Source organism: Aricia agestis, chromosome Z, assembly GCF_905147365.1.
Source record: "Aricia agestis chromosome Z, ilAriAges1.1, whole genome shotgun sequence".
In the NCBI taxonomy this organism is placed as follows: Eukaryota; Metazoa; Arthropoda; class Insecta; order Lepidoptera; family Lycaenidae; genus Aricia; species Aricia agestis.
The window spans coordinates 23,136,879-23,250,978 of NC_056428.1; the positions used below are offsets into that span (position 1 = coordinate 23,136,879).

Below are 114,100 nucleotides of genomic sequence, written 5' to 3' on the forward strand. Positions count from 1 at the left end.
GCCCTAAGTTTGAATTATTTATTTTGAAACAACAGATTATTTTCAAAATCGCTATGAAAAGTACCAATAAAAGGGACATAACGTGATGGTACATGGTGTTGTGGGGACATATTATTATTGTATTCATAATCCTTAATACAACCATGTGTTTTTTTTTTACGGCCCCTCACTTGGGACCTCTTGTTCCCCCTTCCATAAGAAGGGACAATTATTTGCTAACCATGTGACATTAGTGAGCCTGACGTGGTAGTGACGATGATGATGATGATGATGATGATGATGATGAATGTAATTTGCATAGTAGCATATAATATTATGCTTTCAGTTCTTAAAACAGCGCCCCAACCCCCAAACTTGTATCTATAATATATCTTGTAAAATAATATATACTAGAGATCGCAAAATCGTCGAAATTCGACCTTACTTTTAACGACATTAGGACTAGTACCTATATTTTGTAAAAAAAATATTGTTTTATTATCATATTTTTTGTCTCTGGGACTCAGCCAGCGTTGCCAGACGTCCCGATTTTGGCGGGACGTCCCGATTTTTTCATCAAAATTAAATGTCCCGCGCGGGACAAGCTCAGTCCCGTTTTTCGGGGACAGCTCGAAAGTACGTACAGTGTGCTGAGAAAGAAAGGTGCGTAGCAAGGGCGTCGCCAAGGGGGGGCAGGGAGGGGCAGCTGCCCCCCCCCCCCCCCCAGAGATTCTAAAAAAGTTACCAAATATAATGCAAACAACGACCACTAATTATAATATATATTGCCAATAATAATATTAAAATCTGGTAATAGATGTAAGGCTCGTACTCGTAGTAAGTACAAGTGAAAAGCTTTATGTGCTGTCGACTTTACCTACAATTCATACATACTTTTCTCATTCATAGAGAATGAGAAAAAAATGAATTGTAGTAGGTAAAGTCAACTTGCCCCCCCCCCCCCCCCCCCCTGCGCCATCGGCTGGCGACGCCCTTGGTGCGTAATGAAAATAAGAGTGTGGGAGGTAGAGGGGTGGATTTTATATAGCTACTTTAGATCTATTGTCACATAAACGTTATTTTAACGCAAATAAAAGGATAAAAAAAATTATACCTTTTTTATACTTTTGATTTTATACCTTTTTTTTACTTTGTCCCGCTTTTGACTAAAAAATCCCACTTTTTTTCACTCAAAAAGTTCCAAACTCCCGACTTGGCACAAAAAAAATCTGGCAACGCTGGACTCAGCTGATCTCAGACTGGCCGTTTAAGCATTGTCTAATAGTATCTCAGATTCAATAAAAAAAAAAACTATACTTAGTTAATCCCACAGTATATATTAAGTCTATGGTTAATCCATTTTCAATTTGTCACCTTGTTGTCAACAGACTTCAACCACAAATAAAAGAGTATAATTATATATACTATACTATATAAAAGAGTGTAATAATATACAATTTACAGTATAGGCTTGTCACTTTTCCTAGTGTGTTTGTTGTAGTGTGTGTAATGTTTTATTCATAGAAAAAAATAATACACGTTTTATTTGTTAAAAAAATGTATGATAAAAAGCATTAGTTCAAAATAATAAGTATTAGCTCTATGCATTCCTTCACCATAATTATAAACTATAACTGTGCAAAATTTCATTCACCTACGTTTCTCCATTTTTCGTCAAAAGGGATACAAAGTTTTTGGCTCACGTATCTGTATATTAATACGTGAGCCATGCTTCGGCACGAATGGGCCGGCTCGACCGGAGAAATACCACGTTCTCACAGAAAACCGGCGTGAAACAGCACTTGCGCTGTGTTTCTGCTGATTTTTATGTATAAATAAATATAGAGGTAACAACTAACAACGACCAGCAATCACAATCAGCAACTATAGAGTTTCGGTCGCGGTTACTTTAGAGTTTAGGAGGTATCTAGTTCTGAAGTTCTCCTAACCTTCATAGTATAAAGCTCAGTTGGATCTACTTATGCAAAACAGAACCAACTCACACAATGACAGTTCTGAGAATTATGTATTATTAATTGGATCTTGGCACAAATGTGGATTGGATCCTTTTTGCATAAGTAGGGTCAATTATTTTATCTTATTTTCTTCGGGATAACTGTAGGAATGTCTTCCACTGCCGGACATTTTTGACATGTCATGTCTGGTTGTCGCTGTCTCTGGTCTTATAAAGTAGTCGGAAACGTACCTGCAGCTCTTCTTGTTGCGGGTGTCCATGGGCGACCGTAATGGCTTTCTTTCAGGTAATATAATAAAACAATAATTAATTGTTTGCTCGTTTGCCCCCCTATTTTGTAAAAAAATATGTTAATGCAATAGTTTACGGCGTTTTATTTTTCGCTAGGATTTCCTGTAACATATTATTAAGGTGAAACCGCACTAGGCGTAATTACACTGCAACGCGACACTTCACGTCGCATATTACTGGAGTGCCGCGGCCGCGTTGAGTAGTTCCGCTGCTAAATACAGTGGTTTCATATTATATAGAAATATAATACAGTATAAAAATGTAATAGTAATAGCTAGCGCGCACTACGACTTTTTGCCGCGCGATTATTTTACCGACGGCCGATTAAAAATCAAATAAAATGTCACTATTATAATTCTGTCTACTCTGTTATATGGCAGGTATTACACGTATCAATATTATCATGATTCCGTGATAATTCAACATACCGAATCGCAGTATCACAGTACACTTGTGAATCGCGTGATACTAGAATCATGATAATATTGATGCGTGTAATACCTGCCTATGACATATGCTGTAGATTTTATTTTGCTCTACGCCACTAAGAAACAGCGGCGGCATGGATCGGTAGAAATCTATATATCTATATATACAAAACTCAAAGGTGACTGACTGATTGACATAGTGATCTATCAACGCACAGCCCAAACCACTGGACGGATCGGGCTGAAATTTGGCATGCAGGTAGATGTTATAACGTAGGCATCCGCTAAGAAAGGATTTTGATCAAGTCCACCTCCAAGGGTTTAAAATAGGGGATGAAAGTTTGTATAACTTCTTAACGCGAGCGAAGCCGCGGCCAAAAGCTCGTGAAACATATAAGCCTTTGTCATAAAGTTACATTTAATTTGAATTTTTGTCGGTCGGTAAAACAATCGCGCGGCAAAAAATAAGCTAAGGGCATGTATTCACTTTGAATAGTGCAAGTGAGTAGTGATTAGGAGAAAATAAAGGACTTGCACTTTTCAGTAGCTGTCCACACGTACTTTTTCCTGATCACTAATCTTGCACTTATCACTAATCAAAGTTAGTACAGGCCTTAACTCTCATTTGACCACTCAAATATGGTTCCAGTTATAACTGTCAAGTGTCATGTAGCTTGGGCAACGAATACTTAGAGCCGGGACACATAAACACGATACGACGTCGTGTCGTACCACGACGCGGCGTTGTTTCGCGATGCGACATCGTGGATTCCCACGACGAGCGTCGTAAAAAACTACGACGCGACACGGCACGACGTCGCGTCATAGAAACTCACGATGCGTTATCTTTGAATTTCTACGTGAGTTTCTAGGACGCGACGTCGTGCGATGCGTCACGATTTCGCGTCGTAGTTTTTTACGATGCTCGTCGTAGATTCCCACGACACGACGTCGCATCGTGAAACGACGTCGCGTCGTGGTACGACACGACGTCTGTACTAATAATAATTATTCGTTCGTTAATTTCATCATAAAGAAAAGAGCACGTGTACAGGGTACACGTGCCAAAAATGAAACTTCTGTCCAAAAACATGACAACATCGTGACCCAATATTTTTATTTCAACACTCTTTTAGGGATGAAGAATCCAAACGAGCGTAATTTGTGAATTGTGAGTCGCAGAATTTCGGCTGGCAGAAATTCTGCTGCATTCAGTTTCATACAAAAATCCTGTTTGATCCACACAAGCGTAATTTTGTGAGTCGTGATTTGTATGAAAAATAATTTACGCGACCGAAATTCTGCGAATCACCACTCACAAAATTACGCTCGTTTACGCGTCCTTAAGCAGTGCGGCAGCAGCGCTGCAGCCCCACTGCTTGCGATGTATTGTGAAGGCAGCCTTAAGGCCTTTAAGGCTTCAGTCTCGAAATAAACGCGCCGCCGCCGCCCCCGCCCCGCTGCCCGATGATTTAGAGTCTAAAATTCACTCTCAAGCGCCTAAAGAAGTTTTACTTTTAAAAAGGGCCGTGGAGTATCGCATAGTACCGCTATTACATAGTGCGCTCTCACCCTAACCAGGCCATTTCTTTCCGTCTTTGATCTCCGTACCTCGTGTGTTATTAGCATTTTTATTAAGTCATGTTCGACGGACGGCCTTTTAGTTTGTTTCTTTTACCTTCGTTTCATCATCATAAGCGGGGCTAAAATGGTCGCTTTCGAGAATCATATAATTAATCAAAACATGAATAATTTTTAAACTCCACTTTGAGTGCAATTCATATAGTGATTCACTTAGATTAATGATTGGTCCCGCGAACGGCGCTCGCGCTCGGAGACCAATCATTAATCGAAGCGAATCACTTTTAAACTCCACTTTGTGTGCATTTCATATAATGATTCACTTACATCAATGATTGGTCTCTGGCGCGGTGCTCGCGCGCGGCGACCAATCATTAATCGAAGCGAATCACTATATGAATTGCACGCAAAGTGGAGTTTAAAAATGAATCATATTATGATTCAATACATGATTCTCCAAAGCGACCATTTTAGCCCCGCAAAGTAATATTGCAGGCCGCTGTTAGCCTTCAAGCAGCGCCAGCCGATCTTAGGCAGCTTTCATTCAACTCCTGCCTACCTTCTTTAAAATAGTCAGTGCCTACCTGTGCCGGATCTATATTTTTATAAAAGTAGGTAACTTTATTTTCGCCCATGTACGTCATCTGTAGAGCCCCTAGAACGCGGCCTATACGGCCTATTCATAAATCCAGGACTGGTCAGCCCACTGAGCTGTAGTGCGCTTTCGTTTACTTAAAGGGCTTATTTCACCACTTCCTGATAAAGTGCCGGATAGGCTATCCACAACTTATTTAACAGATTCTCCATACTCTATCTGTCAATTTAAGTTGTGGATAGCCTACAGCACTTTGCAGGAAGTAGTGAAACAAGCACTAATACTGACAATTTTAATATTGTTAGATTAAAGGTTTGTTAAAAATATTAAAATCAATATAATTTATTAATAAGTATAATATTTATTCGGCCTTTTCCTACAAAACATAAAATATGCTTTATTAAAACAAGATGCCAAACACAATACAACATTTCAGTCTAAGATAATAAGTACTGTAATTACTAGGTACAGAATTCTAATATAACTCCAGCTGTATATAGAAGCAAAACCAACTCCTAGAAATTCTGAGAAATCGATTGATCGCTGCAGCAGCTGAAAGCGAAATTAAGATGCTCTGGGACATTCTAAGAAACCATTAAGATACTAAAAGGCTTCCGCCCCCTAGCTGATGTGTCACAAACGCCCAGAGCACGAATAGCTTAATTGGAAATATGATCAGAGTTTACTAAATAGAACTTGCTATTTTTGGTTTGGTCTTACTCGCTCAGTTAATTAAACAGCGAAAGGCTCTATTTATATGCATCCGCCCGAACGCACAGTTTGGTGGCTACACCGCACCGCGAGAAAATATATTATGTAAATGACAGTGCAACCGCGCCGGCCCGATATATTGATCCTTATTATTATTTTATAATCACTCAGTAGGTACTAAAATGTTGAGAAATAGCTTCCGAACACTGACATATATAAGTATTATGTAAGTACTTATTACCTCAGTGCTCCCTGGCGACCCTTGGGAGGGGCACATCACCCCCGCTCTACCCACCGCCGCGAAGTGACCATTCTGCAACGATTTTAAGTGGGATAAAATATGTGATTGTAAAAAAATTTACTCTATTTTTTTTCTTAAATGGACTCTCCTTAAATGATACCTAAGTTCTAAAAAAAATTGGCCGGTAGGTTTAATTGTACCGTGTATAAATGATCGTTAAAACATAAAAACCACGCGTTCGGGCAGGCGCATATATAAATCCAGCCAAAGTGGGACTAATGCTATTAAAGTACTCACATACGGTTTTACTCGATGGTTTTCCAAATCGAGCAAAAACCACAGTGTGGACCGCAAAACTCACAGCTCGAAGGCTCGCATCGAGCCAGCTCGATGGATTAAATATTATATCTAATTTCCTGGTGTGTATCTTCACGTGGCATCTGCTGTATTAAAACTCCGTTAGCTACTTCTCTGAACAACCTTTTCTGGTAAGCTGCGTGCTGGCAGGCCGTGGGCGATGGGTGTGGGTGTAGTGGGGTGGGGAAAAAATGTAGGTTCTTTATTTTTTTATCCAAACAGTTGCTTGATGTACTTCCTGTGCACCCAAATTTTTTTTTAAATCGATCGGGTGGTGGGAAGGGTTTGCCAGCGTTAATTAGAAGAAGGAAAATTATTATTATTTTCATGTGGGCTCAAATGTGTTGGCATATTTTGGCAAAAATTTTTGGGATTACATAAGTTACCTAATCTCGCATCAGAAAAAAAGCCAACACAGATGAAAATAATAATAATAATGATTTAATAATTTTACTCTACGTGTATGTGAGTACTTACACAGCTTATTTAATAGGCTGTGTCGAAATTCAAAATAAGAATTATTTATATGTGAAAACATTATGATTTGACATCGTTAAATGATATGTCATGACAATATTTTAATGATGACATGAAATGTCAAACGAAATCATTTCAACGTCAAAGCCAACACTAAGAAAATTAAGTTAAGTACAGTCTAATAAATAATTTAATTAGTATAACCAAGCTTTTTTCATTAGATATTCACAGTGGAAGAAGTGAGTAACTAACATTTTTAAATGTTCGTTTTTTGTATTAAAAGTATATTAATTGCAATTCATAGAATAGGTTGGGACCTCCATTTATGTAAGAAACGGACATCTTCAATAAATGTTAGTTACTTCTTCCATTACGTCTTCAATTACAATTTCTTCCTAATACCTGCGAGTCTCCGAATCTAAGTTACGACGAATACCGTACGATGTCTTACCAAACTTTATCGTTTTCTCTCTTACGTTTATCACATTTTGCTCTTGGTGGTTCGAAGCTACCTGTGTTATGAACTCATAAGCCACTTGAAGTACGAAGAACATCAAGAAATCGAACCCTGAGACCAGGGTGAAGCCCAGCATCAAACTGAGAAGACCGCCAAAAGCAGCTGAAAAGAAATGATACGTACTTATAAGATTATTCAAAATTTGACTTGATTTGACTTGAAGGACGTTGTTCGTAGAGTCATCATGAGGATGCTCCGGTGTTGGGGCGAAACGCGCGTCGATGTTTTCAACTTGCATGGTGGTCTTGCACGAATTTGCTAATATTATTATTGCTTGTGTGTGTGCAGGTTCTTGCATGGAGGAGGGAGGTGCTGTACGCATGCCTATGCGTACACTCACACATTTACTTACAGGTTGAGGTTTATTTCGCGGAATGTTGCTAAAAAATAATAACATACAAAATTTTAAGCTATGGATTTCCGCAAAGTAACGCCTGCTTCTATTAACTATTTATAATTATTAATTATTCAGTCTAAAAACTTATCTCTAACAGAACTCACAGAGATTTACGAGTACCGCCAAAGAGAGTAAGAGTTTGACAGATAATGTGGAGATGATGAAATGATGATGAGATGAGCTTATGTCAAAACCTTCATTTACTTAATTATAGTTAAGTAATTATATGTTTGTCTCTGAGCGCGGCCGTAAATAAATTTAATTTAATGAAGGTTTTGACATAACCTCCATAGATTTTTTAAACTCGTTACTCGTATTACACTTAAGTTGGTACTACTAATGTACATAATATATTCTGTGACTTAAGTTAATTATTGATTTAATATATTCTCACGATGAGACTCTTATTCAATATTTTTAAAGTTGAATGTAGTTTATTTACGTACCTAATATAGATAATTATTACATAAACACGCGGCGCAATCTTAGTACACAAAAATTTATTTAGTCGAAAAAAATACTAAATTTGAAAAGTAAAAGAATTATCTAGACGAAAAATTATTTTAACAAATAATATGTAGTTTTATTTTCAATTCTTCTGAGGTTATTGTAAAAATGGAATACTCAATACAATACGAACGTTTTCTATGCGAACTAAGCTTGGTCAAAATCCTATTACAATTTACGAGTCCAGTCTCTGTTTTTGTTGAGGATTATGAGCCTTACCATGATATCTCGAAAGTAAAAATCATTTAAATAATAGCATAGGAATAATTTTATATATTTTGTAACTATATTTAAAGTACTTTTACTCAACATCGGACTAAAATATTTTAAGGCCCTGTATTCCAAAAAACGACGATCTAAAAACTATAAAATAGCAGGCGCAAAGGTTCGGCTGGTACGCTTTCACTCACACACTTTGCGCCTGCTATTTTATAGTTTTTTGATCGTCATTTTTTTATACATCAATTAAATCGAGTCAAAAAAACAAATCGCCCTAGATATATTCTTTGTCTTTAATTCAGTGCAAAAATTAACTGAAAATTCCAAATAATTTTGACATAGTATGGAAAATTCGTTAAAAAAAGAGGTAAGTTTGGGATTTTTTTCTATCGAGTGAAGTTCATGATATTGTGTAATGGAATATAAATTCCACTGTGTTAGATCCTTAACTAACACATATATTTTTTTTTCAGAATTTAAATTACTATATTTTTGTGTCTACTGTCACTTTTAAATCTTGAAAATCGTCCGTTTTTGGGAATACAGGGCCTTAAGGTATTTTATTTTATTGTAGCCAATCAAATTTCCTTTATATAAGAAAACCAAAAGTACTGGTAGACTTTTTCAATTTTTTTAAAGACTGGCAAGTGGCAACCATGAAGCTATTATAGAGAGGAGATGGCCTAAGCAACTGTGCACTGTGATTTTCAACTAGGTCCTGACGTCATCATTGTGGGCGGGGCTTAAGTCAGTACACTTTCAGCGTTTGTCAGGTGCACACGTAACGAGACTCCCAATAAATTAGTGTTTTTTGCGTTTTTAACAAGGAAAGGATGAAGTATTGTGTTTTGTAATGTCGGAAACACTCAGACAGATGTTCTGATAATATAAATACCATCATATTTCATTTGTTAATAATTTTAAATGTAATTTACATATAAAAGTTCTAGAACATTTTAGCTTTCAGAGTTAATTATACTACTTGACACTAGATGGCCAGACCTTTGAAAGATAATACAGACGTAAATGCTTATAATTTTGCATAAGTTTATTGCAATAATCATACTTGAATACTTAAAACCGTGACACACTTTGTCTTAAACACATTTAATAGCTAAAACCGTACTTATATAGCTTTTATTATCATATTACTTATAAAGCGCCATCTGTCGTCATCTTGGATAACTACTATGAATGGCCGTATTTAGAATTAAATTATTAACCGACTTCCAACAAACGAGGAGGTTGTATTTTTATTAAGTATCGCAATGATACTTTGTTTGCTAATGTTGATTGTTGACGCGCGCGGCTGATATTTGGCCAGCCGTAGGGTCGACAAACAAAAACGTTTTTATTTGCGGACATTTCTTTTAAGTTTTTATTTTATTTTTTTGTGATATTAATAGGTAATATGTGATATTATTATAGTAATTGATTAATAAAATAATAGCCGAATCACATTCATTGATAAAATATTACCACAAATCTTTTTCATGAAAATTTTGGATTCGCTCAAAAATAAAAAAATAAAGTACTTAACTAAAAGAGTTGAAGCTGCCACGGGGATGACCAAAAACAAGGTAATACCTTAAGGTTGGGTTGCACCAGAGGCGTGGTTAAAGTTAAAGTTATAGTTATAGTAAAGGTAAATTTAACTTTTACTTTAACCTTAACTTTGATCGGAGAAATTGACAGGTGACAGCTGGTCCAACAAGGTTATAAATGAACGTGGGCGGGGCGCTGCTGGTAAAAGAGAACTGTCAAAAATGGCGTTTTTTGTATGATGACAGCGTTAGTTCCTTTTTTCGTCACGCGCATTTACAACCTTGTCGAGCTCTATGATTATGGTTACATATGGCGTCTTGATGGCGTCAATTTTTAACTTTAACCAAAGATTTGACATTTTGCATTGTAGTTAAAGTTACACTTAAAGTGAAAGTTAGTTGGTGCAACCCAGTCTTACAGCCGATCCCAATATTTGATCTATCTCTGGTTTTGCCCTACTATAGATAGGAATAGCTCACAATTGACATAAAATATATGTCTCTTATGTCTAATGTGAGCTATTCCTATCTCTAATAGGGCAAAACCAGAGATAGATCAAATATTGGGAATGGCCGTTAATGTACAGAATTGGTCGATTACTTACCTATAAGTAAATTAATGCTATCAGAAAATTTTGCTAACGCTACTTTTTTAGCAAACAAAACTATCATTGCGATCCCATTCTGATCGAGCGTAGATTATCATCTTTCATCGAAGAAATTGATTCATAGTCCATATTCCGCCTCTCTCATTTGCTTTTAGCCGATAAATGAATGAAAAGTGGGCGGATCTTGACACCCCCTCACCCCGCAAATTGTCACGCGTCGTTTCTTAAGGAAATTCGATTACCACACCTCCTCTCTATATTAGCTTCATGGTGGCAACGCACAATCAACTCAACGAATACTGAGGGGATGCAATAATCATCAGCGATTGGAATCATTTTCTAATTTCTATAGCGGGAACCCTGTGTTCTTTTGTGCCGTAAGTTCTATATCATGTAAAAAACACTATGGCCTAATCCGCTCTTACAAACATTGTTACGAGTTAAATGTATTTTCTCATCTCGAAAATAATGCGCCTAAAAAATTAAAATAAAATAAAAACACTATTTTTTTATTCATCCTTCCCATCCACGTTTAAAGACATGGATGGGAACCTTAAAAGGTTCCGTAGCCAAATGGCAAAAATCGGAATCATTATGGATTTGTCATGTATTTCTGACGTCTGTCTGTCAGTCAGTCAGAGAAAAGTGGCTGTGACATTTTTCTCTGAAACGAATAAGAGCTGTACTATTGAAACTTGGTAAGTAGATGTAGTCTGTGAGCCGCATTAAGATTTTGATACAAAAATGGAAAAAATATTAAACATTTTAGGGGTCCCCATAGGTACTTATAGTTTTTTTTAAATATATTGTCATAAATGGTAAACCTTAATTTTACTTTCATTAAATGAACTGACATATAAAAATAAATCAAAAACCTTTTCATTTCATAAAAATAAACCTTATTGCTGCAGCGGAACCCTTCATGGGCGAGTCCAACTCGCATTTGGCCGGTGTTTTATCATCTCGAAAACGCGCCAGTCACACGAAAAAAAGGATTCATAGTACGGGCTACAAGTTACACACATATCACATGAATACGAAAACAAGGGGCGTGTAAGCGAATTTTTAATAACACAACACCTGTTTCCGACGGGTGAACACGATTTAAGCCTTACTTTTATGTAAGGCTTATATCATATACAATTTAACCATATTATTGTGAGTTTTCGCGCACAAGTAGCATTAGCCGCAACCGTAATTCTACAATTTTAATTTAATACAGCGATACAGTATCGTTGCAGTGTCGCTAGAAAGCAATTTTGTCATGAAAAATTAAAACAATGCAGTTTTTTTGACACAAAAATCGGACATCAAACGATTAAATACAGATGACATATTCTCGCTTGCGTAGCTTCTTATCTCATTATTTTTAACAAAAAATTAAAACAGACTTCAAAGTGAAAACAATAACATTACTAGTTCTTAAATGAACTAAAAACTATTAAATAATTCTTACTCTTTAGTAGTGCCTCTTTCAGAGTTTGCATAAGCCTCAACTATTTCTGTAAACAATCTTCATTTGCAGTCGGTACCAGCTCAGAATCGTGAATTCTATGACAAAATATTTTCAATTTTTGGGACTGGTACCGACTTCAAAATTATGAAGATTGTGTACAGAAATAGTTGAAGTTTAGGCAATTTCTGAAAGAGTAAGAATTATTTAATACTTTTTAGTTCATTTAAGAATATATAATGTTATTGTTTTCACTTGGAAGTCGGTTTTAATTTTTTGTTCAAAACAATAATTTCACTCTTTTTAGATCCAAATTGAAACCAAAATCACCATATATGTATTTCGATATAAATTTTGAGGAGTTCCATGGATTACTCATGGATCCCATCATCAGCAGCCTTATTCCCAAAACAGATATCTGATATCAGATTTTTGACACTTTACACATCCAAAATAGCTCTATTTTATTATATATGTCTAAAGCGTCAAAAATCTGATATCAGTTTCGGGAATAAGGCTGCAGGTCACCACTTTTGTGAACATGGTACCAACTTTTGTGAAAGCTGGTACTTACAACAAAACAACAATTTTCAAAATCGGTTCACAAACGGCCGAGTAATCGTTGAACATACAAAAATAAATATCCACATTCGAACATATCATAACCTCCTTTTTGGAAGTCGGTTAAAATATGCGCCCACATAAGCTTTGTGTGGATTTTCTTTACCAGTGATTGTCGACCTGGGGCGTCGCGACCCCCTAGGGCAGGGATGGCAAACCTTTTCGTATCTCTGTGACTTTTTCTGAAGAATTAGTCATAAACGTGCCATTCAATATAATATTATTTTGTGATTCGGTGCGTATTTTAAAATTTGCCTAATTTGGTGCTCACTATGCAGATCTGGATCTATAACCTTCATTGTTAGTAAAATAATTATTTCGATACCTACTAGTTTTGTGACCAGTAGCGTGCTCCAAATTTTATGTCATGTGCCACTGGTGGCTCGCGTGCCATTAGTTCGTCATCCGTAACCTAGGGTGTGGTGAAGCTTCTGTAGGGGAGTTCCCCAGATCGAGAGAACTATTTCAGTAAAAAAACAATAAAGAATAGAAACAATAAAGAATAGAGATATTACGTGAACGAATCTGAACAAAATGATGTATTCATATAAACATGCATACATACCAAAAAAGCAAAGGGTGAGGGGTCGCGGAATATTTTTTTATCTAGAGAGCATCATAAAAAATGTTTCAAAAAACACTGGTCGAATATTTTTAATAATCCGATTTGTGAGTGATGACATCGCTTTGTTATGTTTCACAAAAACATTTGATCTTCGTGATGAATGTTGTTTTATTCATGTTTATATTGATTCTATTGTTACAAACGCGTGCATGCTATATTGAAAAGGAATCAGTAACTCTGAAAACAGACGTATTTTTACCTTTCGGCCGCACTTAAGACGCATTAAATTATGATTAACCTTCAATTTAATGTATAGTTTGACAGATAATGTATGGGGCTTATGTCAAAATCTTCATTTAATTACAGAAATTAATATTCGTCTCTGAGTGCGTCTTTTTATGTAATAAAAGCTATATTCGTCTCTGAGTGCGGCTGTTTGAGTAATAGTACCAAACTAAATATAGGCTATATTCGTCTCTGAGTGCGGCTGTTTGAGTAATAGTAGCAAACTAAATAAAGGCTATATTCGTCTCTGAGTGTGGCTGTTTGAGTAATAGTAGCAAACTAAATAAAAGCTATATTCGTCTCTGAGTGCGGCTGTTTGAGTAATAGTAGCAAACTAAATAAAAGCTATATTCGTCTCTGAGTGCGGCTGTTTGAGTAATAGTAGCAAACTAAATAAAAGCTATATTCGTCTCTGAGTGCGGCTGTTTGAGTAATAGTAGCAAACTAAATATAGGCTATATTCGTCTCTGAGTGCGGCTGTTTGAGTAATAGTAGCAAACTAAATAAAGGCTATATTATTCGTCTCTGAGTGCGGCTGTTTGAGTAATAGTAGCAAACTAAATAAAAGCTAGTACAGCTAATAGCTATAAACTATATCCAATGCAGCGCTGCCAGACGTCCCGATTATGACCGGAGGTCCCGATTTTTAAATCAAAATTAAATGTCCCGCGCGGGACAGCCTCAGTCCCGCTTTTCGGGGATAACTCAAACATACTATGTCAGCGTGCTGAGAAAGAAAGGTGCGTAATGAAGCTAAGAGTGGGAGATGGTGGATTTTGTATGGCTACATTTGCTATCTATTGTCACGTAAACGTAATTTTAAATAAAAATATAAAACTTCGAAAACTTTTAATTTTATACGATTTTTCTATGTCCCGTTTTTGGAAGAAGAATCCCGCTATTTTCAGTTAAAAAGTTCTAAAATGGAATGGGATGAAACTGGGCACGAAAAAAATCTGGCAACGCTGATCCAATGACACTATAAAGCACTTCTCACTCTTCAGCACTTCTCGCACTCTTCAGCACTTACCCAATATATTTTGCCAGTTGAGGTAGACATCACGGCGGTACCTGGTCGACACCAGGTCGTTGAAGAACACGTTTAAGACAGAACGGTTCTCCAGGTTTATATTATCACTGTAAAATAAAATAATATTAATATTATTATGTTAAAATAATTAAAAATAAACATGCTCTTTTTAAATATTTTAATAAATTATTGCATTGTCATTGGCTGTTATTACGTATGCAAATTTTCGAATTGATTGGACTTATAGGTAAAAGTCGTGCTCAAAGATTCCGTTATTATAAAGATTCCGGTATCCCAAGCTAATAAAAGCGTATTAATAATACACTAAACGTCATGAAGATGAGGAAGTAAGTAATACAAGGTTTGTTCAAATTATCTGCAAAAACGAGCTTGTGCCCGCGGCTTCGCTCGCGTTAAGAAGTATTATTATATACAAACTTTCATTCCCTATTTTAATCCCTTGGGGTTGGAATTTATCAAAATCCTTTCTTAGCGGATGCCTACGTCATATAACATCTACCTGCATGCCAAATTTCAGCCCGATCCGTCCAGTGGTTTGGGCTGTGCGTCGATAGATCACTATGTCAATCAGTCAGTCCTTTGAGTTTTATATATACAGACATTATAAATAAGTTGCCGCCCACAACTCCGTTGCCCCAAAACTCATTGGTATGGATTGCTCTGTTGTAAAGTGTTACTCACTTCATCCACTCATGTCATCAATGATTGTTGTAAATGTTCGAATACCTTTACTCCACAAATACCAATGCGAATGCTTTTATTTTTTTCCGAAATTTGGAGAATAAAGTCTTATCGATCCAACCGTTCTACAGTTTGACAACTTTTAATCATAAAATCTGTCCTATCAGTATCCGGAAATCAAATTACGATTATTGCCGTACCAAATTTTATCATAATAAGTAAGAGGACTAGCCTTGAAAAGGTTAGACAGACATGCACTATCGCATTCAAATCAAAATCGGCTCAGTCATTTAAGCGTCCCGTTGGACGCTGTTGACGCTTAATAATGATTAAACCGATTTTAATAAAATTTAATATTTATAATAATACTTAGTAATAAAAGGATGGTTTTTGTTATGGATAAATAGGCGAATTTAATATTCAATAAAGTATAAAACCGGCCAAGTGTGTGTCGGGCCACGCGTAATATATTATAGGGTTCCGTAGTAGGTACCGCTAGTTTTTGATATTTTTAATGGTCAATGAATGTACATGAATAACGTGTTTTACACTTTTCTAACACTAACAACATCATCTCAGTTACGTTTAAGGGAATTTGAACGAAAAGTTCCTTTATACTTCGCCGAATACATTTTTATAGTTGATCGACTATTACTCAATAACTTATGAAGTCATCTTAGCCGTGATAGTTTTCCTTTAAAATTAAGAGGGCGACTAACCCCAAAAATCAAACATCGTCCTTCTCTCTTCACACTCACGCTCGTCTTTCATATGCCAGGTGAAAAAGAACGACGCGGATTCATCGCCAAATTAGTTTTTTCTCAATAACTCGATAAATATACAACATATTTAGAATCCACTAGGTCGATCACTCAATGATAGAATTTTATACAATGTGTTAAAATATTAACATAGTTCAATGCACGGTTATGGCAATAAATGAAAAATTCGTGAAAATTAGATGCATCTTTGTAATTTTTTTCTATCGAGAAATTTTTAAGATATAATGGTTTTGCTCAGATCGAATTCTCGGAAATATAATGTAGTATCGAATTTTAGGAAATGAAACAATTCGCGGCTTATTTTCAAGTAAGTATAAAAATAAATTATAAAATCGACACTTTAGGGTTAGTCGCCTGCTTAAGTAAGCATATTTCCTACTTCCGTGAATTTTTTCACATTTCCAGAAGCAACCGTTTAGCTGGTAAAAGCCACTGGATTCTAACGATTTTTTCCACATTAAAAACTTCATATTTCACATACGAAGCTCTCGGAATCGAAAAATGATCTTTTAATACTCGTAATATTTTTGAAAAACCTATACAACAACAATCTACACTATGGGGTGGACGCGAAAAAAAAATCATCTCCGCTAATATATGTGCAGGGGAGGTAGGTACTTACTTAAAAAAAATTAAGATCTTATATACCATTTTGTCGGCATCATTAATATGTGCATTCATGCTAAATTACAGCTCTGTAGGTCCTATAGTCTCTGAGCAAAACCGCAGACAGACAGACGGACAGACCGAAACTATAAGAGTTCCTTGTTGACTACGGAAAAGGGTTCCGTAGTCAACAAAGAACCCCAAAGAAAGGAAAGCAGTAAATTACTCAAAGAACATTCTAAACAACACTATACATACATATTAGGTCTCTATAGCACAGATTAATTATTACTAAACAGTTACGTGTTATCCATGGACCGAAATAAAATCTTTATTTTATTACTAGATGGCGCCCGCAACTCCGTTGCGCCAAAACTCGTTAATTGCGCGGGAACCGTACATTTTTTTCAGGACAAAGAGTGTCCTATGTCCTTTCCCGGGACCCAAAGTATCTTTATGCCAAATTTCAATAAAATCGGTCCAGCGGTTTGGGCGTGAAGACATAACAGACATACAGACAGACAGACACACTTTCGCATTTATAATATTAGTATGGATCTAATCCATAAATTAATAACTGAAGCTTTGATTGTTATTTAATGTATCTAAGTTTTTTATCTAATGAATCTAAGTTATCATTGACTATGCGACAACTTTTAACTAGCAATCCTCTAAAACATATTTTTGCTCTTCACAACTTCTTAGAAAATCTCAGCTAACAATCTCGCTTTAATTTTTCTTCAGCTTATATAAGCTGATTCGCGAAATACCTAGAATTTTCTAGCTCTTCTTCGATGGAAATTAATTAGATAATTAGATATTTTATAAAAAATATTAATAGCCAGCTTAAGCTAGAAAAGTGGAATTTTTAATGGAAGCACATTGTTGTAAATCCAACAACAGATGTTCTCATAATGCCGTAACTTGACGATAGTAATCATTGACCCCCTGCCTACGAATAATAAAAACTAGGGAATCGTAACTCCCATACTATTACCGTTTTAAATTTGGTTCCTTTTGATCTGTCATGTAACGTCAGCCTAGTACCGCTCAAGGTCACCTAAATATTGCAAATGTATTGATATGTGTACCTAAGGTACACTTTTTTGACAAGTATTGTGGAGCATGTTTTTTGACGGAGTTACTTTTCCTTAGTTTTTATTATTCGTAGCCCCCTGCCAAAAATTTGTTACATTTTCTATACACTTATCACACTGCGATAGACAATGAAGTGACAGATGTTTCTAGTATCCGTAGTCCCCGCCAGTCCCCGTAGTCAGAGTAGACAGAGTAGTTATGTCTATAATTGTGCCGTAGTCTAGTCTAGAAACGATAATATCCGATTTTGTATACACGTTTGGAACAGATTATGCAGTAAATCGCTTTGAAGACTAGAAAGGTCAATGACCGCAGGTGCTATCTTATTATAAATGGATATTATGAATGGCTTCTGTGTTTAGTTTTCGGAATTAATGTCTCAAATACTCAAGATCATCATGAAACAATTCTCAGAGATAAAAATTACCTATACTTTTCCACGTAAATCACAAATTGCATCTTAGTATAGGCAAATCAAGAAACAGCTTAAGCGTAAGAAGTACTTAGTGATGTAACGAATGTTGGATTCGCGAATACGAATGCGGATGTGAATATTTAACTTCAATATTTGCGAGTGCGAATGATATTATATCAAATAATGGACGAGTCAAATAATTATTAACAGGTTTTGTTCTCATAGAAAAAGTTGTTCATTATGACGGGCTCATTTGATGGCTTTAGGGATGGTGTTCACCCTAACAACCTGTATTATAATTAATTATTCATTATAACGTAAATAATATTTCATTTATTTTCATTTATTAATTATAACTTTTTTTTTATTTGCCAAGTGCGAATTTGCCTCTTGAACGAAGAGAGTCGTACAATTTATTGACATCGAGTAAATAATATTCAATGTTTTTATTTGTTTGCATTGTGCAGGCTTTTTATATAATATTTTGAGTTGATTGAATTATTTCAATAAATTGCAGTTAATGAAGTGGCTAAGTAACAATTTGAAAACTGACGTTTTTTGCATTAATGGAAGCTTTTGAACCGTTAAAATGATTCGAAATAAAAAATGTGGATTATATGTAAATCTAGATAATATATTAGCTAGATCAGCTATACTCAACCTGCAACCCGCGGGATATATTACGAGTATATAGATATATTTTATATTATCATTTCATTTGCATCCATAATACAAAAAATATTTTCCTTTATGTTTACACTGTACACATTCGTTCTAAATATTCGCATCTTTTTTGAAGATGCGCATACGAATATATTTTGTTACATCACTAGTCAGAAGTAACAGACATCAGATTTACAATCTGGAAAATCGGAAATAGTCCATTGTACGGAAAAATGCATTAGATTTTATCCATGGACTACGATAAAATATATTACAATAGCTCTGTTTTTCAAAGAAAATATTGAAAACGATATCATTTAAAAGCATCGCAGATTTTTTGCGCATCTGTAGTAAGACGAGATTTACACTCGAGTCTTGCTGGACAAAAATCAACTGTGGTCCATTTCCAATGTTTTTCATGTTCCAATCAAGCGACCGCGACCGACAAAAATTCAATAACAGTGCCACTTTTTACTTTATGACGTCCTACAAGTATTATATTACATGTTTTTTTTTAATCTGTACCAATTTTGAAATATAATAACTTTTCACTTTTTTATGAACGCGGGATTGGGATTTTCTTTTCGAGATAATTCAAAAACTATTAAAGCGAGACACCTGGGTGTTTTACTCGGGGATTTGTAATTAAGTACTCTTTCGAATCAACAAATAAAAAGATGATGTCCGTTTTTTGGGCTACAATAACTGTGTGGCGTTTAATTTTTAACCGACTTCCAAAAAGGAAGAGGTTATAAAGCTGTGGATATTTTCAAATTTCTAAAATGTTTGTTTTGTTGTATTAGGTTTCACTTTTTTTTTTTTTTAATATTTATTTTTTTTAAGGGATTCACTTCAATTTAGTCCCATGTTCACAAAAGTTGTGACCTGCAATGATGGGATCTATTAGTAATCGAGGAAACTTCTTGAAATTCAAATGGAAACATTTGGTGATTTTGGTTTTATATGATGTATTCCAGGCACATGTTACCAAAAAGTTAGATTTTGCACCAAGGTATGCTATGGTCCCGAATATATTAAAAGGACTCCGGATTACTTATAGATACAAGTTTAGGGGTTTGGGCGCTGTTATAAGAACTGAAAGCATATGCTACTATGCAAATTACATTCATCATCATCATCATTATCACTACCACGTCAGAGTCACCAATGTCACAACTCACGTGGTTGTATATGGATACGATATGCAACACCATAATTATATCATCAGTCATCACGTTACGTCCTTATTTATTTGGTACTTTTCATAGCGATTTCTGAAATAATAAATAATAAAGCGACTCGTGGTTCGGGCAAAATCGACCAATGTAAAACACCCTTCAATATAACACAGATTACCTCTCTCTTTTGAAGGATTAAATCCTTTGAATTTAATATTTTCCCTTTTACAATATTGAATAATAAAAACTGTTAGGTATAAGCAGACTACAGGTACTTTTGTATTTTTTTGTATTTTTTTGGTGTTTTGTTACCTAATCGAAGCGAAAATGTAATGGAACATTTTTATTATACTCTCCAACTATAGGATAATATAGTCTGGACAATAATTTAAGGTGGCACCAGCGGTCATTGACCTTTCTAGTCCAGGAGCTATGTGAAAAATGTTCGCACTCTGTTAACGAATAAAATTTAATTCTTGTAAAGAAACAAGACTTTTATATTATTTTCATCGTAAAACGTCTTGGTTACCTCTTCGTAGATAATCTCCAACTATTTATGAGTTTGAAGTGATATATACATAATTCATACTGTGCTCACATCGTGTATGGTGTATGCGAAATATTATGATACACCCACGACTAGAAACATCTGTCAATTCATTGTCAATCGCGGTTTGTAAATCTTAGATAAAACCAATCCTATATCCATATATAAAGTATCCATAACAAATTTCATCTAAATAAGGGTTTTCTTCATTTGCCAATTACTGATCGAGCTATGTAGCCGTAGGGTCTATCGTGTCAAACAACAGTCAAATGTCACGAAATAGCTTTACCATGTACATCAGTCAATTGACAATTATTGTCATATGCGTGGACCGTGGTTGACACGACATTTGATATGACAGACAACCATCACTGTACATGACAAATGAAAATATATCGAAATCGTTCAAGCCTAAGCCAGAGTAAACAGAACAAACGAGTAGGCCGATTCATAAGAGATTTACATACAAGATGTTAGTGTAGACACCGTTATCCTTGAAACCGTCAAATGAGCCCGTCAAAATACAGTGTGTTAGTGTAAACGGTGTTTACACTAACACACTGTATACTTGGTTTATACGTTTGACGTAGTATGTCATATCGGCCGGCGGCCGGCGCGCGCCGTACTAATGCGTCAGCATTATGAAAGAAGTATATTCGCCCGTTTGTGTTGAGTGCCTGAAAGACGTTCGAACTTAAAGTACGCGGATTTTAAGTCCGCGAACTTACTCGGCTCACGTCGTCGGTGACACACGAGAATCGCTCACACTGGATTACCATGCCCCCAGGCTCGCGGCTCGCGGCTCTTTGCTGACACACAGGCGATTAAGATCGTCGAGCCATAAGTCCGCGTACTTACTCGCACATCTGTCACCCCTTTTAATTCGAGGTACTCCTTAGTTCTGTCTACTCTGCCTAAAGACACGAAGACGTGACAGACAGCCACGCTTATGAAAATATTAGTATAGATTCTACTCACTAGAAAGGTATTCCACTGAGAGGCGTGTTCCTCGCCAGCTTCCCCAACGCCACTTCCAGCCTATAGTCGTAATGTTCACACTCCGGTAGACAGTTTAGATTCGACATTATCTCTTCGTCTATGTCCTCGCCGTTTATTATTGGCCCTAAAAATTTCAGTATTTATAGTCAGAATAATTTAAGGTGGTCATTGATATTTCAAGTGTAGCGGCTATGTGAAAAATACTTGCACTGTATTCTGTTAACTTAAGAATCAAATTGAATTCTTGTTATAAAAACAGACTATTATATTCTCATCGGAAAACGTCTTGGTTGCCTGTTCGTGTGATAATTAATCTCCAACAAGCTATTTACGACTTTGCAGAAGTGACATTATATATTAATTAATACTGTGTTCACATCGTGTATACATAAAAAAAAAAAACATATATACGGTCGAATTGAGTAACCTTCTCCTTTTTGGAAGTCGGTTAAAAATACGTTATCATCCTTAGACTAGAAACATCTGTCCCTTCATTGTCAATCGCAGGTTGTATAGAAAATGACAAGTTTTTTGACAGGGCGTCAATGACCGCTACAGACAGAATTCCGCGATTTGAGAATAGTACTCTACACCATAAATAATATTAATTCAAAAATTAAAAAGGTAGATACGCAGTCGTTTTATTATTGGCACGTTAGATTTTTTTATTAATAAAAGAATTGGAAATATTTAACAAGGAATACTAGGAAAGCCAATAACAGAATTTTTCGTAGAATTCTTCAATTGTGCGAATAATTGAGTAATAATAATAATATATAATTGTGGTTGATGGTTAATACAGGTATAACAGCTTACTTGCCACTGACCTCCATTATACAAGTACGCTGGACTGATGATACCCTTTGAAATGACAGCTATTTTTTGTGCCTATTTGAAGCGGAATCAGCTCCCCCATTTTTTAGGGATAGGAACTAAATTTAACGTAAAAATGACGTTTGAAAGTCACCATCATGTCGCCATATTGGCGCTGATAGCAGCAGTGGGAGCATGGGCGTACCGAGGGGGGGCAGGGGGGGCAGCTGCCCCCCCCTGGATCATGTTGACGTTCCTACTAAGTATATTATCTAGTACTTTTATCTATAAAAATTAAAAATTAAGAACGAATTTTTGCCATTTGTTTGCAATACAATATTTTTACAACTAAAAATTATTAATTTTTTATTCTTTATAAACACCTAGCTTATGAAAAACTGATTTGCCCCCCCCCCTGGCCCAGAACCTGGGTGATTTGCCCCCCCCCCTGGAACCAGAATCTGGGTAATTTGCCCATGAGTGGGAGTATTTGGAACTACTAGTGATGTACAACTGTCTTTTCTAATAACGATGAAACGTTTCCAGATTCAGATAATGTCGACCATTAGGACAAGAATATTGACTCCCCGGCACGGGGAGGTAGTGACGAAAAATAACGATAGGGGACTCTTACGAGGCCTCGTAATCGAAATGAGTACACTTTAAATATTTTAACGAGGAACAATTGGAGGGCAAGTCTGGTGCCAGCAACCGCGGTAATTCCAGCTCCAATAGCGTATACTAAAATTGTTGCGGTTAAAAAGCTCGTAGTTGCATTTGTGCGCCGCGCTGTCGGTGATCCGCATCCGCGGTGATACTGACACGTTTGCGGAGCATATCGTCGGTGAGCCGACGGTAAAACGTCGGTTCAATATCAAAATCCTATCGCGGTGCTCTTCAGTGAGTGTCGAGGTGGGCCGACAATTTTACTTTGAACAAATTAGAGTGCTCAAAGCGGGCTCAAAATGCCGCTTGAATATTTCGTGCATGGAATAATAGAATATGATCTCGGTTCTATTTTGTTGGTTTTCAGAACTCAGAGGTAGTGATTAAAGGGGATAACTGGGGGCATTCGTATTGCGACGTTAGAGGTGAAATTCTTGGATCGTCGCAAGACGAACATCAGCGAAAGCATTTGCCAAAGGTGTTTTCATCAATCAAGAACGAAAGTTAGAGGTACGAAGGCGATTAGATACCGCCCTAGTTCTAACCGTAAACAATAAAATTCAATAGTACTGGAGTTTTCTCTCGATAAAACTTATCGAATATTAATTGTATACATTTATTACAATTATTTAATATTAATTGTATTACTATCGTACTATAATATACTACTACTATATACTAGATATCGATAAGTTTTATCGACAGAAAACTCCAGCACTATTGAATTTTATTGTATATCAAAAATCGGTAAAGCAAAGGTAAATATGTGGTGAATACGGTATAGTAGGATTAGTGCCACATTTTTAAGTGCCTATAATATCAATAAAAGTTTAATATCGTAGAAATGAGCTGTTAAAATCACTTACTTGTGAAATGTAACCCCACATCCCTTTTTGTACCGTGTTTTACTTATCATACACCCTTTCATAGTTTAACTATGAACTTATATATATACTAGATGTTCCGCGCGGCTTCGCCCGCCTAAATTAGATATTTCACAGACAAATTAGTACACAAAAAAGCCTATGATCCTTCACGTGGTCTAATTTCTTATCTCACCCAAATAACAAAAAAATGCTCTAGTAGTTCGTGAGATAAGCCCTTTCAAATAATTTCCCGCTTTTTTCCACATTTTCCTCTATTTCTTCGCTCCTGTTAGTTTTACCATGATAAAGTAAAGCTTATAGCCTTCCTCAATAACTGGGCTATCTAACACTGAAAGATTTTTTTAAATCGGACCAGTAGTTCCTGAGATTAGCGCGTTCAAACAAACAAACAAACAATCTAACAAACTCTTTCGCTTTATAATATTAGTATAGATTATATATGTATATATATATATATATATATATATATATATATATATATATATATATATATATATATTACTTAATCGCGAAAAACCTTTTAAAACACGAAAACAATTCGAACGATTAAGCCATAGAGAATTAAAATAAATACATGGTTACCAATGGTTACGTCAAATTTAGTTCTCGGTCCTAATAATGGGGGCGCTGATTCCGCTTCAAATGGCACAAAAATAGTGGGTATCATAGATCCAGCGTACTTGTATAATGGAGATCATTGTTACTTGCACTCAAATGTCCGCAACTCGTTTATCGCGCTGGATCCGTACATTTTTCAGAGTCGAAAAGTGCGCTGTTCTTTTTTTTTTGACTAAAAGTATCGACGTATGGTCTGGGCACACATTCGCATAGGAACCGGACATTTTTATGCCGGAAAAATGTAGGATTCCCGCTGATGACGCCCGCACCTCTGTTGCGCCATGTTTATCGCGCGGGAACCGAACATTTTTATACCGTAAAAATGTGTATAATATAAAGATGTGCTTACGTAGAACGTGCTCCACACATTCAATGTCACGGAAATTGCACACCCGAATGGTACCTGAAAAGACAATCATTAATTTCTACATAATAAATAATAGAGCTTAGGGCCATCCCCTGAGCAAACTACCTTGACCATACATTTGCCGCGTTGCCGAGATCGCGCCGAATCCAATTATTTTACTTATCTTAGTTCAAAATTGACCTAAAAAAATTCAAACATCCAGTATGTAGTTGATGAAATTGTCGATCTATTGGCGTGTGTTTCAAATAACCGTAATTTGTAAATACTAGTGAGATACTGAATGTATGCTTGAATTTAAATAAATCGATATTACTTTGGAAGCTGATATCATGAGTATAAAAAACAAGAATAGGAAATTAATAAATATGAAAGGAACGTTCCTCTACTGAAGATTATTGCTGTATTTTTAAAAACGGGATCCTAATACCAAGACTTCGTTGTCTGTCCGTCTGTCTGGCCGACTGCCTGTCCGTCTGTCTGTTTGTATATCACCAGGCTGTATCTTAAGAACCGCTATAGTTAGACTTCTGAAATTTTCACAGATTATGTACATCTATTGTCGCTATAACAACAAATACTAAAAACAAAATCTTACTTCAATAATAAATAATAATTATAAATAATAATTATATTAAAAATAAAATTAAAATTTAAGGGGACTCCCATACAAAAACACAAAATTTTTGGCCTATTTTTACTTTATAACGGTGTGAGGAAGGAAAAGGAAGATCTTCCGACCGAGCGAGGTGTTATGCCCGGTCAGGCCGGAGCCCACGTGATACATCTCAGCTGTCTGTATATACCGATGCACTCAGAAAACTTCGATAGCGCGATGCAGGAATGTTAGGCGAATTGTGGGTACCGCCACAATGGTATGGAACCCTTCGTGCGTGAGTTCGACTCGCACTTGGCCGATTTTTTTTTGCAAGGTGTAACAAAACAGTGATAAAGCTGATAATACGTTAGGGCAGCGGTCGGCAACACGCGGCCCGCGGTACTTGCGGCCCGCGAATGTTGTGTGAATAAGTTTCAAAAACTATGTTTTCTAATATTGCCAGTAGTTATCGCCACTTAACAACGTAGCTGTTTGAGTCATTATATAACAAAACACCTATTTCCCCTCATTATGTGTAGGTACCGTATATTGAGCTTCTAGGGTAAATACGAGTATGAGGTTTACCCGCCTTTAGTTTATTTTGCCACCTTGTGGCTCTTGTCTGTCGAAAGGTTGCCGGCCGCTGCTTTAGGGTGTACAATGTACCATCGAGGAAGTTGATTCCTATGCAATTGACAGACCAACCTTATTTGGTCGAATAATATGTCAAATCAATGTTAATAATTGTGATCTGTCAGCTGGGTTTGACGTAACGCAACCAAACTACTTAGGTCCCCGATTTGCATAGAAATCAACTTCTCTGATAGTACATCTCCCCAGCTATACAGCTGGGGAGATTCACAGAGAATATAGTCTATAGTTCTATGTAGTGTATACACACTACATAGAACTATAGATTATATTCTCTGTGAAAATAGCAGCGCTGAAGGAGTAACTTTTGTATGGGAAAATACATGACGCTGGGGCAGTAATTGTCCATACAAATCACAAACAATCTTTTTTTAGCGCTCCTACTTTCACAATGAACTCTGTATAATGGACTCATACACACCCGAAAGTATTATCACTTTGTTTTGTTACTGTATATTCAGATTATGCAGATATAGTCCCTATTATGTATTGAATATAATAATATGTAGTAAATATAATATTATTATGTGCTCTGTTGTCGAGCGTTGCTACGTATCCCTTTAAATTGGCCTATTAATGTATGGATCTCGATATTTCCATGTAAATTACAACAATGCGAGCTGTCGGGATCATGTTCCAATGAAAATACACGAGAAATTTTATATAATAGGAAAATTGAAATATTATACCTTCATTGTATAAACCATAGTATAGAAACTAATTGTTTTAACTCATAGTAAAAAGTATTCATGAGAATTAAATGCAAAATTCATTTTTACGTTGTACAAAATTTTACAATTTTATACGCTAAGCTAGGTTATTCTACAGGTAGTTTAACCGCTTACGGCGTAAAAGATGAGTTATGATTTTGACAATATATTTATCACCCCTACCGAGTAGAGTGGCAAGCCAGTGCATGTATAAACACATTGCCGAGTGATAGGCCGAGCGCTCGTTTTTTTTTATGAAATAAAGGGGGCAAACGAGCAAACGGGTCACCAGAAAGCATCAGAAGAGCTGCAGGTGCGTTGCCAGCCTTTTAAGAGGGAATAGGGGAGGGTAGGGAAGGTAATAGGGGAGGATAGGGAAGGAAATATGTGAGGGTAGGGAAGGGAAAAGGGTAGGGGATTGGACCTCCGGTAAACTCACTCACTCGGCGAAACACAGCGCAAGCGCCGTTTCACGCCGGTTTTCTGTGAGCCCGTGGTATTTCCCCGGTCGAGCTTCCATTCGTGCCGAAGCATGGCTCTCCCACGTCACAAACGCCACGTCACGTCCTAGGTTTTTCTTTTTTTTTAATTTCCGTAAATAGATTGCCCGATACATTAATATAATTTTACGGCATAAGGCAACACCAATGAAAAACGAGAAATTGTTCCGCAATATTGCAAATTGAATACGAAACGGCAAAGGGAGGATCTTAGAAACAGCTAATGAAGAACGAATGTACCTTTCATCGGGAAGAAGAATGGGACGCATTCGCAGTACTTCTTAAGGATTTCGATCTTTTGAATTGCCATGCAGTTGTGAAACGAATATTGGTTGAAGTCGCCTATTTTAACCTGTGAAAAATAAAATTCATTATTACTTTTCTGATTATGAATATTTTAACCCCCGACTAGGGCATTGAGCCCAGGTTTACCCGGTGAAAACCCGGGTAAACCCGGTTTTATGGATCGCAAAAAAAAAATTAAAATGGATACTCGGGTTTTTCGAGGTGTTCTAGCTTTTCGTTTTTTATTAATGTTAGGAGCAAGATTTTACCAAAAGACAAGCTCAGAAAACCCGGATTTTCATTTATCATAATTATATACTCACTCTAAAAAACGGATGGACTCCTAAACTAGTTTTTTTGAAAGCCGACATGACAGAGAGTGTCTTACGGCCGTTCCCAATATTCAATGTATCTCTGGTTTGACATACAACCGATCACAGCTAACATTGAATTGACATAAAATAAATGTCTCTAACGGCAGTTCCCAATATTTGATATATCTCTGGTTTTGCCCTACTAGAGATATGTATGAATGTATGAATATCTTTAACATTACACATTAGAGACATATATTTTATGTCAATTGTGAGCTATTCCTATCTCTAGTAGGGCAAAACCAGAGATAGATCAAATTGGGAATGGCCGTAATGGCTCATTTTCAATGGTCGTTAGCTCGTTCGTTATACGGCATGCGGGCAGTCCCCGCAGCCGAGATAACGACCAATGAAAGTTACAAGTCGATACGTGTTCGTTACACCGCCTGCGGGGATTGCCCGCATGCTTTATTACCGACCGTGATATCGACCAATGAAATTTATCGGTCGATATACAGCTTGCAGGACGCGAGTTGCCACGCTTAAACAAGCTTCTGTAAGAATCTCCAGTAGCTAAATAGGCCTCTTGGATATCGTTACTAAGCTACGGCAACGCCGCAGGTCGGTTGACGTCGGAAACTCACGGGCGCTTTTCTCATATGATTCTCATACAAGTCACTGTACTTTTTTTGCAATTGTTTATATTTTTAGCACAATAAAAAGTAATGAGCCAAAATATTATTGATTGTGGACTTCATAATATTTACGCAGGCTTTTTCCGCGGAAAATCAGTACCTACTTATCGAAAGCTATATTTACTTAAATATACACGATCATGAAAATATTATATTCTTTTAAATTCATTGAATATGATTTTTACTTTGTATTTATTTATTTGTAAGATCATCTTCTTAGTTATTACTTATTACTAAAAACAGGTTGTTTACCTAATTAAACATTATAGAGCACAAACTAATTCCAAAGCAATCATGTTCATGAAGTCTTCGAAATCCATGATGATGGAGATCGAATCATCCGTGTAAAAGTAACACCACAGACCAGAGTAGGTAATCGACTGTACGACGTGAAAGTGCAGCTATGTATTGAATAATATAAACAAATATATTTTCAGCAACTTTTCAACCAACATGCAAAATAAAAATGGAAAATGCAGATGTATTTCATTATCAAAGAAATTTTTCTTTGATTTTTATGATTAATAATATGTAATATAATAAATTTACTAGATGACGCCCGCAACTCCGTTGTGCCATAACTCTTGCACAACGGAGTAACCGCGCGGGATTCGGGAACCGTACATTTTCCCGAGACAAAAAGTATCGTATGTCCAGTGGCGTAAATATAGGGCTGGCAAAATGCCACGGGCCCCGACCCAAATGGGCAAAAATTTTTAAGTACATAATATTGTTTATTATAAACGTGACGATTTTTACTGATAGAGCCCCATCAATTTGCCCCGGACTATAAGGTTACGCCACGGGCCCCGGACTATAAGGTTACGCCACTATGTCCTTTTTCGGGACTCTTAAGAATATATCATGGAGTTATCCATGCCAAATTTCAGCAAAATCTATTCAGCAGTTTAGGTGTTAAGAGGTAACAGACAGACACACTTTCGCACTTTTAATATTATAAGTAAATTAGTAATATCAGTAATTAGTATATTAGTATGATAATAATATTATAAATGCGAAAGTGATTATTGAAGGAATTAGTAATAAATATTGAACCGATAATAATTTTATTTATATCGTTTTTTCAATTACAATATATTATTATACATAAAACAATGATATTAAAAATAACTTGCACGTGATATTTTATAAATATTCATGCGAGATTTAGATTTATGCATGATTAATAATCGGCATGTTGATTTCGATACTTTTCCCAATTCCGTCTCAGAAACGAATAAAACGTTAATTCACGAATCCGAGTTTTTGAATTTTTGCACCCTACAACACAATTACAGTACCTCGTACCGCCCATATTTTCCTTATTCAGTGCACTTTTTAACGTTTTCAACGTGTTTTCATTTTTAAACTAGTAAACCGTATTTCACAGCTGATCGCACTCTGACACCCACGTGTTGCCTGAATCTGCCACTGGCCGCGCCACTAGAGATATCCAAGAGGCCTATAACGTAATGTGAGCGCAAGTTTTAATCTTGGAGATAATGCCTCACGAAATTGAGTGTCTTTTTTCTGAAGTCGTGTTTCTATTTTATTTAATAAATCTTCAAATAAGTCATTAGATAATTTAAAAAAATTATCATGATCTTCTACTGTATCACACTCCAAATGCAATTGTAACTCCTTACACAATGTTTCTGACGCGCCATGCCTGTTTCTATTTCTCAGTAAAATTCGCACCCAAAATCTTTTTCTCTTCTCCTTCAGTGACGCCGTAACATCAATTGTTGTTCCATGGCAAGAACGTCTGTAACTGGCGACGAACACAGAGGTTCTCCCCAGCCCTGCGGGCCCTATCGACTAATGAAAACGGTTCCCCGAATGCGGGCCCTGTGGCACGCGTTCCAGAAATCTCCCGCACCCCGCATGCGGGCCCTATCGACTAATGAAAACGGTTTCCCAAATGCGGGCCCTGTGGCATGCATTTCAGAAATCTCCCGCACCCCGCATGCGGGCCCTATCGACCAATGAAAATGAGCCATAATGTCTAATGTGAGCTATTCCTATCTCTAGTAGGGCAAAACCAGAGATAGATCAAATATTGGGAACGGCCGTTAAACAATAGTTCATCATCATCAGCTGATTATTGGAAAATTTGCATTTATGTTAAACTAGATGATGCCCGCAACTCCGTCGCGCAAAAATTCGCTTATCGCGCGGGAACCGCACATTTTCCCGGGATTAAAAGTATTATATGTCGTTTGCCGGGATTCAAAGTATTTTCATACCAAATTTCAGCAAAATCGTTTCTCAGGTTTGGGCGTGAAGAAGTAACAGACAGACACATTTTCGAATTAATAATATTAAGTATAGATAAATAAAAACATTTTCATTAAACATACGAGGTACAAAACATAGTTAGAGTTCATGGGTTCACTTATTCTAATTAATGAAATTATGCAACGTCTAGACTCACTCTAGTCATTAGTGATTTGGTCGGCTTAAGATTTTGTATTCTAGTTCCAGAAACTTATTAGAGTTTTGAGTAGGGGGTTGTCTATATTTTTTTAACTTTATTCCAGAGATATGCGAACACAAACATAAAAATATACATAGCATACTTTTGGGAACATTTGTTCAGACTTCAGACACGAAAACAGACTAAAATAGGCCTTTACATCCGTTATGCATGATTTATACAGAACTTTTCAGAGCGAAGTAACCACTCCTCAAATACTGTAGTGCCTGGGACAAGATTTTTAAATGTCCGTATGGTTGCCCAAGCGCATCGGCATTCTTGCGTCATAGTCGGCCTAGTCCAGAGAAAAGAACTAGTCAATACGTCTGGGACCAACTATGTGCGGGTTTCCTCACGATGTTTTCCTTCACCGTACGAGCGTCCGTATTATGTACTTGAGATCAGAAAATGTCTCATAGGTACACGCCTCCACCCGGGTTCGAAGCAGGTTCGAACCCGGGAAATAGACTAACATATACAAAAACTGGCCATTTCTGAAAATATTACACACATACGGGTCGAACTTATAGCCTTCTTTTTTTGAATTCGGTTGAAAAACTCTCACCAAACACTCAAACAGAGACCAAGTCCACTCCCCCTAAATATACGATAGACCGGCTTACAAGGGTATAATGTCTAATACCCTTGTGGGCCAGTCTATCGTATCTATATTGAAGAGTTTACCCATAAATACAGATAAGGATATATCCTAATACCCTTGTGAACCAATATGTTTTGAGAAACCAATTATTGCTGGGAAACCAAATACATTTGATTTCCCAGCAACGGCTGCATAAGGATATCGAGTGCAGCCGTTGCCGTTCAAACAGCAAAGCTCGGTCTTTCAGGTACTCTATTGATGCCTTTCCACGTAAGTATATTATATTGCCTGTAATCCTATTAGTTCAATTAGATTGCTCATTATACGACATTTATACTAAGCGGCTTAAAGATTTATTAATTTAATATTAGCTTCACATTGAAATGAATTTAAATATATTTATTGCGAGCATGTAGTGCATAAAATAGGACTTTAAATTATAATAAAATATGATTCTTTACATTCTGCCATCCAGGTGGCCTGCAAAAGTTATATTTTACTTAAAATTAAAATGAAAAAATTAGCTTGTTAGTAATAAAAAAGAAGTTCTAGGTCTCCCTGACTATAAGACGTTGTAACACAAGTCCTTCAGGTACCTACCTAGCACGTGGCCAGACTGAAGTGGTGAGAAGCGTCCATAGATATTATTACCATAGATTTTAATGCGCTATTACTTAAGTCTTAAGGTGACACCTTGACAATTTGGCTGCAGCGACATCGATTTTTAAAGATTTTAATTTACTCAAAATTATTACTAAAGCTAAGAAATTAAAGTTCATTGTCACTGTTCATCATGTCTTTATCTTTGAATTACTTACCCATAGGATAATACGATTGGTCAACTTTTATAACACAGAATCATTAATCAAAAAGACCTCTATAAATTTCTAATTTTAAGGATTCTAATTTTGCCAACAGAGAGTGATTTAAGCTTCCAAAATTTGTACATAGATTTTATGAAACATTTGGTAAACATGGTTTTTAAATTACCTACGTGAAAAAAACCTTTTGTCGCTTACGCCCTTTCCATTTCTTGCTCTTCCTTTTCTTGTCAACAAAAAACAAAAAGAAAACAAGCGATCTAAAACATATATCCAAAACGATTTTTTACTTTAACGCGGCGTCACCTCACTATCAAATTGTCTAAAGGCAATGACCTGTAATTTGGACTAATTGACCAATTTAGGCATTCAGGCACCAATTCCTTTGTCTGTTATCACAATATTGTAAAAATACGTTTACTTTATTAGTCTTAACCAAACACAGACGTACTCTATAATTCCTACTAATACTAGTGGTTTGTCACTGTTTACTGTATTTAGAATATTTTTGTTTACACAAAAAATATATGACTCTACAATCTACGTGTTATCTATCAAATACAACTTCCAAGGCAAAACGGACCTGATGTCGACGCATTTAAATTCTGTATCCCACCAAAAACATAAACGTAAAAAAGAAGAGCCAAGTTTAGTCCAAACGTGGGAGAGCTATGCTTCGGCACGAATGGGCCGGCTCGACCGGAGAAATACCACGTTCTCACAGAAAACCGGCGTGAAACAGCGCTTGCGCTGTGTTTCGCCGAGTGAGTGAGTTTACCGGAGGCCCAATCCCCTACCCTATTCCCTTCCCTACCCTCCCCTATTCCCTTCCCTACCCTCCCCTATTCCCTTTTCTTTCCTACCCTCCCCAATAGGGGAGAGAGGGAATAGGGTAATATACCCTATTCCCTCTTAAAAGGCTGGCAACGCACCTGCAGCTCTTCTGATGCTACGAGTGTCCATGGGCGACGGAAGTTGCTTTCCATCAGGTGACCCGTTTGCTCGTTTGCCCCCTTATTTCATAAAAAAAAAATACATTATGTTTGTCTATGGTCTTCGTTGTAAAAAGAATGGAGATCTAAATGAGTGCCAAGTTTATGGAAAATCGAAATATTATGTAATAAAGGAACCAAATAACATTGCGAACAAAGTCCTTCGAATTTGTGAAGCTCTACATGGAGCTATACTCACTCTCACTCACTCACTCATAATGTGTAAAAATATCAACAAAAAAAGAATTTTGAAAATCGGACCACAAGCGGTTGAGTTATCGTTGAACATACAAAAAAAAAACAAGATAAATACAGTCGAACGCATTACCTCCTCCTTTTTGGAAGTCAGTCAAAAAGTATCATATTATAATAATAATATTATGTCCTTTCCCAGGAAATTATATCATGATACTTTTTATCCCGGAAAAAATAATCCGGAAAAAACGGATAGGTATACTTTAACCCCATGGCTCAAAGTATATCTGTACCAAATTTCAGCAATATTGGTTAAGCGGTTTGGGCGTGAAGAAATTACAGACAGACAGACAGACATTTTTAAACATTATTCTAAGTATATAAGGAACTACTGAGAACCTAAGGTTTCATCCATATTGTGATAGTAAGTTGTCTTATCGCTCTGGGATCTGGGTCTAACAGTTGTGCAGGTAGGCACTTGACTAGGTATATGACCAAAAATACTCATACATAACATATACAGAGTGTAACAAAAATAAGTGATAATACTTAAGGGTGTGTACGTGTTCCTTGTAGAGAGTTCACTGTAAAAGTATTAGCTATGAAAGACGAAAAAATTTTTTCACTTTTGTATGGGCAAGGGCCCGAGCGTCACGAGTTTCCCCATACAAAAGTGAAAAAAAATTTTGGTCTTTCAGCGCTGCTACTCTCACAGTGAACTCTCTACAAGGAAGACGTACACACCCTAAAGTATTATCACTTATTTTTGTTACACCCTGTATACTTTAATAATTTTCACTACATGTTAGAAAGGGGAGGTACAGTCTGGATATGGACAGACAGACAGACGGACAGGCTGAAATATCTTTGTTATCGGGTCCCGTTTTTACCCTTTGGGTAAGGAAACAGGCGAAAACTATCCATCTTTGTTATTATACTATGCAGTATGCTGACACGGACAAAGTCGCGGGCAACAGCTGATAGAAAATAAATTCTTGCAACATCGTATTGTTTTCTAAGGTGTTATATTAATTTATAAAATAAAAATAACGCCTTTGAAAAAAAATAGCAACAAAGTTATTTTTAAAACGTGTGATAATAGTTTTGGTCATTGAAAAGTGTCTTACACTACATGATACTAGTTCAGAACAATAATCTACAAATTATATATAAATATTAGCCATTTGAAAATAAGTAAAGTAAGACTCATTTTTAGTCAACTTTGTTACCTGGTACCTGACCAGGGGCCTTATTCCCGAAACTGATATCGATTTCGATTTTAGATTTTGACACTTTAGACATCTAAAATAGCCCTATTTTAGATGTCTAAAGGATGTCTAAAGTGTCAAAAACCGTTGAAATCGAAAATCGAAATCGATATCAGTTTCGGGAGTAAGGCACCAGGTGTCACACCTAGAGCCACACAACTTCGCAGGTATTCTAAGGACACGAGGCACTACCAAGAACCTATGATTTCATCCATTTGAAAGTAAGTTATGTCTTATCCTTTTGGGATCCACGTCATTTGGTAGGATTGTGTCAATTCAATCTAATTCGTAAAATATGTCGACTGGGTTTGACGTAACAGGACCAAATTACGAAGGTCCGTCAACTGCTATGAACTTATCTGATAGTACATGCGCCAAAACACCCTTTTAGATATATTTCCTATAAGTACCAACTGTTTTAGGTAGATAGCTAGATAGTAAGATCTTTATTGCTCACAAATTGGTACTAACTAGTTCGACTAACTTAAAGAACTTAAGACGTGTCAAGGGACACCCGAATGGAACAAAGTTATTTCTTATGTTCAAAAACCTGTATACATAGTATACACTCAAATTAAAAAATATATATATCTATTGATGCCCATGAATACTATCAACGCGTCGCTGTTTATTAAAAAAAAACGCCATCTAGTTGACGCACAGGAATACTTACTATCAACGCCCTCTGTCCCTAACATGCAGGCACTAATAAAAAAGTGTCGAGGTCAAATCCAGGTTAAATATCGTTCTATCTAGCCTTTAGATTTACGCCGAATACGCGATAAAGAACTTCGTTCCAAAAATGCGAAAGTATAGACAAACTGTGGACATAAACTAAAGGTGCCGTTCCGATCTTTACCGCGGCCAATCGCGACCGACAAAAATTCAATTAAAATGCCACTTTATGACAGACTATTGTATATGTCATAGAGTAAGAAATTATTTGAATTTTTAGGACTATAGTTTGTCATAAAGTGGCATTTTAATTGAATTTTCGGGAACGAAAAAAGATCGGAACGCTACCTTAAGTTTATCTCCACAGTTTGTCCATACTTTCGCATTTCTACTGGTGGCCGTGCTAGATCTACTGGTGTATAAAACATTTTCCCCCCACCACTCTAAGGGGACCATACGCTGCATCTGCGCCCCCGTCATGAATTTTCCAATACTCCAATTCCCCGTTGCGGAGAAATTCGTTTGTCGTGCGGACTCAAAAATATATCTTCATACCAAATAGCATAATATGTAAACTCGTTCAGTCATTTAAGCGTGAAGAAGAAGCAGACAGACACTTTTGCATTTGTAATATTAGTATCAAAAAGTTAATATACCTAGCGGAGTACAGCAACAATCTCGAGCTGTCAAACGAAACCAAAAATTGATTTACGTCTGTGTGTAAAAATTTGTTTACGTATACACTTACACTAGCATTTTTCTAAGAGATTGCCGAACGTGAAGAGAACGTGCCGATAAGTGCCGACTGGACGTCAAACAGATGAAAAAAATTGGTTCTGCTGTCATAATTATAATATTATATCAGACGTCTCTTTGTACCACGCAGTAGTGTTACTGATATTGACATCTCGTTTGCTCATGCCTTTGTTTCTCTATTCCGCTAGGTATATTAAATACTTTATAATTAGTATAGAGTTCAGGGCTTCCCAAACTGTGCGTCGCGACGCCCCGGGGCGTCCCATTTCAACACAACCAAATCGAGTATAAACACCTCGCCCATTATGTCTTTCATACATCCCGGGCAGTCTAAATCCCCGGTTTCAGAAGCTATGCTCAGAAAAGCAAGCGCATCCTTCATATTAGCCAGCCTTGCTGGCTTTAATTATAATTAATATCAAATATGTTTATTTTTCTCGATGCTTTAATATCTTTCATAAATATTTCTTAAATTTTTATGCGTGTGTTTTGATTTGGTCATTATTCCCAATAACAATATAATGTCCAAATAGTGTTTTATGATAATTGATAACCTATGTTGGGTAGGCTAGTTCTAAAATTAGAAAGTATTCTTAGGGCCTGGGTTGAGTTTGGGAAGCCCTGGTATAGATTTATCTTTTACTAAAGTATCAATAAGGAAAATTTTGCGTATTTACGAATAATTATCGCATCGAAAACGTCAAACTGACCTCCGATAGCCACGATCAAATACAGAAATATTTGATCGAAGCCGATAGCGTATAGGGAAAGATATTCTGATAATGGACGTGCGTCAATAATTGTTATATTTAACGAGATCTGCTATATCATGCTACTTGATGTTGCAAATCTCGCGGGAACCGCACATTTTTAACAAGCTTTTATAAACTCGTACTCGTAATAAGAGCCAATGACAATGCAATAATTTGTTAAATTTTTTGGAAAAAAAAAGTTTTCTAATAATTCTAATACAATATGAAAATAAATAGGGAGTGTTTTTAATATAAGTATTTTTAACTGTTATGATTTTCCACAATTATCAAATATCTGTGGCAAATTTTTGCATCAGGTCGATTTAAAAGAAACAAACATTAACATTAACATTTTTCTCTTACAAAAGGTACTTATATACCTACCTACTAGACCTCCCAGCTAGGTTCCCTGCGACTGCGAGCGCATAATTTTTATCTTTTTTTTTTTATCGCAAGAAACGGAATTTTCCTTGCGATTACAATTAGTAGTATCTATTCGCGTGGTCTATTTGCGCAAAATTTTATAAATTATACTCTCCAAAACTTTTGGAGTATTTTCGATGGACCAACAGACAAACATTTTAACCGACTTTTAAGTATTAAAAAACGTTTTAATTTAAATAGACTGTTTTGTTATTAAAATCTATACTTACACAAAATAATTAATAAAACTGTAGAAATGAAAATTCTGTACATTAAAGATATTCAAAAAATAAAAAGCGGGAGGTGTCACTACATCGCTGAAGAAGCCAAAATTGTGGTTAGTTTTTTTGTCTGTCTGTATGTGTGTTCCAGCATCACACGAAAACTACTGTACCGATTTGAATGCGGTTTTCGCAGATATCTTGTCTTCTTTCAAATTTACATCTGGTGTATAATTTTTTCCCCCACCCTAAGTTTTATAAGGGGACCAAAGAGGGGGTAAGATTTTGTATCAAACTTTTTTCTTTAACACAAAAACTGCTGATCCGATTTGAATCCGATTTGAATTTAACATCTTCTATACCAGGGACTCCCAAGCTGCGCGCCGCGGCGCCCTGGTGCACCGTGAAAATTGAAAGGCAAGAGGGGCGTCGCGTCATGAGTCGATCCTTCATCATTATCCGAAACCACAATAATTAATCTTAATTCGAATTAGACAAAGCAGGTAGATAATTAAATATTTGTTTATTATATTTACCTGCTTAACCTAACTATCATCATTAAAGGTGTTTATTTGTGTATATTTTTGTAATAGACGTATAACTGCAACGCAGGCTGAAAAAGATTGGGAACCCCTGTATAAGCCCCTACTATAAAATAACTTAAGTCCTCACTGACTGACTGACTCACCATCGCTGAGCAAAAATTACAGCCACGAAAGGAGGGGCACACTTCGAACCCACTAATGAAGCACTTTGAGACATAATATTATACCAAATGAAAGGGCTCGAAAAGAAGAACATTTATGTTGGGGAGGCCCAACATAAATGTTCAACTTTTCGAGCCCTTACTAGACAAACTCACTTACTAGACGAAACACGAAACGGTTTTCTGTGAGAGCGCTGTTTCACGACAGTTTTCTGTGTGTCTATGGTCTCTCATGGCTAACACGTATTTCTTATTTGTCACAAGAAGTATTTTATACTATTTTCAATTTTATATCTAGCATAAGAAACGGGGGTATATAATAAATAGGGTTTGTTTTTTTTTTTTGTTGTTTCTCTACTAATATTGTGTTACATAGTTGATTTAATTTCAAAGAAACCTTTAAAAAACATCAAAAAAGGTCAGAGTATACGAGTAACTGCTTCGTCATATTATGTGAATACATCTTGACAAGCAATGATAGAAAAAAGACGCGGGAAATTGAGCGCAGGGCTGTTGCTTCTTCACGACAACGCACCAGTTCTGCGTGAGTTGCCAAGGCTGCTGTGCGAGATTGCGGGTTTGAAGAAATCAACCATCCTTCCCACAGTCCAGACCGCCCCTAGCAATTATTTTTTGTTTCCAAATTTAAAAAAAGATCTTCGTGGTTATACGTTTTTCCGAAAGAGCTCAAGGCGGCAAATAGCGCATTTTTCGGACAAGTAAGAATCATGTTTTTAGAGGATATCTAAAAGTTAATTTATAGAACTAATAAGTGTATTGACCTTCTAGGTGACTACAGAGAAAAATAAAATTATTTCAGACTTTTCCGCCTTTTCAATTTTTTCAATTTTCTTTTGATTTAAAAAAAAATCAAAAAAAAAAAAACAAAAAGAGGAAAACTGTCCATCTTTGTAATTATATTATGTTAACGCGGATAAAGTCACAGGCAATAGCTTTGTTATTATCTATGTTGAGCCGTTTGTTAGCCGTATTTTTAGCTCTACACCTTGCCTATGACCATACAATTATTTAAATGCGAAAGCGTGATTGTTCTGCCTGTCTGTCTGTTTGTCTGTATGTTACCTCTTCACGCTGTTGTCGCCGAAGCCGCTGTACCGATTTTCATAAATTTTCTTAAATTTAATACTTATAGAGATACTTACTTTGAATCCTGGAAAGGGACATAGGATACTTTAATAATAATTAATCATACAAAGATTCCACAAATTACGTGAGGTTTACATGTTTAAGGGGCGGAGGGGGTCGAGATAAATCTCACCTAATATATATAAGATAAGTCTCGGCAAAACTCACGTAATTTTTTTTCTCATTGTTACAGAAAAAATTATACTATTTTGGTCTATTTCATGCAGATTGTACGTATGCTTAAGATTTAATCGTAAGCGTTATCGTAATACGATTAAGATCATTCACTAATTCGTATGAAAGAAAATAAATTAATTCATACTTTGACGTTATAATATAATACATCCACTGATTGTCAAACAATCCAACGCGTTTACGTTATTTAGAGCGCCTTCACATTATGGCGCAAGCAGTGCGGCTGCAGTCTTATTGCGGCCCGTGAATATGTTATGAATAAGTTTAATTGCACCCTGTATAATTTTTTGGCTGTTGCGGTCGCTTGCAGCAAACATTGAAAAGTCCCAGCTACGCGTAGGTCCTATTTAATTCGTAAAATGTCCTATAGTGAAAAGTGTGAAATTTTTCAATAACGTAAATGTTTGGATTACGAATATATTACATTTTACATCTTAACTATTTCTTTAATGCATCGCCGAGTTGCGCTTCGTAATGCTGGCCCTTAGAAGTCGTTACACAATACCAAGAAATACGTCTAACCGCCGTACTCAGAGACATTTTAATTATGATTAACCTTTAATAATGAAGAGTTTGACAGATAATTTTGAAAAATTTTTGAATTAATTAATTACATTTAAATAATTAATTTTCCACTCTGAGTGCGGCAGTAATACTTTATAGCTCTTGTGATATCATTATATTATAATATATTAGAGTTATGATATTATCCTGACTCATGGTCATGAGTTTTGACCCCTGAATGAACGTTTCCATGGCCTCAGATCAAGACTCGTTAACCGAAAGACCTATTTCGGTTCACGAGTCTTGATCTGAGGATTAGCTCATCAGTGGAACACCAATAGCTATACGGAATAAACAGCAAAAAAGTATCCGCCACTTTTACAAAATTCAAGTCAGCAAATTTCACCACTTAGAATGTCAATTAAAAATTAACAAACAAATATAAGGAAACTAATGAGATCTTAGAGCGCGATTATCTAAGTGATGATAACAGTTGACGCAAAACAGTTTGTTCGATAAATAATCATAATCGTCGGATCGAATACCATAACAAAAGCATGATTTTGATTCATAACTGATATAAAAGTAATCAAATAGTTTTCAAACTTGAAAATCATGATGCGAAACTGTATATTATGTCTAGTCACTTCTGTTCTGTACTAGACTAGCTAGTGATAATAGGAAATGTTACGCAAAGGTCGGAACTCGGAGCAGGGGGTTCTACTAGCACATAACCCCCCCCCCCCAGCGATTCTAAAAAAGTTAAAAAAGTTGCCAAATATAATGCAAACAACGACCACTATAAATTAAAATCAGATAATTAAAAAAATACAATGTTATTATAACTTATTTACAAGTTTTTTATTGCATGGTCAAGAGCTCAAGCTCGTAGCTTTAAACATTGGACTCTGACTATCACAGAATATATTATATTTATATAGTACTACGATACTGTTTTTACAATCGCTGTAGATATAAGGCTTGTAGTACAAGTGAAAACCTTCATGTGCTGTCCGACTTTACCTACAATTCATACCTACTTCTCTCATTCCTAGAGAATGAGAAAAGTATGAATTGTAGTAGGTAAAGTCAACTTGCCCCCACCCTGCGCCATCGGCTGGCAACGCCCTTGGGTATACACTATACAGTTAATAATATGACCAAAATCGGAAATGTTGCACACGTCATATCAGAAACGTTGTCAAATGTCGAACTATTTTTATTGTTTGTGCTGATGCTGGCTCTAGTGTGAAAACTTTGACTATTTGAAATATCCTATTTGAAAGAGAAAAGGCAAATGATGGTTTTTAATGAGGAAAATAAGAAACGCGATAAACAAATTGAAACAGTGAACATAGAAATACAAAGGAATTAAGTCTGCCTACTTGTTTCTTTAAAGTTCATTACCTACATAAACTATGTTAACAGCTTCCATATAACTTAGCCAGCTGTTTAATTTTTACACCACTTTTTTAATAGGAGGTTTGGTCCCATTACGAGTTCAAGCTCATTGGAACATGGATGGAAATAACAACCTAAATGAACCGACTATGTACTCGGGCATGTGCCCGATTTTTGAGGTTTTTTGAAAAAATTGACCAATCAACAAGCTGTTCAAAACCAAAAACTGTCAGGGTGCTTTTCCTGTTATCATCGTGTCATTTTCCGTTTTCGTGTCATCGCCGGCGAGCAGATCTTCCGCTTGCAAGTTGTTCGCATCCTCATCATTTAATAGATGTTATCCTGCCATGCGGACAAGTTGTCACCTGCATGCGGACCAGATTCGCGCGTTTGTGACAACACGCATAGAGCCCTTAGAAAAGCCCTGTGACTATCCAAAAAATTACCTCATCGTTATAATAACACTGCCGTTGCTTAGGAGAGAATGACTTAATCCCAGGTGTAGAGTAAGTCCTCTCGGGAGACAAAGCGATGAGCACCTCAGTGGCTGGGTTGACCAGACGAACCGGTGTGTCCAGGTCCGGCCAGTTGTAAGCGTTGTCTATGAACACCTGAGGACAAAATGTTGATGCAGTTGCCACTTCTGATAATGATATTATAGTAACTCCATTTTATGCTTTTGGTCACTATAACATTATCACATTGTCTTGTTACATCCTGTTTACTTATAACTCTTAAAATAAATAAATTAATGAAAAAAAATATATTTTAGGCATCCAGGTACCCATAATAATTAAAATACAGAAAAAATATTTCGTACCTAGTTATATATTTATTTGATTAATTTGTCATACAGACAATAAGCCAATCGTACATGATAATTGATAATTCACAATTTATGATAATGTGCATCGAAATACGATACATAGGTATTCCGCAAAATTATAATTTTACAGATATTATATCATAATATTCATAATGAAATCAAATTGTATTGTACAGTGGGCTGACAATTGCAAGTAATTTGACGCTATACAAATAATAATATGAAGTTATGACGTCTACGTCAGGGGTGACCAAATAGTGGACCGCGGTCCGCATCCGGACCCCCGATTCATTGTGTGCGGAGTGCGGACCCAGCATTTTCGAAGATGAACTTCGTTAAAAATAAATTTCGATCTCGATTTACTGATGAAAATCTCTAGGATTTAATGTCAATAGCTTGCACTAATTTTTACTCCAAATTTCAGAGAGATAATTAGCAACAAAAACTGAAACTTCTCATTGATAAAGTAAATAAATATTTTGTTTAAGTTTTTTTTTTTTGGTGTGCGGACCGCGAAAGTTGTTTCGTTTCTTAATATGAACTCGAGCGAAACTAATTGGACCCCGGGATCTAAGTGGTCTGTTTGTTGAGACTTATAGTGTGGCTCTTGACTCGGAGGTTGCGGGTTTGATACCCGTGTTTGAAACATGTTATTTCCGATTTTGGATAGGATAATGCAGGCCATCACCTGATTGTCTGACAAGCAAAATGATCCATCAGATGCGCATAAAATAAGACGGTCCTGCGCCTTTCTCTGTTGTGACGTAAGATATTATCGTTTCCGATTTTTCGTATCGCAAAATACGCTTCAAATGTATTAAGGGGCCGGGTAGCCATCAAAATTCTCATACATACGTAATACCAAAATCATTTTCTCATAAGAAAATATTTAACACTAGCGGCCCGCCCCGGCTTCGCACGGGTGGACGTTGAGTTTTAAATAAAAAATTTTTTCAATCTTTATTTCTTAGTCAATCTTTATGTTAAGCAGAACATAATAATGGTTTACACTATTTAGCCTGTAACTACTATATTATAATTATTATACACATTTTTATTGTATTTTTTTTATATTTTAAGTGTTATGTTTGATTATTTTTTCCTTACCTACAGAAGATACTATTATTTATACTATTTTGCAATTTCTAAATGTATTTTTTTGTTTAAAGTATTTTATGTTTTTTTTTTTGTAGTTTTATGCTTTATTATTTTATGCTTCCCTACATGCGTAAAAGATTCCATTAAAATTGGGTTAAAGCTTCCCTGTAACAGATAGACAGATAGACAGACAGACAGAAAGACAGACAGACAGACATGACGAATCTATAAGGGTTCCGTTTTTTGCCATTTGGGTACGGAACTGGGACAATTCAGACTGCAACGCGACGCGTATGCATTTCTTTTGTATTGAATTGACAGATTTGCATGACGTCTCACGCAATTAAATTCTGTCAAATCCATACTTTCGAAATTCATCTACGCGTCACGTTGCGGTCTGAATTGACCCTTAGTCCTTGTTCAGACACAACTGCGGTTAAACCGCTCGGTTTCTACACGAGAAACGCGCGGTTCCCGCTGTGTCTGAACAAGCACTTGAAGGTACATACCAAAGCTCCAAAGGACGCTACATCGCTGCTGTAGTAATCGGAGGGGTCGGTACGTAGCAGCGCTGTAAGTGCGGTCTGGTAGCCGCACGATGCGACCCGCCTCGGAGCCGACATTCGTATCAAGCCGGCGTTGCTAAAAACACAATAAACAAGTGAAACGGTGAAAAAAGTTACAAAACTAAGTTACAATTATACTTTAGGGTGTGTTTGTAATCCGTATAATATAAAGAACACTGTGAAAGTGCAGCGCTGAAAAAGGACTTTTTGTGATTTGCATTGGCAAGCGCCCGCGTGTTTTTGTCCATACAAAGATGAAAAAAAACTCTTTCAGCGCTACTACAGACTACTTTCACAGTGAACTAAATATAAGGGACCCACGAATAATAAAACTATATAATGAAGAGTAACTGTCTCAAAAATTTGTCCACGAATCTATAAAATGTGCCCGAATACATGCGTACTTTATGCATGTATTCGGTACACAATTTTGTGTAAATATAGAAGTGACAATTAATGTCGACGGCTTTATTTCGTGAGTGTATGTTTCGTTGCTATTGCCATATTTTAATGTGCGAAAAGGAACCAAATTCAAAACGGTTGAAGTATGTTACGTTTCCTCAGTTTTTATTATTCGCGGTAAGGGACTACACACCATAAAGCATTATCACTTAGTTTTGTTACACCCTGTATTTAACCCTCGATCAAAAAGAGGTGTATGTGTCTGTATGTCTGTGTGTTCGTAGAATCGTAGCATGAAAAAGGATGGATCGATTTTGATCTAGTTTCTTTATTTATTTGAAAGATGACATGATCAAGATTGTTCAATTTTTTGCATCGTGATGCCTGACATACTATAAGTGTCTAAACACACCATACCGAAGTTCCGCGGCGCAAGTTCGGCACGATTCCGCCTGCAATGTATTTTAAATTACCAATGACACACCTTGTCGAAATTACGTTACGGTATATTGTATGCTTTTGACAATGCTGACGTAATCATGCCGAACTTCCGCCGCGGAACTTCGGCATGGTGTGTTTAAACTTCAAAGGCACTAACGGCCATTCCCAATATTTGATCTATCTCTGGTTTTGCCCTACTAGAGATAGAAATAGCTCACAATTGACATAAAATATATGTCTCTAATGTCTAATGTGAGCTATTCCTATCTCTAGTAGGGCAAAACCAGAGATATATCAAATATTGGGAACGGCCGTAAGAGTATCGAATCAGGGACTATTAAACTTGCTTCAACAACAGTAGTCGGCCTACTGATTTTTCTATCTATAGTGCCACTGGTATGTAACTATGTACTATGTACTATCAAATAAATTTATTCTTAGGCTGATGACGGACCTACGCAGCTACGTCGTCAATTGGTCGGATTATGTCCGTGATATTATTCGTGATCTGTTTAAATTGGGTTTGACGTAGCGCGACCAAACTACGTAGGTCCCCCATCTACCTAGGAATCAACTTCTCTGATAGTACCATCGAAGAAGTCGACTCATAGGCATATGGTGGATCTACGTAAATTGGTTGCGTTATGTCAAACCCAGCTAACAGGTCACGAATTATATTGAAGTGACATAATCCGACGAATTGACGTAGGTCCGCCATCTGCCTAGGAATCAACTTCTCTGAATATATCTTTTTTTTGTCCCAGGGACCGGACGCTACGCCATGTCAGTTGTCACTTACATGTCAGTATCAACGGCGAAGTAGTTGAAGGTGCAGCACAGAGCGATGGACGTCATGACATGCTGGAACAGCTGCTCGCAGCGGTAGATGGTCGTCTTCCACATGCACCGCTCCACTAGGTCGTTGCATGATGCAGCTGGTGACAGCTGGAAATTAGTGAAGAGGACAATAATTAGGAATCGTTGCGCCGACGTGGTCAGGCGAATTAAGCGTTTCTATTGGTTCTTAAAAACATATTCCTCGTAACGCAGCTTAGCTCATCTCCGGTGGAAACGCAATCTTAGTAATATTATACAGTGAACTCTGACACATACACAATCTTTTTTAAATAAAGGCGGCGTACGAGAAAACGCGTCACCTGATGGGAAGCCCATGGACGCTCGGAACGTTAGAACAGCTGCAGGTGCGTCGCTAGCCTTTTAAGAGAGGGAATACGCTCTCTTCTTGAAGGTTTGCAGGTTGGTCCGGAAATACTTAGTACTGATGACAGTTCGTACCAAAGTTTCACTGAGCGCGGAAGAAAGTAAGTATTATTGTCACTTTGTTTACACACCCTAAAACTGGGGTTCTCATATTTTTTGGTAACGGAACCGGAACGAAACGGAAACGGAAGAAGACAATGATATTATCCTTCTATTATTATGTGCTCTAATTCCGAAAAAACGGTTATCCAATTTCGTCTCAAATATTGTCCCTCACAAGTAGTGTTGCCAGGTGTCCCGATTTGCGCGGGATGTCCCAATTTTCAAGGATCTGGGGACGCGTCCCGATTTATACCTAATCGGGACGCGTAACCATTAATTATAGGTATACGACTTTACGACTTTATTTTTTAATTTTTATTTTTACTAATACAGCAAGCAAGACTGACTACTTGTTTTAGAATAAAGACATATCGCTGGCCCCGGGCAACAAAGCGGTAAACGCCGGTTACGCCCTTTTTAATGTTATTTGATTTTTGGATTCTCTGAGAATTAGTCTATCACCCCTATTTATTTAATATTTTTAAAATAATATTTTGGGTATAATAAATGACAAAAGCTTTATTGAATCGAAAATTCTCTTATGACTTAAACTGTATTCAGCTCTATGAAACATACCTAAAAAAACCGGTGAAGATACGATACAACTAAGCTTTCGCTGTAAGATTCCCCAGAAGAATGGAGTAATCGGCTGGTACGCTCGAAATCTAAAGCGAAAAATACGTCGTATTATGTTCTTACAGCCGTAAATCTCAAGCGGTTTAACGTTTTTTATAAAGTCAATAAACATTGTTACAATTGAAACAATATCGCTTATTAGTTGTATTATACTTTTTTCAATTATTTAAATATTTTTTTATACTTTTACAATTATTTTGATATGGTTAAATAGGTAAAAAAATTAACTTTCATATGAGACATCATACATTTGTTTTGGACCACTGTACGCTGCACTATAAACAAAATAGCTTATTTTGCTTATAAATATAATAGCTTATCTCTCCTGAACAAAACGATTTTTGATATTACGCCTTTATTGCCGGGGTCAGCGATATTTGATATAGATAATATAAAACTAAACTTGCACTATTAATATAGAATGCAATAAATTAACCCCTAATTTAAAAACCCCTTGTTTTTTTGTTTGTCCCGATCTGCAACCCTAAATCCCGATTTTCTTGACCTCATGTACCGACTGAAAACAAATCGGACCTGGCAACACTACTCACAAGTCACAATAAAGGTGCGTTTTTACTAACTAATTGTATTAAAATTTCGTCTTCGTGCGAAGAAAACGCGGCCATTAACAGATTTCAATTACGTGGACACTGCGTGGACATCTTGCAAATCTGTCAAATCCATACAATACAAATTTAGGAATACATCTACGCGTCGCGTTGCGGTCTGATTTAAACCTTAGTGACTGTACGCTGCGCGCTGGTGTCCGATCCGATATTTTAAAACGATTCATATTATATATCGCTCGCGAAGTCCCTATAAGGGCTTTGTCGAGCCCCAGGGCTCAATCGATCGTTTCAATTTACTACAAAATATGAACTGATATACTGTAGTAACTTTAGGGGCGTTTATTATACTTAGGGCATAGCTTAGGGCCTGTTTCACCACTTCCGTGGATAGGCTATCCACAACTTTTTTGACAGATTCTCCATACTACATCAGTCAAGTTAGGTGGTTAAATTCGTTTCTTGCGCAGGAACCGTACGTTTTTCAGCAACAAAACTATCCTATGTCCTATCTCGTGTCACAAAGTAACTCCATAGCCCATAGGGCATAGACCATACCATAAAGTTAATATACCTAGCGGAATAGACAAACAAAGGCCTGAGCAAGCGAGATGTCACTATCAGCACAGAATACATATTAGTTTAACACTATCAGTAACACTGCGTCGTAAAAAGAGACGTGTGATACATGACAGCAGAACCAATTTTTTTCATCTGTTTGAAGTCCAGTCGGCACTTATCGCACGTGACAATTTAATCTCTCAGAAAGATGTGTGTGTAAGTGTATATGTAAACGTAAATCAATTTCGGTTTCGTTTGACAGCTTGAGATTGTTGCTCTATTCCGCTAGGTATATTAACTTTATGCTCCATACCCATCTAAATCAATTCAGCCGTTTAAGTGTGAAGACGTAACAGACAGAGAGACATACTTTCCCATTTTTATATTAGTAAAAAGTAGCCAGTAGCCGATTCTCAGACCTACTGAATATGCATATAAAATTTGGTAAAAATCAGTAAAGCCGTTTCGGAGGAGTGCGGTAACTAACATTGTGACACGAGAATTTTATATATAAAAAGAAGAAGATGTACTAACCTTTTGGAATAACCCTTCCATGGTTATGTCGTTCATATCTAATACATCTTGTAGTTTATGTAAAGCCTGCTTCTGAGTGCTGTCAGCAAAAACTATGGAGTGTAGGAGCGGAGCTATTCGTAGAGTTTCAAACACAAAATCCGCTGTCACATTGTTCGGTAGAGTCCTGAAACACAAATCCGATCCTAAAAACTACAAATCCAATTATAGTAAAAATTTTTTTATGAAATAAGGGGGCAAACGAGCAAACGGGTCACCTAATGGAAAGCAACTTCCATCGCCCATGGACACTCGCAGCATCAGAAGAGCTGCAGGTGCGTTGTCGGCCTTTTAAGAGGGAATAGGGAAATAGAGGAGGGTAGGGATGGGAAGGTAAGGGAAGGGAATAGGGGAGGGTAGGTAAGGGAATAGGGTAGGGGATTGGGCCTCCGTTAAACTCACTCACTCGGCGAAACACAGCGCAAGCGCGGTTTCACGCCGGTTTTCTGTGAGAACGTGGTATTTCTCCGGTCGAGCCGGTCCATTTGTGCCGAAGCATGGCTCTCCCACGTATAAATTTTATATTGTTGTGCTAGGTATTGTGTAACTTAGAGAATACTGCAAGTTTAATTAAAATCGGTTTCGTAGTTTTTGAGATAGGGAATTATAATCCTACTCGTATAAGTCAGTTTTATCTTTTTAAAATACTTTTTTTTTTTATTCGTCTGAAGTCTAATCCTCATAGCTTAATTTTCCTAAATCTTTACTAATTTCATTTTGATACATAAAGTTAATTGTTATTTTTAATTGTTTTATGAAACAACTAAAAAAGTTAGTTGCCATTATTTTAATTGTAAGTTGCAATTGACACACGGTACTCAAATTAATTTAATTGCAAGGTGCAATTAAAAGTTAAATCGCGATTTAATTGTAATTAATTTAATTGCAATTACTTTTTTAGTCAACTAACAAGATAATTGACAAATTAAATGATTAATGCCCGACACCGGTTGCACCAGAGGCGTGGTTAAAGTTAAAGTTATAGTTAAGGCTAAAAATTTAGTTTTAACTTTAACTTTGACCGGAGAAATTGACAGAAGGTTCCGTCACCAAAAAGTTTGAGAACCCCAGTTGTCTTTGCTATTAGCAGCATTGCTCTACTTCATACTAAATTGCTATTGGAATTTATTACGCGACGTATGGTACATGGTACACCGTTGCAAGCAAAAATTTGAAATGCCACTATCATAGTACGAAGTATAGCAATGCTGCTAAAAGCAAAGACCTCGTAATATTAATTTAAAAGTTTCATGTCTCTACATCTCACGTTGGAGATTTCATATTGTACGTGTCTCTTACATATTAGAGCAGTGCTTTTCAAACGTTGAATGAAACGACCCTCCTGGAATGAAAAAAAAATTTCGCGCCCCCTCAACCCTTTGCTTTTATCATGCATAATATTATGTTTATGAATATATCCCTGTGTGAAAATTCTCCTTTTAATGTATCTTTTTATATTCATATTTTTTTTTACTGAAATAGTTCTCTCATCCTCTGTCGAACCCCCTACCAAAACTTCGTGACCCGGTAGGGGTTGGTGACCGGCAGGTTAAAAAGCACTGGGTTAAAGTAAACTTATTACCAAAAAGTGGAAAAGTATTAATCTTTTAAAAATATAATTTGTACAATGTTCTAACAATATAATCTATACAATCTCGACAATTTATTCGATCTAGTTCAGTTTCTACCAAACAATAAAACGATATTCTTATCAATTGTACCATCGAATGAATTTATTCACTATAGGCAGATAACGGACCTACGTCATTTGGTCGAGTTTTCTCAATTCTATATAATATATGTTACGCTCAAAGACAGACGCTCAGTGAGCGAAAAAATGGCTCACAACGCGTTGTGGTCACAGTGAAACGGCCACGACGCGTTCTGGTAATTACAAAAATACCACATAGCGAAATTCGTGTCGGGGGTCGAATAGCACGTCGGCCACGACGTTCGCGTTCGCGGCTCACTGAGCGTTTTCGGTCCTTGAGCGTAAAATATTATACCTATAGTCGTGATCTGTTGGCTGGGTTTGACATAACAGGACCAAATTACTTTGGTCCGCCATCTGCCTATGAATCAACTTCTCTGATCATTTGAGTCTCAAAACGTTTGGTCCTGGATACGAGTGTAGGTTACTCACAAGTTGTAAGAGAAAGCTCTGGCTGCCCGACGTGATATGATGTTCAGGTCACAGACGGTCACCGACGGGAAAGGCACGTCCCAAATCGCACCCTGCGTACTCTCTATCACCTGAAAATGTTGGGTAGTACATCAATAACACCAGTAGCGTCTTTAGGGGGCGCGGTAGGGCGACCGCCATAGGCGCCAAAGGCAGCCAAGAAAGGAGGCAAAAATTTTGTGGTTTAGTGTTTAAACACAAAATGCCGAAGTTCCGCGGCGGAAGTTCCGCATGATTACGCCAACAATGTCAAAAGCATACAATATAACGTAACGTAATTTCGGCATGGTGTGTCATCAGTAATTTAAAATACATTGCAGGCGGAATCATGCCGAACTTCCGCCGCGCAAATTCGGTATAGTGTGTTTAGAGTTTAAACACATAGGGTAGGTTGCACCAACTTACTTTAGCTATAACTGTAACTTTTAACTATAACTACAATGCAAATGGCGCCATATTTACATATAACCTTGAGCTCGATAAGGCTATGAATGAACGTGGCGAAAAATGAACTAACGCTGTCATCATACAAAAACGCCATTTTTGACAGTTCTCCTTTACCAGCAACGCCCCCGATCGCATCCATTTCAAGCCTTGTCGGACCAGCTATTATCTGTCAAATTCTGTGGTCAAAGTTAAGGTTAAAGTTAAAGTTAGCCTTAACTATAACCATAACTTTGACCATAACTTTAACTTTAACCACGCTTCTGGTGCAACCCACCCTTATCTAAGCGAAGCAAAAATACGTGAAATGATTTCACTCGTGTCTTTCACTTTAAATTTTCGAAATAAAGGGTGTACCTATTTGCAGAAATACTGCCAAAACAGGAGTGATGTTAATTGGTGCTTTGAATCACGTTGCGTTTCAACTTCTTTGGTTTTTTATTTTTATTAAAAACAAATAATGAAGATAAAATAATATAACGAAGCATATTTTGTTTCGTATGTATACGAAATTATTATTTTTTAACAAAAAATTAAAACCGACTTCCAAGGTAAAAACAAAAGTAATATTCTTAAACATAATCTAAAAATAATCAAATAATTCTTATTCCTTATTATAGTGCCGTCTTCAGACTTCGCCTAAACCTCAAATATTTCTGTACTCAATCTTCGTACTTTTGAAGTCGCTACCAGCCCGGAAAAGTTCTGAGATCCTTGACATAGAACTTACGCTAAGGTAAGCTGGTACCGACTTCCGAAGCATGAAGATTGAGTACAGAAATAGTTGAGGTTAAGGCGAAGTCTGAAGACGGCACTATAATAAGGAATAAGAATTATTTGATTCTTTATAGATTATGTTTAAGAATATTACTTTTGTTTTTACCTTGGAAGTCGGTTTTAATTTTTTGTTAAAAAATAATAATTTTACCCTTTTTAGTTACATATGAGACCACAAGGCTATATTACTTATAGCTTGTTGTCTTAGAGTGTACATAATATTATTACTAGTACCATATTATATTACCATTCTATAAAGAAACGATTACGAAAAGGTACTGAATTTGGCTAACCTACTTATGCTAAAGTTAATTTAACTACTCTAAGTCAATCCAGCCAATTTCATTATTAAAATGAAACTTTGAACATATAGGAATTCCAATAAAAGAGCGCTTTTGGCTGGGTAGGGGCTGTCACCTGTCATCAGGCTAATTGGGCGCTCGATAACGGTAGACAGACACAACGATTCAATAGGGCTGTCAACAGCTGCTGTTGTTATGTGTAAAAATATAAATCAATATATCATATTATGTCACAGTTAGAATGCAGAATACGTTAACATGCACGTTACTTAGGTAATCTGCAGATTTCCTAATTAATACTTACTTACTAACTCCATAATAGGGACACACATGACCCAAGTATTTTTTTACTCCATAATAGGGACACACATGCTCCAAAGTATTGTTTTAACTCCATAATAGGGACACATGCCTCAAAGTATTTTTAACTCCATAATAGGGACACAATTGCCCCAAAGTATTTTTTTAAACTCCACAATAGGGACACACACGCCCCAAAGTATTTTTTTTACTCCATAATAGGGACACGCATCCCCCAAAGTATTTTTTTAACTCCATAATAGGAACACACATGCCCCATGTATTTTGCAAAGTATTATCACTTTTTTTGGCACACCCTGTGTAGTGCCTCCTTTTTCCCTCGCCGGTTTCGTTGACGGTGCTCGGTTTCAGTTAAACCAGGCTAGCTATGCAGGAGCAATTTTATTGTGCCCAAGTGTTTGAGCAGTACGAAAAAATACTATCTTTTTCTTTATTTTCATAACCCGAATTACCTCTATATTCCGATTACTCACCGAAAGATCAGGACCGCCTTTTTGCTTGCCCATCTATATTATCTTTCTATGACAATCAGGTGATCAACCTGCATTGTCCGTACAAAACATGGAACAACATTTTTGTTGCAGGAATCGAACCTACAACTCCTAAGTCTAGTGCCAAGCTCAGTTTTGTCCTAGCATAAATAAAATTGTATAAAAAAACTAGCTGTCAAACGTTGTTTTGCCAATATAAATGATTTCTAGTACCAATATAAAAAGTAGATAAAAACCTATACTCAGGCCTAACCAATAAGTATATATATGTAACATGTATGTACATGTTACATATGTATACTTATATAATATACTACTTATATATAATTTCATTAAAATCGGTTGAGCCGTTTTGGAAGAGTTCGTGACAAACATAATTGTGATACGAGAATTTCATATTTTAGATTACGAATAGAAGCAGCCCTAGGTTCTAAATCCGTTCAAAGCTTAGTGGGACTTAATATTATTATGATATTAAAAAAAATTATTCAAATCGAATGGCATATTGAACGCGTAATACCATAAAAGCATTGTAATAACGCAGTGCGTCTATCTCTAAATTTAAGTGCTACTCAGCAAATTAATTGCGAACTTTTGACCGAGACTTTGGCTAGATTTATATCATATAATTATAATATACTAGCTATTTGACCGATTGCCGAATTGCTCGTTTATTGGCGGCTCTCGACATAGGCGAACGCGTTGGCCAACGCGTCTGCAGACGCGTTGGCCCAATGTGTAGAACGGGCGTTCGCGCGTTGGCCAACGTCTAAATACCTACGGCCAACGCGCGAACGCCCGTTCTACACATTGGGCCAACGCGTCTGCAGACGCGTTGGCCAACGCGTTCGCCTATGTCGAGAGGCCGCCTAAAGATATAAGAATATGCGCACGCCCGAACGCGTTGTTTGGCTACTAATTAACGAGATCATAAGCAATTATAATAATAATAATTATGTACATGACATCGCACACTAAGCCGCGCGTAAAAAAAAGGTTCGAGCCGCCCGCGCCGGCCGCCGCATATATAATTAAAAGCCCGCCTCTGCTAGCAATAAATGGCGTTTGACGTCCAGATTATAACAGCAAAATTGGGAGACTTCTTTTGTATACAGTCATTTTTGACAGACCGCAGAGTGGAATATCTGCTGCCAAACGCCTGTTTCACAGCTTCATACTGCAGCTGTCACAAGATACATAATCGCCTTGCCGATTAATCCGGCAACGCTAAGCGATCATACTAAGTATGTAAATTCGTCGCTTTGTGCAGTTGGCGGTTTAATAATGATTAGACACTTTACATTATAAATAACGTCTCGCACAATAATAATTATTATTGTTCTCTCGAATACACTCAGATGCAAGAGATGTGATTCTGAAAGCAAGATATTGCATTGCACATCTGAGAGATATTCGTAGAACTATAATTATAGTTGTAATTATACAACAACTAAACGTTGTTAATTATACAATTAATCCTTCGATTGTGGATTCTTGGAAATCTATTGTTATTCTATTGTGTCTCGCTCACCGATGAGCTTAATTAAATGGGGCTTGATGGGTTAATACAATAATTCCAAAATTCGTGGAGGCTGAAAACGTTGCTTTATGGTACGCGCATAGTTTGTCGGCGCGTGCTGGGGCCTGGGGCGGATCGGAGCTCAGATTTGTTATAAAATATCGATCTTTTATTAAAAACAAAAAATTTTGGACTCCTAAAATCGTCATTCATTTGACCTCAAATCTACCAAAAAGTGGAAATATATGTGAAGTGTGTTCACACTGTTGCCAGGGCGCAGCGGGTTTGTCGGGCCTTGCCGGGCCTTGTCGCATTGACGGAAATCCGCTGCGCCCCGACACAGTGTGCGATACGCGCATCCGCTTCCATACAAATTGTATGGAGGCGGATTTTTGCGATGAGCCCCGGCACGCTGAGCCCCGGCACGGCCCGTCTCAATGGGCTCACTCCTCTAGATGTATTTCTAAAGCAGCGTTTTTATTGCACTAAGTATATTATTAATTATCGGCCGACTGAAAACTGCAGTCTGCGTAGGCACTTAATTGGCATTATAAAATTAAACTATATACAGTGTGTAACAAAAATAAGTGATAATACTTTAGGGTGTGTACGTGTTCCTTGTAGAGAGTTCACTGTGAAAGTACCAGCGCTGAATGACGAATTTTTTTTTCACTTTTGTATGGGCAAGGGCCCGAGCGTCACGAGTTTCCCCATACAAAAGTGAAAAAAAAAATTGGTCTTTCAGCGTTGATACTTTCACAGTGAACTCTCTACAAGGAACACATACACACCCTAAAGTATTATCACTTATTTTTGTTACACCCTGTATAATATACTAATTGCTATCTCACACTAGGCGACGCAATGCACTTTAAATGCAGCCAACCGCAGGTGACAAGTCTTTCAATGCAATGTGTGTCGTCTTTAAAATATGACGTTGTTCATATAATATTATCATCTAGACACGCGGTAGCGCGTCAAGCCAAGTTCCAACATAACAGAACTGGCGAGCAGCATCGTGTGTAATATTACACGAACCATTTGCAGCTACTTTTGACCCCCTCATAATTCAGAAACTATTTCACATAAAAGTTTCAGGCTCTTATAATGAGACTTGCGAGATAAATATATGATCTAAATTTCATAAACACAGCTCAAACGGTTATTAAGATATTAATGTCCGAAAATCTACATTTTTATCACTGACTGACCTATAGATCAAAATTCTAACCCAGTTCCAGATGACCTGGAAGGCTGAAATTTGGAACCCAGCTAGGTAATTGTGTGTAAGCGTAGGGAAAAATCAGAAAACACAAAAAAATCGGTCAAGTACTAGTCGGACAGAGTGAAACTTGGCAAAAATTGTGTTTTTTGTATGGAGACCCCCTAAAATATTTATTTTATTATACTTTTATTATAAATTATGAAAGTAGAAATAAAAATAAAGATTTTGTGAATATTTCAAGTGCCTGCCGGCTGCTATTATTGATTTTGAGCAAAAAAGGCCAAAATAATCACGTTTATTGTCATACAATAAACGTGATTATTTTGGCCTCCCTACCGAGGGGGAGCTCCCCGTAAATACTTATTTGTGAAGTGAAGAAACTTTAGAATAGAATAGAATAGAATAGTATTTATTTCCAGGAAATTTGTTTAACAATGGTTCTTAATATTTATGTATGGTATCAAAATTTCTGCCTCATTGGCGTGGAAATATTGTCTAATTATTATTTCAAAACATTTTCTTTAGATCTTATTCTAATTAACATGCAACGTGCCTTAAGTAACTACGTCTTATTTTAAAAGATCTTATTACATATTTTAACATAATATTATAACAGTAAAGTCAAAAATTTGGTAGTTACGTCATAGTATTTAAAAATAAATAAAAAAAAAAGTAAAATAAAAAACAAAATATAACAAGACGCTTCTTCGTCTTGTTGTGTGAGAAGAGTGAGAAGCTAAAATTCCGTGTCAACTTTATGCCGGCACTCGACATATGGCGGCTCTCGACATAGGCGAACGCGTTGGCCAACGCGTCTGCAGACGCGTTGGCCCAATGTGTAGAACGGGCGTTCGCGCGTTGGCCGTAGGTATTTAGACGTTGGCCAACGCGCGAATGCCCGTTCTACACATTGGGCCAACGCGTCTGCAGACGCGTTGGCCAACGCGTTCGCCTATGTCGAGAGCCGGCATTAGACGTTGGCCGACGCGTCTGCGAGCTTGCCGCGCGGGTCGGGAATGTCGGCAAAGATCAAAGGACATTTGTCGCAAGCTTCGTGCTTCATCCACACATAGGCCGCGCGATCAGTTCGCCCGGAGTTATAGTTATGATAATTATAATAATATGTAATAATTTTTATATGTAATAATTAAATAAATAATAAGTAGGTAATAAAATAATTACTTATATTATTTTAATATTATAAAATATTATGTAAAAGTGAGTTTATTTCTTTGTTTGTTACGTTTTCTCGCCTTTTATTTATTTATTTCGAGAATACCCTTTAAAAACTTTTTCTTGTCCACATTTACAAAGTAATTATATGCTGTGAATAAATATACAGCTACAGCTGTTAGCGACTTAACATCCATTTTGAATCCGTCCGCACATTGGCGCGATCCAAAGCATACTGAGCGACCTTCCTATGTGTGGATTACTCACAAACGCCGTTGCAAGCGCACTGCCAACGCGTCTGCGAACGCGTTGGCCAACGCGTTCGCCTATGTCGAGAGCCGCCATTACAATCATGGATGATGGAGGTTATGTGGTTATAAAATAATATGACGGATGGCATATTACGTGGCATTGTGTTGTATCACAAACACGTGATTCGTAAAACCTAATAATATCCCAATACGAGTATGTATATTGAATTTGGAAACAAACAATATTATTCTCTCCAAATGCAAATCATCTTTTTGCTTATATCAGGTGTACACAATTAAGTTATTTAACATATTATTTATACTTATTGTTCTGGGTTATACCTGGTTACACATAATATGTCCTAGGTTTTTCACTTATCACTTATCAGTGTTTTGTTCTATTTTCAGCTCTCAAATCATAAAGCTTAGTACATACTTGTAGCTTCATCAAAATACACTTTGGTTCTTACACGTGGTGCACACAACACAGGTACCTACCTACTTAACCTAAATTACCATAATTATAATTCCTCATTTAGTGTTTTTTGTTTTGAATGTTTATCTCATTTTAGTTTTTTACTTTTCAGTACTCCAGATACCTATTAAAAATGGAAGTTAAAGAAGGAAAGCTATACATTATACAGGTCCACTTCAATTCAAGTTACAGTCACACTTTTACAGATTAAAATAATAATGTCATAACTACACAGTATAGGGAGATAAAGGTATAAAATTGTTATGAATTGATTAAAAATGTAATAAAATAAAATTATAATGTCAGATGATAAGGTCAAGTTTTCAAATTCCATTTATATAAAATATACAGGGTGTAATAAAAATAAGTGATAATACTTTAGGGTGTGTACGTGTTTCTTGTAGAGAGTTCACTGTGAAAGTAGCAGCGCTGAAAGACCAAAAAATTTTGTCACTTTTGTATGGGCAAGGGTCCGAGCGTCACGAGTTTCCCCATACAAAAGTGAAAAAATTTTTTGGTCTTTCAGCGCTGCTACTTTCACAGTGAACTCTCTACAAGGAACACGTACACACCCTAAAGTATTATCACTTATTTTTGTTACACCCTGTATATATATATATAATTAAATAGTACAGAGGTATAATTATTATTAAACTAATGTCAGGCCCACAAGAGTCATATTCACATATATGTCGGTATTATTTCATACTAAATCAATAAATTAATTCTATGCTAATTATAGATTTAATTTATTGATTATCCTATTATCGGTAAAATAAAAGATAAAAATATATATATATAATATTAATGTCATAAATAAAGATATTTTTATATCTTTATTTATGACATCTATCTGACAGATATTTTTATATCTATATATATTTCATAGATTATGAAATAAATAGAAGGTAACTTTATGAAGTAAGTCTGTCTGTCTGTTACCTCTTCCCGCCCGAACTGATTGTACCGATTGTTCTTTGATATGGAGATATAGTTTGAGTTCCGGGAATAGACATATAATTCTTTTAATCCCTGTCTGTCTGTCTGTCCATCTGTCTATCTGTTCGTATGTCCGTCTGTTCGTCTGTTCGTTTGTCCATCAGTTCGTCTGTCCGTCTGTCCGTCCGTCCGTCCGTCCGTCCGTCCGTCCGTCCGTCTGTCCGTCCGTCCGTCCGTCTGTCCGTCCGTCCGTCCGTCCGCCCGTATTTCTGTCTGTCTGTTAGACAGCTATAATAATAGCTACTTAACCTCCATACAATAAGTTGTACCCATAATATAGTTAATGGTTGGAAATACACTTGTGTTAAGTATACCGTATTATACCAATGCCTCATGATGGTAGCTGCTTTTTCCGTTCGCTTAGATTCTCTTGGATTGATACTCAACAAGCCAAAGGGGCTGTTTCCCCACTTCCTGATAAGTTTCAGATAGGATATCCACAATTTATCTGACAGATGAAGGATCTATCAGATAAGTTTAGTATAGGCTATTTACAACTTATCTGACAAATGAAGTATCTACCAGATAAGTTGTGGATAGCATATCCGACACTTGTCGGGAATCAGAATAAAAATGTTCAATAACTTTATGAAATGACTGATTAATAAAAACCGGCCAAGTGAGATCTAATCTACTAGTTATAAGATCTCAAATTATTTGAATAACATCAATTGTTATAGATATCAATAAAGCAAAGAAATATACTCTATTTCTTTGCTTCATAATGTTATTTGGTTCCTATAATATACATATTTCCATAGCTGGGCATTAACTCGTTAATCCGTTAATCATTAATTAACGAAGTTAACATTTTGATTAACGGATTAACTTTTAAGTTAACTTTTAAAAATATTAACGGACTCGTTAACTTCCGTTAATATGCAGAAGTCCGTTAATCGTTAATCCAATGCCTACTATTTACCGCACGGTACCGCGGTGCGGCGCCAAAACAGGTTCAGACAGTTAGTATGAAACGACAAGTGCCGGGCGGGCGGGCAGCGCGGCGCCGCGGCACGGCAGCAGCGAAACAAAAACAATACGTGGGATAATACGTAGGTCACACTGAAAGTTTTGCGTAACTTAAAAAAACGACGTGTTGTAACCAAAATATTATGTTTATTGCTTTTCAAAATACTCTCCTTTACATTCTAAATATTTTTTTGTGCGATCGAACCATTTTTTAAAACAGGAAGACCACAGATCTGAAGGCATGTTTTCTACGTGCTGATTGAACGCTATCACTGCCTCTTCGGAGTTGGTAAAAGTGAAACCTCTCATTAAATCTTTAATTTTGGGAAAAATACAGAAATCACAGGGTGCTAGGTCGGGGCTCTGTGCAGGATGGGTGACGAGTTGTGATTTTTCTGAACCTAAAAATGACTTTGTTTTGTTGGCCGTGTGTGAAAAGGTGTTGTCGTGATGTAGGAGAATGCGGCTGTTTGGTAGTCTTTCGCGAATCTTTTCTAATATCCTGGGTAAACAAATGGTAGTATACCACTCAGCATTAACATTCTTTTGATCTCCAAATGGAATTGTACAGATGGAATCTGTAGGTCAGAAAAAAACGCGATCATTTTCTTACCAACGTTTCTCGCCTGCCTCACTTTTGTTGGCTTGTTCTCATTTTCAAACACCCACTCACAAGATTTCTGTTTTTTTTTTCGGGTTCAAAACAACAAATCCACGTTTCGTCTCCTGTGACAATGTCATAAACAGCATTAGAATGTCCGTGGGCGTGCTTCAGTAGCATCTGTGAGCACCATTCCACGCGAGCCCGCTTCTGCTTCGCTGTCAGTTCGTGAGGGGTCCAACGACAACAAAGTCTCCGAACTCGCAATTCTGCATGTAATTTTTTTTAATTTGGCTCATACCAATCCCCAATAGTCCTCAAATTATCTCATAGGTAATCTACGGATTTTCTTCAATTAGCCGCTTAACAGTAGCCACATTAATTTCGTTGACGGCAGTTGAAGGCCGCCCTTCACGAAATTCGTCATGTGAAGAAACTCGACCTCTCTCAAATTCAGTATACCATCTCCTCACGGTGCTCAAAGAAGGTACTTCCCTCCCAAAAGCATTTTGAAGACGAGCAGCACAGTCTTGCGGAGAGAGAACTTTTAAAATCATAAAAAATCATCGCTCTAAAATCTTTTCGACCTAATTACAATTTCGTTGCGTACGTAGAACTTTGATGAATGATAAAAAACAATTGACAAATGATTTCCCGCCAATTTTTTTTTATGTTGCTAGGAAGGTTGTAAGGTTTAAAAAAATATAACATTCAAAACTCAAATAGTTCCGATTAGCTAGAAGTGCAAAACTTTAAGTGTGCCCCATGTATATAAATATATACGTGGGAGAGCCATGCTTCGGCACGAATGGACCGGCTCGACCGGAGAAATACCACGTTCTCACAGAAAACCGGCGTGAAACAGCGCTTGCGCTGCCGAGAGAGTGAGTTTACCGGAGGCCTAATCCCCTACCCTATTCCCTTCCCTACCCTCCCCTATTCCCTTCCCTTCCCATCCCTCCCCTCCCCTATTACCCTATTCCCTCTTAAAAGGCCGGCAACGCACCTTCGGCTCTTCTGATGCTGCGAAGGAAGTTGCTTTCCATCAGGTGACCCGTTTGCTCGTTTGCTCCCTTATTTCATTAAAAAAATACTAGATACATTTTCAGGCGCATGCGAGTGAGGAGAGATTTGTTTCGTTTCATCATTTCATTACTCAGTGCCGGTGCTTATAGAGAGAGTGATTTGTTTATTGTTACTATAAATCATTTGCATGTTGATAAAGAAGAGTTTAGTATAATTTAGTTAGGTAGAATACAATAATTATAGAAGTATTTTGTTTTGTCACTAACATGTTAACTTCCAAAACCTTATACCAACAGGTTTTGTATGTACACTAAGTACTAACGCAATGATATAAGTTACAACAAGGCCATATTACACATATTAACGGATTAACGATTAACGTTAACTTGCGTTAATTCGTCCGAAATGTAACGCTTTAACGTTTAACGAAGCTAAAAATTTTTTTAACGGATTAACGATTAACGAAGTTAACTATTTGATTAACGGTGCCCAGCTATGCATATTTAATTTTCCATAGAACTTGGCACTGATTTAGATATCCATCCTTTTTACAGCGAAGTCCATTATGGACAAAAATAATGTTTGTATGGAACTTGGCTCTTCATTTTTACATTTATGTTTTTGGTGGGATACTAATTACTATAATTACTAATTAGTCTAAGCTGTAAGTTTAAAAAGGTGTTAATTGGACATACTTAATATAATATTATTATGACAATTAGGTGGCTAGGCTCATTCTGTCCGGAATAATAATAGAATAATTGAATTAGTCTATAAAAAATTTATTTTAAAGGTTTATACCCAATGAGTTTCTAAAATACTTAGTAACATAGAATATCATTGTTTATACCTATGAATAATAAAAACTAAGGAAAAGTAACTCCGTCAACAAACATGCTCCACAATACTTGTCAAAAAAGTGGTACACATTTCAATTTATACCATAAACCTTAAAATAAAATATTAAGTCTATGATTTATACCATAAACCTATATATTAAGTCTATGATTTATACATATGCAATATTTAGGTGACCTTGAGCGGTACTAGGCTGACGTTACATGTAACATGACAGATCAAAAGGAACCCGGTAATAGTATGGGAGTTACGATTCCGTTTTTATTATTCGTAGGTTTATACCTTATTTTTCGTAAACTATAAATATTTTTGAACCTCCGCAAAACGAAATATTATTACGGCAATTATGAGCAATTCATAATAATATATTTTAAAGATAATTATATTTTTTTACTTTATATCGACGATGAAGGAAATTTGACATAATATTTTGTTAAATTTTACAAATCGTCCACAATGTAGATCCCTGCCATTGGGCGGACCTAGGTTTTTTGGTCGGGATATATTAATTTAATGTTAGCCAATAATTAATGATATTACAGACTGGGTTTGGCATAGCGCGACCAAATTACGTGGATCCGCCATCTAGTACCAAACAGTACACTTGCGCATAATATAATAAAATACTAACCGTTACAATAGGGTTCCTGGCATACCATCTGTAGGCTGTTATGACGAAATAAGCGGCGCATATAATACTTATCACTACAGCAACAGCCCAAATACTCCTAAAACAAAAATTGCAGTTAAAAGAAAACAATTTTATTTTATTTCTAATCCACAATTAATGTCCTAAACAATATCATACATGTCATATCTCACTACATAATATTATAAAACAAAGTCGCTTTTTTCCCTCATGCCCAGCTTTGTTCCCTTTGATCCTTAAAACTACGCAACGGAGTTTGATGCGCTTTCCTGTAATAGATAGAGTGATTCAAGAGGAAGGTTTAAAAGTATAATAACATTCATTAAATAGTGGAGAAATACTGTTATTTTTGGGGTTTCTAATGTGATGTCGTAAATAATTAAATTTTTTCCGCTTACATTGCAAACCCAGGCTGAACCCTATGAAATTGAAAAATCTACGAACCCTATTGAAAAAATCTACAGAAAACTCCGCGATGGTAATATATTATTCTGTCTATATCTTATGGATATCCCACAATAACAGTTTTTTTGTCATTCACTTTTTACGACAAAATATAATGGCTAATTTTCGAAGCAATTTTAACTAATACGGCATTCGGTGTAAAAGTGTTTAATTGAATAAGCATATTCAATTAAACACTTTTACACCGCGAGATCACAAGCAATTGTATGTAATGATTTGTAAATAGCGACGCGAATACATTTTGCTTGTAAATTCCCGGTAAGCCTACAGGCTCTATTTATATAGAGCCTTATCGTTTTGAATAGAGTTGAAATGATGTCTAACAAAGGAGCGATTTCCTAGAATCCATGAAAGGAAAATATACGTCCCAGGTCTTTGTTACCAGATATTACAGACTCATGTTTCTAAAGCATCTACACTCTACAAAGTGTAACAAAACAAAGAGATAATACTTTACAGAGTTTCCATGTCCCTTACAAGTTACATAGCGTTCACTGTGTAAAGTAGCAGCGCTGAGGAAGGAATTTTTTGTGATGCTTCTAGAGGATTCGATCGTATTTTAGTCCCGAAAATCCCGGAATTCAATTTAACAAATCCCGGGATTTTCGGAAGTGATAAATATTTTTAATTTAGTCAATAAAAATGTGCGCGAAACGAAACGCACTTACTTTTATTTGAAGTTTAATGATGGTCATCTTGTCTAAACACTTCAGTCTTACTTCAAAAGATTTAGATTGGAGAGGTTGAACAACTGTTCAACAGAATATGTTTAATCTTTTGTGGTTAATTTCTATTGTTTTTGCTAAGGACCGGTATCTATATTATTAGATATTTATGTGTCAAATTGTGTAAGTACCCGCTATACGTCGTGTAAGTGTTTATACGTAGTATAATAATAATTGATTATTATATGAAGGCTCCACTGCATTAATTTATACGTGTGAGAGCCTTGCTTCGGCACGAATGGGCCGGCTAGACAGGAGAAATACCACGTTCTCACAGAAAACCGGCGTGAAACAGCGCTTGCGCTGTGTTTCGCCAAGTGAGTGAGTTTACCGGAGGCCCAATCCCCTACCCTATTCCCTTCCCTACTCTCCCCTATTCCCTTCCCTACCCTCCCCTATTCCCTTCGCTTCCCTTCCCTACCCTCCCCTATTACCCAATTCCCTCTTAAAAGGCCGGCAACGCGCCTGCAGCTCTTCTAATGCTGCGAGTGTCTATGGGCGACGGAAGTTGCTTTCCATCAGGTGACCCGTTTGCTCGTTTACCCCCTTATTTCATAAAATAAAAATAATAAATTATTATTATTATAACTTATAACAATCCATTAGGATTGTTATAAGTTGCATAGATAAAGTATTATAGTATAGATGTAGTCTTAGCCCATCATCGCATGGCCATTTTGTGCTTATTTTCATACAAGTAGTGTGCGTTTATTTTCTTGAATATTTCTATTTGTCGATTATTTCGAAGCACATTATGATACAGGAAAGCAAGTCAATTAGTTCATGATATCGATTAACTATAGTTCAAGTGATGAGAATCCGTAAACACACGTAAAAAGCTATGCAATTTTTATAGCCAAATTATTAATTGATGTGACATTTTTAGCACTGATGCCTTAAATAGCACGAATAAGGGATTAATAAACTTATAAATTATCTTTTTAGCTTACAAAAATACCGATTGAAAAGCCCAAAAAACGTTGTTCAAAACTTACGTATTTAATGTTAAATCCACGTGTTTGAGGCATTCTTTGGTTTATTATTTCGCGGAACCACAAAACTCAACAATATCAGCATTAATTAATGTTCACTAAAAAACTTTATTAACACTTTTATTACATGAAATATGTAGACCGACTCCTTTGTTATGTCCTAGTAAGTAGGACATAACATTACACGCTTTTGACTCTTATACACCGATATAAAGCTTAGCTTAGGATTATATTCTGATATAATCCTAGTGAAACCCGACGAATTTGACAGATATTGAAACCTATGACACAGTATAGCAATATGACATATCCCTACAGTAGTGAAACGAATGTACTTGCGCAGAGCAACGGAGGGGTACCCGCGGGGAAGCGGGCGGCGCGGGCCCGCGTACACAAACTCGCGAAGTTTGTGTACCTGCGCCCACAGGGGTGACGATGGCGCGTTGTCTACGAATTTTGTGTTGTAAAACGATAACTTATCTTATAAACAATGGGATGTTATAATAAATGTTCAGTGTACGGATGTAAATCTGATTCAAAAAACAAAAAGGATTTAAATTTTCATAAATATCGGCTCACAGTTTACACTAATATTGTGTTGGCCTTGGTGGCATGTATTTGCATCTCTGTTTTATTGTTTACGTTGTAAGAAGTGTAACAAGGAGAGAAACAATATAGAATAAATTAAAAATCTGTCAAATACCCTGTTACATACTAATTAGTACCTACCTACCCAGGTACACATATCAAGTGTAACAAACCGCGCCCTTACCGCGCACGTAATAAGAGTTTTGAAGTGCTTCTGTTACACCTGACGTGTGATTAATTATTGGATATTTTATATACTTATTCGAAATTTCGAATGCGTCTTCATTATTTTAATCCTTCGATCGTGATTCGTGGATCCTTGGAAATCTATTGTTATTCTATTGTGTCTCGCTCACCGGTGAGCTTATGGGGCTTGATGGATTAATTAATTTTTTAAATAGAGAACTAAAATCATCTAAAAATAAAGTTTCACGTAAATATCTGGCAGTACGACATAATATGTACGATTCATCTACCGGCTCAAAAATTTCCTTTCCACTCCGGTCAAGACCTTGCTGGTCTAGTCCCTTATCTTTCCTATAATTAACTATGGTGACGTATGCTGTTTAGATCTTAATGCCGACAAACTCGATAAACTCGACCGATTGTTTAATAATTGTCTCCGATTCATATTCAACCTTCGAAAATACGACCATGTTTCTTCGTATCGCTCCAAGCTACACTGGTTACCAGTACGTCAGCGCCGCTCTGTGCAGGCACTGTGTGTGCTATATTCACTGCTGCATCATCCCCATACTCCCGAATATCTCGCCCCTCACTTTCAATACCGTTGCAGCAGACACGATAAAAACCTCCGATCCACTTCAAATCAGCTTTTAAGTTGCCCTTCTTACAAGTCAAGTTCCGTCCACTCTTCTTTTAATATCCAGGCTATTCTCCTCTGGAACGCTCTTCCTCCGGAAATCAAGATGTCAAAAACCAGAGATACTTTTAACGCGCGCAGGGTACGTGAGTTTTACTTGAAACAGTTGGAAGACTGAGTTTTCATAATTTATGGCATAAATTAATATTTATAATATTTTTAGCAACATCATTGTTCAACTATATATTATTATAATATAGATAATATATAATAATATATTACGTATGGTTATTGGTTTTATTTATATATAATTTTATGTGTGATAATGTGTATATTATAAGTATAGTATAATATTATACAATATTATATATTTTATAAGTATAATCCATAGATATTATTATTATTATTACCTATACAACTTTGTCCTTGTATCGACCAAAGGTTGACTGGTGGATAATGCCATACGGCATTAAGTCCACCTTTGTACCTATATGTGCATAAAGTTTTTAAAATAAAGTAAATAAGTATGTAAATGTAACACGCTGATGAAATGATAACATTTGCATTACAAGCACAATATTTTATTTTTATTTGCCGTTTCGTGGCAACCCTGGCATATCTGCTCGGTACCTGTCATCAGTGGCGGCATCGTGCGACGTCAAAGGTATCATTCTGTCTACTCTGTCAAAGGCGTTTCGTTACTGTAGGGACTAATATTGCTATACTGTGCCTTTGAGTTTCTTTGCAATCGAACTACTGGTAGTTATGTCTACTGTGGCCGGGCTTAGCCGTTTAGCCGAAATATAAAAATCGGCCAAGTGCGATTCGGGCTCGCTCACGAAGGGTTCCATACCGTTATAGAGAAAAAGTATGCAAAAAAATTATATATATATATATATATATATATATATATATATATATATATATATATATATATATATATATATATATATATGTGTCTAGCTGTTGCCATTGATTACGAGCAAAAATAAAATCACGATTGTTGTATAGGGCCCCCCTTAAATATTGATTTTATTTTGATTTTAGTATTTTTTGTTATAGCGGCAACGGAAATCACAATCTGTAAAAATTTCGGAACTCTAGCTATAGCGGTTCTTGAGATACAGCCTGGATCAGACAGACGAACAGACCCGTTTTCACCCTTTTGGTACGGAACCCTGAAAACATATTTATCACGGAACTACAATCAATATTGCTCATTTTGTAAATACATTTTAAAGAGATCATTTCAAGTGACCGAATGGCATTACTCGTTAAGAGGATACACCAGGGGTTAGAGAAATGAAAAAAAAGCACGTGTAATATCTATAGCTGTCTCCCTTACCTCAAGCCTATACCGCAGAACGCGATAGAGACAACTGCAGAAAATCCAGAAAATCAACGATTCGTTGTCCCCTGATTCCTTCTCCAAAACTTAACCGATTTAAGCACTTTTTTCATTAAAGATTAAAAAAAGGCTTGAGCTGTGTTCCTATGTTTTGCTTTTTTTGTATAATCTAGCCAAATCTGTTTTCTGGACGTTTGAACACAGCGGAAAATCTGGCCATTTTTTTGGGTTTTAGAACGTTCATATCTTATTTAATAATTAAATTATGAAAAAAAAGAAAACATAGGGACATCGTATTAGTGGCCGTAGATATTCAGGAAAAAAATTATAACTCTACTAGCATTATCCAGGGAGGAAACAGGGGACAACGTTTGTATGGAAAAAAGGGCGGTGTGGACTCCTCTTAAGGTTTTAATTTTTTTGGACGTTCATCATTATTGCAGTGGACCTTTCATATACATATAATATTATATATATTTATATATATATATATATATAGTATTATATGTATAATACTATATATATATATATATATATATATATATATATATATATATATATATATATATATATATATATATATATATATATATATATATATATATATATATATATATATATATATATATATATATATTATTTAAATATATATATATATATTATATATATATATATATATTTAAATATATATATATATATATATATATATATATGTGTCTAGCTGTTGCCATTGATTACGAGCAAAAATAAAATCACGATTGTTGTATAGGGCCCCCCTTAAATATTGATTTTATTTTGATTTTAGTATTTTTTGTTATAGCGGCAACGGAAATCACAATCTGTAAAAATTTCGGAACTCTAGCTATAGCGGTTCTTGAGATACAGCCTGGATCAGACAGACGAACAGACCCGTTTTCACCCTTTTGGTACGGAACCCTGAAAACATATTTATCACGGAACTACAATCAATATTGCTCATTTTGTAAATACATTTTAAAGAGATCATTTCAAGTGACCGAATGGCATTACTCGTTAAGGTTTTAATTTTTTTGGACGTTCATCATTATTGCAGTGGACCTTTCATATACATATAATACTTATACAGGTCGTTCGGGTGAACACCGTTATCCTTAAAACCATCAAATAAGCTATGCTATTTCATCTAAAAGGCGTCCAAAATGAAGCGTCACATGAAGCTCTCTGCCAGTTCCTTAAAAAACAATCCACATAAACCCTTTTTGTGCAATCGAGTTGTAAGAGCGTGGATCAGCTTGCCAGAGGATGTTATAGCAGCCCAGAATGTTATTCATTTCAAGAACAGACTTGACAGATATATGAAAAATCACTGTTAAAATGCACAGAGACAAACCTAATACAGGCAACATCAGTTGTGTCAACTGCTTGCCTGATTACCTATAATAATCTATACATCTATATATACATATAAATAATACATACATACATACCTACATACGGTATAAATAAAATTGGAGTGTCTGTTTGTAATATTGAAAGAACCGTTTTTTATAAAATGTATTTATAAATGTATACATATAGGGTACAGACACCAAAACAACATTTTTTACAAATTTTGTCTGTATGTCTGTCTGTCTGTTTGTTCCGGCTAATCTCTGGCTAATAAATGGCTGGAGCGATTTTGACGGGAGTTTTTAGGCACATAGCTGATGAAGTAAGGAATAACTTAGCCTACTTTTTAACCGACTTCCGAAAAGGAGGAGGATTATTTCACTTTTTTTATAAATGAACCAATCTTTTTTACTATCTTTGTTATCACATTTTGCTGACGCGGACGAAGTCGCGGGCAATAGCTAGTAATAATAATAAAATGGAGTAACAGAATTTGGCGCAAAAGCCTAAAGTTATAGTTTATAAAAGGGTGATAAAATCTATTTAAAATAAACTACAAATATTTAATAAACATGACCTTTGCGTATGGTATTCTTGTCTTTAATTATGTTCAAATTCAGAAATAAAAAATATTTTATATCTGTATTTGTTAATTCTGAAAACAAAATATGTTTCCAGAATACTACTTGTTGTATTTAGAAGAAATTAAAAAAAACCACAGCCGAACATAATACAACCTCCACCTTTTTGGAAGTCGGTTAAAAGAAGATAGACACTACGTGAAAACAAATTACGGTAAATATTTAATTAAGTACCTATAAAAACTGCAAAGGTATTTGACGTTCTTCAAGTTATCAATAAACTATAAGGAGCTTATAAGAAAGCTTTTTCAAGAAATAATTATTTATTTTATTTTCTTATTTCTTGAAAATGCTAATAAGCTTCGCTCAATATTATTTACTGGCCCGGGCTGTACTTAGATCTTGGAAATTTAATTTATTATATTTCTATTTGCGTCATAAAAATAATATGAACGCTGCCTCACTCAGAAATATTACCTCTAATTGATGATAACTTAAAATTAATTTAACTAAGACCGCGACAGAAAATATATTGAGTTTATTTTAAATTAAATATCTAGGATCTACTTATCGCACGATTATATTTATTGAGCCTTAAGGGCCTTATCATACTAATGATTAAGGGAGTTCTAGGGGCGATTGCACAGCGAATGCGATTCCATCATAAGGTCACCTTACTCTTAGGGTCAGTTCATATTGTAGTTGATTGCAATAAGACGGTGCAATTAGAGGATTCAATACCGGTCGTTAGCAAAAACAAATGAAATTAAATGTATTAAAAGATGGCCATGTTGTTAATAAACTTAATTTCATTTGTTTTTGCTAACGACCGCGGTATCGTTTTACGTGTATTTGTGTTAATTAGTGAAAATCAATGAATTTATTTAAAAAATCGGCTAAATACGAGTCAGTCAGGCTTGGCAATGAACACAGAAGGAACAAATATAAAACTGCATATTTGGAGGAGTTCATACTTACACAGACGGCAAGCGTAAAGTGTTTTAGCATGTAACGACGCATGTGGCCTATGGTACCCAATAAATCCAATTAGTCGCTGATTTTTTCTCTAGTGCTCATTGCCAAGCCACTATAATAATTATAAAATAAAGAAATCTATTGATAGAGTTACTGTATATTGATTTAAATTACAAAATAAGTTGAAGGCTTGGCTTGAATGTGATCTGAAAACTTTTTACGACAGAAGCATTGAATAGCTATGCAATATTTTGCTTGGCTACTTTTACATTTTATGTTTTGGTGGGATTTCATTTCTTTTTTGAAGGTTTTTTTCTTTTCTTTTCAGGCCATGTTATAATTTTTCTGTACTTAGCTTAGCACCCATTCTCTATCTCTTCGCTTCGTTAGTTCTATAGGTGGACAACGTAACGTAAATACTTCTGAGTTCTGAGTCGATTATTATATTTATATATTATAATTGACTTTTAAAGCTTTAATACTTGAAGGTGATAATTTTTATCATTACCGTTGAATACATAGTAGATGTAAGCGTCTTGACGTTCCTCGCAGGAAAGGAGCACACCTTATTTCATGTGATAACTTAAAACTCCATATAATTAGCGAGTAAGGAGTGTATACCGCCGCAGCAGTACTGATTAAATTATATATATTTGAATCGAATTTAACTGGTGCTAAATCTTATTTTTTGGTAGCATTTACCTTGAATGCTTAAAAAATCGAAATCACTATATGTTTCCATACAAATTTCAAGGAGTCCACTCGATTCCTCATGGATCCCATCTTCAGATCACCATTTTTGTGAACATGGTACCAACCTCGGATTTAACCCTGTACAACAACAAAATAATCATGAAGATCGGTCCACGAACGGCGAAGTTATGGTTGAACATATAAAAAAAATTATATAAACAAACGAACATATAACCTCCTACATTTTGGAAGTCGGTTAAAAATGCAAAACATTGTTAATCCGCTGTGAAATATGAACATTTTTTAAGTTTGCTAGCTTGACTTTAAATTAATATTGCTTATCTGTCAAACGGTGTCGCTTAGTAGAGGTGGTGGTAGGCCCCCAGTTTCGACGTACCGCCTAAAGGTAAGCGTCCACAGGTCGGTATCGTACGCAACAGAAGTCTCGCATCAAACGGATAGTTTTTTCACATTACGTCCTGTGAATTGGCAGCGTACGGATTACTGACTAGCCTAGTAAATGAATGGTGGATGGAAAAGTCAAAAGCAGAAATTTTGACTTAGGAACTTTGTTTGGACTTATTTGAAGATAAACATACTGGCTAGTCGGTAATCCGTACGGTGCCGATATAGTGGACGTACTGTAAAAAAATATCTGTTTGATGCGAAACGTCCGCTGCGTACAATACCGACCTGTGGACGCTTATCTTTACGCGGTACGTCACAACTGCAAGCATGATAAACTGTCGACGGCTGCCGTCGACTGCCGCCGACACGTGCCGTCGTCTGCGTCGACTGCCGCCGACGCGTGCTGTCGACACGTGCCGTTCGTCTGTAAGCGCTCTAAAATACACAATCTGTGTAAATTTCAGAAGTCTTAGCAGTTCTTGAGATACAGCCCGGAGACAGAGATACAGATGGACAGACGGACAGATACCGAAGTCTCAGTATTAGGGTCCCGTTTTTACCGTTTAGGTACAGAATCCTAAAAATAACAGTGTATTGATGAGTATTAGTCAAAGCTGGGCACCGTTAATCAAATAGTTAACTTCGTTAATCGTTAATCCGTTAAAAAAATGTTAGCTTCGTTAAATGTTAATGCGGTACATTTCGGACGAATTAACGCAAGTTAACGTTAATCGTTAATCCGTTAATATGTAATATGGCCTTGTTGTACTTATATCATTGCGTTAGTGTACATACAATACAAAACCCGTTGGTTTAAGGTTTTGAAAGTTAAAATGTTAGGGACAAAACAAAATACTATGATTATTCAGAATGGGCGTATATAAGGGGGGTGTCCAGGGAGTCCGGACCCCCCGCATTACTATCCATCTTACTTGTCCAATTTCGACAATAATATATGTACCTCGCCGATTCAAATCGGTGTGGTACATGTATAAAAAAATATTTTTGATTTCCTAAACACGTTGCCTATTTGCTGCTGCGGAACCCTTCATGGACGATTCCAACTCGCACTTGGCCAATTTTTTACGTTAGGGATTTTTAATAACAATAAACAAATCACTCTCTCTATAAGCACCGGTGCTGAGTAATGAAATGATAAAACGAAACAAATCTCTTCTCACTCGCACGCGCCTGAAAATGTATCTAGTATTGTTTTTGTTTCACTCGCTGCTGCCGTGCCCGACTCTTGTCATACTAACTGTCTGAACCTGCTTCCGCGCCGCGCCGCGGTGCCGCGCGGTAAATAGGCATTGGATTAACGATTAACAAACTTCTGCATATTAACGGAAGTTAACGAGTCCGTTAATATGTTTAAAAGTTAACTTAAAAGTTAATCCGTTAATCAAAATGTTAACTTCGTTAATTAACGATTAACGGATTAACGAGTTAATGCCCAGCTATGGTATTAGACTATTAGTCATTATAGGGCCAAAACGATGAGTATTAGTTGTCATTTTCTATTACCATTATAATCCCGGGATTATCCCGGGATCCCGGAATTGATTGTAGATAATCCCGAAATCCCGGGATTAGAAAAATCGCCCGGTATCGAATCCTCTAGTCGTGCCATGCATTTTTAAAGGTGCTCCCAGTCCCACACAGCAGTTATATTATAACGTTAGATACTTTTTTACAAATTATAACAAAAACACGTTAATTTATAGACATATTGTATAACGCATGTTACACGCTGTTATAAAATGTAACTGCTGTGTGGGAGCACTAATGAGTCTCTCGGAGCTGAACTTTATTTACAATTTCTCGGAGCACTCCCCGTGATACAATCAAAGATAATGCAAAATGAAGCCAGATTACGTCGTAATTCATGTTGGATCCAACGTCTGGTTTTACTAAATGGAGAACAATTTGCATGCACCACTAAACATTTGCATACCCGATTGGCTGATGTGATAATAGTATGCTTAACTTTTACCGTCACGGGTCTAGGGAGAACCCACGTGCTGTTTAATGGCGGTATTTTCTTAAATTGACATGGTACGATCGCATGTTTCCGGACAATTTCAATGCGACGCGACGTGAGGCCTTTTACAGAGTGGAAATGCGTCGCATTTCTATTCAGCCCTGGATTAGGCGGGTCCACACCAAGCGACCCGCCTCGGGCGAGGCCCGCCGCGCGCAGCAAGCGAGCAGCCACGGGCGAGGCATGCTTGCCGAGGGCGAGGCGGACGGGCGTACGCAGCAAGGTTGCCTCGCTCGAACAGCCCGAGCCATTGCTCACAAAGACACGATGGCACCGCACGTACGCCCAGCCGTGACAGCTTATTGCTTTTATTTTGCTACACACAACTATAAATAATAGGAGAATCTCGTGTGTATGATCCTAACAAAGACTCCATTTTTTTAGGTCCTTAACAGGAATAATCATTTTGCGGCTGATTTTTCTCCAAGAATCTTCCCTCGTCCCTTTGTTAGTGTAATTGGAATCCCTGGCATCCCAAAGCCATACATTTGCGGCGTATAAACTTATTAGTTGTCGACTCTGATCTGACCGAGGCGCCTTTGAGCATTTCAAAAAACCGACACCGCTCGGCTCGGCCGCGCGCGCGCTCGCACGAGCGTGAGCATGCGCCCGCCTCGGGCAAACAACGTCCACTGTCCACACCAAGCGAGCGTACGGCGCATGCCGCGCGAGACGGGCCTCGGCCGCGGCGGCTCGCTTGGTGTGGACCCGCCTATAATAGGCCTATAGGCCTATGGGCGGCAGCGTCCTATGGCGTCCTAGGATGGTGGCAAATTACGTACATGGGGCGGCGAAATTAAAGTGGCTTATAACATCATAAAAAATTAAATCCAGCCCTGCTTTTAGTAAGGTAAGTATAATTAATCATAATATTACAGTTTTGCTTAGGTATGTGAGGATACATGCAGACTCAACCCGTGATTTAACGTAAGTAGGTAGGTATTTACTACCTTGGTTATGTTTTTATTTTTCAGAATTGGCTTTGTATACCCAAATGGAAAAATGAGTCGCCGACTAACAGAAAATGAAATTGCATACAAAGGTATACAATTTTCGTGACTCTGAAAGCGAAGGCAGACGCCGTGCAGACGCCTCAGTAGAATATTTTGGAAGGGGTAAAGGTTAGAAAGGGGCTAGTATTTTGGAAGGGGTAAAGGTACTATCCTAGTGCCCCAAAAATGAAGCAAAGATGCGATTTTTGTCCCGGATCCAAGGATAAAAAGTATTTGTCTGTAAGCCTTGCAATAAAACTATATAATGCAAGCCTCATTCAGTACAATTACTTATTACTTACCTTACCTTACCTTGCAAAGAATAATAATTTTAGTTTAGGTTTATTTAAGTTGTAAGTACCTAATATTGGTTATAATTGATAAAAAAATTCTTTACTGTCTAAATATTTGTTGTTTTTTGATTAATAATTAAAAACATATTAATCTAAAGCCTTTATAATATAAGTAGAACGTAGTAAAACGGGTTTGAAATATTATTAAACTATTTTCTGGACCCCACACATGAGGGAACGATATCCTAAACGCTTACCTACATCTTTATTATAGTTTGTGCGTTCTAAGATGATATGGGTGACAGTTTTCCTTGCTACGGGTTTTTTTACAAGAAAACAAAAAAATCAAAATGTAATAAATATTCCATCTACAAAAACAAATGTTTCCTATAATTGTAAATGAATAAAAATGAAAAGATGCTAAATGCTAACTTATTAATAAAAATATAAATATTAACTGTGAAATAGGAGTAAGTATAAAATTATTGTTACGAAAATATTTGAAAAATGTCATATGCATGAAACGGAACTTATGTCAATAGAGATTGACTCTGTTGAATCGAAATCAAATCGATAAAATAAGGGCGGACATCTTAAATCGCCGGCACCACTGAAATGTCAGTACGAAATCGATAATTTCGATTGCAATTCCTTTACGAAGTGATTCGATATTTTTTTAACTATCGATTAATTTTTGTTAGGTAACTTCCCTACTATTGTCAGTTATAATGTGTCACGCATATCATCATAAAACGCACAAACTATAAAGATGTAAGCGAATGTTATGACTTATAATGTTATAACACTCAATTATATTTTTGTTGGGGAAATGCACTTACGCTTGGCAGTTTAGGGAGGGCCATCGGAGTATGTAGGAGTGGCCGGCGCGGGGGTGGAGGAAATGAAACCTAGCGAGACAGCGTTGCCAGACGTCCCGATTTTGGCGGAACGTCCCGATTTTTAAACCAAAATTCAATGTCCGGCGCGGGACAGGCTCAGTCCCGCTTTTCGGGGATAAGAGTGTGGGAGATAAAGGGGTGGATTTTCTATGGCTACTTTTACTACTTACTGTCAGATAAACGTAATTTTAAGACAAATAAAAAGCAAACGTTTGATTTCATACGTTTTTTTACCGTGTCCCGCTTTTGACGGAAGAATCCCGCTTTATTCACTCAAAAACTCTCAAAATCCCGACGTGGCAGAAAAAAAATCTGGCAACACTGTAGCGAGATGAGACAGAACGATGCACAAAATGGCGCTGCATAAAAAAAAATTCGAGTGGCGCCTACGAATAATAAAAACTAAGGAATTGTAACTCCCATACTATTACCGTTTTAAATTTGGTTCCTTTTGACACTTTTGATCTGTCATGTAACGTCAGCCTAGTACCGCTCAAGGTCACCTAAATATTGCAAATGTATTGAAATGGGTAGGTACCTAAGGTGCAATTTTGGAGCATGTTTTTTGACGGAGTTACTTTTCCTTAGTTTTTATTATTCGTAGAGTGGCGCGCATAAAGTTTATTTTGCCTTATAATGCATTCACAATTACGCATTCTAGTTTTTTTTTTTTATATAGTATAAAATTAGGAGGCAAACGAGCAAACGGGTCACCTGATGAAAAGCAACTTACTATCGTCGCCCATGGACACTCTCAACATCAGAAGAGCTGCAGGTGCCTTGCCGGCCTTAAATGGTTAGCTCAGTGTGAGCTAGCCATATAAATTTGGGTCAGGTCACAACTCACACCTAAAGGCTTTAAAGCAGTGGTCCCCAACCTTTTCTTCACACGGGCCACAAACATATTTTGATCCTGGAATTGCGGGCCGCAACAAAAAATTTTTAGGATTAAAAATTACGTTCTTCAAAATTAACGATTTAAAAGTGGAAAAATTCTGAACTTTAACGACGACTTTACATTATTTTGCCGGTGAGCGTGAATTTCAAAATGATTTAAAAACATCATGCGGGCCACTGTTAAAGTCCCGACGGGCCGCGTGCGGTCCGCGGGCTGCGGGTTGGGGATAGCTGCTTTAAAGGCTCAAACGGACCAACTGCATGTGCGAATTCCGCATAATAGGCCCAGTGGCGTAGCTACTTAGGAGTAAGGCGGGGGAGTGCCCCGGGTTCCTCTATCTTTCAGATTGATAAGTACCTACCTAAGTAATTAGACTTTAACTTGCAAAACTTGTTGGTTCGGGTATCATCAGGAGACCTCGCTCAAATAACTAGAGGGCCTTAGGTGGTGGATTTTATGTTTCGGGTTGTTAGTTGTTACATAGCTACGCCACTGATCACATCGCCACTTGACGTTGCAACTAGGGAATGCAATCTCGCTCTCGCGAGATCTCGTTCTCGCGAGATCTCGGCCTTTTTTAGCGAGATTGATCTCGGACAAAAAAAGGCGAGATCTCGCGAGTTTGACGAGATTTCACTTGACCATAAAAACGTCTTATTTGAAGCGTGGACTGACACGGACAGAGTTGCGATCACGGAGTCAAAACAAAGAGGAGCTGGCCTAAGCAACGGTGCACTGTGATTCTCAACTAGGTCCTGAATTTTGACTTCTCGTTGTTTTGTTAGTTATAAAAGAACGTCACGTGTACGTTAAATGCCCTTTTGATTTTACGCACCGCGGACGTTTTGTGCGGTTCAGAAATGTAAACGTTGTGATGTCCTCTAACGTGCACGTTAAAAAGTTATCGTCGACGAAAATTTAAAAGCGTCTCCATATATTTCCATACATTTTACTCCCCTATATCGTTTTACCGCGGACGTCCACGATGTTACCGCCACGTCCAAAATTATAAAAGCGCATTAGTAGAGAAGACTGGCTGTTTCTTTCATTTGTTATTTGATAAATAGTAGATACGTATGTCAAAGTTTACTACTTAAAAATTATAGACAGATACATCAAACAATGTTTTTGATGCATAAAATTCTATTGAAAAAATCGTGAAAATGAATGTTAATCTTAAAAGACTTATAATATTTTTTTTTTTTTCGTAATTTATTCAAATATTGTGATCATTTGCAAAAAAAAACCACCAAACTGCTAATCTCGCGATATCCCGAAATTGGCGAGATCTCGCGGTATTGTATTCATAAGCTCGCGGGATCTCGCTTGAGCCCCAATTTTGCGAGATTTGCATTCCCTAGTTGCAACGTGAACTTGGGGGCTTAGCCAAGACGTTTTCTTTATAGCATCTTTATTGAATCGCAATATCAAAATGAATGAAATTGACGAAAGAGTTCGATAATACAAACTTGACATTCGAGTAATATCAACGACATACATTTAGATCGGCGTTTTTATAAAGAAGCGATAAAGAAAACTGTTGTTTAAGCCCCATGGTCCTTACTATTATAATTTAACAAACCTCTCCGCAACATTCAAGTCTTCCATCACGATGTACTTGAACCCATGTAAATCTGTCCTTTTGCAGAACTCCACAAACTTCTCTTTACAGAACTGCCACAGGGGTTTCTTCGCTGCCTTTTTCACGCGAGACTTTTTCATTTCGATATTAGACATGCAAGCCTGTCGAATACACATGAAAAATTGTAGCGATGCTTATATTAATTATCGGGCTGACATCGATGTTAACATTCCCGCACGACATGGAATTATTAAAAATGTATCGTAGTTTTAGGTAAAGTTAACTTAGGTAGGTATGTTTAGTGCAGAATAAAAATATATTAAACTAAAAAAAAAACAATGTAACAACTCTGAATAACTGATAAAGTCGCAAGTTGCAACCTTTCATGAAATACATAAAACCAAATTTTCCAACACTGAGGGGGCTGATGATGACGAACTATTGCTAAGAACATTCTCGATCATGTCAGCATTTAATGAAAAAACTCGATAAAAATCGGTCCACCAGCTAATGCTACGATGTCTGTCTGTCTCTTTTACGCCCGAGCCGCTGAACGAGCTTACGTGCTTACATAATATTATAATATTATGACAAGCTGTCCCGGCAAACGTTGTTTTGCTATATAAAGTATTTCGCCCATAATATTATTTTATTGAAGTGACTAAATAAGTATGTCACCAAGGCAACGAGCCAACGACCATCGCACAAACAATAGTCGCCGTCAGTCTCGAGTTGTAATAATTTGGTATTATTTATTGAACAAATGCACTTATCAATATAAAAAGTACGGTATACTAACTACCTGTGATATAAAACACAACCTGTATCGTCATCTATTGCCGAATAGCGGCATTAATATTAAATTGAAAAAAATATTATCAGCAAGTTACCATGAAAGATTATACTCAAGTAGGTTAATAGTGCTACAGATTTTTTGAGTAAAATATATGAGAGAAAACATATTCACATGAAAATAACTTTCTATCAAGATAAACCTTGCTATGGCATTTAGTTATCAAGCGACATCTAGTGTCAAATAGTTTAATTTAGTGTTTTATCATTTTGTAATTCTCGTTTTTCATATAATATTCCTGAAAACATTTATTATAATATACCTAAAATACGAAAATCTAATCATATAACGTATTTTTTTCCTGTTTTAATTTGATAATGTTCAAAATAATACAAGGATTTATACATTTTTAATGATAAGGTTAATTATACGTCTGACGATAATCGTCAAATCGTCACGCTATAGGAAATATATAATTGAGGTCATTAACAATCTATTAAGCGATCTCTATCATTTTCACATTAATCTAAATCACATTTATAACTATTTTAGTTATAAATATTATCTTTAGATACAAAAAATATAAACTACCTAAATGGCGCCCGCAACTTCGTTGCGCCAAAATCCGTTTACCACGCGGGAACCGTACATTTTCCGGGATAAAAATTATTCTTTGTCCTTTCCCGGGCCTCAAAGTATCTCTATACTAAACAGCAAAATCGGTTCAGCGGTTTGAGCACGAAGAGGTAACAGACAGACAGATACACTTTCGCATTTATAATATTAGTATAGATTATATTTCATTGTTCCTTTTTATATTTAATAAAAAAGCAAATGAGAGGTGTCAAGGGATGGAATGAAGTTCCTTTCGATTAATTAGTGAAGGAATTGCAATAAAATTTATTTAAACGTCCGGTAGATCTTATTCGCTGTTTATTCTCAAAAACGCTATCTAGTTGACGCCGGAATACTATCAATCTGCCCCTACTTCGCAGATACTAAAAAAAAGTGTCGTTACAAATTTTCTCGTCTAGCCCCCTTTCGCAACGCCCGATAAGGAACTTCGTTCCAATATTTTTTTTTTATATTTAACAAAAGGCTTTGAAACTTCTCGAAGTGTGCTCCGCGGAGCCCTGGGGCTCCACAAAGACCTTGTAGGCTCTCCGCGATACATATATTGTATTTACCGATTTCATCAGACACCAGCATGGAGAAATTTAATTCTAAGACAAAACATTCTTAATTTGAGGTGGTACGTCAAAAATTTCAATTTTTTAAAAGGGCTCCGCCGACCGGCACCGAAAAGTTCGAGAACCACTGGACAAGGCCGTTTTTAAAAAGAATTAAATCAAAGAATTCTATTTAAATAGAAGTTTTTGAATTAAATAGACAAAATAATTAGAGCGTAGAAAAGAGAATAGCGTGGGTAGAAATTAACATCTCTTCGTATATAAAATGATCTTCACGTGAAGTTAAATTACAGGTAACTATAACATAATAAAACGGTTAAAAAACGGTTAAAAACACTGGTATATATTCTATGCACAGATGATTATTATTCGTTTTTATTGGCCATATGGTTTAGACCAGCCTTTCCCAAAGTGGGCGATAACGCCCCCTTGTGGGCGCTGAAGGCCTAAATAGGGGCGGTGTGGGACCAAGAAAAAAAGGGGGCTTTGTGGGTGATTAGTAATATAATTTTATCTTGATGCATGGGAATATGCATGAAGATAAAATTATATTACTATCACATTAGTTTTAATTTTTGACTAGCAAGTATTGGAGGCGACTTCACAGTATTTAAATATTTTGTTAAAACAAAAATCCCAGAATTCCGGGATTAGAAAAAATTTGGGAAAACAAATTTGGTAATGGTAAAAATATGGTTTGAAAACGACTAATTTAGCATTTGGTATTTATTTTTATAAATATTTGCGACAAAAGCCCCTTAATTTAAATAAAGATAAGAAAGTGGGTTAAACAGTCATGGGGGCGCAAAAAAATAATTTATATACTCACCCCCGGTTTAGACCAAGCGAACATAATATTTTTGAAAAGGAAGGAAAATTACTATCATAACTGATATTATTAATACGAAAATGTGACATCGACAAACAGAGAGACAGATAGACTGTCTCTCTGTCTGTCTATTACCTTTTCACGCTGGAACTGCTGAACCGATTCCGACGATTTTTTTTATATATTTTGAAGAACGGGGACGGTTTTAGCTTTTTTTGTCCCGAAAAAACGTATTCGGCGCAATAAATGAATTTCTAACAAGTTGTTAGAAATTCATTTATTGCGCCGAAACAGGTTACAGGTTGCAATTAAACTTTCCGGCCCGACAGATCCTTAAAAATAAAAATACACGTATTTTTTCTTTTTAATTAAATAATCACTCCAGTACCAAAATGTTGAGAAATAGCTTCCGAAAGCTATAAAAAACACCACAAGTAATGGACCCCCGATCATACCCACCGCCGCGAAGTGATCGTTATGCATTGATTTTAAGTGGGATAGAATATTTTATTGTAAAAAAATTAAAACCCTATTTTTTTGTTAAATGGACTCTCCCAATGATACCTAAGCCCTAAAAAACTTGGTTTAATTGCACCCTGTATAATGCGCATACAAGGTTGCACAACACAAATAAAAAACTTGGTGTTATTTTTTTTAATTTTAAGCTTATAATAATTTCAATAATTTAATGCATTAACCGTCATTATTCACGTTTTGTGAGTGTGGGAATTAAACTATTAGTACTTTTATCGAAAACTTATAAAAATAAATGGTTTTATTTAAATAATTTTATATTCACACCAAAATAGTCTGTCGCTAAAGCTGATACTACAAAGAGCAATTATATAATGAATATACATAGTATAATTCTCCATTTAATGATATAAAATATACATTGGTATTATAAATGTATCATACCATGCTGTAAGCTTCAGCCAAACACAGTTTAAACTACTTATTCCTTAGCACCAAAAGATGTTGGAAAAGCGGCAGTTAAAAAAATATTAAAAAGCTATTATGTACTGTTCTTTGCAGCAACTGGCCCATGATACATTTCCACTGTATCTTCTGTGTCGCCAGGATCGACAGCGGTATCCAACCACGAAAACCCTTTGATATGATCTCAGGGAGCCCGAGGGACATGCTAAATCTACCTTTGAGCCCGCAACTTCAAATCAACCATAACTTACGCACAGCTAAATTTAAAGTTTAGCAAAATCGCAAAAGCATAAAAATCTAGATAAAATATTCACCCTTGTATTCAATTACTACACAACTCCTATCTGTCCACGAAGACACATTAAATCAACAGAATTTATAACAGTCTGCGCTAATTGTGCATTTCAACACAAAAAGTCAATAAATATTGAACTAATGACAAACAACTGCATAAGTGCATTAGCTTAATTATTCAGAGCTCCATTATCGCATTTTCATCTCTTTCGCACAGTACAAGCTAAAGTGAGATAGAAACAAAACTAGTCAATCAAAACGCTCGCTAGATGGCAGTTTTTCGAAAATTACTGGCATTATGAAGGTTTTATCTTTATTAACGTACAATCAGAGAAGTTGATTCCTAGGCAGATGGGGGACCTACGTCGCATTACGTCAAACCCGGCCGACAGATTACAATACGACAGTATATATTAAGTCTATGCAATTAACATTGAATTGAAATGATCCGACCAAATGACGTTGGTCTGTCAACTGCCTCAATCAATTTCCTCAATAGTACATTGTAGATATTTTAATAGCAAAAAAATTATTTGTTTTGTATAAAAAATATTTATATGACTTGACTTGAGCTAACTTCTAATTCTTTAAAAATCTATATTATTAACATACGCGACATATTATGAGTTTGTTATTATAACCAATTGTGTATGTTCAGAAATAGCAAAAAAGTATTAAAATGGGCATCAAAAATATAATAGAATAAATATCATGCGGTAAAACCATCCCGCAACAAACTTCGTTTTATGGAAATAAAGACATTAGATATTATCTATACTGACGAAAAAAGCTTGCTCAGCTCACAGTATATATTATGTCTATGGCTCAGCTTTACTGAAATACAATATTTATATTGCAAGCGTTATTATTGATTTTTATGTAAATAAAGCAGAATTTAGCAGAACATTCGCACGCAATAGTTAGTTTAAAGAAACTTTCATTTTATTTGATAACTTGTAAAATTGTATTATCAACAAACTAAATTAATATAAGTAATATTAATACAAATTTTTAACAGGGAAACACATGAAAATCAGTATAATTTTCTTTGCGGTAAGCCATTTTTTCAGGAACGATTACAATAGAATAACTACTTCTGTATCTTAAATATCTTTCAGCAAATCTTGTATTATCTTAATATCTTTCGTACGTATAGGTGCACACAGCAGTAATATAACGTTATAAAAATTGTGTAATACGATAACAGTAACTTTTATAACAGCGTGTAACATACGCTACAACATCGTCTAGAAATAAACGTGTCTTTTATAATTACTAAAAAAACGTGGGACAACAAATGTTAAGCAACAGTATGTAACGTTATACATATAATAACTGCTGTGTGGGTGCACCTTATTAACTGATATAGTTATTCGCTGTGCATACATGTTTATATTAAGGCTCCATTTATATGCGTCCGCCCGAACGCGCGGTTTGGCGGCTACACCGCGAGAATGTAAGGGCCTTCGCCTACTGCGATTTTAGTAGCGATGCTGTCGCGCGACCATCAAGCGCACGACTGTATCGCTACTAACACGCGTTAGTCGCATTTGGAACTCCATAAAAACACAAAGCTGTATCGATGTAAATATGCGACAGTATCGCTACAAAAAGTCGCAATAGGCGCACCGCCTATGAAAGCGACCGCGCCGCTATTTGAATAAATCGTTTCATACTTTGCTTTCGATCTCGTGTTGCAGCCAAACCGCTCGTTCGCGCGGACGCATATAAATCAAACTAAGATTGCCAAGAAACAAGGTGAGTTGTATAGTTAATTTCGCCAGCCAAACAATACATTCAAGTACTTCACAATAACATAAAACAAGTTGACAAAATAACATTCGCTTTGCAGAAAAAAGAGTTTTCGTTCACAGTTTTTATTTCAGACTTTACAATTATAATAATTATAAGACAAACTTATAACAAATTGATAATTACACTTTCTTTAATTATTAACGATAACAATCAAATTGTATATTATGTTGTAAAAATATAATTTTATACAATGTATAAAAAACTTAACACCATTAAGTAACATTCAAATAATGGTCCGAAACTGGACTAGAATGGGCAGAAACGAAAGTGTCGCATGTAGATTTACAGTCATTCATAATAATATTATATTGATTCAAAGGCAGATGGCAGACCTACGCAATGAGGGTATTTGATATTACATTTGCCACCAGTATGTAGCCTTAGGGTCCATCGGTAACCTAAACCTAAGTATTTAAAAGTTTTATTCTTTGAATTTTAATTATATTATTTATGACACAGGATATAATAATTTTATAATAATTACACAGAAGTAAACAAACAAAAAAATAAAAATCTAAGTAAAAAAATAAATGCCCTCCAACAACAAAAAAGTATAGTATTATATTACAAAAAAAAAATTAGAGTGCCAGTAATAAAAACAACGTCTACCAAACAAGTGCCTATAATTTAACTGTCTTTCATTTTCTTATTGGTATAAAATGCCATTTTAATACTATACACTTATATGCTAAGTACTCACATACGGTTTTGCTCGATAGTTTTACTCCAAATCGAGCAATAACCACCGTGTGGACCGCAAAACTGACAGCTCGAGGGCTCGCTTCGAGCCGACTCCAATGGAATTAAATATGTCAAATATGTAATTTCCTTCGATTCGGAGTAAAACTATCGAGCAAAACCGTATGTGAGTACTTAGCATTACAAGGTGTGAAAAAAACTAAGTGATAATACCTTAGGGTGTGTATGAGTCGCCTATATAGAGTTCGCTGTGAAAGTAGGAGCGCTGAAAACTTTTCTATGGAAAAAATCATGGCACTTGCCCATGCAAATCACAAATAAAAATTTGCTCTTTCAGCGCTACTACTTAGCGAGTTATATTCTTTAGATCATTAAGAACAACACTGCATTCATAATTTAACAAAAAAAAGTTCAGTTAGGTTAGGTTACAAATGCTCAACAGCGACCATATTATAGGGAACACATACAAACACTAAAGTATATCACTTAGTTTTGTTACACCCTGCATAACAATATAAAAGGCAACTTTTGTATCTTTGTATGGCAAACAACTAAATAAAACGTATATACTATAAGTAATATATTATATACAAAAAACATGTATCAACAAATAATATAGTAAGTATCACATTTTATATCTACACTAAGTGCTAAAAGAACTACATAACAATTTCACCGTAACTAATTTTGTTGTTTCCCATAACCCTTATAACAAATTGTCGCATCATGTTTCAATTATTAAATAATCGGCCAAGTGCGAGTCGGACTCGCGCACGAACGGTTTCGTACCGTTATAGAGCGAAAATAAGGAAAAAGTTGTGTTTTTGTATGGGATTAATTATTATTTTAAAATAAAATAAATAAATTATTAATTATTTATTTTATTTTAATTTTATTATTTAATGTTAAAGTACACAGTCTATATTATTATGTTGCCATTATGGGTTACGGGCCAAAAAGACCAAAAAAAATAATGTTTGTTGTATGGGAGCCCCCTTTAAATATTAACTTTATTTTGTTTTTAGTATTTGTTGTTATAGCGGCAACAGAATAACACAATCTGTGAATAATTTCCAAAGTCTGCCTGCCTGGAGACAGACAGACAGACGGACATACAGATGGACAGACATCAAAGTCTCAGTACAGTTTTTACCTTTTGGGTACGGAACCCTAAAAAAGTTAAAATATTAAAATGTTTTTAACACTATTTGATGAAATTAGATTTTCATCTAATTTTATCTCAACGTAATTTAAAAGAAACCTAAAAAGTAAAAACCGAAGATCCCTTAATTCATAAACTTATTAATATTTTGTAAGAATAATTTTAATATTGTATAGGTATATATATAATATATAATGTGCTCTATTAAATCATGATTTTACTATTATAATATAATTTAATTTATAATATATAAAATTCTCGTGTCACAATGTTAGGCCGCGTACTCCTCCGAAATGGTTTTACTGAGTTTAACCAAATTTTATATGCATATTCAGTAATATGCTTATAAAATTTTAGTTTCATGTTATGTACCTATAATATAGACCTACTGAGGTCTGAGAATCGGCTTCTGGCTACTTTTTATATTGATAAGTGCATTTGTTGAATAAATAATAGTAAATTATTACTACTTGAGACTGACGGCGACCATTATTTGTGCGACGGGATAGCGATGGACGTTGCCATGGTGACATACTTATTTAGTCAATTAAATAGAATAATAATATGGGCGAAATACTTTATATGGCAAAACAACGTTTGCCGGGACAGTTAGTTAATATATAAGACCATACAACAATACTTAGGCACTTTATAAAGCATATAATGCATTTACATAATATGTATATCACAATTCAATTTGACGTTGAATGATGAAAAGAGATCTGATAATTCAAAATAACAAAAAATGATTGGGTTGCACCAGAGGCGTGGTTAAAGTTAAAGTTATGGTCATAGTTACGGCTAACTTTAACTTTAACCTTAACTTTGACCCATAAAGTTAATATACCTAGCGGAATAGAGAAACAATTAGGCCTGAGTAAGAGAGATGTCACTATCACTAACACTGCGTGGTAAAAAGAGACGTGTAATACATGACAGCAGTACTCTTTTTTTGACGTCCAGTCGGCACGTGCCGCACGTTGACAATTTAATCTCATAGAATTCATGTTCAATCATGCTTGTGTAAGAGTATACGTACACATATTTTTCACACAGATGAAAACCAATTTTGGGTTCGTTTGACAGCTAGAGATTGTTGCTCTATTCCTCTAGGTATATTAACTTTATGCTTTGACCACAGAATTTGACAGATGACAGCTGGTCCGACAAGGCTATAAATGAACGTGGGCGGGGGCGCTGCTGGTAAAGGAGAACTGTCAAAAATGGCGTTTTTGTATGATGACAGCGTTAGTTCCTTTTTTCGCTACGTTCATTTAAAACCTTGTCGAGCTCAGGGTTATGGTTAAATATGGCGTCCATTTTTTACTTTAACCAAAGATTTGACATTTTGAATTGTAGTTATAGTTAAAGTTACAGTTATAGTTAAAGTAAGTTGGTGCAATCCACCCTAAGAAAAACACTTAAAAAAATGTTTTTAAAAACCTACAACTTACATATAATTATATTAACTTATCACTTATCAGTACTTTATAGATTTATAAAATTTTATAATGTTGGTTATATAATATACATATACAATAAATGGATAAAAATTTGGAAAAAGGAAATCTTTCCCCAACATACTAGATTGTCAAATCTAAATGACAGCTTAACAATATAGTTCAAACATTTTATTTACATACTTAGCTACAGAAATATTGAGTCAGAAATCAGAATCGACAATATTGTTGTAATTTGGCACATTTTTGAGCAAAATATGGTATTTAAGTGTCTCAACACACTAGGCCGAAAAAACGCGGGCCAAGTTCGGTATGATTACGCCTGCAATGTAGTTAAAATTACTGATAAGTGATTTTGACACACCATGCAGAAATTACGTCGCGTTATATTGTATGCGTAGCGCATTGCAAGCGTAATCATGCCAAACTTCGGCCGCGTTTTTTCGGCTTAGTGTGTTTAGACACTAACAATCAACAACAATAAATCGCGTTATGACATAATTGACAACGTCTCACAAAGATATTTTGGTGCGGGTGTAAATGTCATGTAAGCAGCTGCTCTATTTTACACCTAAGTACATTTCTGTCCATGTATCCGAAAAATATTATTTTCACAATGTTTTGTATGCTTACGGTAAATATATTCACACTTAGGGAATCGAGAAGACATTAACATAACGATCTGTTTATCAAATAATCTTCCGAATTTCAGCTAAAATAACTATAGATATTTGTTATAGCTGTTTACGACCCACGCGCCAAAAATCCAAAAATCAAAAAGTGTAATATCACACAATTTCATTGTTAATTTATCTGTCTTCTATAGCCTAATCAACTCAACCACTCTGTAGGTTTTACAACAAATCTTTTACATCCGTATCATTCTTAACAAAATGGGGCCATTCCTTAATAATATCCATTACTTTATCACCTGGACTTAAGGTAGACATGAGTTGTCTATGCGCTAACAATTTGTAGTCTTTGGATATCTTTCCCAGTTGGACGCCTTGTTTAATAATCTTTTTGCATGCCTCCACCTGCTGTTTCGGTGGTTGATCGTTATTGAAAGTGCCAACAAAAGCGATACCTATGCTGAATTTGTTGTAGTACTTAGTGTGAGCACCTTGGTAGTCCCAACCTCTACCGTAGTAGACGGAGCCGTCGCCTCCGACTAGATAATTGTAGGCTATGTCGTCCCAACCCCGAGACTCTATGTGAAAGCTCTGTATCAGTCGCACGCGCAGCACACACTGGCTCTGAAACGTACAAAACCACAAATTTTTACTCAGATCTGCACGCTTATAGAATGGCCTTAGAAAAAGTTTATCTTTTAAATAAAATTCTCGTGTCACAATGTTAGGCCGCGTACTCCTCCGAAACGGCTTTACTGATTTTAACCAAATATATGCATATTCAGTGGGTCTGAGAATCGGCTACTGGGTACTTATTATATTGATAAGTGCATTTGTTGAATAAATAATAGTAAACTATTAAAACTCGAGACTGACGGCGACCATTGTTTGTGCGATGGGATAGCGATGGACGTTGCCATGGTGACATACCTATTTAGTCACTTCAATAAAATAATACGGGCGAAATACTTTTTATGGCAAAGAAACGTTTGCCGGGACAGCTAGTTTCTATATGAAATAGTCAACATAACATCATAATAATATATTAGTAACAAACTTGGAAATAAAGATTTTGATTGATTGATTGACTACTTTGTCCCTAAATTCACATTTCTACTCACGACCACCGTGCAAAGTAACGAAATTACAAAAATACATGAGCAAACAAATACTGTGTTGTCTTTGGCTTCATCGTAGTTGAGTTAAAACTTAAGTAATTTATTATTTTCTAAGCGCTGAAGGTGGCTTTCCGATATTTTCCGCAAGCAATGTACCTAATAGAAAAAAATGTAATGGGCATTGTCCAAAAAAAATCACATGTACTTTTTATATTTTTTTTTTTTGTTAAAATAGGGTATTTTAAGAATATAAATTAAATAATTTTGAAATTCATTGGCTAGTTTTTTTTTCAATAAATTTTTAAAGTTTCGCTCTGACGTCATCATCGGCGGCTAATTGACCTCTGTAGTATGTTTTAAATTTCCTTTCAATCTTATTTATAATGGCTGGTTCGTCAAATGCAAGTTCCCATTATGTGAACGCTGATACGAGAAGCTTACCAATCCAACCAAACCTCGAAATGTTTTTGTAATGAGCAAAATTAAAAAAAAATAGACAATCCCCATTTATACGACATCAGATTAGAAACCTCAAAAATAACAGTATTGATCCAATATTTAATTATTGTTATTATACTTATAAACCTTCCTCTTTAATCATTAAAGAAAACTGCATCAAAATCCGTTGCGTAGTCTTAAAGATTAAAGGGAACAAAGGGACATGAGGACAGAAAAAGCGACTTTGTTTTATAATAAACTAGCTGTTGCCCGCGACTTCGTCCCCGTGGACTTCAGTTTATAGCGCGCGATGTCAACAAAATTTGTGTCAAAAGCTTTTATAAAAAAACCCTGGTACCCCTTAAATCAAAACAGCTGTGCAGTGTGCACATAATATTTCATTTTTAAAATTAAACTTTATATTTTATGCCAAATTTTAAAGCTTATTTAGCCCCCAATTACCTACACAACTTTGCCCATAAACTATTTATCATTAATGTTACGTCACTGTATATAATATAAAGTACTGATTTACTAAATAACGTAAAAAACAATTAATAACAATCGAAACTCGAACGTATGATGATACCACGTCTTATAGAAAGATGTTGGGCAAGCGTTAGCGCGATGTAAGAGACGCACGGCGCCATCTAGTACGAATTTTTGGGACTAACTTAATTTGAACAAATTTTCGTATTTTCACCCCCTTACAACCCTTTTTTCCAGTAAAAAAGTAGCCTATGTCCTTTCTCAGGCTTTAGACTATCTGTATACAAAATTTCATTACAATCGGTTCCGTAGTTTTGGCGTGAAAGCGAGACAGACAGACAGACAGACAGACAGAGATACTTTCGCATTTATAATATTAGTATATTATAAATGCGAATATATAATATTAGTAAGCAACTTCCGTCGCCTCTATCATTATCCAAAACCTAACTATGATAAATATAGGTGTTTTTTATATTTTTATAATAGCTAGGTAAAGTATAGGGTGCCGTGACAAATTATTAGTACGCCATTAAATAGTTAGTGCGCCGCAGGCGTGACGTGGGAGAGCCATGCTTCGGCACGAATGGGCCGGCTCGACCGGAGAAATACCACGTCCTCACAGAAAACCGGCGTGAAACAGCGCTTCCGCTGTGTTTCGCCGAGTAAGTGAGTTTACCGGAGGCCCAATCCCCTACCCTTTTCCTTTCCCTACCCTCCCCTTATTTCCTTCCGTACCCTCCCCTATTCCCTTCCCTACCCTCCCCTATTACCCCTTAGAAGACCGGCAACGCACCTGCAGCTCTTCTAATGCTGCGAGTGTCCATGGGCGACGGAAGTTGCTTTCCATCAGGTGACCCGTTTGCTCGCTTGCCCCTTTATTTCATTAAAAAAAAAATAGGCTGAAAAAGATTGGGAACCTTTGGGAACCCCTGATGTAGACTGTAGGCAAACCTATATCCTACATACTTCAAGGTTTATGCTTCATTAAACAATGAAGGCGCTTATCTTTAAATGCAAAAGTCTGTCTGTCTGTAAGCTGTTAAGCTCTAACTGCTAAGCCGATTAATGTAAAATTTGGTGTGTTCAAAACTGTTAACCAATCAACAACACTATTGAAAAGATAAACTCTAGACAAAAACCCACTTCTGACACTAGTACCCAAGAGTAAAATAGAACCTTCTTTTTGGGAGTCGCTCAGTATCTCACCTGGGTATAACAGCTCTCCGTGGCTGTGTGGGCTATTATGACCCAGGGTGCGGGCAATGTCAACTTAGTCAGTTCTTTTTCGACCGGCTGAGCCAGCCACTCCGTTCTTGACACGATTCTAAGCACATCTGGTGCTATAATCAATGGATCAGCTGAAAACGTTAAAATCTTTGATTAGGATCCTTGGATATTTGTTGAAAGTTATGGTTTTATGCCATTCCAAAAATATAAGCAACAATTCGCACAGAAAATCTACTTGTTTTGTCTAGCACATTATTATTATTATTAAAAAAGAAATTAAAGAAAAAAATTATAAATATATTACAATCTGGAAATAACAATCCCTGTGTAAGGGGGAACATATTATAACCTACTCCCTTTTGGAAGTCGGTTAAAAAAATATATAATAGGAACTCTTCTGCACTATTATAGCTTAATTAGATAACTATTTGAAAATGCGAATTATGTTTTATGTAAATTTTATGAATTATGTATTGTTTATATTTTTAAGTTATTAATGGCAAAATGTTAGTATGTTTGATTAATATTTAATAATAATAATTATTAAATATTTAACCACTATGTATGTAGTTATTGGTTAGAACAAAATCAAAAGATGTATACTCCACTCGGGCTAACTTGTCGCTAGCGGTCATTGACTCCCTGTCAAAAACTTGTCAGTTTCCATATAAAACCATGATTGACAATATCTGACACTACAGTATTAATCGCGGTTTATATGGAAAATGACAAATTTTTGACAGGGAGTCAACGACCGCTAGCAACATTTAATTTGCATTTAATTTGTATTTCTCAGCTAATTCTAACTTAAATCAGCAACATTAAAGCCATCATGCTAGGGAATGTTTACATTTAAATCAAAATGTATTGAAAATTGTGTAGACGATGATAATCATACCTTCCTTGTGCATGCAAGTTTTAATAACACGGTTGTCATGCATTTCATTCTTGATGATTCTCCCATTCTCTGCCGCATTTTTGGTTAGTAACAAGTAGAAAATCAGCAAAAATGTTAATGGAAACAGGATGACTGACACAATAATGGCATGTATATTGTCATAACAGTAACCCACCACCATGGATGGTGCTGAAATAAACATCTGATTGTTTAATTCTTACAATGGCATTTCCATTCACTGAGTTATTTTAAAAAAAAGCCCATACATTTTGTTAAAGTCTGCATACTTTAATAATTAATAATCATAGTCTCTAATGATCTCTCTACTTAACATTATTTATTTTGTTGCTACTTGCTTCATAAATAATCATAATTCAAGCAAATCAGCTTTTGTTGTACTTTCATCTTGTTTATAATTTATAAAATAATTATGCTCCTCAATAGTAAATAACATAATATAAGAAGTTAGGAATTTAAAATAGAGTTTTATATTAGTACAGCAAAATATGCCTTCAATAGATTTAAATTGAATTTCTATCTACCTTTTTAATATTATTAAATAAGAATTGAATTTTTTTTTCAGACATAATTAATTATATGTCTGTAAGCAAAAATGAGATCAAACACAAAATAAACTGAGAATCAAACTTGAATTTGAAACATTTAAAAAATACTTACACGCTGTCACATTGGGTGTGTAGTCTGGTGAATTTAATATTTTTATATCATCTTCATGATTATTTTGTACAAGTAATATTATTGCTAGAAGTCCACCGAATACTGAGATACAGATTGCCGAGAAAGTTACCTTATGCCATAAGAGAATTTGTATTCTCTTTTCTGCTGTAATAGGAATAAAATGAAAATTAAATTACATTGAGTTACAGCAGATCTGGAGGTCTAATGGGGATTAATGTCTATTCATTTTATGAAACAAAAAGTTTTAATTTTTTAATATAATTGTAGAATGTTTTAAATATTAATTTATTAAGCAACATAAGCATTTACAACTTTTTAGATATGGTGACAATATTTAGCAAACTTATTTAAAGCTTCATGATTTTTGATGATTGTTTTATGACTCATTCCATTCAGTCTTATCAGCTTTGTTTAAGCTTTGGGTACATCCCCATTATTACATTTTAGATAATATTATAGTTGTTTTCTAGAAAAAGAATACGAGAATTACCTTATTCGATTATTACCTAATTTGATTCTAACAAGATGAGGTTGTTGATGACAATACCCATCAAGCCCCCAGCGGCCACAGGCGGCCGTGTAACAATTGAATATCTATTGTGTCTGGATTTCCCACGATCGAGGTATTACATTACGAATACTTACTATTTGCAGTATGTTTGGTTAGCGAGGCGACTTCGGCTTCTGTTTTGTTATACGCAGGGTTGTCTACTCCAGACTTGTTTATTACTTGCTTGATAGTTACTGGCCCATTGAAGTATGTGTTGTTACCAAACTGGACGTTGTCCGAATTAGTTATGGCTACGCTCCCGAATACGGGCACTTCAGACTTTTGTATTAAATTATTTGGTAAATCGGGCACACTTACAGTCTTCGATACGTCGTGCTTATCTTGCTCAGTGTCCGATTCTGTGTCACTCACTTCTGTAATTTGTATAGCACCTATATCCCCAGAAACTTTGGCACCAACGTTCTCAGAGCGAGCAGTTGACGAATTCACTGTCAAAGCCATCACTGTTACATATTTACACAATTATATTTTCATATCAAAAAGTTATAACAAGATTCCAAACGATTGAAATAGATATTGCCAAGGTATTTTATTGGAAGAAACAAGGAAGAAAGCACGTCAGTTTGTCGCCTGTCAATTGTCATATTATCAGAAGATAAAAATGACTTATTATGGCACTCAGCCTTTTAACCATGGCCAGTGTCAAGTTAAAATATGGTGGGATTTTTTTTTCGTAATTATTCAAAAAATTGGCCAAGTGCGAGTCGGACGCACGCACTAAGGGTTCATCCCGACTCTATGATATAATTTCCACCAAGAAGTTGCAGTACATTCAATATCATCCTTACTAATATTATAAAGAGGTGAACTTTGTTTGTTTGTTTGTTTGTTTAATTGTAATGAATAGGCTCAAAAACTACTGGACCGATTTTAAAAATTCTTTCACCATTCGAAAGCTACATTATTTACGAGTAACATAGGCTACTTTTTATTTTGGAGAATATAGGGTTCCGTAAGATATTTCAGTTTTTCGGAAACAACCAGAAAATTTACTTATTTTGCGTACGCTGCCTAAACTATAAAAGATAGAACTATACAATATTCTAAGTAAATGTAGATCTTATAAATATCTAAAAAAATGTTTGCGACACAATATACCTATCTATGTCAAGTGAGGCACAAACACCATTTTTTTATTTAAAAATCTTGTTTTTTTTTTGGACTACATTTAAACGCATTTATTTTACTCATGCTAATAATCCTTATCAAAATAAATAATTTCATCACTAAGTACAGTTCATGTAGATTATATTTGCTCTGTGAATGATTAAAATTGGACGTTTGGTTTATAAGTTATGGCGAAATTAAAATATTGCGATTTACGCCCGTTTCGAAGTGGGCGCTACCAATGCCACAGAATAGATAATAGTAAAATAATGTACCAATGCAGGGGTGCGCATACAATGCGCACATTGAAAAGGTCTACAGAAAACTCCGCGATGGTATTATTTTTTATGAAATAAGGGGGCAAACGAGCAAACGGGTCACCTGATGGAAAGCAACTTCCATCGCCCATGGACACTCGCAGCATCAGAAGAGCTGCAGGTGCGTTACCGGCCTTTTAAGAGGGAATAGGGTAATAGGGGAGGGCAGGGATGGGAAGGGAAGGGAATAGGGGAGGGTAGGGAAGGGAATATGGTAGGGGATTGGGCCTCCGGTAAACTCACTCGGCGAAACTCAGCGTAAGCACTGTTTTACGCCGGTTTTCTGTGAGAATGTGGTATTTCTCCGGTCGAGCCGGCCCATTCGTGCCGAAGCATGGCTCTCCCACGTATATATCTTATGAATATATCGCACAATAACATATTTTTTTGTCATTTACTTTTAACTTCAAATAATGGCTAATTTTCGAAGCGATTTTAACCAATACGGCAATAATGCTTATTCAATTAAATACTTTAAATACATTATTGATTATGGCCCTTTACAGCATAATTATTACGATTTTAATTTTAAATGAATATTTTCGAAGATACCGTATTACAGATTTAAAAATTGCGGGACGTACTTAAGTAGCAAAGAGTTAAGTAGCTTTTGCGGCTGTACCGACCTATGCGGGCCACGGGCCCACGGGTAGTAATGAATATAAATTATTTAAAATCAAACTACTGAATCGATTTTAAGCATTTTTTCAGTGACTCAGGCCATAATTTATTTTATACCCGTGCGAAGCCGGGGCGGGTCGCTAGTATTATATAAAAGCGGCGAGCACAGCCGAACTACTAGTCCTGTATAAAGTTTTAAAGCTTTCGTATGAAACATTGTAATAAAACAAATTACTACCTAATTAATAAAATATGTGGATTAAGTGCATGAAAAGAGTAAAAAAATCCCAGCATATTATATTATGCTTAGTACCCAGCGTAAAAACTGAAATGAATTCCAAATTACATTCAGATAAAATACCAAATTATACATTAATAACTAAATTGCTGATGCGGAATCCGAATGCAGTGGACGCACACCATCGGCATTTCGTAAATAACGACGCGCGACGCGACGCTCCGTCCGTCCCTGCGCTCCGATTCTGATCCATCATCCAGTGGACGCGCAGCCTTAGAAAATATATTTGTGCAAATTATTGGCAACACTCGTAATTGTTCCGCGTCGGCGCTTAGCGCGTTTTCAATTTTATAATTTTGTGCTTTCACAAATCTATTGCTTGAATTTATGGGGACGATTTAAGGTATTTAAGCATTCTCTTATTGTCAGTCTGCAGCGGCGACCTGCAATTTTAATTGTTACTTTATACCTATAAAACTTATTCAACTTTTCTTTATCAGCATCGCAATAATGTTATTCACCAATACTGATTAGAACCTCTAGAAGATCTTTATTGATTTAGCATTATAATAATTATATCGATTTCGATCAACGAATAGAATCTACCTGTCGGCAAAGAAACTAAATTTGAAACTTTTTGTGATAACTCAGTACTTAATTCTTGTAATTTTAAATGTGTCCTGATTTTTGTAATATTTGATGGCAGTTTTCCGGTCTGAGTGTTTGCAATCAACGAGACTAGCAGTCATGTCAGATGAAGAGGTGTTGCCGGAAGGATGGGAGGCACGCAAAAGTAGGAGTACTGGTAAGATATTCAAGGTTTTCCTTCTCCAAAGCCGGCGCCAGACATGGGCTTCAAAGTTTGAGAAAACTTTGCACAAATAGGAAAATGCCAGCAATAACTTTGCACAAATAGGCAAATGTCAGTGCCACACTTGGCGAATTTGCATATTTGATCACATGTCTGGCACCTGCATAAGCGAATCACTTACAAATACTTGCAATACACACTTGTTAGGTATAACTAAGAGGACCATATTATTATTATTATTTCCCCCCTTGAACGTCAGCAATCGGCTTAAACCATATTGTCTTGTTTTTAGCTGGACTGTCCCTTTATTCGATAGTCCGAACATTCGATAGTCGGGACACATAATCCTCCCATTTTCGCTTTAAATCCTTTAGAAAGCAGCCAAGTAATCTCTAATATGTTAGTTTACCAATTTGAATTAATGCTTTTGCTTGAAAATATGTTTTTCAGATTATAAATGCTGTCCTATATCAATAGCATAACATGCACTGCTCTCAAGCCATGAAAAATGTCAAAAAATATAAAAATGCTGACCAACAGTCATGCTCACCAAAATTTTGACAAAATCCCTTTTTGGTGAAAAATAAAAATGGTCATGCTAGATATAATTAAAATCCATACTAATATTATAAATGTAAAGTGTGTCAGTGGATTGGGCGTGAAGAGCTAACAGACAGACCCACTTTCGCAATTTATAATACTACGAGCTTTTGCCCGCGGCTTCGCTCGCGTTAAGAAGTATTATTATATACAAACTTTCATCCCCTATTTTAACCCCTTGGGGTTGAAATTTATCAAAATCCTTTCTTAGCGGATGCCTACGTCATAACAACTACCTGCATGCAAAATGTCAGCCCGATCGGTCCAGTGGTATGTTCTGTGCGTTGATAGATCACGCCTACGTCATAACTACCTGCATGCAAAATTTCATCCCGATCTGTCCAGTGGGCAGTGGGTTGGGCACATGCGTTGATAGATCACTATGTCAATCAGTCAGTCCTTTGAGTTTTATATATATATATATATATATATATATATATATATATATATATATATATATATATATATATATATATATATATATATATATATATATATATGTGTCCCTAGTGGGTGTGGCCTCTGCAGCCATTTCCCTCAAAGTCCTCTCTCGAAGTCATTGGCACTGTGCCCTTGTCCTCACACTCCCCTTGAACTCCTCTCTCGGAGTCAATGGCAGCAGCTCGCTGCGCCCTTGTCCTGACACTCACCTTGAAGTCCTCTCTCGGAGTCAATGGCATCTCCAAATCCCACTTCTGACACCAGTTGTTACGTGCTAGGGTTCGAGGATTTGGAGAGAAAGACCTGGTGACTCTCTTTAAGACTTTATTAACACTGCACTAAACACTAAGCCACAACACTTAGCACTAAGTCCAAACACTAATCACTAGGTCCAATCACTAAGCACTATCACTGTCCTAGGTCGTAGCCAAGTCGAAGGTTTCACTGGTTCACTCACTATTGATCACTTGTTGTCACTCCAAAATCGCCTTGATGATCGCTCGAACCGAACCGAACTGAACTGACGGGCCGTCTACCTGCGGCTTTTTATATGGCGAGACGAATTCCAGAAAGTTCCCGATTCACGTAAACAAGTAAACAAGTATGGGAACTTTCTAGGAGGCTCGAGCATGTACCACAATAAACATAAACAAGTAAACACGTAAACAAAATAAACCGGTAAACACGTAAACAAATGGACTTTTCTAGAAGGTTTGAGTATGTTCTTGCGCATCTCACTCCATAATACCAATATATTTTGAAAAATATAAACTTAAATAGCTGAAATAAAAGCTGCTAAATGATTTAAAATTTACCCTGTTGCTACTGTAGCGTCACCCTAATTTAACGCATTTCAGCGGACACTTTTTTCATACAGAGATAGTCCTCCTCCATCTACACTCCATATTAACAGTAAAAGATTGAACTACAGTGTTTCCTAAGATTACACAACTGTGAATGGTTAATTTCTGCAATCGTAATGAATTATTTACATCACCTTTTAAATTAAATATTTTTAATCTGAGTGTGTTAGTGCTCCGGCCTGTATGTTTACAGATAATGATGTAATTACTCAAATAAAATATTAAGTTATTTAAATTTTTTTAGGTATGACCTACTATTTGAATGTACACACCAAGACATCTCAATGGGAGACACCAACGGAACCTGCTCCATACGAGGACGACAACAGTGAGTCGGCAAAACTTAATGAAGTACAATGTAGTCACCTGTTGGTGAAACACAGCGGCAGCCGTCGTCCATCATCCTGGCGTGATGAGAACATTACACGATCCAAGGAGGAGGCACTGGAGATTTTAAATGGTAAGTATTTCTGAATTAAATCCACGCTAATATTATAAATTTGAAAGTGTGTCTGTCTGTTACCTCTTCACGCCCAAACCTCTAAACTATTTTTGCTGAAACCTGGTATGGAGGATTCATTTCTATTTATATAATATGTTACGCTCAAAGACCGAAAACGCTCAGTGAGCAAAAAATAGCTTATAACGCGTTGTGGTCACAGTGAAACAACCATAACGGGAAATTTGCGTTGTGGCTTTAATGATAACGGCCTCAAGTTAACACGCGTTCTGGCACTCACAAAATGTGCTCCGCGACAAAATCCGTAAGTGTTTGAACCTTGTAATATAATGAGTGATACGATGTTTACGCGAGTAAACCTAAGAAATCAATAAATCACAAAAAAACCATAACGCGAAATTCATGCCAGGGCTGATACATTATTAATTTTTCTTGATTTGTTCTTTGATATGCTTTTCATTTTTCTCGATTGATTAATCGTCCATAGGTATGGAAGATTAGGTACATTTGAATTACCATACATACTGCAAAATATTTTTTCTTTTACTAAATCACCTCATAACGTGTTTTTATAAAATATCCAAAGTTCCATTATACTATCCATACCAATATTATTACTGTCTGTCTGTCTGGTGCAATGTGTTGTTATTTTTTTTAATAAAAAGTAATCTGATCTTAATAAATAATAAAAATATAGTTTTATTTTAATTTAAATAATTGAAATACATATCATAATACTACCAGTTGATGCCCGCAACTGCGTTGCGCCAGACAGATAGACAGTAATAATATTATATAGTTCGGATAGTATCATGGAACTATGGATATTTTATAAATAATAATGATAAACACGTTATGCAGTGATTTAATAAAAGAAAAAATATTTTGTAATCAGCCACGACACGAATTTTGCGTTATGGTCTGTTTGTGATTGCCAGAACGCGTCGTGGCCGTTTTCATTAGTAGTAGCTGTTTCACTGTGACCACAACGCGTTGTGAGTTATTTTTCCGCTCACTGAGCTTTTTCGGTCTTTGAGCGTACTTAATTAGATTTTATATCCTTTTACTTTTCTTTGGCTTTCTTCCTTTTCTTTATTGCTTTAAATTTTTATCGTTTTCGGTCTTTGAGCGTACTTAATTAGATTTTATATCCTTTTACTTTTCTTTGGCTTTCTTCCTTTTCTTTATTGCTTTAAATTTTTATCTTTATTATATTTGATTTGGAATCTTACCCTAAGAGAAGCTCATTTTAACAATAGGTTTACTGTTTCAGAGTATCGTCGTCAAATTATGAACAAAGAGGCAACTCTGAGTGAACTCGCCAAACAATACTCTGATTGCTCATCTGCAAAACGTGGAGGAGACCTTGGCAAATTTAAAAGGGGACAGATGCAGAAACCCTTCGAGGAAGTCGCATTCTCTCTGAAAGTTGGCCAACTTAGTCATGCTGTGAGCACTGACTCGGGCGTTCACATCATACTACGTACAGCTTAAGGATTTTTTTTGCATTTGTTAAAATAACGCCATTATGACGAATTTATGTATTTCCTTTTATACTTGCTATACTATTGTGTTATTGTCATGAAGCTAATATAGAGAGGAGATGGCCTAAGCAACTGTGCACTGTGATTTTCAACTAGGTCCTGACGTCATCATTGTGGGCGGGGCTTAAGTCAGTACACTTTCAGCGTTTGTCAGGTGCACACGTAACGAGACTCCCAATAAATTAGTGTTTTTTGCGTTTTTAACAAGGAAAGGATGAAAGTATTGTGTTATATAATGTCGAAAACACTCAGACAGACGTTCTGATAATATAAATACCATCATATTTCATTTGTAAATAATTTTAAATGTAATTTACTTATAAAAGTTCTGGAACATTTTAGCTTTCAGCGTTAATTATACTACTTGACACTAGATGGCCAGACCTTTGAAAGATAATACAGACGTAAATGCTTATAATTTTGCATAAGTTTATTGCAATAATCATATTTGAATACTTAAAACCGTGATACACTTTGTCTTAAACACATTTAATAGCTAAAACCGTACTTATATAGCTTTTATTATCATATTACTTATAAAGCGCCATCTGTCGTCATCTTGGATAACTACTATGAACGTAACAAATATCCAGGGCCTTATTTAGAATTAAATTATTAACCGACTTCCAACAAACGAGGAGGTTGTATTTTTATTAAGTATCGCAATGACACTTTGTTTGCTAATGTTGATTGTTGACGCGCGCGGCTGATATTTGGCCAGCCGTAGGGTCGACAAACAAAAACGTTTTTATTTGCGGACATTTCTTTTAAGTTTTTGTTTTATTTTTTTGTGATATAATAGGTAATATGTGATATTATTATAGTAATTGATTAATAAAATAATAGCTGAATCACATTCATTGATAAAATATTACCACAAATCTTTTTCATGATAATTTTGGATTCGCTCAAAAATAAAAAAATAAAGTACTTAACTGAAAGAGTTGAAGCTGCCACGGGGTTGACCAAAAACAAGGTAATACCTTAAGGTTGGGTTGCACCAGAGGCGTGGTTAAAGTTAAAGTTATGGTTATAGTTAAGGTAAATTTAACTTAACTTTAACCTTAACTTTGATCGGAGAAATTGACAGGTGACAGCTAGTCCAACAAGGTTATAAATGAACGGGGGCGCTGCTGGTAAAGGAGAACTGTCAAAAATGGCGTTTTTTGTATGATGCGTTAGTTAGTTCTTTTTTTCGTCACGCGCATTTAAAACCTTGTCGAGCTCTATGGTCATGGTTAAATATGGCGTCTTGAAGGCGTCAATTTTTAACTTTAACCAAAGATTTGACATTTTGCATTGTAGTTAAAGTTACACTTAAAGTGAAAGTTAGTTGGTGCGACCCAGTCTTACGGCCGTTCCCAATATTTGATCTATCTCTGGTTTTGCCCTACTAGAGATAGGAATAGCTCACAATTGACATAAAATATATGTCTCTAATGTCTAATGTGAGCTATTCCTATCTCTAATAAGGCAAAACCAGAGATAGATCAAATATTGGGAATGGCCGTTAATGTACAGAATTGGTCGATTACTTACCTATAAATTAATGCTATCAGAAAATTTTGCTAACGCTACTTTTTTAGCATACAAAACTATCATTGCGATCCACCTCTCCCCCCTCCCTCCCCCCCCCTGATGTTGCGAGTGTCCATGGGCGACGAAAGTTGCTTTCTATCACCGGTGGTAGGCATCATGTAGACGTTCAGAGAACATTTGCAAAAATTTATTCTGAATAAAAAAGTTTGAGTTTATCAGGTGACTCGTTTACTCGTATGTCCCCTTATTTTACATTAAAAAATCGGTCAAAATACTAGTATGAGTACGTCCCATAATATTCAAGAATTTTGACATCTAGTGTTAGATAGCTTAACTACGTAGTAACATCAACATCGACCTAAGCTAGTAGTTTTGCTTTTAGCCGATAGATGAAAGATTGAAAAGTGGGCGGAGCTTGACACCCCCTCACCCCGGAAATTGTCACGCGTCGTTTATTAAGGAAATTCGATTACGACACCTCCTCTCTATATTACCTTCATGGTTATTGTGTTGTGGTTGAATTAATTTTAGTCATGTGTATTAATTGTGTATAGGTTTTGGGTCCTGAGACACCCGGAGTCCTGAAGTCCTGGGAATTTTCTTTATTTTAGCTGTTTCAAGACCCGGCAATTTAAGATTTTAAAAATTTTCAACCTGGCATTTATAATTTTTATTTTTTAATGGTTATGAAGCGTTTTTATTATATTAATTACGATTATCTATTTAGGTTTGAAAACAAATAAAACCGGAAACTTCTTTAAGCACTTTTCTATGAAATTAAATTTTATAACCTTCAGTCAGAGATTACTACTAAGAGCTAATAAATAGAGATGTGCCGATCATGACTTTGGCCGACTAGCCGATTAGTCGGCTGCAAAGAAGCCGACTAATCGGCCGACTAGTCGGTCAAGCCAATCATAGTTTCGGAAGTTTCCGTAACGCTTTTTTACTGCTGTTTCGCGGGCAGGTCGCACACGCCGCCTGCAAACGTGTCGAATCGTGCTGTTTGCTTCGCGTACATTACTTTATTTTGTTTGTATGATATCTACAGCTGTTACTGTTCATTTAATATTTAATGTAGATACATGAAATCTTGATTTAATAATACATACTTTATTTGTTGTTAAAATTATATTTACAAAAAGAATTTCTTTACTAGCAAGTAATTTCAGAAACACTTCATTTAATTTTAAAATGTGTAACATTGATTGAGTGTGAAATTAACCCATTATAAAATATAATAATCAAGGTTTTTTTAATGTAATTTCAATAATACCAAAAAAGTAAAAAGCCGATTAGTCGGCGCTTTTTGCCGACAATTGCCGACTAGTCGCCGACTACAAAAGTGGCCGGATAGTCGGCTTTACCCACTAGTCAGCGACTAGTCGGCACATATGATAATAAATATTAATGGATTACGATTGGAGTGGGTCATTGCGAATTTTATGTGTTGGATAGCATTTTCGTAAGCTTTGTCTCTTAAATTATATACCGGGCGAAACTTTAAAAATAGTTATCAGACATTATTCTGTAAATTGTAATATAGACCGGAGACCCTAGGAGAGTTGCAAATGTAAAAAGCTCAGAATACAGTTTATTCTGTATTCTGAGGTAAAAAGTCATGCTGAAAATAATATCTAGGATTTTTTATTGTTTAAGAAGCAAGGTGTAATTAATATTTTGTGAATGTAAACATGAATATTGTTATAAGTATTTTCAATTGTTTCAACTAATTATACCTATTAATGCTCTCTTTTGTGTTTTTGTAGGTGTTCACCTCAGATTCATACCCATAAATATCTACAAAGAGTAGATAGAAATGAGAATATAGAAAGAGTGTGAGTGAGAGTAACTTTTTATCCTTATTGACACGAAAGTAGGTATCTGTAGGTACCTACCTACTGGTAAAAAGTAGACTATTAATTTACCGAAAACATAATTAATAGTATTATCCAAATTCAGCAGTGTTTGAAGTTATCGGAGCTTTATTGGTACACTAGATGTTCTGCGCGGCTTCGCCCGCGTAATTTAGGAATTTCACGGAAACCTTACAATTTTCCGCAGAGAAAATCAGTGCCAAATAACATAAAAATTGCTCCAGTAGTTATTAAGATATTAAGCAATTTCAAATAATTTCCCCCATTTTTTCCACATTTTCTTCTATTTCTTCGCTCCTATTAGTCTTAGCATGATAAAATATAGCCTATAGCCTTCCTCGATAAATGGGCTATCTAACACTGAAAGATTTTTTCAAATCGGACCAGTAGTTCCTGAGATTAGCGCATTCAAACAAACTCTTCCGCTTTATAATATTACTAGCGACCCGCCCCGGCTTCGCACGGGTAAAAAATATATAGCCAATGTCACTCACTGAATAAATGAGTTTTTAATCTAAACCAATATTATAAAGAGGTAAACTTTGTTTGTTTGTTTACTCATAGATCTACTACTACTATCCGACTAAGAGCTGATGACCAAATCAGTCATGACTGTACTCCCTGAACAACCCTTTCTGATAATCTGCGTGCTGGCAGGCCGTGGGCGGTGGGTGTGGGAGTAGTGGGGTGGGGAAAAAAAGAAAAAAAATGTAGGTTCAGCTGTATTAAAACTCCGTTAGCTACTTCCCTGAACAACCCTTTCTGATAATCTGCACGCAGCACGCAGATTATCAGAAAGGGTTGTTCAGGGAAGTAGCTAACGGAGTTTTAATACAGCTGAACCTACATTTTTTTTCTTTTTTTCCCCGCCCACTACTCCCACACCCACCGCCCACGGCCTGCCAGCACGCAGATTATCAGAAAGGGTTGTTCAGGGAAGTAGCTAACGGAGTTTTAACACAGGTGAAGCCACATGTAACATGACTGATTTGGTCGTCAGCTCTCCGTCGATACTACTGATAGATACATTACTATTCAATAGTCAATACTCATAGATCTAAACTCCCCTCCCGCGGGCGCACCCCCGCCTTGGTAGCACCCACTTCGAAACGGGCGTAAATCGCAATATTTTAATTTCGCCATAACTTCTAAACCAAATGTCCAATTTTAATCATTCAAAGACCAAATATTGTCCACATAAACTGTACTTTGAGATGAAATATTTTTTTTTGATAAGGATTATTATCATGAGTAAAATAAATGCATTTAAATGTAGTCCAAAAAAAAATCAAGGTTTTTAAATAAAAATTTGGTTGTTGTGCCTCACTTGACATAGATAGGTATAGTGTGTCGCGGACGTTTTTGTAGATATTTATAAGATCTACATTTACTTAGAACATTGTATGGTTCTATCTTTTATAGTTTAGGCAGCGTACCTACGCAAAATAAGTAAATTTTCTGGTTGTTTCCAAAAAACTGAAATATCTTACGGAACCCCATATTTTCCAAAATAAAAAGTAGCCTATGTTACTCGTAAATAATGTAGCTTTCGAATGGTGAAAGAATTTATAAAATCAGTCCAGCAGTTTTTGAGCCTATTCGTTACAATTAAACAAACAAACAAAGTTTAGCTCTTATAATATTAGTATAGAAGTATAGATTTTTAAAATGAGGCTGACTAATTCTTGCATAATATTCAAGATCAAACTTTAACCCATCAATCCCCAAGCGGCACCTGGCTGTCGCACAGTAATTGAAAATCTGTTGTCTGCGATTTCCAAATTCCAAGGAGAACTGTCAAACACGTCAAAAATTACGTTTTAGCTATTATCTATTCTGTGGTTTTAGTATGATAGAAGCGTTTGTTTCCTTTTTTGCCACGATCTTATAAAACTTTGTTTTTTTATGAAATAAAGTGGCTAACGAGCAAACGGGTCACCTGATGGAAAACAACTTCCGTCGCCCATGGACACTCGCAGCATCAGAAGCGCTGCAGGTGCGTTGCCGGCCTTTTAAGAGGGAATAGGGGAGGGTAAGGAATCTAAAAAAATGGAGTCTTTGTTAGGATCATACAGACGAGATTATCCTATTTTCGAGCGAGGCAACCTTGCTGTGTACGCCCGTCCGCCTCGCCTTCTGCGAGCATGCCTCGCCCGCGGCTGCTCGCTTGCCGCGCGCGGCGGGCCTCGCCCGCGGCTCGCTTGATGTGGACCCGCGTAATAAAATGCCATTTTCTAAAAATGATTCCTAGCTAGATCGATTTATTGGCCCCGAAACCCCCTATATACTATGATATTCTATTATAAAAAAAAGGCCTATATTATACTAAATTTCATGAAAATCGTTGGAGCCGATTCCGAGATTCCAACTATATAATATATACAAGAATTGAATTATATAAAGATATAAGATAAAGGTCATATAAGGGTATTATTTACGTTATTTATACTTTATACTAATATTATAATTGGGAAGAGTTTGTTTGTTTGTTTGTTTGAACGCGCTAATCTCAGGAACTACTGGTCCGATTTGCAAAATTCTTTCAGTTTTAGATAGCCCATTTATCGAGGAAGGCTATAGGCTATATTTTATCACGCTAAGACTAATGGAAGCGAAGAAATAGAGGAAAATGTGAAAAATATGAGGAACATTATTTGAAAGGGCTTATTTGAACGCGCTAATCTGAGGAACTACAGGTTCGATTTCAAAAATCCTTTCAGTGTTAGATAGCCCATTTATCGAGGAAGGATATAGGCTATATTTTATGATTTATCACGCTAAGACTAATAGGAGCAAAGAAATAGAGGAAAATGTGGAAAAAAGGGGGGAAATAATTTGAAAGGGCTTATCTCACGAACTACTGGAGCAATTTTTCTGTTATTTGGCACAGATAAGAAGTAGACCACGTGAAGGATCATAGGCTATTTTTTGTGGACTAATTTGTCTGTGTAATATCTAATTTACGCGTACGAAGCTGCGCGGAACGTTATATTTCGCATGGTCACGAGTCACGACATCACCCGTAAACGGCTGGACCCATTTTGCTGAAATTTGGTATAAATATACTTTGAGTCCCAAAAAGAACATAGGATACATTTTGTCCCGGAAAAATGTACGGTTACTGCACAATACACTTTTATGATTTGCGCGTAAACTATTCAATCTATTTTGATGGAATTTGGACTGGAGATACTTTGAGTCTCGGAAAAGGACAAGGAATACTAATTTTGTCCCAGAAAATGTACGATTCCAGCATAATAAACTTTTATGATTGTCGCATAAACTATTCAATCTATTTTGATTTTTGTATGGCAATACTTTCAGTCTCTGGAAAGGACAAGAGATACTTTATATTCCGGAAAATATACGGTTCCTGCACAATAATCTTTTATGATTCTCGCCTAAACTATTTAATCTATTTTGATGAAATTTGGTATGGAGATTGTAGATACTAATCTGAATCTGGGACAAGGAATGTTTTTTGTCCCGGAAAAATGTGCGGTTTCTACTCAATATACTTTTCTGATTTGCGCGTAAACGACTCAATCGATGTACGGGAACAACTATAAACTAAAGTCGACGCGGACGAAGTCGCGGGCAACACCTAGTAAAGTATATTATGTAAGTCCACATGGACTTATATATACTTTACTAGGTGTTGCCCGAGACACATGTCTCGGCACTATATTAAATGTCGTTTTAAAATTTAAAATTAAACGTAGTTGGACTCTGCAGGAAGAAAAGATAATATTATCTACTAGCTGTCCCGGTGAACTTCGTGTCACTTTAAAACCTTCCCTGGACTTCTACGAATATTTTAAGACTAAAATCAGTCCAATCCGTTCAGCCGTTTTCGAGTTTTAGCGCGACTAACACATTTGGAAATCCATTTTTATATATAAGAAGAAAAGATATCGAACAGAAGAGCATACCTACTTGATATTATTTGCTTTTAAAATATAATAGGCGTTTGTTTTTCTTTGGGACAATGATCTGTCAGGAATCAGGATTTAGGACTTTACTAATAGTAGGGGAGGTAATTATGCTATTGTTTGCAAAGTCATTTCATACCGACCAAAGTTTTGTCCAGTAGTAGATTAATATTTAATAATCAACTGAGCGTCCGTCAGTCGCCGCACCCGTGGTGAGTTGTACATTGAGAGTGTATCAAAGTTCTCGAAAAAAATTTAAAAGTAATTTTATACTTCCCCCGGTTTCTGAAAGGTATGTCAAATCACTGATCAACTAACACTGCTGTTAATTTAGCATGGATGTTAAATCAGTTTCAGTTTCTGATACATTGATCAGCCGAAAATTAACTAATCTATGGTCTTTTTTAATTTGACAAGCGATTTGTTTGTTTTCGTTCATTGCTTCACTATAACCTATCAAAAATGCAAATTAAATGTCAAAAGAAGGAATTGCAGACTGTCATTGCTTTCAAAAAATTTTCTGGGAATTTCAAACCATTGATCAGACGAAAATTAACTAATCTCTGATCATTTTCATTTGACATGGGATTTGTTTATTTTCGTTCATTTGTCAGAATTCCGAATTTCAATTTTTCAGACGATATCGAATCCTAAATTCTTCTTCATTATAGAAATGAAATTGATTATAATATACATTTTTTGCAAATAAAACGAGTATTGCAAATAAAACTATATAGTATAGAATAGATTATGTATTCCCCAATCCCAACAACTACTTTGAGATACTTACTCTCAATTTTTAGAGTTCCGTACCCAAAGGGTAAAAACGGGACCCTATTACTGAGACTTCGATGTCTGTCCGTCTGCCCGTCTGTCTCCAGGCTGTAACTCAAGAACGGTAATAGCTAGAGAGTTGAAATTTTTACAGATTGTGTATTCCGTTGCCGCTAACAACAAATCGGGGGGCTCCCGTACAACAAACGTTAGCGTGCGTGAATTCCCTTTGATGTGTCCAAAAAACCGACACCCGAGCTATCGCCAGAGTAGACGGAATGATAGAGTATACCGACCACAATAGACATAACGACCAGTAGTTCGACTGCAAAGAGACGGACAGGTTTCAATATCTGTCAAATTCGTCGGGTTTCACTAGGATTATGAACGGAATGTGCCTCGCGCTGGCTGATATACTTAATTTATTTTTAAATATTAAAAATAAAGTTTTCAAAATTTTATTCTGACAATTTTAATCACATGTGCCAAAACACAAACAACAATACGATCAAAGAGAAACACGTCCATCGAATATGTCATAGTTTTAAATTCGTATGTAACAAGTTAACAACCCTAGCGACGATTTTCGTCATAATACGTCAAATTTAAAAATTTCAACATCAGTTCTAAGTCGGCATACTCTATCATTCTGTCTACTCTGTACCGACTTAGAACTGATGTTGAAATTTTTAAATTTGACGTATTATGACGAAAATCGTCGCTAGGGTTGTTAACTTGTTACCTACGAATTTAAAAATATGACATATTCGATGGACGTGTTCCTCTTTGGTGGTATTGTTGTTTGTGTTTTGGCACATGCGATTAAAATTGTCAGAATCCAAACTTGTCATTTTCCATATAAAACCACGATTGACAATCTGACACTTCATTGTCAATCGCGGTTTAAATATATGGAAAATGGCAAGTTTTTGACAGGGAGTCAATGACCGCTAGCGACAAGTTAGCCCGAGTGGAGTATAACGTCATAACTCATAAGTAATGCCGCTAGTACGTTAACACGTTAAAAATATGTATTAGCCATGATAATTTTCCTTTTAAATTCAGCATATTTTCTACTCCCGTGAATTTTTTTCACATTTCCAGAAACACCCGTTAATACTTAATAGCTGGTAGAAGGGCCGACACATGACTCTAACAATTTTTTCCACTTTAAAACTTCATATTTCACAAAATATGGTCAATGGATCCCTAAATCGGAAAATGATCTAAGAATACTCATAATATTTTTTAAACACCTATCCAACGATATCCGACACAGTGGAAGGGATGCGAAAAAAAACCATCCCCGCTTCGTGTAAGTATGGGAGATGCTATAAAAAATATTTTTTTAAGATTTTATGTAAGTACCATTTTGTTGTCATCATTAATAATATTTACATTCATGCCGATTTACAGCCTAGTAACGATAGCTGCAGCCGTGGGTGCCAAAAAAAAGCAAATTTTAAATAATAGTTTATTAATTATAACTTTTACATTAATTAAAATTAAAATTACTAATTACGAATTACAAACTAAGAGTGATTCCCTACTGAAGTGGAGTAAAAGAATGAGGTCCTCCGCTGGTCGCACGATGGTGGTGGCCGCTTCTGCTGACTTGGATATTCCCTCGAATTGATGTTGAAATCTTGCACCGTGTGCGGTACAGCGCGGTAAAGCTGTGTGCACACTTGGGTTTCTGAATATTAAAATAAAGGTGTGGATACACTTATATTGAGGTGTATCGTAGTTAGGATGGTGTAACACCTCCCCCCGTAGAACAGCGCCTGTTGAAGACTGTTGTCGTAAACTGCGCTGGAGGATGATCAGGATCTATTCTTCTAGGTCGAGCGTAGCCAGCTGGCATCTCTATCTTGCTATTGTCATTCGGTTTTGATGTTTCAGCCAAGGATCCGGTATATCTCTTCCATAAGTACACGCTAGTGAGGGCGCATGCACTTAATAGTATCAATGCATACATAGGTATCGTAGTGTGATAGATACCGTAGTTGTCTTCATTTTTCAGTTTTATAGGTTGCTGCATGGAGATTCTTGTATTGATTTCTTGTAGATTTTTCAGGCTTACTGAGTTTAGTGTAAGAGTAGCCTGTGAGTCTTCTTCAGTAGTCGTGTAGTTGGGCATATTCAGTAGCTTGAGCGCCTGGCCTTTTAGACGATCCTTGGAGTTCGAAATGGTAAATTCTGGGGCCTCCATAAAACATTGCTTAGGGATGATGACAAGATAGCTGCCTTGGAGAGTCTCGTACTGGTGACGTTCGCAGAACATGTGGACTTTTGTTGGCTCAGGAGAAGAAAGAGGGTCAGCAGTTTCCTGTAACAATTGCGCCGATTTAGGCACTCTTTTGAGTCTATTTTTGGCGATTGGGTTTCGTTTTTTCCTCGTATATATATGAATAGGTAAGTCAGCCATAACTACATCATGGGTATAACGTGGGGCTAGTTTCTGTCGTGAAGCTGTTGGATTCTGGATAAAAACTGTCTGTTCAGGTAAGTAGTTAATTTCAGGTTCCCTATTTCTATTTCGGTTTTGTCACGGTAAGGAACATAGATGAATTTTTAAAAGCTCTCTGTATTATAGGAATTATTTTGTACATAGCTTCATTTGGATTTATTAATAAACCAGTTTTAATTTTAGGATTAACATATTCTTTAATGGAGTTAATAACGTCTACCTCTAGGCTGGATTCTGATAACTGAATAGATGTTCGCGTATGGTTATCGAATGGTTTGGTGACAACGGTGCGGCCTTTAATGTCGCCTACAACGGTAAGTACTATTTGTCTAGAAAATTTATTTAATGGGTCGTCAGAGATTGGGATATTTAATATAGGTTCCTCGTGGCTAGTATGTACAGTAGAGGATTCACTAGCAGTAGCTGTCCTTGAAGAGGATTTGCTGGCAGTTGCGGTCCTTGAAGAGGACACACTATTCGTTATTGTCCTAGATTCATCTTCTGGATCGTGAGATCCTTCTGACACATTTACTGCTATAGAGTTCGTTTCATCATTATGTAATTCAATTCTGGAAAGTGCATCGGCATTAGTATTAATTTTTCCCTGCTTGTATACTACAGTAAAATCGTATTCTGAAAGCTTAAGACGCCATCTCGTAAGACGCGAGCTGGGTTCCTTTAGGTTCATGATCCATTGTAACGGTTTGTGATCAGTGATGATTTTGAATTTACGGCCGAATAAATAAGGTCTGAAGTATTTAGTAGCCCAAACTATTGCAAGCAATTCCTTTTCTATTGTACTATAATTACATTCACTGGAGTTAAGGGTTCTGGAGGCATAAGCTATTGGTTTATCTGAACCTACTGTTCCTTGCGACAAAATTGCACCAATAGCAACATTTGACGCATCGGTAGTGAGAATAAAATCTTTGGAAAAATCTGGATACTGTAAAATGGGATCGTTTGTCAAAAGGGTTTTGCAATGTTCAAAGCATTCTGTATAGGCTTTATCAAAAGTAATTTTGGAACCTTTTTTAAGACATTGAGTAAGTGGTTTTGTTACACGTGCAAAATCCGGAATGAACTTTCTGTAATAGCCTATTAATCCTAGAAAACGTTTAATTTCGGTTGTGGTTTTCGGTAGTGGATAATTTTGAATAGCATGAATTTTATTAGGGTTAGGTTTAACACCCTCGTTACTTATTACATGGCCTAAAAATTCTGTTTCAAGTTTAAGAAATTCTGATTTATCTAGCTGAATTTTGAAATTGGATGAACGTAATTTATCAAAAACTTTTCTTAAATTAATAATATGCTCCTGAAGGGAGGTACTGAATACAACAATATCATCTAAATATACTACACATATTTTATTTTGCAATCCGTCTAGAACATTGTCCATGACACGCTGGAAAGTTGCAGGTGAGTTTTTCAAACCCATAGGCATACGTAAAAATTCATAATGGCCGTTTTCAACATTGAACGCGGTTTTGTGAATATCCTGGGGGTCCATTTCAACCTGATAGAACCCACTAGCTAAGTCTAAAGTAGTGAAGTATTGGCATTTTCCTAGCTTGTCTAGTATGTCAGATATATTGGGAATGGGGTATTTATCATTTATGGTTTTTTCGTTGACCTTCCTGAAATCTATTACAAGACGCCACTTAACTTTGCCGGAAGCATCTGCCTTCTTAGGCACTACCCAGATTGGAGAGCTCCAAGCAGAATTGGATGGCCTAATTATATTTTGTTCTAGCATTTTTTTAATCTGGTCTCTTACTTCTTGCCTATGAACATAAGGATACCTATAAGTTTTTGTATGAACTGGAATTTCATCGGTAGTCTGAATTTTATGTTTTATTTTATTTGTAAATGTTAAAGACTCGCCCTCAAGATAAAATATGTCCGAATAATTAATACATAAATTTATTAAATTTGCACGTTCCTCTGGATTTAAGTGATCTGTCCGTAAGCGAGATATGACTTCTTTTGCGCGTTCAGATATGGTTTCTGGCTGGCTCTCAACATTATAGAGTTCTGCTTCTACTGGTTTATTCATAGAAAATATAATGTCATTATGCGTAGGATTGGTTATTTCAACCCATCCTCGATTATTAATTACTTTCGTTAAACATTCGGTAATGTAACAGTTACAAATTACTTGCTTTTCAATTAAAACATCGCCATTTAAAGAGTTGATAGGTAATCTAACTAATTTTGATGAGTTAGCCGGAATAATCTCCTCGTATAAATTTGCGTTACGTGAGTCATACATATGAATTGGAATTGTAGCGTTACGGGTAATTAATTTTTTATTTTTCAGATCTATATTTGATCCAAAGACATCCAATAAATCAAAGCCTATTAAACCGTCAAAGTAGTTATGAAATTTATATACGAATAATGTTAAATCGCCCTTATCTCGAAATTCCGGAAAACAAGGTAAAGTGATAGAATAATTATTTCTACTGGTAGCGTGCACATTTGTAACTTCGAAAGGATCATAATTTAATGGTATATGGCTAAAATACTTTTGTACAGCTTCAGGGCTAATAAAAGACTGATTAGCGCCTGTGTCTATTAAAAACTTAAGGGGTGGATCGGATATCTGAATATAACCTAATTGTCTCTGAATATGAAAATTAACTTCTATTTTGGCTTTTCTAATTTCGGGGCCTGATGAAAATTTACATCGTCAGCAGTATTTTGGTTTTCAATTTC

At 36.1% G+C, this 114,100-nt stretch overlaps 3 protein-coding genes and 1 long non-coding RNA gene across 5 annotated transcripts; 2 read left to right on the plus strand and 2 right to left on the minus strand.

Moving 5' to 3' along the window:
• Positions 1 to 6,919: 6,919 nt before the first annotated feature.
• On the minus strand, positions 6,920 to 82,674 carry LOC121738625 (sodium channel protein Nach-like). The gene is made up of 13 exons (XM_042130811.1): positions 82,595 to 82,674; positions 78,530 to 78,690; positions 62,841 to 62,937; positions 50,740 to 50,849; positions 48,558 to 48,723; positions 45,737 to 45,882; positions 44,038 to 44,170; positions 42,051 to 42,215; positions 27,419 to 27,530; positions 24,705 to 24,758; positions 21,351 to 21,495; positions 14,382 to 14,488; positions 6,920 to 7,254 (listed from the first exon to the last, which is right to left on the minus strand). Exons 2-13 carry the CDS (start codon positions 78,682 to 78,684, stop codon positions 7,031 to 7,033), a joined length of 1,614 nt encoding a protein of 537 aa, XP_041986745.1. The 5' UTR covers positions 78,685 to 78,690; positions 82,595 to 82,674; the 3' UTR covers positions 6,920 to 7,030.
• LOC121738627 (peptidoglycan-recognition protein LE-like) lies at positions 81,327 to 94,289 on the minus strand. 2 transcript variants are annotated; one of them, XM_042130814.1, is made up of 6 exons: positions 93,860 to 94,289; positions 93,194 to 93,358; positions 92,516 to 92,704; positions 91,597 to 91,748; positions 88,190 to 88,966; positions 81,327 to 81,336 (listed from the first exon to the last, which is right to left on the minus strand). In XM_042130814.1, the coding sequence occupies exons 1-5, from the start codon at positions 94,224 to 94,226 to the stop codon at positions 88,565 to 88,567; spliced, it is 1,275 nt and encodes a 424-aa protein (XP_041986748.1). In that variant the 5' UTR covers positions 94,227 to 94,289; the 3' UTR covers positions 81,327 to 81,336; positions 88,190 to 88,564. The 2 variants fall into 2 exon arrangements, with proteins under 2 accessions (XP_041986748.1, XP_041986749.1); XM_042130815.1 differs by lacking the exon at positions 92,516 to 92,704.
• A 2,092-nt stretch (positions 94,290 to 96,381) lies between these two features.
• On the plus strand, positions 96,382 to 100,779 carry LOC121738659 (putative peptidyl-prolyl cis-trans isomerase dodo). Its single transcript, XM_042130866.1, has 4 exons — positions 96,382 to 96,473; positions 96,773 to 96,873; positions 99,028 to 99,243; positions 100,517 to 100,779. Exons 2-4 carry the CDS (start codon positions 96,816 to 96,818, stop codon positions 100,735 to 100,737), a joined length of 495 nt encoding a protein of 164 aa, XP_041986800.1. The 5' UTR covers positions 96,382 to 96,473; positions 96,773 to 96,815; the 3' UTR covers positions 100,738 to 100,779.
• A 2,920-nt stretch (positions 100,780 to 103,699) lies between these two features.
• Positions 103,700 to 104,078, plus strand: LOC121739105. The gene is made up of 2 exons (XR_006037395.1): positions 103,700 to 103,899; positions 103,938 to 104,078. It is a non-coding gene; the product is annotated as an uncharacterized LOC121739105 (long non-coding RNA).
• The last annotated feature ends 10,022 nt before the right edge of the window (positions 104,079 to 114,100 follow it).

Excerpts from the sequence above, each read along its gene's own strand:
- LOC121738659 (XM_042130866.1), top strand. The coding sequence starts at position 96,816 with ATGTCAGATGAAGAGGTGTTGCCGGAAGGATGGGAGGCACGCAAAAGT. Across the intron at positions 96,874-99,027 it reads ACGCAAAAGTAGGAGTACTG|GTATGACCTACTATTTGAAT; the intron begins GTAAGATATTCA and ends AAATTTTTTTAG. Across the intron at positions 99,244-100,516 it reads GGCACTGGAGATTTTAAATG|AGTATCGTCGTCAAATTATG; the intron begins GTAAGTATTTCT and ends TTACTGTTTCAG.
- LOC121738625 (XM_042130811.1), bottom strand. The coding sequence starts at position 78,684 with ATGTCTAATATCGAAATGAAAAAGTCTCGCGTGAAAAAGGCAGCGAAG. Across the intron at positions 48,724-50,739 it reads AGAGCTTTCTCTTACAACTT|GACTCTACCGAACAATGTGA; the intron begins GTGAGTAACCTA and ends TTTGTGTTTCAG. Across the intron at positions 42,216-44,037 it reads TAGCGTCCTTTGGAGCTTTG|GTGTTCATAGACAACGCTTA; the intron begins GTATGTACCTTC and ends TTTTGTCCTCAG.
- LOC121738627 (XM_042130814.1), bottom strand. The coding sequence starts at position 94,226 with ATGGCTTTGACAGTGAATTCGTCAACTGCTCGCTCTGAGAACGTTGGT. Across the intron at positions 93,359-93,859 it reads AACCAAACATACTGCAAATA|CAGAAAAGAGAATACAAATT; the intron begins GTAAGTATTCGT and ends TTCCTATTACAG. Across the intron at positions 88,967-91,596 it reads CGGAGAGCTGTTATACCCAG|AGCCAGTGTGTGCTGCGCGT; the intron begins GTGAGATACTGA and ends TGTACGTTTCAG.